The following is a 116,924-nucleotide window of genomic DNA, read 5'->3' as shown; positions in this document are numbered from 1 at the left end:
TTTGAACATCCTTCTGGCTGAAAACCCCAATGTGCTTCTTTGGGAGTTTTAATTTGTGAGTGTGCGGGAGGATTTTGCCTTTGACATGTTTTACTCCTGAAAAGTAATTGTCACTCCCATGGAAGTGCCACACGCTGGCCCTGTGTCCAAAAAGTTCATTCCATCTTCTCTAGGCCTGTTTGCAAAAGGAAGATCCCATTTTTTTTAAAGTTAAAATCCAAAAGAAACCGTGTTAAAAAATTGTGGGTTTTTTTTTTTTTTAACATAGATCAATCTTATTTGTATTTCGTAAAATGAATGCTCTCCTTTTATTTGGGAATTTTGATGAAAAAGTTAAGAGTAGATGATGTTAATTTATTGAAACTTTGGTTTGGTACATAAATACCAAAGAATTCTCTTTTGATTGAATTGATTGAATTCTCTTTTGGCCTATGTAACTTCCCCTCATAGTTGTTCACTAAGCAGCTCCAGATTTGTGAACCTGGTTCCAGTTGAGTTATCCATTGTTTACCCCGTGGCTCTGCCTTTCTTTAGCTTTTCGATGTGATATGGCAAGCTGTGGTTTTCTGCACCGGCTGTGCCTCTGGTCACACGTCCTGTGACTGTGATACCACGGCCACCCTCTTGCCAGAATAACGGAGGAGCTGGGCTTTCTCAGCCCGTGGGCAGGTGGCGCCGGGTGGGTTTCACCTTCTTTGTTCCCCGAAAGGTGAGTCTTTCCCTTGCCAAGGGCAGCTGCCTTAACCTCCGAGAGTATGCACTTGTTGTTAGTGCTGGAAACCCAGGGTCTGAACCGCGCTGCTTAGGGAGCCGGCCCTTCGGGAGCTGGCAGCTCGGGGGGGAGCCCTGCCGGGTCAGGCAGACAGATGAATCCCAAGACAGTTATTGGCAATAACTTATCGCTGGTTTGCCTCCGGAGTAGGGCCATGGACTGACCCCAGTCGCTGTTGGCCTTGAAAATCAGAGTTCACGTCTCCCAGCTGTCCCATTTCCCATCCGTCTCAGCCTGACCGGACTTCTCTGTGCTTTCCGCACCCATCCTGGGTAGGATCACGGAGAGTGAGCATAAGCTGCCGGGGGCCTCTCTTCCCCATAACCCCAGCCCTCCATCTGAAATCCTTCCCATCTTCCCAGGACCCGCGGTACCTCCTGGGCCCTGAGGCAGCTCCTCAGGAAAACACCTGCTGCTCATCAGATTCCCAGGCCCGGCCCCCACCCGAAGCCCCACGTGCTTTCCGTTGAGCGGCATCGAGAATGGACACTCCTACAGCAGCGGTAGGGCCCCCGGCAGGGTTCACATTTCCACACCTTTTGATTCGACTCTGACTTCTAATGATTGTATTTTTCCACAACCTTCTGGTGACAGAGTTCAGTTTTCTGCTTGGTCGTTAAAATAAATAAGTGACTCCTCGTAAGTCCCCGTGAGGACCGAAGTTAGGCTGACCGGTGGTTCGCAGCGACTCGGGAGGACTGTTTCACTTCCACCAGGAGAGAAGGCTTGTCTGTTGGTCGGGGCCACCTCTTTACCATGTAACGTTCCGTTTACAGTGATTTGCTCTGGGGGGCACTTTCCCAGCTGGTTCCCATGTTGTACAGTAGATGGGTAGACCTTTTGTATATTAGTGTGTTTTAAGTTATTGATTTGTTTTATATAAAATAATTTATTTTTCAGGTACCATTTTTCATTTTAACTTTGTTTTTACATGGGTTTGTTTTCAATAAAGTATGACACTGCTGTCCAAAAGTCAACAATAAAATGAATCCCATTGTGTTCTTTGGAGGATGCTTATGTAACTAGCCTTTTTTTTTTTTTTCTTGCCTTTTTTTTTTTTTTTTTTTTTTGCTTTTCAGAAGAAAAAAAAAAGTCCTTCTCAGTTTTCCATCTCCCCAAGTTTGCCTTTTTATCCTTGTGAATAAATGTTCTTTAGTGTTTTAGGAGGAAAAAGCAAACCTAGATTTTGATAATCCAGAAGATTTCAGATTAATAAAGAAGCTTTGAAAGAAGACCATTTTTCAAAATTTTAGTGAAGTGTGAATATTTTTTGTCAATGGCTTTCTCAAAGAGAATGAAACTTTTGCACCATTTTCAGAGTTTTTATAGAGATGCCAAATTGATATATTTACATGTAATGGAAACATGAAAAAGTTTTATTAAACAATTGTTCATAGCTGTGTAGACATTTTAATTCAGTTTCCAAAGCTCTCAAAGTGTATTTTTGGAGTACGGAGTGATAACGGTTTGGGGCGTTACGGTTCCAAACAACTCGATTGTCCGAATACTTAGTTCTTTTCACAGGTATCAGGTTTGTGTTAAACGCTGTATGTTAACTATGACTGGAACTCTGTGATATTTTGGTAATAAATGAAGTGGGATCGTTGAGACACGGTGGTGTAGGGGTGATGGTGTGTGACTTGTAAGCAGCCATCGCCGAGTGACGCGCCAGCCAGGGCCACAGGTGACTTGCTCCTTCCTAGGTGAGCGTGGGCTGCCCCTCGCCAGGCTCTGTGCCAGGCTGTGGCCTTGACCCATGCGGGGAAGGAGGGAGCCCTCAGACAGCCCAGCCTGGAGGATGGAGAGGAAGGCACCAGGACACGCCCTGTGACTGGCTCCCGCAGCTCCCTCTGCCCCTGCCCAGATGCTGGCCTCCCCCCCGGACGCAGTCACAAATCAGCCCCCTCCCCCTGGAGACCCAGAGACCCCCTCTTCTCCAGGTTCAAAGGTTCCTGGGCCTCCTGTCTTGTCCCTGAGTGTTGCCTGTCTGTCTGCTCCCCACGCCTGAGCCCCTGGCCATTCCAAATGTCTTCTGACACTAATCTCCTCGGGTGACGGACAGTGAGTTCCAACTCACCCAGAGGCAGGACGGAGCATAAGAGCCTTAGGGTTGGAGTTTTAGGTTCGAATCCTGACTCTGCCGCCTCCCCAGTGTGCACCGCAGGCAAGCCCCTGACTCTCTCCGAGCCTCAGTCTCCCCGGCTGTGAAATGGGGCCCATAACGCCCAGCCCGTAGGATCCTTGTGGGAAGGAAAACAGATCAAGTAGGTACCACACCACAACCACTCTGAATCCAAGACGCATCCAAGGAGAGAGGCTAGGGTTGGCAGAGAGAGCAGTAACCCCCCCGGCTCCCCCGCTTCCAGTGGGCTCAGCTAAACCCACGGACGTGCTTCCCCAGCGGCACTACAGGGCCTCTCCTGAAGTCACTGGATTTTTCTTTCTTGTGTGTGTGTGTCTTGTGGTTCTGCACTGAGCTCCCTCAGAATACCCAGCCTGAGTCCCTGGCAGAGGGGCAGGCCGGCACCACCTGGGGAAGGCGGCTGGGCTCCAGCTGGAGGTGGCTCCAGGGGTGTCCTGGGACCTCCAGGCAGCTCCGCAGGCGCCGTCTACACACCGCACTGAGGAGAAGGGGTCTGGGCGTCAGCCCTTCCCCGCACGTCACAGACCAGGGTGTGCACCCCCTCCCCCAGGGGCCTTGTTCAAAAGCAGATCCGGGTTCAGCAGTTCTGGGCTGAGCCCGAGAGTCTGCATTTCTAACCTAACCGACTCCCAAGTGATGCCGATGCTCCAGGGACCCCCCTCTAGGAAGCCAGCGGTGTAAGTGGGGGTGTGCTGTCACAAAGCCTTGCCGCCCCCAGCTGCACGTCGGGTGTGCCAGGACAGCTTCCGATGCCCCCCACCCCAGGGTTCGGAGCTGAGAGGCTGAGTCCACGTGCGAGGTGGGGGGCTCTTGCCGCCAGCCTGCCCAGGGTCGGGGGGGGGGGCCCGTCTTCACGGTTCCGTTCAAGGTTAAGACTCTGAGGGCTTAATGCCTGCATCCCTTTGCTTTGGGTCTTTTTTTTTTTTTTAAGATATATTTTTAAAAATATTTATTTGGTTGTGTTGGGTCTTAGTTGCGGCACTCGTGTGGGATCTAGTTCCCTGACCAGGGATCGAACCTGGGCCCCCTGCATTAGGAGCGAGGAGTCCTAACCACTGCGCCACCAGGGAAATCCCTGTCTTTGGGTCTTTTTCTTTGTTTCACCTCAGTACTTTCCTAGCACAATTGCAAAGGATTTCCTAAAGAGAAGGGAGAAAATCATAGACACTGGTGTTGTCCCTGAGAACCATGGTTTCTGTTTAGTGACAGGAAGGACCGTTCTGCTGTGAGAGTGTTTTTTACCGTGGAGTCGGGGGCGCTAGGGACAGCACAGTGGATCTTACCCTCTGCCCCTGGCCTGGAGCCCACTCAGAGCAGGACAGATGGTGGTGACGTGGGCCTGCAAGCCTGGACAAGTGGCAGCCCCGGGCTCTGGGAAGCCGCCCAGAAGTCCCGCAGCAAAATTCAAGCTGGCCAGGGAGCATTTCTCCCCAGTTCATGCCTTGCTTTGCCCACCCAGGGGTCCAAAAGAACAGACCGAAGACCCCCATCCCACGTGTGGGTGTGCCGAGTGCTGGGGCGCATGAGGCCCTCAGGGGCGTGGCGTCCGAGCAGGAGCGAGTTCCGAGGAGCCAGGAGGTGGTGGTGAGAGGTGATCGCTGTTAGCTACTAGCGTGCTGTGCACCTTACAGAGTACTTCACTGAACTGTGAGCGAGGCGTTAGTATTGTTCACATACTCATTTAAAGGTGATGCCCTGAAGCTTAGCCAGTTGGAAAAACAGACACTGTTCAGTGCTGGCGATTTTTTTTTTTTTTTCACTGGTTTGATACAGAGCATCCTGGGTTTGGACTGCCCCTTAGCTCTGTGCCTCTGAATGTGTCCATTTTGGGGTTCAGCCAGGGATGGGAAGTTGGGGGTGTGGACGGGGCAAGACGCCTCCCACAGGTGGGACATTATGCCTGTGTAACCGCACAGGGTTGGGGAGGGGCTCAGGTGCCTGTGGGCACGTGCCAGGGGCCTGGACCCAACCCCCAGCTCTCCCGGGGCTCTTTCGGTCACCCCAGAGCGAGTGAGGGAGGGAATTTCTCTTGAGCCCCTACATCGTGAACGCACAGCCAGCTCCTCCCCACCTGGACCTCCAGGGACAGTGTCCTCTGAGAGCCCGAGGGCTTCTCCTGAACTCCACCAACCTGGGACAGAATTTGCAGGGGCCTCTGGTTCAGAAAGTACCGAGAATTTCAAGTCGGTGACCGCAGAGCGTTAAACCAAGCGTGGGGCGTGGGGCCCTCTGAGCTTGGGGTCTTGTGTAAGCACGGGTCCCACGCCCACGGCCTGCCACCCTCTCTGTTCAGGAGCTTTCCGGTTGTCCTTGGGCTTCCTGGAGACTGTGGAGTCTCAAAATCCACCTTCCTGGGACTTCCCTGGTGGTCCAGTGGGTCAGACTCCGTGCTCCCAGTGCAGGGGGCCTGGGTTTGATCCCTGGTTGGGGGACTAGATCCCGCATGCGTGCCTGCAACTAAGAGTCCACATGCCGTGCTTCCCTGGTGGCGCAGTGGTTAAGAATCTGCCTGCCAACGCAGGGGACCGGGTTTGAGCCCTGGTCCAGGAAGTTCCCACATGCCGCGGAGCAACTAAGCCCGTGCGCCACAACTACTGAGCCTGCGCCCTAGAGCCCGCGAGCCACAACTACTGAAGCCCGTGCGCCTAGAGCCCGCGCTCTGCAACAAGAGAAGCCACCACAATGAGAAGCCTGCTCACCACAACGAAGAGTAGTCCCTGCTCACCGCAACTAGAGAAAGCCCGTGCGCAGCAACGAAGACCCAACGCAGCCAAAAATAAATAAATAAATTAAATTAATTTTAAACAAAAGAGTCCGTATGCCGCAACTAAGGCCCGGAGCAGCCAAAATAAGTAAATTCATTAAAAAAAAAAAAAAATCCACCTTCCCCTTCATTCCAAGGGCCGCCTTCTGTCTGGTTTTCTCAGAGTCGAAGGATTTGATGCAGGGCCTAAAGAGTCAGAACACAGCGGCACCTGGGCCCTGCGGTGTGAGGGCCTGGGTCCCGGAAGAAACTGCAGCTCAGAGAGCCGCTGGGTGGGTGTCGGGGAGAGGGACCAGGGCTCGGGGCAGGCCCCGCTGAAGGGTCCTTTCCGGTTGGAGGGATCCCAGGACAGGAGGTGGGGCTGGGCAGGCACAGGCACGAATGCCCTCTTCTCTCTATCAAGTGAAGCCTCCTGGAGAAGCTTGGTGAGTCAACTGTGTAAACCACCCACGTGACCGACCCACACCACGCAGCCAGCCCCCGGGGCAGCACTGAGGAACGGGGCAGAGCGAGTCCTCAGAAATAGTCTGTGCAGGGGCTGGAGCTCCGGGACCGCCAGGGCCTCTCGGGAGAGACTCTGGGATCCAGAGGCTCTAAAACTAAAGCCAGCTGTGACCGACAAATGCACGTGAGCTTTCTCCTTCGTCCACATCAATAAAATCACCGCATGCCAGGAAAACAGGGAAATGGCCTGATGCCAAAAGATTCACACCAGGGCCCCTCAGAGAGCCATGCATGTGTGCTTGCACAGAAATCTCAAGGCAGACCCTGAAAGCCGGCGTAGATGTGCACGCAGGCCTTTCCCGGGGACGGGGCACTGGGTGTGTCTATCTCAAGGTTCACAAGTCAAGGCGGTGGAGGCCTCGAATGCTGAGGTCACACCAGCAGTGAAGGGGTCCGTGTTCCTCGGATGCCAGGCCTGGCCCTCGCTGTTCCCCTCGCTGGGAGTGGCCTTGCCCTTCTCGTGTCGGCTCTTCAACATAAACTCCACCTCCTGGGCTGTGTGGACTGGGCCGGGGCGCGAGGGGGCAACGCCACTAAAGGGTTTTCACGGGGCATCTGGCAATGGTGCCTGTGCTCTGACCGAGGAGGCCTGGGGCTGAGGAGCAAATGGACCACAGGGCAGCGTTTCAAGGTGACAATAAAATGTGAATGAATAAAGGGAAACTTACAAAGAGATGTGACCCAGATGGAGGTATCAACGTGCTTCTCAGAGCGTGAAGGAGGACGATCGTTGATTGTGGATGCATCGGGGCCCCAGACCCACAGACCCACAGAAAACCAAAAGCATAAACCTTAAATATGCTTTTTCTAAAGGCTTGGTCTTTTTTTTTTTTTTTTTTTTTGGTAATGTTTTAAAATCTTAAAGCATTTCACTCATCTGCTTTCGTGACTGAAGAAGAACATTAAAAGGTATCAAGTTCAGGGCTTCCCTGGTGGCGCAGTGGTTAAGAATCCGCCTGCCAATGCAGGGAACACGGGTTTGATCCCTGGTCCGGGAAGATCCCACATGCTGCAGAGCAACTAAGCCCGTGTGCCACAACTACTGAGCCCACGTGCCGCAACTACTGAGCCCGCATGCCACAGGTACTGAAGCCTGTACGCCTAGAGCCTGTGCTCCGCAACAAGAGAAGCCACCGCAATGAGAAGCCCGTGCACCGCAACGAAGAGTAGCCCCTGCTCGCCGCAACTAGAGAAAGCCCGTGCGCAGCAACAAAGACTGGCAACGCAGCCAAAAAAAAAAAAAAATTATCAAGTTCTTTTTAAACCCTTTTGGCCACACGAAGATGCAACCCGTAAACGTTTTCAATTTAAAGACGCGATGTGTGTATAGCACCCCTTTCCTCGCCTTCCCCCTTTTCAGGCCCTTTGAATCCTCCCTTGCCCAGTGCAGGTTAGATCCTGCATCAGACGGGAAGGTGTGGGCACCACATCAGGGAGGCAGGGGACAGAGGGAAGGGAGAGACTGAGACCATCCCAGCCGCCCCTGGGCATCCACAGACAGGTGGGTTCACACAGGCGTGGGTTCTCCCCGTGCCTGCCCCATGCGAGCCTCAGAGGAAGGGGTGGTGCCGTTCCTTGGCTTGTAGATGTCTGTCTTCTCCCTGTGTCCTCACGTCGTCTCCCCTCTGTGCATGTCTGTCTCTGTATCCAAATTTCCCCTTTTTATAAGGACACCAGTCCTATTGGATTAGGGCCCACAATGATTTTAACTTGATTACTTCTCGAAAGACCGTATCTCCAAATATGGTCACATTCTGGGGTCCTGGAGGTTAGGATTTCAACATACGTTTTGTGGGGGACACAATTCAACCCATAAAAGGCCCTTCAAAATTTGTCACTGGGTCTTCTCCGAGTTCTTCCCCAAAGCAGCATATGGGGGGGAGTTAGTCGTTTGACCCCCTCTGGGTTCCCTTCAGGGAGTTTCAGGGAGGAGGGGACTGAGTAAGCTGTCGGCTGGGCCTGGAAGGATTTCTCCTACTGGATCTAGTGTGACGGGCCAGCTGGACAGGCTATGTAATTTGGGGGGCCCAGTGCAGCATGAAAACGCAGGGCCCCTTGTTCAAAAATTATTCAGAATTTCAGATAAACAAAATGTTAGTATATACATAAAATGGACTATTATTCATCTTTTAAAAGGAAGGATATTCTGACACACGTTACAACACGGATGAACCACGAGGACATGATGGTAAGTGAAATAAACCAGTCGCAAAAGGACAAATACTGTCTGATTCCACTTTTGCTATGTCCCTAGAGTCATCACATCCTTAGAGACAGGAAGTAGATGGTGGGGGCCAGGGGCTGGGGGAGGGGCTGGGGAGTCAGTGTTTGATGGGGCCAGTTTCAGTTGGGGAAGGTGAGAAAGTTCAGGAGATGATGGTGAGGATGGTTGCACAACAGTGTGAATGTACTCGATGCTGCTGAGCTGAACACTTTTACAAATGATGCATTTTATGTTGTTTGTATTTTACCACACTTAAAAATAAAGTTTTTTAAGATGTATTAAGAATTTCAGGATGGCAAACAGCAGAGCATGAAACTGAGCACGGACCAGCCCGGGGACCCAGACGTTGCCCCAGTTGGCTGCGTCTTGCATCCCCCTCTGCGTGCAGCCAGCAGACCTCCCAGGGCAGCCAAGACGCCGTCGCCCTCAGTGCCCAGGTGGGGAGACAGCTGCTCCCCACAGCTGGTGTTTTCAGCACCTGGACAGATGCAGCCCTGGTCTCTCTGTATGAAAATCCACAGTGCGTTTGCTGGCAGACGTACTCGGTACAAAGAGAAGCAAGCTGGGTGGTGATCGGGTCCCAAGGGCAGAATTCTGGCTTCCCTCCTGACGAGGTCTGGGTGTTGCAGGTGGAGGACTGCCCCTCCTGGGGTCCCAACCGAAGGACCCCAAGGGGGGGGCCTCGGCCACAGTCACCTGGAGAGGGGAGCAGGTCAGGCCCGGCTCTGAGCGAGGACGAAGTTTGCTCCCCTCCCCCCATCACCTACCCCACATCCCCCCTCTCTCCTATGCTCCCCTGGCTGACCTAGGAGTCCCCGCTGGACTCCTGGCCCTGAGGGAGGGCGGCAGGGCCTGGGCCACCTGTGCCTCTGTCCCCACAGCTCACCTGTCCTCAACCTCTATCCTTCTAGTCATTCTTTTTTTCAGTCCGCACATATTCACTGGGTAGAACATTTTAAGGCAGGTGGGCCATCAACACACGAACATAAACACAGTGTGGTCCATCCATACAACGGAGTATCACTCAGCCATAAAAAGGAATGAAACACGGACACACACACCACAGCATGGATGAAGCCAGAGAACATGATGCTCAGTGAGAGAAGCCAGACACAAAAGGCCACATATTATATGATTCTATTGATATGAAATGTCCAGAATAGGCAGATCCACAGAAAGTAGATCAGTTATTTCCAGAGGCTGGGGGAGGAGGGAACGAGAGTTGCTGCTTAATGGGCACAGGGTTTCCTTTTGGGGTGAAGAAAATGTTTTGGAACAAGATGGAGGTGGTGGTTGCACAACCTTGTGAGTGTAGGGAAGTCCACTGAATTGTTCAGTTTAAAATGGTGAATTTTCTGGGAATTCCCTAGCAGTCCAGTGGTTAGGAATCCATGCTTTCACTGCTGAGGGCATGGGTTCAATCCCTGGTCGGGGAACTAAGATCCTGCAAGCCGCACAGCACAGCAAATAAAATAAGACAAAATAAAATTAAAATAAAAGAAGACAAAATAGAATAAAATAGAAGTTTCTGATACTGGAATTTTATCTCAATTAAAAAAACAAAAATCACCTTAGGGCTTTCAACTGCCAAGAGTTTGACATTTGTGGTAGATCAGCTGACCCAATCATGCGTGCTCAGCCCTTGTGGGGACCCCATTCAGCCCTCCAAATCGGTCAGCTCACGTAGGGAATATTGAGTCTATTCATGCACAGATATTAGCATGCAACGGACATTAACTAAAGACATGTATTAGTTTGCTAGGGTGGCTTAAACAACAGAAAAACTTCTCACAGTCCTAGAAACTAGAAGTCCAAGATCAAGGTGTCAGCAGAGTTTGGTTCCTTCTGAGGGCTGTGAGGGGGAATCTCTCTCTCCTAGCTTCCATGGTTTCTGGCAACCTTTGGCGTTCCTTGGCTTCTGGTAGCCTGACTCCCATTTCTGCCTTCACCTTCACATGGAATTCTCCCCGTGTGCATGTCTGTGTCCAAATAAGGCCACCAGTCGTATCGGATTTGGGGTCCAGTATGACCTCCTCTTTATGAATTACATCTGCAATGAACCTATTTCCCAATACGGTCACATTCTGAGATCCTGGGGGTTATGACTCCAACACATGAATTTGGGGAGACATAATTCAACCCATAACAACCTACGGTGCGCTGGTTCTGAGAGTACAGAGAGGGGCCCAAAAGGACAGTCCCTGTCTGCACTGAGCATGTGCTACGCTGGTCAAGGCTGAGCACAGCAAAGAAGCACAGGACTGGAGCAGAGGCGTCTAGAAATGTGGGAAGCCGTTTGATATTGTTGCGACCCCCAAGCGCATCCTCAGTTAACCCTTCTCCTTGCCCAGGGTCGAAGCCAATCTTAGAAGTCGCTTGGCACTTTCCCAGCTGTGTGTTGGCCACGTACAGCAGAACCGCATGTTGCTTCACAAGAGACTGGAAATTTAAAAAGAAGCACAACCACAACCTGATGCTTCACTATACATTGGTAGAGAAGAACAGTGAGCCTCAAGAAGGAACAGCAGATGGGCCCGATCTAGAGGGGGCTCAAGGAACTGGGGGGGGATTTCATCCAACCAGGAGGGGTCAGAGTAGGGAGGAGGGGTGAGAAGCCATTGGCGGAAGAGGGCAGGAGGAACCCAAGGGCAGTGGGGCAGGGCTCCTGGGACGACTCCATCCATAGACACAGCTGCACCTGCCAGAAGCCGTGAGCAAAGCCAGAAGAAGACAGAGCCCTGGTGGTGGTGGCATTGTCAGCCTGGACCCCAAGCTTGGTCCCGGCAATCCCCTCAGCCCCTCCGTTCCAGAGAAGGCTCAAAGGCAGAGGGCCTGGGAGGGATGGAGGAAGTCCCAGCATTGACGATCCCAGCCTCCCACATCACCCGTGTCGTTGAACCTGCCCCAAGTCCTGCCCCAGCCTTCCTGTCTTTGTCCTTTGGCAATGCTGCGCCTCTTCCTTGCATATTAACTGTGTCCTTTGTTTTCTGTATTCTGATGATTTGACATCTTGGGGCCTTGGTGATCTGGGAGAGACTCCCAGGACTAGCTAATTCCTAGAGAGAGTAAGCAACTTACCAAAAAGTGCACCTTTTGTGGACAAATCCACCAATCCAGAGCCAATAGCGGCAACCACCTCCTTTATCTGGCTTTCACACTCCAGGAGGTAATATTCCTCTGCCCTGATCACCCCAGCACCAGGTGCCAGACAACTAGGGCCAGCTCCTACCCCCAGAGCCTGCTGAAATTATTCAAACTAGCCAATCATAAGCCTGCCTACCCTTCCCTGCCCATTTCTCCCCATGGAAACCACAATAAGGCTCCTGCCCACACTCCCCGCTAGCCCTACCTTCCACCCCCCACCTCCTGACCAACCCTGGTGTTTCCCTGTGTGGCCCTAGCTGATGTGCTATGGTCCCTCCTCTTGGGAACTGCAAGTATGACAAACTGTCTTTCAGTGGCAGTCATCTCCTGATCTGTTGGCCTTGCTGTAGTGGAATAATGGTAAACCTGTATTTTAAAACCCTTTGGAACATCCTTTCATCCCCCACCCCCAGGGACAGGGCAGCTCCAGGGGATCCTTCCATAACCCTGCTCTAAATGCAGGGAACAATGCAGCTGAGCCAGGCACACCCAGAACTGAGTCTGCCCACTTTATAGGTGGGCAAACTGAGGCACAGGGAGGTGAATGCCTTGCCCAGGGTCACAGGAGCAGTCTGGCTCCTGAGTGTTTTTTTTTTTTTTAATAATTGTGTTTGTTAATTTTTTTATTGTGTTAAAACATTGGGTTGGCCGAAAGGTTCGTTCGGTTTTTTCCGTAAGATGATTCTAGCGGCACTTAGTTGTTTTTAACTTCATTCAAAACAGTTTTGTTAGATTGTATATGGCAGCTGTTATATCAGGGTGCATTTAAAAAAAGACATCAAAATTGGTGAATTTTTGTGTAACCATTTTAACATTGAAGATGGAAGCGAAAAAGCAACATTTTCGGCATATTATGCTTTATTATTTCAAGAAAGGTAATAACACAACTGAAATGCAAAAAAAAAAAGATTTGTGCAGTGTATGGAAAGGTGCTGTGACTGATCGAACGTGTCAAAAGTGGTTTGCGAAGTTTCATGCTGGAGATTTCTCACCGGACAGTGCTTCACTGTTGGTAGACTAGTTGAAGTTGATAGCGATCAAATCGACACATTAATTGAGAACAATCAACGTTATACCACGCAGGAGATAGCCGGCATACTCAAAATATCCAAATCAAGCACTGAAAATCATTTGCACCAGCTTGGTTATGTGAATCGCTTTGATGTTTGGGTTCCACATACGTTAAGCAAAAAAACCCTTCTTGACCGTATTTCCTCATGTGATTCTCTACTTAAATGCAATGAAAACGTTCCGTTTTTAAAACAAATTGTGACAGGCGATGACAAGTGGATACTGTCCAATAATGTGGAACGGAAGAGATCGTGGGGCAAGTGAAATGAACCACCACCAATCACACGAAAGGCCGGTCTTCATCCAAAGAAGATGATGTGTATATGGTGGGATTGGAAGGGAGTCCTCTATTATGAGCTCTTTCTAGAAAACCAAATGATTAATTCCAACAAGTACTGCTCCCAATTAGACCAACTGAAAGCAGCACTCGATAAAAAACGTCTGGAATTAGTTGACAGACAACGCATAATCTTCCATCAGGATAACACAAGACCACATGTTTCTTTGATGACCAGGCAAAAACTGTTACAGCTTGGCTGGGAAGTTCTGATTCATCCGCCGTATTCACCAGACATTACACCTTCGGATTTCCATTTATTTCGGTCTTTACAAAATTCTCTTAATGGAAAAAATTTCAATTCCCTGGAAGACTGTAAAAGGCACCTGGAAAAGTTCTTTGCTCAAAAAGATAAAAAGTTTTGAGAAGATGGAATTGTGAAGTTGCCTGAAAAATGGCAGAGGGTAGTGGAACAAAAGGGTGAATACGTTGTTCAATAAAGTTGGTCGTGAAAATGAAAAATGTGTCTTTTATTTTTACTTAAAAACTGAAGGCACTTTTTGGCCAACCCAATACCTGTAACATAAAATTTACCATCTTAAGAATTTTTTTTATTGAAGTATAGTTGGTTTACAATGTTGTGTTAGTTTCAATATATATATATATATTCTTTTGCAGATTCTTTTCCATTATAGGTTATTACAAGATATTGAATATAGTTCCCTGTGCTATACAGTAGGTCCTTGTTGATTATCTATTTTATATATAGTAGTGTGTATCTGTTAATCCCAAACTCCTAATTTATCCCTCCCCCCCTTTACCCTTTGGTAACCATAAGTTTTCTATGTCTGTGAGTCTATTTCTGTTCTGTAAATATGTGTCACTTTTTAGATTCCATTTTAACTATTTTTAAGTGTCCAGTTCAGTGGCATTCAGTACATTCACTTTATTGGGCAGCCATCCCCACCATCCACCTCCAGAATTTCCTCATCACCCCAAAGTGAAACTCTACCCCATTAATCAGTAACTCGCCATTTCCTGCGTATATTCTTTTTTTTTTAATTTACTGAAGTATAGTTGATTTACAATGTTGTGTTAATATCTGCTGTACAGCAAAGAGATTCAGTTATTCATACATATATTCTGTTTCATATTCTTTTCCATTATGGTTTATCACAGGATATTGAATATAGTTCCCTATGCTGTACAGTAGGACCTTGTTGTTTATGTATCCTATATAGAATAGTTTGTATCTGCTAATCCCAAACTCCCAATACTTCCCTCCCCCACTCCCCCTCCCCCTTTGCAACCACAAGTCTGTTCTCTATATCTGAGTCTGTTTCTGTTTTGTAAATATGTTCATTTGTGTCATGTTTTTGATTCCACATGTAAATTATATCATATGGTATTTTTCTTTCTCTTTCTGACTTACTTGGCTTAGCATGATAATCTCTAGGTCCAACGATGTTGCTGCAAATGGCATTATTTCATTCTTTTTACTGGCTGAGTAATATTCCATTGTATAAGTATACCACATCTTCTTTATCCAGTCGTCTGTCGATGGACATTTAGATTGTTTCCATATCTTGGCTATTGTAAATAGTGCTGCCAGGAACATTGGGGTGCATGTATCTTTTCAAATTATAGTTTTGTCTGGGTATATGCCCAGGAGTGGGATTGCTGGATCATATGGCAACTCTATTTTTAGTTTTTTGAGGAACCTCCACACTGTTTTCCACAGTGGCTGCACCAGTTTACTACATTCCCACCAACAGTGTAGGAGGGTTCCCTTTTCTCCACACCCTCTCCAGCATCTGTTACTTGTAGACTTTTTAATGATGGCCATTCTGACAGGTGTGAGGTGGTACCTCATTGTAGTTTTGATTTGCATTTCTCTAATAATTAGTGATGATGAGCAGCTTTTCATGTGCCTATTGGCCACCTGTATGTCTTCTTTGGAACCCTGTGTTTATTCTTAATAGGTAATGTTCACTGTTCAAAGCATACAAGGTCCAAAGATGAGTGAAGGAAAGCTCCCCATCTCTCTGGTTTCCCAGCCACCTGGCTTTCCTCTCTCGAGCTGCCTGTGTGTATCCCTCCAGAAAAACTCTGCACATTCAAGCCAACTATAGGTCTATGCTGTATTTTAAGTGGGGGAGGGGAGGCGAGGCCACCAGATCTGTGTTTTAAGCCCACCCAAATGCTGAGAGGACAATGGCTCTTTACATGTACAGTTTCGTGCATTTCAGAAACTGTAGGCTTATTTAACAAATGTTTTCAGATTCATCCATGCTGTAGCATGTATCAGAACTTCATTCCTGGGAATTCCCTGGTGGTCCAGTGGTTAGGACTCAGTGCATTCACTGCCAGGGCCCGGGTTCATCCCTGGTCAGGGAACTAAGATCCTGCAATCCACATGGCCAAAAAAAAAAAAAAGAAAGAAAGAAAAGGAAAGAGAAAAGAACTTGATTCCTTTTTAAGGCTGAATAACATTCCATCGTATGGATGGACCACATTTCGTTTTTCCATTCATTCATCGGTGGACACCTGCATTGCTTCCACCTTTGTGTTATGATGAATAACGCTGCTATGAACATGGGTGTGGCAATACCTCTTTGGTCCCACTGTTTATTTTTTTCTCTCTTCCCTCCCCACCTCCCCTTCCTGGGTCATGGTAACAAAGGAGTTGATAATGGCACCCAAGACTGAAGAGACAGACCTTAGCATGATAAGGCCAAAGAAGTATGCTAAAATCATGCCCCACTGAGACTTTCATGGGTCCCAGGCACTTTTGCCTTCATGGGTCCCATCCTTCACGAAAAAAAGAAAAAAAATTTAAAATTATATTTTACAACTAAGTTGGCATAAAGATGACGATAATTCCAGCTAGATTATATATATTTTCCTTCTTATTTAAAAAAATAAAGTGAAACATTTGCAAGGGCCCCCAAAGTATCGTGGGCCCTAGGCAACTAATAGGTAGGTCAGCCCTGCTAAGAGGTCAGGCCTGGTTCTCTGAAAGGCCCGATCGCCTTAGAAGCCCTGCATCTGCTGCCTAACTGTTCCACCCACACCCTCCACAGACTCTAATAAGCGCAAATAATTGTGAGAAGAGAGATGAGGTTCCAGAGAGAGAGTGTCCTCAAGGACCACGGGAGATGCTAGAAGCCCCTCCCGATCGCCCGCCTGCGATGGCCAAGGGCACTGCCCTGCACCACGGCCTCGCCTGGAGGTTGACAGCCAGGGGTGCCACCGACCTGCACCATAAAAGGTTTCCTTGTCCCTGAGTCCTGAGCGCCCTGACTCCTGGCTGTTCAGCAGGCGCATCTGCCACGTCCCCTCGTTTGGGACACTGTGATCTCCTAGCGACCACAGTGGCCTCACTGGAGCCAGAGCGGGATCTTTCCACAAAACAGAACTGACCATATGGCTCACACGACACCCCGCCACGCCCCACTGAAAACTCTCCAGCGCTCCTGGCTTAGGCGACCCTCGTGATCTTTTCCCTGCCTAGTCTCTCCGGCCAAGCTCTTTTGCTCCCTCTGACATTTCCCCAATCTGTCCTGATCCCCTGCTGTTGCTGTCCCCACAGCAAGCCTTCTGGTCTAGCTGCCCTTTACGGCTCCTTTCAAACGCCTTCGATTTCCCCATCCTAGCACTTGAGTGGCTTAACTTCTGGAGGCCTTTGCTTCCTTGCCAGGAAAGGGAATGATGCCACCAGCTTCACAGATACTAAGGAGGATTCAAAGCCTGTCTTACCGACAGCCCTTGCTTTCACATCACCCGTTCTGGGCACAGCCGACGGGCCAGGGGTCTATGCTGTGACCTGGGTCCGAGGTTCTGCCCTAACCGGGCCAGCAAGATTCTCTTTGTTGACGTGGTCAGTGTGGGCAGCTTCCTTTCCCTCTGCGAGCTTTGGGGGCCGGTCTGTACGGTCTGTACGGTCTGTACGCTAATGATAGCATCCGCCTTGAAGGCTCGTGGGCTGGCGCTAAATAAGACACCGCTTCCTGGGGCTTAGCGCGCCGTCTGGAACAGGGAAGGCACACAGCCAGTGCCAGCAGCTATTATTATTCCTGGGGAAGGAGAACAGGAGAAGGAGGAGAGAGTCAGCCGGGTAGAGGGGGGGGAGCAGAAGTGGGAAGGAGGCCAGACAGAAGGCAGACAGATGGCGGAGGCCCGTGGGCAGCAGAAGCTGGGTGTGCGCAGGGGCTCTGAGCCTGAGGGGAGAGGTAGGGGATCTGTTGTCTGACTTTGCATGGGCTGCCCTAACAGAGGACCACAGTCTGGGCAGCTTACACAACAGAAATTTATTTTCTCGCCGTTTTGGAAGCTGCAAGTCCACAGTCAAGGTGTCTGTAGGGTTGGTTTCTCCTGAGGCGTCTCTGCTATCCTTGCAGACAGCTGTCTTCTCCCTCTGTCTTTACATGGTCGTCCCTCTGTGTGTGTCTGAGTCCTAATCTCCTCTTCCTATACGGACACCAGTTGTATTGGCTTAGCTCCCACCCCAGTGACCTCATTTTACCGTAATTACCACTTAAAGGCCCTCCCTCCAAACACACATCCTGAGGTCCTGGGGTTAGGACTTCAATACATGACTTTGGAGGGACACCACTCAGCCGATAACAGCTGGTGAGGGGGTCGTTGGGAGAAGGGGAGCAGGAAGAGCGTTAGGCTGGAGACAACAGATTTCTCTTAATAACGAAGTGCCTGCATCCCAATCTGAGGCTGGAGGGACAGTTCACTTCTGCCCATGAGGCCCAGCTGCAGGGTTAGATGACCATCCCCCCCCACTCAGGCTCCTTCCAGCCACAGAGGGCCTCCCTAAACCAGTGTGTGAAGCACTTGGCACGCTGCCTAGCCCAGTAGGAGCTCTACAAATCGTAGCTATTATTGTTCTAAGGATTATTTGATCGGTAATATTAATTTCAGAAAAAAATATCAATTAGGTCAAAAATATTAAGAGCCTGATTATATAATGATTACCATTACCGTAAAATTGGAGCTGTGGCATTATTAAACCTAGAGGCTTCATAAAATACAATAATAAAATGGAAAAAAATGCTAGGAATAGAAGAAATTGACAGAGACGTTAATTGCAGTGAGAACTGAATATCATCCTATTGAGTGTACTAAAAAGAAGTAATTGATCCAGCAGTTGCCCCTGTTGGTATTTTTCCAAACGAGGTTAAAACTTACCAGCACACAAAAACCTGCACGTGGATGTTTACAGCAGCTTTATTCATAATTACCAACCAAGGAAGCAACCAAGATGTCCTTCAGCAGGTAAGTGGCTAAATAAACTGTGGTATATCTGGACAGCACTCAAAAGAAATGACCTATCCAGCCATGAAAACATGGAGGAAACTTTAATGCACGTGACTAAGTGAAAGAAGTCCATCAGGAAAGGCCACGTGATGTATGATTCCAACTCTATGATATTCTGGAAAAGGCAAACCTATGGAGACAGTAAAAAGATCAGTGGTTTCCAGGGGTTATGGGGCAGGGAGGGATAAATAGGCAGAGCACAGAGGATTTTTAGGACAATGAAATTATTGTCTGATACTGTGATGGTGGATACATGTCATTGTACATTTGTCCAAACCCATGGAATGTTCAACACCAAGAGTGAACCCTAGTGTAAACCATGGACTCTGGGTGGTGATGATGTGTCAGTGCAGGTTCATTGATTGTTGAAGGCACCGCTCTGGTGCCAACATTGACAGTGGCGGGGAGGCTGTGTGGGGCGGCTGGGGGGGCAGGGATTATATGGGAACTCCCTGGACTTTCTGCCCAATTTTGCTATGAGCCTAAAACTCTAAAAAATGACGTTTTATGTTACGAAAAAAAACCCAACAAAAAACGAAGAATGGTCCCTAATTATTTTTTTTTACGTTAATGCCTATATTGAGACTAGTAAGGCAAATACATTAAAATTATGCATCTATTCATAAAAAATAATGACACAGACACCATTTCCCCTATTAGCAATATCTTAGACTGGTAGGAGACATTTGTTACAATTAAGGAACTGATACCGATACATTATAATGAACTGAAGTCCATACTTTATTCAGATTTTCTCAGATTTCCCCTAATGTCCTTTTTCTGCCCCAGGTTCTGTTTGGTACAACTGTTACAAATAACGTTTGAGTTAGCCCTCAGTCTTGGCCTCCCCAGGCCATAGAATCAAATTGCTCTAACACTTACGAAGAGTGTAGGTGGGGGGCAGCCTCTAAAGTAGCCTCCAGGACCCCTACCTCCTATATTCACGCTCTGGTCTGATCCTGTCCCCTTGAGTGTGGGCAGGACCTAGTGAGTCCCTTTTAACTAACAGAATATGACAAATGTGGTGGGATGTCACAGCCAAGATTTGGTTACAAAAGACTGTCTTGCTGGCCCTCTCTTGCACCCTCGGATGGGAGCCGACTGCCATAATGGAAGCAGAAACTGAAGAGGGTCGCCAGGCAACAGTCGGTGGGAAACGGAGGGCCTTCATCCATCAGCCAGCAAGGGACTGAATCCTGCCAACAGCCACGTGAGTGACCTTGGAGCAGAACCTTCCCCCCGTTGGGCCTAGGGGGGCAAACTTCTGGATGCTTCTTATCAAAGTGCCCCAGTACCTTTATAAAAGAGGCCCCAGAGAGATCCCTTGCCCCTTCCACCATGTGAAGACACACAGCTTTACTGAGGTACCATTGATATACACAACCTGCACATATTCAGTGTATACAATTTGATGAGTTGGGGCATCTGCACACAGACCCCGTCGCCACAATCAAGGTGACGAACATGTCCATCATTTCCAAAGTTTTCTATGTATCCCTTTGTTTTGTGTTTTGTGTGTGGTTTTTTTGTTTGTTTGATTTGTTTGTTTGTTTTGCGGGGCGTGGGGAGGATGAGATCTACCCTCTTTTTTTTTCACTTTCTTTTTTATTGATGTATAGTTGATGTACAATATCATATAAGTTACAGGTGTACAATATAGTGATTTACAATGTTTTTGTGTGTCAATCCCAAACTTGCTATCTATCCCTGCCCCCCATCTTTCCCCCCTGGTAACCATAGTTCGTTATCTAAGTCTGTGAGTCTGTTTCTGTTTTGTAAATAAGTTCATTTGTATCACTTTTTTTTAGATTCCGCATATAAGTGATATCATATGATATTTCTCTTTCTCCGCCTTACTGAGATCCACCCCCTTAAGAAATGTTTTAAGTGCACAGTACAAGACTATTAACTGTAGGCACCAAGCTGGCTGTACAAGAGAGCTCTAGAATTCACACATCTTGTGTATCTACCCCCAATCCCTGGCAACCACCATCCTACTCTCTGTTAAGCCGTTACATTTTGGGTAATTTGTTACAGAGCAGCAGATGAATAATACAAAGAGTCTTTCTGTGATCATCTTGGCCCAAAATCTTGCCCTTCCGGGGACACCATGCACACACTGCCAAGAACGGGCTTTCCGGATGCTCCTCTGGAGGGTGGTTCCCCATTGCATTGGTCCATGTCCTACCCCTGGCCTTGCTGTTGACTCTGCCCAGCCCACTGTAACACACACTCACTGGACGGCATTGGGAAGGTTTCCAGGCAGCCTGGGGTTGGTCCACGGATCCGGGAGAACAGACTGTCTTAGTCAGCTAGGGCAGCTATAACAAAACACCACACCCACTGGTGGCTTCAACAACAGACCATGATTTACTAGTATGCTTTGCAGGAACATGTAGATCAATCACAATCACCAATGACACACCAAGTCACAAGACGAAGCTGGTAAGTCTGCAACTGAGGTCTTATCAGGGAGCTGAAATCACAACTGTACCCCTTCCCTTTTACCTTTTTTGCCTTTAAGAAGACCTAAACAGACATTTCTCCAAAGAAGACAAACAGATGGCCAACAGGCACATGAAAAGATGCTCAACATCGCTAATTATTAGAGAAATGCAAATCAAAACTACAATGAGGTACCACCTCACACTGGTCAGAATGGCCATCGTTAGAAAGCCTACAAATAACAAATGCTGGAGAGGGTGTGGAGAAAAGGGAACCCTCCTACACTTTGGTGGGAATGTAAATTGGTGCAGCCACTATGGAGAACAGTATAGAGGTTCCTTAAAAAACTAAAAATAGAGCTACCATATGATCCGGCAATCCCACTCCTGGGCACATATCCAGAAAAGACAAAAACTCTAATTTGAAAAGATACATGCACCCCAATGTTCAGAGCAGCACTATTTACAATAGCCAGGACATGGAGGCAACCTAAGTGCCCATCAACAGATGAATGGATAAAGAAGATGTGGTATATATAATAAGTAATGGAATATTACTCAGTCATAAAAAAGAATGAAATAATGCCATTTGCAGCAACATGCAAGGGCCTAGAGAAAAGCTTACTAAGTGAAGTAAGTCAGAAAGAGAAAGGCAAATACCATATGATGTCACTTATATGTGGAATCTAAAAAAAAGTACAAATGAACTTATTTACAAAACAGAAACAGACTCACACACATAGAAAACAAATTTATGTTTACCAAAGGGGAAGGGGGGAGGGATAAATTGGGAGTATGGGATTAACAGATACACACCACTATATATAAAATAGATAAACAGCAAGGACCTACTGTATAGCACAGGGAACTATTTCCAATGTCTTGTAACAAACTATAATGGAAAAAAAATTTTTTTTAACAATTACACATACACATATATGTATATAATTGAATCACTTAGCTGTACATCTGAAAGTAACACAATACTGTAAATTAACTATACTTCAGTAAAAACAAAAACCTTGTGCCCCCAGCCAGCCAGCAAGATGGATTTGAGATGAGTCTAGGTCTCCCATCTTCCAGGTTGGTGCCTCTTCGACTAATTAACCTTTCTCTGCTCCAAAGTCCAATGTTTCGGTTTGTTTGCCTCACTGTTCCTTGGGCACACAACCTTGGGCACATAACCTTTGACAACACATATATATTTGTTTGCATATATATGTTTGTTTGCATATACATAGAGAAAGAATGCTAAAGCAAGTGTAGCAAAATGAATCTAGGTGAAGGGTATATGAGTGTTCATTATACTATTCTTGCAACTTTTTTGTAGCTTTGAAAATTTTCAAAATAAAAAGGTGGGAATACACACAAACCACCCTCACTCTACCCCATATGTCCCTCCAGCTGTCATCATTTCACCTTCTAAGCACGGCAAAGATTCCTTGGAGGCGTCTCTGTTCTCCCTCTCTGTGTGGTGGTTAAACATTTAATAACTGGCCCTCCAAACAAACCAGAAAGCTACCGATCTGTAGTGTTTGTCAATTCCTATGGTGTAAACACTCCCACCACGGCCAATTTCAGGCTATTAATGGGGTGTCATTAAAGACAAAATGCATAAGAGATGCACCGCATATAATATGGTATTTCCAGCCTACAGATGTGATATATGCAAATAACCTCAGTAGCATAGATAGTGACATAATTAAGAAGTGCTGAGTTTTGATTATTTATTACCTTTATTTTAATATAATCCAGTTGATCGTAAGTTTATACAATCAATTTTTAAATAACGGCTGTGTTTAACAACTGGCTCCAAAATTCCTGAAAATTTGATAGTTGGCTCTTGCCAGGCAGTACAGGCTGGCTCCAGCACACCTCTGTAAAAAAAAAAAAAAAAAGAAAAAATCTCAGCCCACTGAAACCTGGCTTCCACAGCCATCATTCAACCAAAACCCTCTAGCCTGTCTCCCCAGGGACCTCCTCCATATTACAAAATGCAAAGGACGATAGCTGGAGTTCTGGCCTGGCCTGCCTTGCTTGAGTTCTCTGCAACATTTAGCACTCTTTACTCTACCTGCCTTCTCCAAGGTCCTCTAGGTCCTCTTCTGACCTGTTGACCAGTCCTTCCCAGTCTCCTTTAAGGGCTCTTCTTCCTCCATTTGACTATGGGGCTTTGATGTGCCCCCTCTGACATACTCCCCCTGGGTGCCCTTGTCCAACTCCATGGTTTCAACTACAACTAAGAAGCCCAGACCTTCTTCTCAACAACAAACCTGTATATCCCAATCTCTTAACTAGTTTGCTCCTCTTCCAGTAAAGACATTTCAAACAAAGCCGAGTGGAAGCCCTCATCCCTTCTGTCACCTCGAGGTGGAGGTCCTGAGTTACAGAAAACGCAGATCTGTCCAATCCTGAAGCCAGGGAATGTATGTTGCCTCCCTTTCAAGTCCCATAGACCTTATCACAGTTTAGTAATGCAAAAGGTTTCAATAGGGCAAAGGCAACATACATTAACTCTCCCCACGGTACCAGCCCACCACCCCTCCCCAGCCTCAGATTGCATGGCCATGTCAAGGTACCGCCACTTGGTGGCGGCATTCTCCAAATGGAAAATAGTATCTGGGTGCTGACATGACAGAGGCTTGAGCTTCTTCAGGGCCAGGCGTGTCAATTCACACTGAATCGATGGAGGGAGGAGTAGTTCACCCCCAGCCAGGTCTCAGCTTCCCGTTCCTTTTCTGGACCAAAACCCACAGGCGCCTTCCCGAAGTGCTGTACAAAAGTGGGCTCATTCGCTCTTGCTCGTGAAGCAACTCACTTGCCCGTCTGTTGGTCACTTTCCATCATTGTCAGTGAGAGCCAGAGTCAGTGGCTATCAGGCTGGTGCGTCGATGTGGGTCTCTCTATTTACCCGTTATTCCGGCCACGCGAACCCCGAGTTGCCAGTAGGAGAATCACGGCTCGCGACAGAATCCACACCCTCAGGCTCCGCCCCCTCGCTGTTTTATCCAACCATACGTCTCTGCCTCACAGGAGTACCCGTCCCCCAGGTCACATCCAGTCACAGGCCCCGCTCTTCCTAAATTCTGCCCTATCAGAGGCCTAGCTCTCTAGGAATCTCCGCCCACTATTAGGCCACGCCCCCGTTGTGGAGTTCCCTCCACGGCCCCGCCCTCCTTGGGAGCCCTGTCCAGTGATAGGCCTTTCCCTCCCACAAACCCCACCCGCAGGTCTCGCTTTTCCCAGGCCCAGGCCGCACTAGGCCGACGCGGCGGATGACGCCATCGGATAACGCCGCGAGAAGGTCACACGGGATCTTCCAGCATGGCGGCGGCGGCGGCGCTGCGGGGAGGCTGGTGCCGCTGCCCGCGGGTGAGCAGAGTGCGGGGCCGGGGGGGCGGGCTTAGGGAGCTCCGGACCCGTGACCTCCAGGGCCTCGTTCTCCCCAGGCCGTTGACCCCTTCGGCCCTTCCCTGAGCTCGGCGAGAGGCTCGGAGTTTGGTCGCTGGGTCAGCCGAGGCCGGGGCGGGGGCCCCGGAGCGAGCCCTCGGAACGTGGGTCCCGAAGCGAGACCTGAGGGCGGGGGCCGGGCGTGCCGGGCCGGGAGCGGATCGCCCCTCACTTCCTGGCTGACCCCATGTGTACCGAGGAGTGAATGGTGTCCGTGATGCTCAGTGGAGAAAAAGTAGCGAGGAAAAGGCAAAATACCGTGACAGTCACAGCTCACCTTTATATGCCACGTCCCCCTACCGGGAGCATTTCCTGCATCGCCTCTCTTAATCCTCTGAAAGTGTAGGAGGTAGTTGTCGCCCTGGCTAAGAGCCTGGGCTCATAGATGCTCTGGGGGTCAAGGCGTGTAAAGCGGCTTTAGAAAATAGTACTCACGTTGCAGCTGTTTGTCGCTATTTCACAGAGTAGGAAGCTGGGAACTCAGAAGTGTTAAGCAAGCTGCGCACAGTCTCAAGAGTTTAGTGGGGTGGCTGACCTGGTCCAAAGCTCAGGTCAGTCTGACTCCAGAGCCAGACTCTGGAGGAAGGAAAATATCTCCCAGGAATCTGAGTGTCAGGAGAAAGAAGGTGTTTTTGACTCAGGACTGAGCTTTTTTTCTGGGCTTGCTTGTCTTTTGAGACAGGTTTTACAGGTTGAATGTACACGTGTTTGGATTTGGGCACAAGTCCCAAGGAGAACCACCCTCAGGTTTGGTCCTGCTGGGGGATTTTTCTCCCCAGTGAGACAGCCATCCACTTCTATTTCAGGCTGTTGCTGAAGTCAGTGGCTCCAGGATTAATGGGTGTAGGCATTCAGAGGAGTAAAACAAGTTACTTAAACTCCCAAGAGTTACTCTTGAGTAGCTATAGGAGAGTGTGGCATCTGTGTAAGTTTGGGGTGTTGCTTAGAGTGACTGGAGACAGGAAGCATGGAATGGGGAGAGGAAGGGCCCAGGGGATGTGGAAATGGAAGAGTGGTTCCGTCAGGTCATTGACATCAGTGTACCTAGCTCCGTGCCGGGTGCTAAGGTGTAGCGTTGAACAGGACCTGCATGGAGCTTCCCTCCTGGAGCTTTAAGTTCACCATTTGGTAGGAGAAGAAATGCCTACCAAAGAGGTGCTGCACTTGAGGCTAGCAGCATCTTTGCCCAGGTGGCTCCCCTAGGTTGCTCTGCTCACATCTCAACCCTGGACCAGGACATGGTAGCTTTATTCCAGGGTTGTGCCTGGGACAAGTTAGCAGTGTTTACCCCTTGAAGCCCGGGCCTCTGGTCTTCCAAGGCTGGCAGAAGTAGGGTGGGCTGGTGAGAGAAGACTGCTTGCCACCAGCATCGAGTCTTAGCCTGCCCATTTTCAGACTAAGGTGTTCAGCCAGACTGGCACATTTAGCCTTCTTCCACCATAGGTTGGCATTTCCTAGGACCCATCGGTTTCCCCCACGTTCAGAGGCAGGAGGGTAGATATGGGCCCCGGAGGTGCAAATCCAGCGTTTTCTTTTTCCACCAGATTCCACTGGCTTCTCAGAATTTGGGAAGATGGTCAAGCATCTAGCATGCAGCAGACATGTGATAAGAATCGTCAAATGAGTCTCAGACGACGCCTGCTCTTTTAGCGTGGCCTACTTCCTCGTCACCCTCTAGTCTAAATGGATCTTTCTCTTTTCTCCCTCAATTAGAGATGCCTTGGAGGTAGAGTCCATTTTCTCTCCAGCCACAACCTAGTGCCACTACCCCATGGTACCTTTCAGCTGCCCCGGCCGAGTGGAGAGCTGACCCTGGTGAGTGACTCAGGATATAAGCAAGCCGGCAGGAAGGGGAGGTGTGAAAATCAGATCCAGTTGACAGGAGAGAGGGCTGCAGGATGCTGTCCACACTGCTGGGGGTGTCTGATTGGCAGGCATTCCACATCCAAGGTCTTCCGGAGTTACAGAGCCCGGTGGGCCTGGTCCTCTTGGTATCCCGGGAAGTGCTCGACACTGTTAGGGGTAGGGCGCCTGCCTCACACAAAGTAGCGTGTCTCAGCTCTGACGGCTAGAAGGGCATTCCTCTGACTGAGCTGAAATCCACCTCCCGGCGGCGCCCACGTGTGGGTCCTTCACTAAGCAAGGCTGTGCCCTCTGCGGGGTGACAGCCCCTCTGGGCACTTGAGCAGAGTCACCCATCCGTCTCCTGGAGCTGGGTTTCCCCAGGCCATATCTCCCTTACTCTTTATGTTGTTCCTCACAGAGAGCATTTTCTAGAGCTTTTTTGCCCTCCCTGTCATTCCTCTTCAACCACGTTTCTGTTGGTGCCTCACCGCCATGGGGAAGAAAACCCCAAATCTCACACGCTCCAAATCCACATGCTCAGGCAGCCCACACCCTCCCTTCCCTTCTGAGTCTCATCTCAGCCCTCTGGCCTCAGCATGCTTTATCTCCCAGATCCTGTCCTGGGGCTCTTGTGGGCTTGGGACATGCCCTTTGGCGCTTCCCCTTAGTTGTCCAGCCCCGCCCTCACCCCCCAGTTTGCAGCCCTGGAGTGAGCGGCGGGGCTGCCGCGAGCTGGCGCGGTCCCTGACAGTCGTAGAACTTGGACTTCCCCTGGAGAAAGGCTGGTCGGGGCACATCTGGACCAGACAGCGGCCTGCCAGTGCCAGGCCGGGCCACCGCACCTGTGGGGCAGCACCCAGACTTGCTGCTGCTCTCCCTGGGGCCGGACGGGGAGCGGGGAGGCAGTCGCCCCTGAAACTGGCAGGGTGAACCCCGAGCCGCTGCAGCGGACCCCGCACACCGGCAAGAGTGGTGGGAGCAGCTGAGCACCTGCGGCCATTTCCCTGTGACTTGACTGGCTCACAGTCATTCTTTACGCTTTCTCTTTCCCGAGCCTGCACTTAGTTACACTGGGGGCGAAGCAGGCATCTAAAGCCGGCTGTGTCTGACCCCGAAGCCTGCATCTCGGGTAGGGCAGTGCCTGGAGCGGGGCCTCATGCTGTCTTCTGGCCTCTGGGTGTGTTCGGTTGGGTTTTCCTGTGGGGATTGGACGGGGGACCCTGAGCTCGGGCTCTCGGTGACTGTGATCCTGTGGGCCAAGAGAGGGCGGTTTGTGCCAGTCCCCAGGCCCTTGGGTGACATGTAAAGCCCAGCTGGGGACTTGAGAGCGGCCCCAAAGGAAGAAGTTACCCTGCGCCCAGAAGCCCCTGGAGTAGGGCCTGTGCCGGCTCTTTTGGGATAAGGGGCCACAGAGTCCTTTCAACTCTAGTCCTGGGACGAGGGTCCCTTTGGGTGTCGGCCTTTTCCTTGGTTGGGCGTGTGTGAGTCCCCATGAGGATTCCAAGCTGCGCCTGTTTCTCTCACCCCAGTGAGAGAAGGGGCCTGGCATTTTCTTTTGTTTTTTAATAGACTTTATTTTTTTGAGCAGTTTTAGTTTTACAGGGATATTGAGTGGAAAGTACAGGGCGTGCCCATCAACCTCCTGTCTCCCTCTCCTCCCACCGGGCATGCAGTTTTCCTCGGGTTGTACATCTTGCAGTTAGGGCGGTACATTTGTTAAAACTGATGAGCCAGTATTGACACATTATTGTTGACTTTGGTCTGTGGTTGACATTGGGTTCACTCTCTGTGTTGTACATTTTATGGGTTTGAACACATGTATAATGTATCTACCGTTAACAGTATGGTTACAGAGTAGTTTCATTGCGGTAAAAATCCTCTGTGCTCTGCCCACCCTCCCTCCCCTCCTCCAGCCCCTGGCAACCACCGGCCTTTTCCTCGTCTGCATGGCTTCGCCTTTTCCTTGTCTTCATAGTTTCACCTTTTCCAGGATCTTAGAGTTGGAATCCTACAGCCTGTAGCCTTTGCAGATTGGCCTCTCTCCTTTAGTGATACGCCCTTAAGGTTCCTCTGCATCTTGTCTTGTTTCTTTTTTGAACTGCGATGTAATTGACTTAACATGTCATGTGACTCCTCTGTATTTTTTCATGACTTGATAACTCATTTCTTTTTCTTGCTGAATAATATCTTGTCCTACAGTTTACCGCCTGGTGGCTTTTTACTTTGTCTGTTATGCTCTTCTAAAAGAGATAACTATTCATTGTGGGGTTTTTTTGGTTTTTGTTTTGCTTTGTTTTGTTTTCGTTGTTGTTTTTGGTCACACCGAGCAGGTTGCAGGATCCTAGTGCCCCAACCAGGGATTGAACCCTGGGCCCTCGGCAGTGAAAGCGCAGAGTCCTAACCATTGGACCGCCAGGGAATTCCCAAATACTGTTTTTATTTATTTTTAAATTTTTATTTATTTATTTATTTTTGGCCACGCCGTGCGGCTTGTATTCATCGTTAAACCTGTATCAACAGAAAGGAGAAAATGAAAAAATTCTTCGTTTCTTTTACATTCTTTCTAGTCCAAATCCTATTCTTCTGGAAACAGGAAAGGCTTTCTCTCCGGCTTGCTAGAAAATGTCAAACAAGAGTTAGCCAAAAACAAAGAAATGAAAGAAAGTATAAAAAAGTTCCGAGACGAGGCCAGGAAGCTGGAAGAGTCAGATGCGCTCCAGGAAGCCAGAAGGAAATACGTGAGTCCCCTTTGCTTTGAGTGTCCCTGGGCAGTCACACTTGCTCTCAGAGCCAGGAATTCCCTCGCAGTGCAGTGCTGGGGCGGCCGGGGGTGAGGGGACAGGAGCGGGCCCCCAGCCTTCCAGTTCAGCCATGAGACTGCAGCCTCCTCTACACACGGCCCAGCAGCACTGATGGGGTTTCAGAGCCCTCTTGACCTGCTGCATCAGAATCTGCATCTCCACGGGTCCCTCGGGCACTAGGTTTGAGATGCGCTGCTCCTGAGGGCCTCTGACTGAAATGGGTAGAAAGTGGGTTGCGGGGCTGGTGTAATTATTATATTAATCACTGCCGCCATCTCTCACCGAGCAGCTGCCAAGCGCCCACCAGCGGATGGACTTGGCGCCCTTTATTTGTCTGCCCGTGAGGGCTCTGCCTGGCGGCACCTCCATCTCACCCGTGGGCAGCTGAGCCTGGGGTTGTGGGCATTTGCCCCAGGCCCCTCGGAGGTTTTGTTCTGTTGGCGCCCCTCCCAGGCCGTGGGCGACGCCTGTTCCCCCTGAGTCTCCCCAAGGCACTCACTTGGATGTAACTACCTGTGAGGGATTCGACCCTGCGGGAGATCGCCCGCCCTTTTCATTAAGGAAGAGGAGTGAGCCGAGGGGTCGTCTCGGGGCAGCGCAGGCTGAGCTTGGGGCCGGGTGATGGGGAGGGGGCAGAGCGGGGCAGGAGAATGCTGAGAATGCCCCGCCCCGCCCCCAGTATATCACTGATGAGCATATGGGCAAGATCACCCCCTGCCGCCCAGAGACAGATGCGGGGCCTGGGGCTCTGTGCGCAGGAGGGTCCCTGCCCCAGCCTTCAGCCAGGGACAGCCAGGGACCCTGGGGGGACGGGAGGGGCCGGGTGGACAGGCTGAGGGGGTGGGAGAATGGGGTGTGTCTGGGGAGGAAGGGACTGCTGAGGAAACGGTCCTTTGGACTGGGTGTCGCCACACAAAGATACAACATCCTTTACCCTAGAGAACCATCGAATCAGAAACCATGCGGACAGGCGAGGTGATCAGGAAGAAGCTGGGGGAGATCACCGGCACCGTGAAGGAGGTAATGGCCTCGGGACCCCCAAGGCCCTTTAGGACCTCCGGAGCCCATCTGCTCCTCACCTCCGGCGGAGGAGTCGGCGGGGGGCAGTGCTGGGAGCCGCAGGAGGAGCTGGCAGCCGGGGATGAGCAGGCGGGAGGCTCCCGGAATTAAAGTCCAGGACGCCCTCAGGAAGGAGGGAGAGGTCAGACTAACCCACCGGCCTGCGATTCACCGCTTAAGTTAGAAGCCTCTGTACTACGAGCAAGAACAGGAGGAGGGTGAAACGAGGATGTTTTCCTTCCTGCCTTAGGCTAGAAGGAAGCTGGGGCACTGCACGCCCCGCCCCCGGGAGGGTGGAGGTGGGAGTGAGACTCCTGGAGGGCCTGGGAGACTTTCTTTTTGTTGCTTCTGTTTTGCTTTGCTGTTCTCCTGGGCTGGAGAGAGGGGCAGGGCTTTGCTTGGAGGCCAGCCCAGCGCTGGACACACCTCCCTCCCCTTCGTCCTGACCCCGGGGCTGCTGCGCCTGTGCTGTCCTTCCTGCCTGTTCCAGGCCGGAGCCCTAGGGTCCAGCGCCCCAGACATCGTAGGCAGCCTCCTGGGACATGTGCACCCCAGTCTCGGCTCCATGAGCCAGGTGGGCTCAGGACGCCTGCTCCTGCCCTCTGGAGGCCGGGTCTGCTGTTAGCTCGGGGGGAGCTCCTGCAAGCCCCCACCGGGTGCCACGCCAACACCTCCCTCTTCTCTGTCTCAGTAGAGTCTTGACGAAGTCAGTAAAAGTGACCTTGGCCGGAAAATCAAGGAGGGTGTGGAAGAAGCAGCCAAGACCGCCAAGCAGTCGGCTGAGTCTGTGTCCAAAGGTGGGGAGAAGCTTGGCAGGACCGCTGCCTTCAAAGCCCTCTCCCAGGTGAGCTGGACCGGGGCTCGTGCCCGCGGGCGCTCTGGGCTCAGCCCCAGAGAGGCCTCACTGAGGGCTGCAGGGCACACCAGGCCTCAGCCCCTCCTGGCTGAGCAGCCTCGGGCAAGTCATAGCCCCTAGGGAGCTACACGTTAACATACCAAGAGCCTCCAACCCGATGTCAGCTGCTGACACCCTTAGCTCATGTCCAGAACCCAGAGACTGTCGGGCTCTGGGTCACTTGAAGTCCTGAATTCATTCCGTAAATACCACTTAGCACACGCTGGGCCCTCTACTGGCCATGGGGCCTCAGGAGAGAAGGTTCGAGTTCTTGCTCTCAAAGGATCCCGGGACAGGAATGGGGACAGGGAAGGGGCAGGCAGTTCCAAGTAACACGTGACAGAGGAACGCTTGGGGAGGGTGCCAGGCCAGGGGAGCGGGCATCCCCGGCTCGGGGCGCCCCGCGCAGCTAGGTGTGGCCAGAGTGGCTGCAGGGACACCAGAGGGTCCTGGAGGCCGTGCAGGGGAGTTTAGGTTCATCCTGAAAGCCCAGTCTCCCAGCGAGGATTCCGGCAGCAGCTCAGAGGAGGCCGGAGAGTGTCTTGGGTGGTGGAGCCAGGAGGGAAATGGGTTCCAGAGGTTTGCGGAGGTGGGTCCACAGGCTGGGCAGCTCGGATGGAGGTGGTGGGGCAGAGGCAGCTCTCAGGACACCCGTCCGGTTTCTGGTCCATGTGAAGGAATGTTTCCAGGGAGAGTGCGGAATCGGCCTCAGAATGTGAGGGTCGTCTGGGAGCAGCTCTTGGCGGGGGGCAGGTGGGGGCAGAAGTCAGAGCTGGGGTCTCCCCTCTGCCTCTTGCCTCTACCTCCCCCTGCCCCCGCCCGAGGCTTGGGCGTGTCTTTGCCCTGCACCTGCGAGAGTCACGTGACCTTGAGACCTGGGAGGCATGGCCCTGGGGTGGGTCCACAGCTGCTGGTCTGGGATGTTGGGGAGCCCCAGCTCCCACATAGCCGGCTGTGCTCTGCAGGGCGTGGAGTCCGTCAAGAAGGAGATCGACGAGAGCGTCCTGGGGCAGACTGGGCCCTACCGGCGGCCCGAGCGGCTCAGGAAAAGGAAAGAGTTCTCGGGAGAGAAATTCAAGGAAGAGAAAGTGTTTGAGGCCAATGAGTAGGTACCAGACCGGCCAAGGGGCCCACCTCTCACCACCTCCCTTTGCAGCACCTGCACTGCTGTCCGTTTCCCAGGACCCACAGAGGGTTCCTACCCAAGTCAGTTTGTGGGATTTCTTTCTGCTCGAGGTTCCCAGGCACCCTGAGAGAACTGGGAGGGGAAGGGTAGGGTGGCAGGAAGGGGGCAAGAGAAGGCAAGAGGCCGGGGTCGTCACACCGTCCTGCTGGCCCCTCTCCCCGTGACCGGAGCGGCTCCTGGGCCGTGCTCACTGGCTTCCCCGATCTTCCCCAGGGAGGCCCTGGGGGTCGTGCTGCACAAGGACTCCAAGTGGTATCAGCAGTGGAAGGACTTCAGGGACAACAACGTGGTGTTTAATCGTGAGTGTTCGCATCTCAGAGAACTGCCAGACGGCAGGCCGGTGACGGACACTCACCGAGTGCTCCCCGAGGGCCGGGCACAAGACAGAGGAGGAGGCCGGGGTCAGAGAGGACCAGTCACTCCCGCAGGGCTGCCCAGCGAGTGCGCAGCGGAGCGCAGGCCTCAGGCGGCCTGAGGGGAAGCGCCCAGTACCTCTCGGGCGGTGGGCTGCCGCCGGCAGGGCTGGGCCACCATCTTGGCTGGAGCCAGTGTCGTCGTGAGGCAGCCACATGCACGCGCCAGCCACCCCCCCATGTGAACTTGGCCTCGACACACCCCCTCACGGGCCAGGAGCCAGCTCAGGGCCCGGAGCTCTCTGCTCAGTCTGGGGCACATGGCTTCCCAGGCGCTGACGGAGCCCTGGCCCTCCTCAAATGAGGACGTCCAGAGGCCTGTGTTCCCTCGGCAGCGAAAGCCGCAGCCAGCAGGGGTGGCGCCCGGCGATCACTCAGCTCCCCTCAGCCCCTGGCCAGCAGGCTCGGAGGGGGCTGCGATGGAGTGGGTGTGTCTCTCCGGAAGGGGCCCCTGACCCCATCCGCCACCCCCCGCAGGGTTCTTCGAGATGAAGATGAAGTATGACGAAAGCGACAACGCTTTCATCCGGGCGTCCCGCGTGCTGACAGACAAGGTCACAGACTTGCTGGGTGAGTGGGCTGCCCCGGGACCATCCCCCTACAGCCCGAGCCGGTGGTGGGAGGGGGTCCCGGGCCCTCACCCCACTCCTGGCTCGGCTGCCCCAGGGGGCCTGTTCTCGAAGACGGAGATGTCGGAGGTGCTCACGGAGATCCTGCGGGTGGACCCCGCCTTCGACAAGGACCGCTTCCTGCAGCAGTGTGAGAACGACATCATCCCCAACATCCTGGAGGTGGGTGTGCGCCTGGCAGGGCTGCGGCCCCGTGGAGAGTTCTGCCAGCGCCGCTTGGCTGTGGAGGGGGCTCCTGAGCGGAGAGGTGGCTCCAGTGTTTACAGAGGCCTGACCACCCCACACGCCCAGCCCTTGTTAGTCAAGCAGCTCGAGAAAGCCAGGCCGCTGTGGTCGCCTGCAGCCCCTGCTGGTCCCTAGGCCGGTGCCCTGACCATTCTTGCCTCGCCCACGGGATGTGTCTGCCCCAGGGACTGAGTTTCTCACCCACTGGAGCCTGGAGCCCCGTGGCTTGTTTCCCTCGAGCTGTCTTCCTGAAGTTGTTCCCTTGAAGCTGCCAGGGGCCAGGTGTTTGTCTCCCAGGAGCCAGGGGCCTTTCAGGAGTTGGGAGAAGCCGGCTGCTGCTTCAAGGGCATGGGGGCAGTGCATGACTCAGGGCAGGGAGGTGGGACCAGCACAGCAGCCCAGGGGCCTTTCCTCTCTGGGAACCCTGAAGCCCATCTTCTGGTCTTCTCGCCTCTCCTTTTGGCACATAAACAAGGAGGAGGCGACTTGCTCAAGGTCACCCTCCTCGAGGCCCCCCCATGCTGGGGCTGGAGCCTAGGCATCCTGCAGTGGGACCTAGGCATCCTGCAGCCCAGCCAAGCCAGGGGCCTTTGGCACGGCCTTAGTGGGACCGCAGGCAGCTCGTCCAGCCCCATGTGAATGTCTGTCCCTTCCTCCTGCACTGCCTCTGCCTGGCCCCCTCTCCTTCCTCCGAGTTCCCAGGTCCCTCACGACACTTGGCGGGGTTGGGAGGAGGTGAAAGTGTAGCATTTCCCCAAAGCAGCAGCCCAAGCACGGGCAGAGTCTTCTGGGCTGAGATTGTCTCAGCCCCCAGATTCCCCGTGGTTTCCCACCAGCATCTCACCACCCCACCCCCCCTGAAAAGCCACCCTCTCCCTCACCAGATCCAGCCCTGTCTCTGGGTTCCTGTGGAAGCTTCTCTCATTGCACCCTGGGAACCCTCCCCTGCACTCCCCCTCTGCCCCGTCCCGCGTGGGCCTGGCTGTCTAAGGCTTCTTCGTCCCCAGGGGAGGTAGAATGCCCTGCCTGGCCTCCTTGGGTCGGTTTCCCGGCCAGGGCAAGAGCCCCAAATGCTGCCACCTTCCTTTTCCTTCCAGCAGGCTGTTGGGACCCAGCCTGGGCTGCCCCGTTGTCACTTGCGGGGGCTCTGCTCCCACTGCTGCAGCCTGGCCTGGTCTCCCTTCCCCAGACTAGGACCCGGAGGCTGGGGCCGGGGGTCTGCAGAGGAAAGGTTCTAACTGGAGAACATTCTCCAGAGTTTACCTGCCTCAAAGGCCCACTCTCATTCTCACACTTTTTTTTTTTTTTCTTTCCCTTTTTAGGCCATGATTTCTGGAGAGCTCGACATTCTCAAAGATTGGTGCTATGAAGCTGTAAGTGCTTGCTTGCTTTACCCCCGCTATTTAGGCCTAAGAAGAAATCACAGTTCAGAGGAGATCTGCTTGGGTGGCTCAGTCCGGGAAGGGCTGGGGTGTCAGAGGCAGGGGTGGCTACAGGCTGGGGGCCCAGGGGTCAGGGGGTGGGTGGAAAGGGACGGGTTTGAGGCCCCACAGCCTCCCTTCCCTGGGCCAGAGTTACATCATCGGGCCCATCTCATGGGGGTCGTGAGGATGCTTCGGGGACACAAGGGCAGCGCTCCAGCACATGCGGCGCTGGATGTATTCATTAGCTGTTCTCATTGCAAGATCCTCGAACACATCCAAACAGACATTGATAGATTCCCACCCGGGGAAGAGCTGCGTGTCCTGACGAGGCCCGGCTGCTTCCTGGAGTCGGGGCTCTGGGCCCCGGGCCACAGGCCGCGCTGGGCTGCATGGCGGCGGGTCAGGCGTCCTTGGGAGCACGCTGTCTGCACTGCCCCTTCCTGGCAGCCTCCCCATTCCCGTCATCAGGCCACCTCACCCCACCCTGCTCATTCCCTGACCTGTGTCTTCACGGCATTTGTTCCCCCCCCTCCCTCCCCCACCAGCTTCTTGATACTGAGCAATCCAGAGTCTCTTTTGGCTGATTTTATTCTGTACCCAGCTCACAAACAACTTGGAAAAAGCAGAGGAGAAGATGTCAGGTTTTCTTGTTAAATACTCCCCTGCACGGTGACTAATCCAGCAGGCATTTATGAGTGGTTTGGTTTTTTTTTGTTGTTGTTGTTTTTTTACTTTGGGACCATTAGGATGTGGCTGGTTATCTTTGCCAGCAAGCTGCCGCTGGTGCCCCTGGAAACGCAGCTGAAGTTGCAGCCACTCACACAGGGGTGTTTTGAAAATGTCATCTTTAAGAAACCACACAAGAAGTCGGATTGGCACTTTTTTTTTTTTTTTTTTTTTTCACTTGGTGGATCAGTTACTTCCATAACGAGTGGATGCTGTTGGAATGTCTTCCGTCATGGTTGCTTGTTGAGATACAAGGCTGCTGGCTGCTGTGTCCCGGGCCTGGGAGCAGGCACAAGAGGGTTAGGGTGTCGTTTGGGGCACCACTGCCCCCGTAAGAGGAACAGGCTGCCAGTGGCCGAGACCCGCCCACAGGGGCTGGTCAGTGAGAAGGCGGTAGGCCCGGGCAGTTCACCCCAGAGCAGCCGTGGGGTAGGATGAATCCTAGAAAAAGCGTTTGGTTCCAGGCCACGATTCACAGTGAGGTGAACATGGGAATGTTCAGGATCAGCCAGAGAGGCCTCAACTTACCTCTGGGAGTGTATTCCAGATCGCGTTCCAGGAGAATTACCAGCCTCACTGATTAATACCGCTTTCAGTAGCGTTGATACAGTGCTGTCTTTATAATGAGAGGGCAGTGTGTGATTCGAGCCAGCCAACGGGTGGCACCGGCCTCCCTGCTTGGACCCGTGCTCCTGGCATCTGCCACTCCTGGCGCCGCACACCCAGGAGCCGGGAGCCGTTTCTGGAAGGTACAAGAGCTGAAGGCCTGAAACCCCATGGTGAGCTCACCCACGGGGAGCTTCCCGAGACACCGCAGCAGCCCCCGGCTCCCCTGCGGTGCAGTGCCTTGGCGCCACGCACAGGTGGCCAGCCATACTGGTGTGTCTGGCTTCTTGTTGCAGACCTACAGCCAGTTGGCCCACCCGATCCAGCAGGCCAAGGCGCTGGGCCTCCAGTTCCACTCCCGCATCCTGGACATCGACAACATCGACGTGAGTGCCTCTTCCAGGGGGCCAGGTGGACCCCAGGGTGGGCAGGGGTGCTTCTCTGAATTGCGCTCAGCTGGGAGAGTTGAGGTCCCTCTCCCTGGAGGAGTTCCAGTGCTTGGACTAAATGACCTCCAGGGTCTCTTTCAGTGGAAGGTTTCCACAGTCTTGCTGTCGGGAATTCTCAGGCAAGTGGTGGCCCAGGGGGTGCTGTTGCCCAGACCCAGGGTCCCCTGAGGCCCCTGAAGCCAGGGCTATCCCTGCACCTTCACTGGGGAGGCTTTGTCAGGACTACTCAGGCCCCCCACTGGTCTCCCCGTGGGGAGCTGAAGGCACGCCCACACCTGTGTGCGAGACAGCCGGCTCTGAGAGGCCATTACACGCCTGCACAGCCTCAGTCCGGGGAGCCTGTGTGGGTCCTCAGGGGTTCACATTCTGCCTCACAATTGGGAAGTGCCCGCCCGGAAACGGGCCAGTGGGAGGTGGCAGCCCTGGGGTGCTGAAGCAGGGGTCTGCACCTGGAGGGGCAGCAGCAGTGAAGGGGCTGGGGACCATTCTCTGAGACCTGCCTGCCCTGTCGTGCCCCGCCCCCCCCGCCCCTGCAGTTGGCCATGGGCAAGATGATGGAGCAGGGCCCTGTGCTGATCATCACCTTCCAGGCCCAGCTGGTGATGGTGATCAAGAATCCCAAAGGCGAGGTGGTCGAGGGTGACCCGGTGAGTGAGCGGGGGAGGGGATGGGGCGGAAACATGCAGTGAGGCCAGTTGAGAGTCGGGATGTGGCGTGGCAGGGCAGCACCTTGAGCTGGGCCTGGCGGAGGGTAGCTGATCTCTCTGGTTTGACCAATTCCTGAGTTACAGCCTCTGTCCCTGCCTCTGCTCTGGACCCCAGACCCAGGCCAACCCCGCAGCATCACTCCCTGGTCCCTCCCAGTTCCCTGACCTGGCAGCGCCTCTCTCCCTGCCCTGTGCTCGTCCTGGAGTGGGTGCCGGGCTCGCACCCTGCGTCCAGCCCTCACCCTTCCCCGATTCTGCAGGACAAGGTACTGCGAATGCTGTGCGTGTGGGCTCTCTGCCGAGACCAGGGCGAGCTCAACCCCTATGCAGCCTGGCGGCTCTTGGACATCTCCGCCTCCAGCACAGAGCAGGTCCTCTGAGCGCAGCAGCCACGACTGGGGCCTCGGGGCTGGATCATCACTGCAGACACACGGGAGACTGTTGTCCACTTGCAGCAACTAGATCTCTGGGGACAAGACTGTCAGCTGTGCCCCCGCCGTGCCAGGACTGCTGCAGAGCTAGCGGGATGGGGCGGGGCAGGGAGGGGCTGCTGTGCACAACGCCAGCGCCCGCACCGCCCCTCTGCCCCATGGGGGCTGCTCGGGCCACGGGCACTCAGGCCACGCAGTGCCCAGAGGCCCCCAGCCCAGGGGTACCCTCCCAGGACCCAGTGGTGCGGCCTGGGCCCACTGGCCACGTCAGCCAGGCCATTTCAGCCTTTTTTTTTTTTTTTTTTAACAGTGCCCTTATTATTATCCTGTACATACGCAGAGATTTGGAAATAATAAAACACCAAAGTGCAGGAGAGCAACCTGGGTAGTCCAAGGTGTCTGTCACTGGGGTGGGGGGAGCTGGGACTGGGGGGGGCAGCCCAGTGGTCATGGGGCAGCGGTCATGGTCACTGAAGGAACGCTTAACAGAAGAGGGGGAGGACTCACCTGGACGGGACCCTGCCCACCCTGAGTATGTTGTCGGGCGGGGGGAAGGGGGGGGAGGAAGGAAACTGGAAAAGCTACGGAGGTTTTCAGTGACCTGGCTGGGGTCGCTTGAGGGTTGGGGTCCCCGAGGCTGGAGGACCTTAAGCGTCTGTATGAGTTTTGGGGCACTGGGATCCCCCAAACAGGGAGTCTGAGGGGTCGGTTGCAGAACAGAATGTGGGAGCTTAAGTCGGGCTGGGTGGCTTGGGGGGGTGCCTGTGGGGGTGGGAGGGCGAGGCCCTCGGTGCTTATGGTTCTTTGGGGCCGCTGGTCTCCCCGGCGCCTCTGGGCGGGGCCCGGTTCTCCCAGAGGACGGGGCGGGGTCGCGGGCCCGAGCGCCGCTCCCTGCGCAGCCTCCGCCCCCCGCGGTGGCCCCGCCCCCGTCGCCATGGGAACAGCCGCGGCGGCCCGGCTGGCGCGGAGCTCGCCTGCCTCGGTCTCCGCCGCTCCAGGGGCGGGTGGGGTGGTAGAGTCCGGGCCGCCGGCGCGGCCACCGGCGAGAGACCAGGAGCGGGTGCGGGTCCCGGAAGAGAGCGCGGCTGCCGGCCGCTTGGTCCCGGTCCCGGTCGAGGCCAGGGTGAGGGGCGCGGCGGGGCGGGGGCGGGGGCGGTGGGGGAGGGGGGGTCCCCAGGACGCAAGAACAAAGGGAGCGGGGTGGGGGAACCGCGTCTCGACCCCCACCACGCAGCCCGGGCCGCGCGTTCGCACCTGTTGTGCGCGGGCCGGCCGGGTCGGGGTTTCCTTCTCCTTGCTCTTAGCGTCCCCACCTGCGCGCACGCCGGGAGTTGGGTGCCCGCGGGCCAGCCATGGGCGTAGCCCGGGGACAAAGGCGCGGGCGGGGGCTGGGGCTCGGCAGGGTAGGGGGGGCTGCGGCGGGTGGGGACGACGCGGGGGCGCAGGAGGGCGCAGCTTCATCCCTGCTTCCCGGGCGGGCCCCCTCCTCCGCAGGGCGCGCGGCGATGTGAGCCATGAGCGCGACGTGGACGCTGTCCCCCGAGCCGCTGCCGCCATCGACGGGGCCCCCGGTGGGCGCGGGCCTGGACGCGGAGCAGCGCACCGTGTTCGCCTTCGTGCTGTGCCTGCTCGTGGTGCTGGTGCTGCTGATGGTGCGCTGCGTGCGTATCCTGCTCGACCCCTACAGCCGCATGCCCGCCTCGTCCTGGACCGACCACAAGGAGGCGCTCGAGCGCGGGCAGTTCGACTACGCGCTGGTCTGAGCGGTGCGGCGCCCTCGGCCGGCCCTCCGCGGGGTCTCTCTCCCGGGGCCGATCCGACGGGGCGCCGCTGGGCCTGGACCGCGCTCAGGATCCTGCCCCCGAGCCCGCAGCCCGAGGGGGGAGGGCGTCAGGAGAAGTCCAACCCCTCCCCCCTCACACCCCTCCCATCTTCCCTCCTGGCCAGGCCGGAGCCCCACTTCGTGCCTTTATCCCGCCCTGTCCTCTCTCCGTAACTCACCGGCCTGGCTGGCCCCCGACTCTAAAGCCTGTGGGAAGAGGACGCCCGCCCCTCCGCCCCCAGCGTGTAGGTGGCTCTGCTATTGTCCTGCCGCCGAGCATGAGTGTCATGTCCGCTCCCGGGTTCAGGGACCCCCGTGTCCTTTTCCCTCCCTCCCCTGTCCTCTGGCCATCCTCACTCCCCCGCCTCCCGCCCCCCTAAGTGTTGAGCCCCTCCTCGGGCTCCGGCCCTGCGGGCTCTCCTGGGCCCACGAGGTGGACGCTGCATACCAATATGCCCTGCTCGGCCTGCTCCGGAGACAGAGACTGAAGAGCGACAATGGCTGCTGTGTCCAGGATGCGAGGCTCCTTCCATGGGGGGAAGAGCGCAGACAGGCTCCCTCCCGCCCCCAGCCCAGGCCCCAGTTCAGGTCAGCGCGCCCCTCCCTCTGTCACCACCTCCACCCCTCACTGGCCCTCCTGCCACCTCCCCCAGATCCCTCCTGCAACCCCCCCTCCCAGGCCCTCCCCTTGCTTTCTCACTCCTCCCTGCCTCTGAGCCCATGGTATTAATAAAAGCTATTATTGAGCGCTTACTGCATGCCAAGCAGTGTGCTGAGGTAGCTCCTCCCGTACTTGGTCTGTTCTCTTTTCAGGACCCTGTTACCATGCTCATTCTACAGGCCAGGGGACTAGGGTCCAGGCAGGTTGAGTGACCTGCCTATAGCTGGCTTCTAGCCAGGCTAGAATTTGAACCTAGGGCTGACTTCTGCACGCTCTTAACAGCTGCCCAGGGCTGCGAAACACCCAGATGTACACTCTGGGGGACCAAGGCGTAACCATCTCCATCCCCCTCGCTCCAGGAACAGCCAAGACCACCCTTCTTTCCCTTGACTTGAGGAGACGCTGGTGGCCATGGAATGGACTTAGCCTGGTAGGGAGCCGGGATGGGGTGCCCTCAGCCAGCCCTGGAGGTTGTCTCCAAGAACTGGCACGGCCTTCTGGTACTGTGACCACACCTGCAGCCCCAAACCTTTCTGACCTGGTCCCTCCGTCCCACCCTCAGCATGTGCACTTTGGACACCACGGGGCTGGTGCTGTGAGGCCTTGGTCATGGAGTGGGCTGGCTCCGCTCCACGGCCCGCCTTCGAGATGTGTTGTGCGCCCCCGGGGGGAGCCGTGTGCAGTGTGTGTGGGGAGAGACGAGCGTTGCTATAAAAGGAAGGCTGTGTGAATGCACAGGCTCCGCGAACAGAAAATTCACTGGCTTTCAGAGGACTCGTTCGATTTGGGGGAAGGTGGTGCCGTAGGAGGACACCCGGTTCCCCCACCCGACCCTCACCAGCCTGCCCCTGAATCCACACGCTCAGGGAGGCTGAGGGAGGGGGGCCCCGTGCAGGGAGACCTGGCAGCACCTCTGGGAATTGGAGGCCTTTGGCAACGGCCAGGACCCCAGCCCCCTCCTCCACCCAGCTCTGCTCCCCCTTCCCTGCTCCTAAGGCCCCTCCAGCTCTTCCTCCCTCCCCCACTTGCTTCCCCAAGGCTACCTCAGGGACTCACTCCCCTCCCTCCAACTTCCTGCCACATGGGCAGCCCACCTTTAACCCTCCCGTGGTCAGGAGTCCAGCTCCCCTGACCTGGCCACCCTCACTCTGCTAGCCTCTCCCCTCCATCTGTATGATGGAGAGTCATTGGGCTCTGAAAACCTTTCCCCGACATGGGTCAGGCTCAGGCCTAGACCCTCCAAACAACAATCAACAAGGGTCCCCTCAAAGCCAAGCCAGGGTCGCTCCAGATGGCATCAGACTGGACCTGGTGCAGTGGCCTTTACCAAAGACCACACCCTCCTCCCTGGCATGTCCCCGCTCCGTCCCCAGGACTCCAAGCTATGGCCCCCTACCTCTGATTCTGGGCCCCCTCCCACCTTTAATTCACAGGAGAAAGAGAGCCAGGGGGATAGACCAGAACTTTATTCACAGTTACAGGACACTGGATACAGGACTTCAGGAGGGATGAGGAACCAGTGGGGGGAGTATTTGAGGGTGATTTTAGCCCAGCCATCTGGCTGGAACCCCCTCACCCCAGTTCTATGGCTGAAACCCTGTACAACTTTACTTCGTTTTTTTTTTTTTTTGGCCATGCTGCACAGCTTGTGGGTTTTTAGTTCCCCGACCAGGGATTGAACACAGGCCCTCGGCAGGGAGAGCGTGTAGTCCAACCACTGGGTCGCCAGGGAATTCCCTGTGCTTCCATTTCTGAGACCCATGCTGTATCGAGCATCTTATAGGCGACCTATACTGCACACTGCGCCAGGGACCTTCCACTGTGGCAAGATCCTCAATGACAACCCAGTGCCAGCCCAAGCAGGACTGAGGGCCTGGGGGCTCACCGATGTCTGGTGTGTCTGGTGAGGTGCTGGGCCCCTCACCTTGCAGGGGTGGCCACCTGGCCCAGAAGCTCCAGGGGTACCAGGAATGGGTTCAGGGGGCAGATCCCAGCTGCTTGCCAAGTGGATATCGGTTCGCTGGGCCCAGCATTCTCAGGGGCCTGAGGAGTGGCCTGGCCAGCCTCCTCTTGCCCCCTGGAACCTGTCCCGTCAGCCTCAGCCCCAGACCCCAGGCCCCCACTGGCAGGGTTGGGCTGGGGGGCCATCAGGTGTAGGTACATATCCGACATATGTTCAACCAGGGCGGTGCAGGGTAGGCGGGACAACTCCTCAGGAAGTGCCATGAGCAGGTCAAGGACCACAGCTGACTCTGGTGATGGATGGAAAGGGGACGGGTGAGGAAAGGGCGGGGCTTGCCGCCGGAGACTCCCACGGCCAGAGACTCCCACCCCCAGATCGTCGGCCCCTCCCTTCTCACCAGCTGCGGAAAGCTCAGGGCCTCGGCCGCCGCGGGAGATGGACGACAGGTACTTGTAGATCTTCTCAAAGTCCACAGAAAAGTCTTCCTCAGCGGACGGGCCAGCCAGGGACTCAGAGGACGCCTCAGGGGCAGGGCCTTGTGTCTTGGGGGCGGGGCCAGGAGACTCCTGCCGTCGAGGGGCCTCAGGGGCGGGGCCAGGAGCCTCAGGGCCCAGGTCCTCCTGCCCTCCAGGGGCGCTGAGGAGCAGTAGCTTTCCACGAGCCTGCGTGGGCTTGGGGGGCTTGGAGTGCAGGAGGCTGTTGGGCTCCGTGGCCGCGATGGTGAGCACCTGGCAGGCAGAGAGATCAGGCAAGGAAAGGCAGAAGTGTCCCCGTGGGCTACTCCCCTGCCCTGCAGGAGACAGCCTTCCACCTCCAAATCCTCCCTGCCACCCTGAGGAAGGCGTCACATTCAGCAGAGGGCCTCAGAAGTGCGGACACTGAGGCTAGGGTGTCCGGTGACGGACGAGAGTCACAGAGCTGGCAAGAGGAAGGGACCCAGGAACCAGGTCCAGCTTAATTAGACTCAAATATATGACCCCGTCCCCGGGATACCCCCATCCTGCCTGGGGGATGGCTGTACCTGTGAGAAAGCCACGGTCAGGGCCTCCTCCAGCGGGCCTGTTATCTTCTCAGCCAGATCCATCCACACCTGGGTAGAGCAACCAGAAGGTGCTCAGGGATCAACCCTCAGGAGTCCCCCAAGCCCTACCCCTCCTGGGGCTGCCCTACCCCTCCTGGGGCTCCCCTGACCAGGTTATCCCCCCAACTCCCACCTCATCCTCCAGGGGCCGGCCCTGGGGAGCCTCACCCCGCCTCACCTCGATGGGGGCCGGGGTCTGTGTTTCCCGGCGCCTTGGACCCTGTGGGCCACCTGGATGCATCATCTGAGTGGCCTTTCGGACCACTCGACCCTTGAGGTGCCGGAGAAAGTCCTGGATCTGGGGAATTGAGGGGATGAGGCCAAATGGACCTTCTAGAAGCCCAGGGCTAGGCAGTCCACTGCCTGCTCCAGGGCCGGCCACTGCTCCTACCCTCCCGCTGGCCCGGAGTTAAGGGTCATAGGGACTCTGCCCAGGGGTCTTGGGCCAAGGCCCCAGGTGTGACCCGACAAAGATGTAAGGCCCTGGCCGGTTCTGGCTCCTCCCCGCAGCCAGGGCCCACCCCCGTGCTAAGTACTACCCTAGTCACCTACCCGCTTCGTCCACTCCGCCCCATTTCCTGACTCTCACTTCAACCTCATTCCCGCCCAGTCCCTCTGCGCCTCCCACCCAGTCCGGGGCCTCCGCTCTCAGAGTTCGCCCCGCCCCTAAATCTTGGCTTCGCCCCGCCCCTCAGCCTGCCGCAGCACTGCCTCCTTCTCGCCCCGCCCCTCGGCTATGTTCCGCCCTCGCCCCGCCCTCAGCTTCTCGCAGGCACACAAGGCCCAGCCTTGCACTAGTCCCGCCTCCTCCGGCGTTCTTCCGGTTCCTCAACCTCGCCCCCGCCTCACCCTCGACCCGTCCACTCCAAGGCCCCGCCCCCAAGCCTCACTCTCGTCCCGCCAACTCCCAGGGCCCGCCCCTCCGCAAGCCCCGAACACATCCTAGCCCCGCCTCCAGCCTCGCTCCCATCCCGAGACCCCTCTCACCTCGACCTCGCTCCGGCCCGACAGCTGCCGGGCCAGTTCGGCGGCGTCCGGCTCCGGCTGGCCCCGTCGCGCCTGCAGTAGTCGTAACAGCTGCCGCTTCTCGCGGGCGCTCCAGGTCGCGGGGCCGGTCACCTCACCCAGATAGCGCGCCGGGGCCGCTCGCCGCCGCTGCGGGGGCTTCATGCCGGTGAGGCGGGTGAGGGCGGTGTCGTTGTTCCGGGGCCGTTTCCTTAGTGGGCGGGGTTACGGCGGCCGCTGGGGCCAAAAGACCCCGCGCGGAAGCTGACGTAGATGGGGGCGTGGCTCTGCGTTTGCGGGCCGAAGGGAACTGCCTCCCCGGGAAGTAATGGGGAGACTGGCATCTAACTGAGGCGGGGGCGAACGAGACCCCCCGCCCGCATTCTATCTCATTCGTGAACTGGAGCCAAGTTCTTAGATCTCGTGCCCTCCCTCCCTTCCAGGACTACGTCTTGTGAAACTCCTATTATGTGCTTTGTAGCCAAGAGCCTGGGCTGTGGGGTCGGCCAGTCCTGACTGGTGAGCAAGTGATTTGGCCTTGCCGAGCCTCAGTTTCCTCAACCGTAAAATGGAGCTAATAGTCCCCCCCTTGTCTATGCTCTGAGGAGGGAGAAGCTCGGGCAGGAGGGATTTAAGGACCTTTAGGCTAGACGGAGAGGAGACTGGAGCAGAGGCCTGAGCTCGAGGCCCTAGCGAGGGCAGGGTCCGGGCGGTGGGAGTGGAGAGCGGAGAAATCCTGGGGTTGAGAAGGCAAGTGGGCGGTGCAGGGGTGGAGAAGGAAACGAGGCTTATTTTTAAATTTAAGCTGGTGGGGTTGGGTGTCCCCTTTTTGTTTGGGACAAAATGCCCTTGGGGCTCCCCTGGGCGGTAACCGCACACGTATATATAAGGGCTTATGAGCCCCGCCCCAAAGCTCCACCCCTCCAGTCTGGACCTTTTCCATCCTGGAATCCCCACCCCCGCGCCACGCGCACACGCAGACTTCAGAACGCTGCAGTTCAGGCCAGATGTTTATTCTGAGCCCAGGTGGGAGGGTGGGAGGAGGAGCAAGAGGGGGCGCGGGGCGCAGGGATCTTAGTCCCATCGAGTCTCAGGTCCTGGCGGGCCTGGTCCAAGGCTGTGGCTGGTATGTCTCCGGACCCTGATGGGGGCGCGCTATCTCTGGAGAGGGGCGACTCAGGCTGAGCAGGGGAGAGGACGCTACGTCAGGTCACCCCCTTCCCAACCGATCATTGGCCGTCCCATCAGTCTGTGTGCCGGGGCGAGGGTGGGTGCTAGGTCTGAAACCCGAATTCTCCTTGCCTAGTGTGCCTGTCTGAGGTGTTGAGGTTCTTTCTTACGACACTAAGCCCGCAGTCGGCCGCGGGTCACCCACTACGTGATTTCGAATCCCAGCTCCACCAAATTTTGTGACCTTTGGCAAGTTAATTTCAGAGAGTACCTCATTTTTAAATCTCTATTATGGGGATTATAAGAGTATCTACCTGAAGCTGGTTACAAGGATTAATATGCGTAAAACATTTGGTACTCCGCCTGGCAGAGAGAACACGCTATGAAGAGTCATTATCACCTCCCTCCTCCATCCGTCCTACCGGCCCCAGGTTACACTCCCCCTCTTCCCTCCCCCTAACACTTACCTGCCTCACTGGGGCCTCCTGGGCGGTGGGCCGCTGGGCGAGGCTCTCGGGGGCGGGCCGGGGGGCGGGGGCGCTGGAGAGGAGAGGCAGGCTGAGGAGTAGGGGTTGCCGCGCGCTGGGCCGGGGCAAGGGCGCCCCCTGGAGGGCTGCTGCAGGCGTAGCGGAAGCAGGTCTAGGGATGGTCAGGCCCGAGCAGGCTGGGATCGCTGCGACCAGGGGTCCGGACTCGTGGGAATAGGCTGGGGCCCAGGCGGAGATCCCGGCGGACCCAGGTTGGTACCTGAGTGAGCGCAGACGAGGCCGAGCCCGGCGGCCAGAGCGGCGCCCAGCACGAAGGCGGCCAACACAAGTGCTACCACCGGCGCGGGCTCCAGGACCCCCGGGGCCGGCGCGGGAGGCTCGGGTCGCACGGCTGTGCCGGGGACGCCCTTGGATGGCCCTGTGAGGAGTACAACGCAGAGACTGGGCTCATGCCTCAGATGTCCTCCCCATCCCCCTTCCCGACCCCAGAGACCCCCGCTGAGGACTGCTGCGTGCTCACTGGGGGGCAGCCGCGGCACCGTGACCACGATGGGCTGCGTCAGCGTGTGCAGGTGAGGGCTGTCGGCACCCAGACTCTCATCGCGGCCACTGCCGGCGCCCGCGCACGCCTCATCCTGAGGCAGACACTGGGAGGAGGGGGAGGCAAGAGGCGGGGACGTCAGGGCCCCGGCTCCAGGGGCGGGTCCCCAGGGCTCCCAAGAGAGCTGTGTCCAGCACTATATTGCAACCAGGTGTCGCACCACTAGACCCCTGGAAATCCGGCCCCTTCGGACGTCCCTGCGCCCAACCCCAGCCTGAGACCCAGTGCCTACTCCCAGTTTCGAGGTACATCCGCCCCCACGTCCAAAAGCTCCCAGACCCCCAGATCCCCAAACCCTAAGAGGCTTCTCCCTCAGATGCCAGAGGCTCTTGTGCCCAGCCCCCGACGGGCCCGGGCGCCCAGATTCCCCGCCCCGTGCCCGAGCACCGGCGACGGTGAAGACAGCGTCAGAGGCGCAGGCGTCTGGCGGGCTCCCCGGAGGCGGCGGCAGCGGCTCAGCTGGCAGTGCAGGAACTGCACAGAGGCGTTGAAGACCGGGCGCAGGCGGAAGCTGAAACGCGCGGGGCGAGCGGCACCTGGGAGCGGCCGCGGTGTCGGGAAGGTGACCGAGGAGTCGGCGGAACAGCCCCCGCGCAGCAGCGCCAGGGCGGGGCCCGGGGTCGGGCGTGAGGATGGTGTCACCGAGCAGCGGTGCAGGGCCATGCCCCAGCGCGGGGAGGGACGGGCCAGGGCCGCCTGGGGGGCGGGGTCGCGGTCAGGGTCGGCTGCCCCCACCGGCTGCCACCCGGCCTCGGTGAGCCCCCCGTCCGTACCTGCACGAACACGCGGCTGTCGGCCGGGACCTCCAGCGGCCCCGCGCGGCGCGGGAAGGCGTCCTCCGCGTCCGACAGCTCCAGACTGAAAAGGGGTCGGCGCAGCCTGGGCCCTGGCGCCGCGGGGAACGGGGACGCTGGCAGGGAGAAAGGGTGGCACAGGGGAAGGAGGATGCGCTGTCCCTTAGGCCCCCCTGGCAAGTGAGCCAACCTCGCCTCCACTGCCTACTTTGGAAAATGGATGCAGTTGCGGTGGAGGATTCACCCGCGCTCGTCTCCGCGCTTCCCACCGCCAGCTGAAAAGCAGCTGTGATGTACTCCCTGGAGACCCGGGGGACATCCCAGCCCAGCCCCTGAGCCTGGGCGCAAAGCTGCGCCTTCCTGGGGAGGAGCCCCCTTCCCAGACCTCTACTTCTCCACCCCCAGTGAGCGAGGGAATCCCTGGCCGGGAAGGGGTCGAGGGGCACCTGATGGTGGAGGGTCTGCCTGGGTGAGGTCAAAGGTCCTCCCCTTCTGGAGTCTGAACCCCCCGCTCACCCACCGAGGACCAGGGGCTCCTCTGGGGTCACAGCAGGGCCGTTTGGGGGGAGGGTGCCGGCCCCATTCTTGCCTAAGGGGAGGGAAGAATAGCAAGGTGCTCTCCCCCCAGCCCTTTGGGCATCGTGGAGGCCCAGCCTGGCCACCAGGGTCTGGGCCTTTTCCCTTTGTCGGTGTTCCTCACTCACTCGCAGGCTGAGGGCAGCAGCGGCAAAGGGTAGAGGCACAGGGGAGCCTCCACTGGGGTGTGTGATCACACACACATGCACCACAATGACACAGACCTCTGCCTTAAGGAGGCGCTCAGCTGGGGTCCTCATCAAAGGATGTTCTCAAATGTCCAGGATCACCGGCACAGACAGTCCCTAAAAGCATTGGCGCAGACTGCTCCCCTCCCACAGCCCTTGGTCTCACCATGGCTGCCGGGACTTTGAAGAAGTTGGGGATCCCAGAGAACCTGGAAAACGGGGGACGGGGCAGACCCCACCTCCCACCCACCCCCGTTCCCCCAGGGGGGTGGATGAGAGGGTGCACTGAGAAAGGGTAACACGGGAATGGAGGTGTGCTGGGCCATGTCCCCTTGCCTGTACATACCAGCTGGCTCGCTGGGCACGGTGGTCATCCCTGGGAGCAGGGCCAGCAGCAGGATCACGGTGCCCAGCATGCTGGACCGGCTGAGGCAGCACTGGGCCCAGCAGGTGGGCAGGCGGCTCTGGCCTTGGCTGGGGGGCCATTTGGGGAGGCAGGGAGCGGGGGGTGGCACACTGATGGGCCGACATCAGAGCCCACGGCCAAGGCCTGCTGGGGATTAAGGGCTCTCTGGCCAGACCAGTAGCTATCCGGTTGGGGGGAGGTCCCTCACACTGGCCATTAGATATGGGGCTAGTCACTACAAACACCACCCCACCAGCCCCCAGCCCTGCCTGCCTCTCTTCGCTGCAGAGGCCCCATCCACCAGAATGGTCCCGATCCCCCAGCGCCCCAGCCCCAAGGTCGGGGCTCACGACCCCTTCCCTGGCCCCTTCCCCCACCTCACTGCCAGGCCCTGCCAGGCTCAGGACATACACCACAGACACAGCAGAAGAAAAGGGAGGGGTTTTATTCTCAAGCGTCTAAGGATTTACAAACGAGGGCGTTTTGTTTTAAAAAGGGATGGGGCAGTACTGGCGGCCTGAGAAGGGGTTGTGGACCATGGGCTGGGCCCAGGCCGCCCCAGGCCCCCACCTGCCCACTTCACCCTCTGCCTGATGGAGAGGGATGGCTGGTGACTGGTGACTGGGGTGGGGGGCAGGGAGACATGGAAAAGGCAGGGGGGAAGGAGAGGCTCCCATTTAACACTGAAGGCGGGGAGGGGGAACGGGCCGACACACACTCACAAAACAGAAAATAAAGTTAAATAAAAACTCAGGCAGCTGGCCCTTGGGGCCAGCCACGCAACCTTCCCGGCTACCCACAAAGGCCCCTGTGGCTGGGGCCCATGAGGGAGGGCGGGGGCCAGGCCTACTGGCCCCGCACCCTGCCCCCTCCCCTCACAAAGGGGATTGGAGCGAGAGAAGGTGGCCTCCCCCAAGGGGGGGGGGGCAGAGAAAAGATGACTTCGAGTACTTTTTAAAACATGCGGCGTTTTGTGACTATCCTAGTAGCAACTACAGTCAGTGAGATAGATGGAGGGTACAGTGATGCCTAGTCTAGATTGCTTCAGCTACATCCAGCGACCTTCCTCACCTTTGGTGTTGGTTGCTTTTTGTGGTTTTTCTGGAGTTTTGTTTTTCTTTTTTTTTGTTCTGTTATTTCGTTGTCCACTTGATTTGCATGCATCACCAACAAAAAGGAAACACACCCCCTCCTGCTCTGGCTGCTCCCCAGGGTCCCAGGGATGCCAGGGCCCGGGCCTCAGCGTGGGCTGGGGACTGGCCAGCTCTGGGTGAGTCGAGGGGCGCTCAAGGCCACTACGAGGGCGTGACTGCCTCCACACGCCCAGCCCTCGGCCTGCCCCACCTCTGTCCCTGTCACACATTCTCAGACCCCCACGTCCACTCCACACACCCTCAATCCCTGCCTCCCCGGGCCCTATGGCCCCCGCTCCTGTCACCCATTCCCTCCTCCGCCTCTGCCTCACCGGCACCTGCTGCCCTCCACCATGCCCCACGCCTGCCTTCCCTGAAGGCCACCCTGTGTGGCCACGGCCCCTTGGGCTCCCTCCACACCCCCCGAGGTCCTCAACTCACCCCTACAAGCTGTGGCCAGTCTCCAGCCCCGAGGGAGGGGCACCCCGCCCCCCCAGAGCCCACCTTTGGGACTAGTCTCTCCCCAGCGGGGTGGCCCAGGCCCCACGGCTCGGCCCCCAGCCCCCCAGCGCCCGTGGGCCATCGGGGGGCTGCCACCACAAGCAGCTAAACATGACTTTGGTAAAAGTTTCTGAAGGTACCGACAAACCCCACGAGAACAAGCTCTTCTCCTCCCCCCACCCCCCCAAACACCCCACCAAGTACAATAAAATACGATAAACTCCAAAAAGGACCCCCTGAGATCAAAAAGAGAAAGAGAGACCAGCCCGGGTCTGGCTGCAGTCACAACGTCCAGCCGGCCTGCCCAGGGCAAGGATGCCAGCCAACTGACTCATGGCTTGCCGGAGACCTAAACGGACCCAGGGGTCCCGCCGGGGGTGGCAGGGCCTGGGCCAGGAGAGAGGCAGAGGCAGGGAGGGAGACAGGGAAAGCCAGAGAGGTAGAGAGGGAGGGGACAGAGAGAGGGAGACGGAGCCAGGGTGCATGTGCGTGCGAGGCGGCAGTGGGACAGCGCGGTGCGGAGGGGAGGGGACAGGACGGGCGGCTCTCTCCCGGCCCCCGGGGGCCGCCCCAGCCCAGAGGTTACAACTGAATAAATAGCGAGTCTGCTCGCGGCCTGCTGTCTTCCGTTCACAGTGTCTGTCGGGGGGGGGATGCGCACAGCCGGCTGATCCTGGGACGGGAAGGGCTGGGGCCTGGTGGGCCCATCTGTCCATGGCTGGTGGGCAGGGAGTCAGGGGTGGGTCGGCGCCCCCTACTTTCTGTCCTCAGCCCTCGGCGGCCGTCCAGGTCCCAGGGCTCCCCTGGCGGGCAGCTGGGTGGCCGGGTGGGGAAGGGGGGGCTGGTGGCCACGCCCCCGGCCCCCAGTGGGCTGGCCGCCGCTGTGCGGCTACCTGAAGAAGGGCAGGTGGTGCTGGCTCAGGACCCCGCTCGCCCGCGGCGACTCGGTCTTCGCCATGACATCCTTGAACCAGGATGCCACGTCCACCTCCAGCGTCTCGTAGCGCTTGATGAAGCTGTGTTCCTGTGGGGCCCAAGGTGGGGCACTTAGGGCAAGGGCGTCTTCCCTGCTGGCCTTGCTCAGGCCCGGCGTCCAGTGTGGCGGGGGGCTTAGGATGGGGGCTGGGGAGGGCCCCGGGTACTCACAAGTAGCTTATTATACTTTGGTCTCTTCCTGTGATCTTTAGTAAGGCTGGAGAGAGAAGAGGAGAGGAAGAGAAGTGAGAGCAGGGAGGAGGGGCCTGGCCGCCCTCGTGGCTGAGTCGGGTCTGCAAGATCTGTGGGTAGAAGCCCGCAACCTCCCGGCCCTGCGCTTGGGCCCCCCAACGTGACAGAAGCCCAACGTGCGCCGTGAGACACCCATGGGAGAGGTGGGTGGGCTCCCCCACGGGAGGCTCCAATGTGGACGTCCTGCGTGCGCTACTCTTGCCAGTTGGTGCAGGACACTCAGAGCCCTTAGCCCTGGGGTGCCTCTGCTTGTTCACAGCTCCCCCAAGGTGAAGCCCAAGGGCTACCCTGCCAAGTACCCCTGGGGCCAGGTGTCCCCTCAGGCTGAGTCCAAACCCAACTCCTAGCTCCCAGGGCTCGGGCTCCAGCCCCCACCCCATCCTGGGGCCCCTCTCCCCTCCCCAGTGGCCTGGGTGCAGGGCCACATCTGACCTCGCCCTGCCTTCCAGAGCGGAGGGCGGGGCCGGGGCTCCTCACCAGTCTTTAACTCTTAGTTGCGGCATGCATGTGGGATCTAGTTCCCTGACCAGGGATCGAACCCGGGCTCCCTGCATCGGGAGCGTGGAGTCTTAACCGCTGTGCCACCAGGGAAGTCCCCTCACCAGTCTTTGACGAAGGACTGAAAGTCCCCCGAGAAGCCCATGTGACCGGGCAGGAGTGGGGGTTCTTCCTGTAGGACTTTGGTGAGGACCTCAAAGTCCGTCTTGCAGTTCTTGTAGGGAAACTGTCCCGTCGCCAGCTCCACCTGGGAGAGAGATGAGCAGGGCTGGGCTGGCCAAGGACAGGATCCTGCCCTTTCCCGCCACCTGACTCCATACCCCGAGAAGACCCCACCCCTGGTCTCGGAGAGCAGGGGCCCCAACTCACCAAGGAGATGCCCAGGCTCCACACATCGGCCCGGATGTCGTAGTCGGGCTTGGTGGGGTCCGGGGGGTCGATGCGCTCAGGCTGCCGGTGGGAAGTAGGAGAGGGTGGATGTACCCCTGTGGCTGGGGTGGGTGCGCCGCCCCTCACGGCCGCCCGCCGGACGCTGCTGGGCCCCACTTACTGCCATGTAGGCAGCGCAACCTGCGCTCCGCGTTTTGGCTTTGGAGTCAACGAGGCGGCCGCTGATGCCGAAGTCGCAAAGCTTGATCTGGCCCCGCTCATCCAGCAGGATGTTGGAGGGCTTAACGTCCCGGTGGATCACGCCGTGCTTCTCCTTCAGGTAGTAGAGTGCCTTCACGATCTGTGGCGCGGGCAGAGGAGGGCACCAGTGATGGCAGGGACGGGGCCTGGTGGGGGGACCACCCGCCCACCCGCGCCCCACCCAGCCGCTCACCGCCACCGTCATCTTGCCCAGGATCCGCTCAGGGATAGGGCCCTGCATCCGCTTCTTGAGCTTCTCGGCGCACGTGCCCATGAGCTCCATGGCAATGAAGACGTCCGTCTGCGGGGACAGCAGGTGGCGGCTTGGTGGGGTGGCTGTACCCTCCTGCCCACCCCAGACACGCTCGGGTCCTGGGGGAGGGGCGGGGGGCACAGGGCTGGCTCAGAGACCAGCATGGGAGGCTTGGGGGGCGGGCGGCCGGCTCACGTTGGTGATGAAGGTCCCGAAGCACTGCACAATGTAGGGGCAGTCGTGGCTCTTGAGCACCACGTCCAGGTCCATGAGGATCCGCTTGTTCTCTTCCTTGTTCCCCGAGCGCCGCATTTGCTGCACGGGACAGCAGGGGCCTTAGCGCCGAGCCTGGGGCGCGGGGCCCACCCGGGGCAGGGGCGGGCTCACCTTGACAGCGATGACGTGCCCCGTCTTCCGGAAACGCATCTTCCACACCTGGCCACAGGTGCCGCTGCCCATCTCCCCCAGGTTCTCCAGGTCGTTGATTTCCGCCTGGTAGCGCTGGTGAGGACAGCCAGGGCTGGGGGTCCACCAGGCCTCTGCCCTCCACCCCAACCCAGATCCTACCAGCTGCGTCCTGCCCACCCTCCCTGGGGGGGCCGAGGGAAGGGCGGTACCTGGCCCCCAATGGTCAGGTAGCCCGTCTGCTTCATGATCTCCTGCAGCTTCTGGTCAATCTCGATGCTGAGTTGACAGAGAGTGGGTGCCGGTGAATGGGGGTCCTGACCAACCTGAGGCCACCCCAGCCCCTAACACACAGGGGTTCCACAGAGCTCACCAGCTCCTCCCTGAGGCTGGCCCTGCGCCCCGACCCGCCCCAGCCCCGACTTTCCGGCCCTCCCACCAGCCACCCTAGCCGCTCACCTCTCCATGCTGCGGGGTGTGAACAAGGTTGACGGGAGCCCCAGCATGTGGCGGGGCCGGGCTGGGGGCGTGGGGTGCTGCGGGGAGCTCTCGGAGGACGGTGAGCGGCTGCCCCCATCATTGGCCAGTGGGAGCTGCAGGGCTGGGGTGGTGAGAACCAGGGGCGGGGAGGAGGTTAGCTCCCAGCTGGCCCCAACTCAAGGGCCTGGCACCCTCATCTTCCCCTCCCTGGCATCCCTCAGGTAGGCCGGCACAGCCCCCTGCCCTGCTGGGCTGGAGGAGCTCCCTGCTCCCAGACCACTCTTAAGGTGCCTTTTCCCACGTCCCCCCCACTCCTCCAACCTGGAAGGGCTTGCGGTGGGCTGTTGAGGTGGGGTGGTCCCCAGAGGCTGAGGGTTCATCCCCAAGCCTCCCCTGACAGAAAACGGAGGCCCAGAGGCGGATGCCGTCCCTCGGGCAGGCAGCCTCCCCACTGTGTCCCTTTCCTCCCCACCTCCGCCTGGGAAGCAGGCCCAGGGCCACCACGCCCACACTCTGGACCACACAAGGCAGGAATGCCTGCTGGGATCAGCCCGAGCTCTGGCGCTGTGGGCAGCGCTGACCTTGGCTGGACCACCCTGGGGAGAGAGTGGGCAAGGGACCCAGGCTTCCAGCTGCCTCGCCCAGCATTCTGTTTCAGGGTCAGGGAGGGCCGCCCTCTGGCCAGCGGGCTCATCGGTGAGCCTCCCGGCCTGGCCTGCAGAGCTAGGGCCGACGAGTCAGGGGCAGGACCCCAGGCTGGGCCTGTGTCCTCCGGGTGAGGGGATCCAGGTGGCACAGCCCCTCCAGGGGCCAGTGGGACGTGGGGGGCAGGGGCCGGGCCAGGAGGTGAGTTTGGTTCTTTCCAGAAGCCTGCATGCGGACAGCTCGGGCATGCTACAGGCAGGCAGGCAGGCAGGCAGCGGGCAGGCAGCGGGCACCCCAGGACGGGCAGGCGGCATTAGGGGACGGGAGGGCAGGAGACAGACAGACGGGAGCTGAGGCTTGGGGCCCAGCTGCCCAGAGGAGGCGCTGCAGAGACAGGCCGGAGAGGGGCCTGGGAAAGGAGAGCAGATTCCCTGAGGGCCTAGGAGCCTCCTGGCTGGGCAGGCCACAGGGCGGGGAGTGGGGGCTAGGGTGACGACCCTCCAGTGAACCCCGGAGACCCTGGCACTCGGCCTCCAGAAGGGGAGCTCCTGGCTGGGGAGGCTGCAGGCTACAAGCACCTCCCAGGTTCACCTTCCCCTGGAGAGCAGGCCGGGAGCTGGGGGCCTGCCATTCTCCTTAGCCCTTGGCTGACGCCCCCTCCTCTCTCTCCACACTTCCCGCACGGCCCACCTTCTCCTCCCACAGTTCTCCAGGCACCTGGTGACGTAGGCCCAGTGATCAACGGGTAGAGACAGGTATGGTGCAGCACCTGGTGCCTGGGCGCTTTGCTGGCCTGCAACCCTGACCACAGCCAGAGCGAGGGGCAGGTCTATGAGCCTGGCCTGCAGTCCTAGGAGGGCCTGGCGGGAGTGATGCAAGAGCTCTGGGGACCCCGGGGACGTGGCCGGGCCCAGTCCCCTCCACTGGCCCGGAGGCCTCTCCTCCCATGCCCTCCCCGCTGCTCTGCTCTGCCAGGGCCAGAATCCCAGTCCTAATCCCTCCCTCTCTGGCTGGACAACCTCCGGGGCTCCCAAGGACCCTCGAGCTCCCCCTGCACTGGGACCCTGGATCCCTGTCAGGTTCAGGTTCCCTGGGGGCACCAGGGCCCCCTTTCTGAGTAAGGACCACACCCCTCTCCTCCCCACACCTCTCGGTGTGGTGTCCTGTCGGTCCCCTCCCTTACACAGTCCACCGGGCCCTCTGAGGGCTGCCCCAGAACCCGTGGCCAAGGCTGTAAGGGGACAGAGGCTTCCAGCCAGGCCCACAAACTGACGCACGGTAGGCGTCTGAGCGGGGCCGGCGCGGGGTGGCTAAGGTGGGGTGGAGGGAGGTAGACAAAGACCCTGAAAACAGAAGTCACAGAGGTGGTACCGGGCCCACGGCAGGTCAGGAGGGCAGAATGAGAGCGAGAGGCTGAAGGGGAAAGAGAGAGAGAGTAGAATGAATGAAAGAGAACGAGAAAGGACACGGGGCGGGTGTGGGGAGGGCATGAGGCCATCAGGAGCCTCACACGTACCAGGCTGTCAGTCGACACACGTAGGCACACGCACACAGGGCATGGCACAAACCCACGCAGACGGGGAGACGACATGCCACAGGGTCTCCAGCAGAGCCACAGAGCCCCTCACCTTCCGACACACACGCACGCGCGTGCACACACACACACACACTTCCCAACCTAGTCCTGCTCACACGCACAAGAACCAACGAGACCAGACCCCCACCCCATCTCTCTCACCACCCCCGCCCTTCGCACAGGCATGTCCCACACCCATCGGCTCCCAGACCCACTGGCACCTACCCTCGGGCCCTGGGGGGACTGCTTCCTCTACTTCCATCCCTGCGCTGCCCCCACCTCCCAGGAGACTTGGCTCAAATTCCACCTTCTCCAGAGGCTTCCCAACTGCAACCCTGCTCCCCTGCTCCACCCGGCCTTCCCTCCAAGGCGCCGGGGCCTCCTCCACTTCCTGCCCGGAGGCCCTCAGTGCTCACAGCCCTCCAACCCCCAGGGCCCCCCACCCCCGGGGGAGCGCCAGCCCCGAGAGGACAGGGGCTCAGTCCAAGCCTAGCACGGCTCAGCCCAGGGGGCGACACGGCTTCGCTGAGCTGCTGAGGGGGACCAGCAGGCGCAGGGCCCAGCTCTCCCTCCCTCCGCTCATGCACACGCCTGCAGGCACACGCACGGACACTCGTGACCCCCTTGGCAGGCGACAGACTCCCGGCCGCTGAGGGAGTCTGTTTCCTCCTCCAGGGAGTCCAAACCTGAGCCCGAGAGGAAGGGAGGAGCGGGAGGTGAGAAGACAGAGGAAGTGGCCGGGTGGGCCAGACGTTGACGGTGTGGATGGACAGAGAGTGGGGGGGGGGGGGATGCGCACGCACACACGGAGCACGTGGGAGGGGGAAGGGGGGGATGGCATTCTGCGGCCGGGGCAGCGGTTAGGTCAATGGTGCAGAGGTCCAAGCAGCGATGATAAAAAGGCTGGTACCTGCTCGTTGGGACGGGGCAGGAGCAGGGCTTAGAGTGATCACAATAACTGGATGGGGAAAAGGAAGAAAAAAAAAAAAAACAACACCACGATAAATCACAACGGAAACAACCGATTTGTCCAAAAGAAAAGAAATCAAATCAAATCATAACGAAGAGGAGGGGGAGGCACGCGGCACCAAACTGCAGAGATGGGTAGAAACCGACAGAGATGGGAGAACTGGGAGGATGGGATGGAGCTGACACAGACACAGACGCCTGGAGGGGGCTCCCCGGGGCCTGCTCGCCATGGGTCTCACCGTGCCTCGCTCTGCATCTGGGACAGCCACCCTGCAAGGCACCCCAGGCCCCGTACCTAGGCCTGTCTCGTCCACGCTGGGGTTGGAGGGGGAGCGGCACTGCAGAGCCCAGCGGGGACCCTCCAGTCCTGGCTGGGCTTCTTACCCCAGGCAGTGTCCAATGCCAGCACTGCCACCTCGGGGTTTTTTCTGGGCCCCAAGAGACACCCCCCCCCCCAATCCAGTGAGGAACCCACACGGACCCAGGTCAGGAAAGGGAGGATGGGGAGTGGACCCTACACAAGGATGGGGGCGCCAGGCTGGGTGAGCAGGCAGTGATGGGGGAACCCCGATGAGGAGGTGTCTTCCCCCTCCTGTCAGGATGACCTCACAAGGAGCTACATAAGCCACAGGAATCATATCAGAGGGAATAAAAAGGAGAGCAATTTGCTGGGTCAAGAGAGACACAGAAAGCATGTGTGTGTGGGCAGGGGAATTCCCTGGTGGTCCAGTGGTTAAGACTGCACTTCCAATGCAGGGGGCACAGGTTCGATCCTTGGTGGGGGAACTAAGATGCCACATGCCACGCGGTGCGGCCAAAAACAAAAACAGAAAGCATGTGTGTGGGCTGCTGTTCATCAGGTCTGTAGGGAGGGGAAAAATCTGACTCCCTCTGAGCTTCAAGGATATGGGGAAGGGATCATGCAGGAAATCACAAGGAGACTAGATGTGGTCATGGTGATTCCGAGCCAGGTGTGGGTGCTGGGAGGTAGCTCTTGACTCCAGATGACAAGACGCCAGGGAGACAGGCACTGAGATTGTGGGATAAGAAAGGAGGTGTATGTGCCCTGGGATGCCTAGATAGAGTCGCATTGGCCTCAGGTGTCCCCGGGCTGGGTGGGTGTGGGTGTGTAAGAATGGGGAAGTCACTTGATTCTAAATGACAAAGTTGCCACGCTTGGGAGTTGCGTGTTTATTTCTGGAGGAGCCAGAAAGATGGCAACAGTGAAACGAGTCAGAGGAGTATGAGGGGGCCTGGTGTACGTGGGCAAACTGTATGTGGGAGGGAGTCCGCTGAGCCCAATGACAAGATCCCAGAGGGGGGAGCATGGAGCACCAGACACAACCACAGGGATGGTTATAATATGGTCAAGCGACCTCAGGTGTCCCCTGCCCAGGTGCGCGTGTGTGAGCGTGAGTGGCTCATCTGCTAAACCCCGATGACAAGGACCCAGGTACGGAGCGGGGGTGGAGGGGGGGTAGGGGAACCTCTTGACACAATCACTGAGATGGCGGGAGTAGAATCAGCTGGTGAAAAGGGATGTGTACATCTTAGCAGAGAACCTGGATGTGGTCACGGTCGCATGAAGTAGGAGAAGCAAGGCTCAGGGTAGGTGACAGAGGCTCCGAGGATCCCGGTGATTGGGGGCGGGTCATCAGGTGGGGGGCCTCGCCTGGAGCCGGGTAACTAGGCTCCCAGGCCCCGTTAAGGGGGAACCCGCAAGCAGTGGGGAGGGCTGCCCGGGAACCCGCGGGCCCCACGCCCCCCGGGTCACCGTGACCCTCTCACCGCTGGCCGATAGCGGGGAGCGCGGCGGAGAGGAGGAGCTAGAGCGCCCCGGAAGCGGGGGCGGGGCCTGGAGGCGGGGGCGGGGCCTCCCGCGGCGCGCGCCCCGCCCCGCTCGCCCCCTCCCCCACGCCGCCGTGCTTACTGGGCCTGGGCCGCTGGGGGCTGATATCCAGGTTGAGGTCGATCCTCCGCCGGGCCTCGCGGTTCTCCTGCTTCAGCTTTGCTTCCAGGCGGGACAGCTTCTGCTCCAGGGAGGACGCCGCCATCTTCCCCGCCGCCGCCGCGCACCGCCCGGCCGCCCGTCAGTCCCGCAGACAAACACCGCACTGCGCCTGCGCTCGGATGACCCCGCCGAGCCGCCGTCTCGCTCCGCAGGGCGCATGCTCGCGGTGCACACCCGCCCTTCCCGCGTGCGAACCTCCGCGCGTGCGTGCTTCGTCCCGGCCGGAGGGATGACGCCGCCTAGAGCTCGCTGCTGGCAACGTGCGAATCCTCTCAGTGTAAGGCGCATGCGTGAATTCCCGAGCGCTCCGGCAAGAGGCGCTGTGTGGAAACCCACTCACCGTTCCGCTTAGAGCGGTGGGCGGAGAAAGCAGCGCGCAAGCGTACAGAGGAGGAAACGAGGTCACGCCCCTGGCCTCTGCTGCACATGCGCATTCGTGACTTTTTTTTTTTTTTTTCTGTCGCTTTCCCCGGTGGTCGCCATGGTTGTGTGTCCTCAGCCTCGTTCTTTCTCTTCCTGGCCCGGTCCTCGCTGGCACCCACTCCCTCTCGGAACTGCCTTTCTTATCTCGGACAGTGCTTCATTAGGATCCCTGTTATGCTTAATTGCTGCCCCCTCACCATAATTAGGCACCCGGGGCAAGCCCTTTCCATTTCAGCAGGCTCAGGGTTGGCCGAGGACATGTAGGATGGGCGGGGTAGGGCTCGGGCCACTGTCAGGACCCTGGGAATCCAGTGGCGTGACCCCTGCCCTTGGCGATGGGGGTGGGGGCCGGGAGGGGAGCCAAGGTCAAGGCCAGAGAGTTCCAAATCAGACTTGCGTGGGACATTTTAAGACTTCCCTCAACTGCCCTGCCCCCAGAATTTGCGCCCAGCTCCTGGACAACGCAGAAGATAGGCCCCGGTGTTTGGTGCCTCCGCGGCCTACACATTTTCTTTAACTGGTCTGAAGAGTGCTGGGAAAATGTCCCCATCTGGAACCCTGGGGCCCCCGGAGAGCACCTTGCCTCTGCTCTCTGGTGCCAGGAGGAGGCTCGCATTTTGCAGACACCATGGAGGTGGTGATCCCAGGAGGTCAGGGTTGGGCAGGCTGTGCCCTGCCCGCTCCAGCATAGGGACACTGTGATGGGCGTTGAAGGCTTGTGGCGACTCCTCTGGTGACAACTTACAGGTGGAGCAGATCCAAAACTGTGGAGCCGGGAGACTAACAGGGAAGGTAGAGGAAGAGCAGTTCTCCAGGAAAAAAGCTAGGCAGACGATGCCACCTGATTTCTCCTGGTTAGCTGAGGTCTCTCTCTGCCTCTGCTTCCGGGATAGACTCATACCCTTGATTCTGGAATGTGACTGTCGCCACTTGCCTGTACTTGGTCTGGTGGAATCGAAGGCTTAGACTATGACAGGAGTGGACACAAGGGACCAAGATTATAGTTCTCATAGTTAGTATAATTTATTAAGCACCCAGTGATATACACTCCCTCGCACAGGGAACATTTGAAAGACAAAGTCCCAGCCTGTTTTCAGAAAAATGTACCCGCCACAGCAGGTGTTCTTAACCTGGGGTCCCCGATCCTTAGGATGTCCATAAACAGCCCTCTAGGGGATCTGGGGGAATCTGTTGATTGCCTCAAGTTGTTTGCAGAACTTTTCATGTATGTGTACGTGAGCATTTTCCTGAGGAAGGAGGTGCCCAGCTTTCATCAGATTTCTCAAAGCATCTAGGGATATAAAAAAAAGAATCCCTCCTCTAGAGGGAGGAGAATCCCTCCTCTAGACACCCAGATATCTACTCTGCAGGTCAGCATTTCCCAACACACAGGCCTGGGACCGTCTGTGTCAGAATTACCTGGGATGCTTCTATTTACCGGCAAGTTCCTGGCCTCCAGCTGAACCTCCTGAGTCAGTCTTTCAGGGGTGGGGCCTGGGATGTTTTGTTTTGGTGATGTTGATTTTGATGCCTAGTCAAATATGAAAACCATTTCTCTGAGTTCAGGTGTCTATAGCAAACAACTTATAAATAGGGGATTAACATCCAAGTTGGGGGTGGAGGAGGGGGGAGCTTGTCCGTTGCGTCTGTGTCCCCTCCTTGGGAGAGAACCCCAGATGTAAGCTGTTTTGGTCAGGGAGAGAGGGTTGAAATCCCATTGGGATGAGCCCCACACCCATACGTGGCATTGATTGAGCCAGAATGTTCGGAGTGGGTTGGGGGCAGCAGCAGCTCTGGCCCAGGGCTGGGGGCGGGCCAGCTAGCCAAAGACACAGGTGTGGTTTTGCTCTGAGAGTCTTATGACTGAGTTAATCCCTCCGGGATGTTCCACCCCAGATCCACAGCCTCCCAGACAAACCAATCCCAGGATCTTGCCTGGGCTCCACCAGCCTGCCACGTCTGCTCCTCCTCTCCTGGCCTGGGCTCACTTGGCCCCCTCCCTTGAAGATAACGGTAGAGATTCCAGGATGGTAGCATCCGGAAGGCCTCTACCGCAACCTGCCCCTCCCTGGCTTCACTCCACCTCCATCCTGTCCCGCACCTCTGCCGGCAGCCCTTCGTAAAGGGTGTCCTCCACCAGGAGCCCCGACTTCTTCAGCCCCCCACAGTTGCCGAGTTCTTCCGGCAGCGCCTCCAGCCGGTTGCCCTTGAGCTCCAGGCGGCTGAGGGCCCTGAGGGCCCCCACCTGGGGCGAGAGCTGGCTCAGCTGGTTGTAGCCGAGGAGCAGCGTCCGCAGCTTGCGGCAGAAGAAGAGCTCGTCGGGCAGAAGCTCCAGGGCGTTGTAGGAGAGAGCCAGGTGCTGCAGGTTCTGGAGGAGGCCCAGCTCGGCCGGCAGGGAGTGCAGCCCGTTATGGGAGATATCCAGCAGGCGGAGGCCAGAGCACATGCCGAGCTGGGTGGGCAGTGTCTCCAGCTTGTTGTGGCTGAGATAGAGCTGCTCAAGGCCCCGGAGCTTCCGTACGTGCTCGGGGACGTAGGCGATCTGGTTGTGCCACAGCCGGAGTGTGACCAGCTTGCGGCAGTGCTGGAAGCTGAGGATCTCCTCGATGGACCGCAGGTGGTTGTCCTTGAGGTCCAGTTCCTGCAGTGCGCCCAGGCTGAAGATGGCATGGGGGATGCGCTCCAGCCCGCAGGCCACCAGCTCCAGCTCCCGAAGCACCACCAGCTTCTTGAGGCTGTTCAGTGCCAGCAGGCGGGCCCCGTCGTTGTGCAGGCTGAGCCGCTGCAGGTGACTGGCCACGTCGGTCACGCTGGCGGGCACCTTGCCGGCGTTGCTCTGCAGCGACAGCACCTTCAGCTGCTTCAGCTCCCGGAGGCTCTCGAGGGTCGCCGCCCGGGCCAGGTCCAGGGGGAAGAGCCCCTCCAGGTACAGCTCCTCCAGGCCGCGCAGCCCGAACACCCAGAGGGGCACCTCTCGGAGCTCCTCGCACTTGACCCGGATGACCTTCAGGTGGTCCCGCAGGAAGATCTGCAAGGAGAAGGGCAGCCTGGCCGGCGAGTGGAGCAGGCTGAGCTCCTGCAGGTGCACCAGCTGTGCGAGGCCTGGGGGGAAGGTGATGTCACAGATGGCCTCCAGCCGCAGTGCCTCCACCTCGCTGAGCTCGAAGACCGTGTCGGGCAGCCCCGGGAGCATGCATAGGGCCAGCTCGAGCCGGCCCCAGGCGTTGCGCTGCAGCTTCTGCCGCAGCTTCTCGGTCGTCCACTCGTGGTTGAGGTTGAGCTGCTTCAGGCGGCTCTCGCTGACCTCGGAGAGGAAGACAGCGAAGCGCTTGGAGTAGAGTGAGTCGTACTGGTCGATGAGGTGCAGCATGAAGGCGAAGTCGTTCTTGACGTCGGGGATGTCGCCCATGCCCGTCTCTTCCCGCACAGATCGGAAGGAGTACTCCTTGAGGGGCCGGTGGAAGAGCCAGCAGAGTGTGTAGAAGCAGGTGATCCCGTAGACGCACACGAAGGAGATGTAGCAGAAAGCCAGCTTGGAGAAGAGGTGGGCCTTGGTGTGGTTGCAGCAGAAGCTGGCATAGCCCGTGACCTCCGAGGTCTCCACCCTACAGGCCACCAGGAAGCTGATCTTCCCCACGTAGACGAGGTTGTAGACCAGGATGGCCAAGAACTTGCAGACCTTGAGCACCGTCTGCCGGATGTACATGGTGTACAGGATGTCCCCCTCTTCCACGTGCATGCGGAATTTCTTGACCTTCTCAAACAGGGCTTTGGCCTGCTCACCTTCCTTTTTGTCCAGCAGGGTGACAGCCGGTGGCTCCGTCACCACCTTCTCGGGCTCCGCCAGCACCTTCTCCTTCTCACCCTCACCTGCCTTCCCCGGTCCTGCCGCCGCTGCTGCCATGGTCACCATTGCCCGCCTGGCGGCGGCAGGGTTCTTGTGGTTCTCCCCGGAGACCTCGGATAGGGCCCGCGTGGTCCACGGAGAGTCGAAACACTTGCCCAGGATGGAGATGAAGTGCTCGATCTTGGAGCTGGTGCTGGGGAACTTGAACCAGAAGCTGGTGCAGACCATGAAGATGAGCGTGTGGATGACGACCAGGTAGGGGAAGTACTTGGCGTACCAGTGGAGGGCCGTCTCGTAGCAGAGCTGGTTAATGAAGCTGTATTGCTGCAGGTCCAGGTTGTTCCTGAGGCCGCTCAACTCCCGGAGGTCCCCCATGTGCTCGGAGACCCCCCGCGGCAGCAGTTGCTGGCACGGGGCCTCTGATAAGTTCTCCCGGGGTTCGTGACTGGGCAGACAGATGATCTTGTCCTGTGTCACCTGGGGATGGGAGAGAGGGTGAAAGATGGTGAAGGATCTGGGGCGGCCTGGGAAGTTGTGGGGTGGGGGAGGAAGCAGGCCGAAGGCAAGAGAGGTTTCCATCAACCCCCAACTGTCCCCAGTTTGTTCCCCAGCTTTGGAAGAGTCAATAAACCTCTGAGCATCTGACTTTGTCTGAAAAAAAGAGCTGGGTTGATTTGTGTCCTTCGAAAAGATGTTGAAGTCCTAACCCCCAAATACCTGTGAATGTTGCCTTGTTTGGAAATAGTCTTTGCAGAGCAGATGTAATCAAGTTAAGATGAGGTCATTGGGGGGTGGGCCCTAACCCAATAGGACTTTGGCCTTATAAAAGGGAGAAATCTGGACACAGACACACACAGACACACAGACATACACACAAGGAAGATGCTTTTAAGATACAGGGAGAATATACAGGGAGAATAGATACAGGTTATCTATAAACCAAGGAATGCCTGAGGCCACCAGAGTCTAGAAGGGAGGCGTGGAACACATTCTCCCTCACAACTTTCGGAAGGAACCAACTCTGTCAACACTTTGATTTCAGACTTCCAGTCTCCAGAACTAAGAGACAGTAACGGAAGACTTCCGGAACCTCCCAGACCCCGCCCCTAGAGACCCCGCCCCTGCCCCGCCCCTTACCTGGAGGGTGCAGCCGAAGACCCCGATCATGAGCATAGCCACGGTGAGGTACTCGGCCAGCACGTCCCACCAAGGTTTGAGCACCTTGAAGGCGGGCTGCTGTTCCGCGAACTGCTTGAACTCCGCCACTGGAATCATCCCGCCTGTGGGAGGGCAGGAAGTGGAGGGTGCAGAGAGAGACTCTCAGTTAAGCGCGCCTGGTGCCGGGTCCCCAGAAGAGCCAGACACACGCATCTGCTCCCACTCCGCGCTCGGCCCTGCCAAACTCTGGCAGCACCCACAAGCTGTGCGCTTCCTTCCCCTCCCCCCACAGACCTCGCCTCCTTCCTGGAGCCGGGCAACTACTGTCTTCACCACCTCTGCTCCCAGGGACCCCTGCCCCGGTCGGACTCTGCCTGCCCTCTCAGAGCTCAGGAGGGGCAGTCCACGGGGCCGCTGCCCCACAGCGTGCCCGTGCGGCCTTCTCCCGGGGCCCAGGCATCTCCTCCCACCCTTGACGCCAATCCGAAACACTTCCTCTGCTTCTCTGACCCCAGGTACCCGGAATCCAGGCGGCCAGCCCCGGCTTCCTCCACCACTGGACCAGAGAGAGTCCCAGAGACTCGGGGACTTCCGGGGCGTGGGCCCCGCACCCCCTTCAGGGGCGCTCCGGGCACCACCTCCGACCTCCAACCGGAAAAGCCGGCTGGAGCCTGGCTCTGGTTACGGGCCCCAGGGGCAGGGAGTGGCAAAGCTGAAGGCTGGTCAGCCCTGGGGGGTGGGAGTGACTTGGACACCTGCGTTTCTAGTGGGGCAAGTGCCTAGGATCTGCGGCAGAAAACAGAGACCTGGCCTCTGAGAGGCAGGGGCAGGGGGGCGCGAGGATGGAGCAGAGGATCAGGAAATGGAAAACTCACAGGGAGAGAGCCAGGGTGACACCTACGACTGGGACAGGGCTGGGCTGCCAGGCTCCTGGGCGGCCAGCCCACTCTGTCTGTCCCTGGCTTTCATTTTAGACGAAGGTATCATTATTCCAGATACAGACAACCAGGCGCAAGTCACACGGGGGCGCAGGCCACGGGCTGGGACATCACCCTCCCTGACAGGCAGTCGGGAGCCTTTTCCCCCACCTCCGAGGCTGGAGCGGGGACGGAAAGGGAGGCAGCAAGCCCCTCACCGCCTCTAAGGGGGCTCCTAGGCAGTCTGCCTCCCTCCCCAGCATCCATGCTCCCAAATATAAAGATCCTGTTTTACATCACGCAGGTTTCCTGCGGCCTGCGGTCCTCATCCTGACAGCCTGTCACTGGGCACAGGCTGGGCAAAGAAGGGAGGCATCTGGGCGACCAGCCGGTCCTCCAGCCTCCTACCCATCTCCTGGGGGGGGGGGGGAGGGAAACTGGCCTCTGTTCCACACCTCAGTCAATCGCTCTGACACCTCCTTGCCTCCCTTTTTGGTCCCCACAACCCTTGAAGGCCTTAGGGTTACTCCTGAGTGAGGACGAGGTGGAAGTGGGCGGGGATATGGGATGCAGGCCCCGCCCACCAGGCTGAAGTCGGGGCAGTCCGCCACACCCCCTTAATCCCATCAGAGGCTCCCACCTCAGTACCAGAGATAACACGCAAGGGAGAGGGACACGCCTGCCCACACCCAGTCTCCGGGGCCCCCTGACTCAGGCCCTGACTCACCCAGCAGCCGGCACATGCAAGGGGGTGTGCAGACAGAGCACAGGATCCCTCACCCAATGGCCCATCCCTCGTGCTCAGTTTCACACCCTGTCCTGAACAACAAGCCGAGTAAAGATGCCTCCAGTGCATCACAGGCTCAAACACCAGGGAATCTGCTAGAAACACACTCAGGGCAGCTCAACAGCCCCCAGGAGCCAAATTGCAGCCACCAAAAGGGACACCCTGGGGGCATTCTGCAGTGTGCACCTCAGGGCATGTGTGTACAAAGGGCAAGTACACACTAAGTTGAGGAGAGACCCAGGACCAGGGAGCCGGCCATATGCCCTCTTCCAGTTCTGGCCACCCACTGCTCTCCCTGCCCTGGCCACCTGCCCCTGCGAGGGACACTGCTTAGCTGCTTCACCTGAGAATGGTAACTGTAGCAAAAATGCCACACAGACGGGCAGGGACCAACTTCCTGCCCCCGAGTCCTTGCCACCCTTCAGGACCCATCTCACAATGGTGGAAGCTCCCCACTGGCCATCCCGGGTCCACAATCAAAGGCAAGAAGGCAGAGACACACCCAGGGTCCCCAGCAGATGGCCCAGAGGATGCGCCCACAGAGCAAAGTGTATACACAACAGCCTCAGAAGCAGACATGGGGTTATCATTATTTGTCTCCATGACTCAATCTTGATCGTCCCGAACCTGCCATTAAGTTTCCCCAGACACAAGGCTGGCCCCCCTGTGTCTGAACAGGGCTGGTGGGAGGGCTTGGGGAGAAGGCTTCATGGGGGTGTGTTGGCAGAGAACTTATGGCCACCAGATGCTTTCAGTGTCTCGTTTTATCCCAGCTCTGGGAGCGTGGATGTTGGGACCCTCGTTTTCCAGACTCAGGAGAGTGAAATAACTTGCTCAAGGTGTCACAGCTTGTGACAAGTGGCATTCGAGGCGAGACCCCCAAGTCCCGTCTGTCTGATCACGTTGTTGAGCGAGAACGTCTCGCTGAGATGAAGCATCTTTGCCAAAAGAACCTCAGAAGGGGTTCCTTCAGGCAGAGAGGAAATGGAGGGAGGATGGCTGCTCTGCCCAGCAGGCTGAGTTGTCCTCCTCAGCCTAGGGCCAGGAACATGCCCCTTACCCAGCCTTAGCTCCGCCCACCCATGCCTCACCCCTGCTGCTGCTTCTCGCTCAGGCCTTCCCCAAGCCCCCAGCCTGCCTCTGAACACGTGGCGGTGGCAGGTGCTCCTGGTCCAGCGCCCCATCCCACACCGCCCCCACCCACAGCCCATGCTAAGGGGCGAAGAAGAAACAGTGACTGCTGTCAGCCCTGAAATGGGTCTTGGAGGACACAGGGTCCAACTTTGGACTTTTACACAAGTGAGAAACTGTGGCCTGGGTGGGGGAGGGTGGCCCTGTAGTAGCAGATCCTGTTCTGGGCCCCAGGCCTGGGGACTCCCAACCCAGTACTTTTCCAAGCTGTCCTGCCAGGACTAGGGGGGTCTGGGGTGTCTTGAGGTTCAAGAGTCCCAGAAGGGACAGCCTGGTGAGGCTCCCAAGTGGTAGGGTTCTGGCAATTGAGGGGCTCACAGGGTTGAGTCGTCAGCAGCAGAGGAGAGGGGAACATGGTCAAGACCCTCAGGGTGGACCCCAACCTGTTGATCTTCACTCCGTCCTTGGCCAGGCCTGCCGGGCTCCCTGACAGGCGCCCTTGGGCTAGCCAGGGCGGGGCCTCTCTCTGCACCCCCCCACCCCACCCCCCAGCTCCTTCTGTGCCCCAGACGGCGTTGGGCTCAGGTCACAGGGCCAGCCGCACCTGGGGCGGTCCTCCCGTGGGCCAGATCCTCACCCCGCCACCTGGTCCCCAGGGGCGGAGAGCCACCTACTCACCTCACGGGCCGGACGCTTGTTCCAACTCCTGTGTCCCTGGGAGCGGAGCGGCCGGGACTCCCGCAGAGTTCGCGGGACGGGCTGGGTGAGTCAGGGCGGGCGGGCGGGCGAGCTGGACAGGAGCCGGGAGCAGCTCCACCCCTCCCGGCCCCGCCCACTAGCCGTCTCGGCCCCGCCTCCCTTAGGGCGCTCACAGGTCGCCCCCGACTCCTGGTGCCGCGGGATCGCGGGAGGAGGCCGATCCTAATCCTGATGTCTCCGAGGTGGGCGAGGGGCTGGTCGGAGGAGCAGGGACCGTAGAATTCTGGGCTCCGCTTCCGTGGGGCAAACCTGGCACGGGGGAAACTGAGGAGGGCTGGAGGCGCTGGGCTCCCAAAGCCGACCTGAAGACACCCTTCCGCGAGCCAAGCTGTACAGACCCTGTCAGGAACGCGTGGAAGTCCTCCTCCCCCTCCTCCCTTCACTCCCAGGTGCAGCTACCTGGCCTTGAGGCTCAACCAAGGAATCAGTGACCAGGGCCCAAGAGAGGGCAGGGCGCTTCCCCCTTCCTGCTCTAACCAGCCAGCCAGGGGAAGCTCTCCACTGGGGGAGGAGAGGGAGTGAGCCGCTCCCGGGTCCCGGTGGGGTTGGGCACGGGGGTCAGAGGGCTCTGGGAGCCGGGGTTGGAGTCCAGTCTGGGAGACCGGCTTCTCAAAGGGAGACTCTGCCTCCCCCCCGCCCACGATTTCCTCCCCACTTTGGGAGGCCTGAGCTGGGTCTTAGACAACAGTTGACCTTGATCTGCCCTGTCTGCAAAACTCAAGGGAGAGGGGACCTGGACCAGGTGGCAGAGTGAAACCCCATCTCCCATGGGGAAAAGAAAACAAGTTCACCAGAATAGAGACACTCCGAAACCTTGAGGGTTGGGATCCCCTAAGCTTAGGTTCCCCTGTGAAACCCTGCAATGGGCGCAACCCTTGAAGAAGTCCCTGTGGGCTCGACCACAGGCTGCCCAAAGACAAACCTTCATTGTGTGGACACCATAAGCGAGGTTACCTTCTCTCTCAGAGCTTCTGCTCTATTGGTGTGTGTGTGGATTGGGGGTGGGGTGGGGTGGGCGGAGACAGAGGTAAGAAAGCAAATAAGTAAGGAACAAGATAATGTCAGCTTGTGACAAATGCTGTGTATATAACAAAGTAGGGTGGGGTGAAGTGGTAGCAAGGGGCAGGGGCCTTTTGAGGTGAATAGTTTCTCCCTTTCCTCTAGCCTCGGGAGAAGCTCCTTGAGATCCATACCCTGGCGGTTTGTTTCCAGCTTTATGTTGGGATAAGTGTTTTCATAAACGACGCTTTGCACACTTGTGTAAGAGTCTCGGTGGTGACTGGAATCGAAGCCCCATGATCCCCAGACACGTGTCTCTTCTGTTCCCTACTGTGTCCCCAGCACTTGGGATGGTGCCTGGCACACAGTGAGCATTCAGTAAATGATGGACGGATGGATGCTTAGTTCAGGCCCTTCTAGATGCAGATCCTGAGGCAAGGAATTAGATACAAATAGTTTCTCTGGAAGGTGAGGGAGTGGGGAAGGGAAGGAAGCCAGTAGTGTTAATGAGGGTGAAGGAGCAGGCTGCCAATATGGGCAACTGGGGTTCCATTGTGCTGGGGAGCTCTGGGAGATGGTGGAGGACGCACCTCCAAGTTTTCCCAACCAAGAGGTGAGGGAGTTGAAGCATTGATGCACCAGCTCCTGCCTGTCATGGCTGAGGGCTGCTCTGGAGAAGGGGATGGAGGGAGTGTTAATACCCTGACACTTCTGACTTTCCTGCAGGTGGGGACTGTGGGTGCTCAGGAGATATGGAAGGAGCTGTATGGCACCGCCACAGGTACAGACGCTTGAGAGGAATGTCTCAGTCATATGACACACATACAACGCTTTCCAGTTGTCCTCCAGAAAGCCTGCCCCCTTTACATTCCCACAGGTAGTTTGTGAGTTTTCTCGCATGGACACTGTCCAGGTTTTAAACAATTGTGGTAGAACACACACATAACATAGAATTTGTCACCCTAACCATTTTTAAGTTTACAGTTCAGTGCCATTAAGTACATTCAGTGTTGGGCAACCATCGCCACCATCCATCTTCAGAACTATTTTTGTTTTGCAGAACTGAAACCCTGTCCCCATTGAACTCATATTCCTCATTCCTCTCCCCAGCTCCTGGCACCCACCATTCTACCATCCATCTCTATGAATTTGAATCCTCTGGGGACCCCATATAAGTGGAATCACAGTGGTCGCAGCATTTTACATTCCCACCAACAGTACACAACTGTTCCAATTTCTCCACATTCTCACCAACACTTGATATTTTAGACCCAGCTTTTAAGGTTTTGTGAGCCTGAGGTAGTTACATATTACTGTGCTGTGTAACAAATTGCCCCCAAACCTAGCACCTTAAGACAACAAGAATTTATTGTCTCACATAGTTTCTGAGGGTCAGGAATCAATCAGAGTGGCTTCAATTGGTGGTTCAAAAGTTTCCCTCCCCCAGTGGTCCCCAACAACCACTGATTTGCTTTCTGTCACTATAGATTAGCTTGTGTTTTCCGGAATATTATATAAATGGAATCATACGGTGGATACTCTGTGTGTGTGTGTGTGTGTGTATGTGTGTGTGTATGTACAAATGTGATGGGGGAAGGGGTGAGGCAGAGGGAGCTGGTTCTTTGGGATGGGGTAGTGAGTCGCTAAGAGTCTGAAGAGATGGGGCTTGGGGGCAGAGAGCACAGTGTGTGTGTGGGGAGCCATGTGGCCTTAAGTATAAGCAGAGGTGCAAGAGGGCACCTGGCACTGTTGGCCAGCTTTGGGCAGCTGAGGATGGCCATCTTCCTCTTCTCGCTTCAACCCCCTCAATGCCACAGTCTCCTATCAAGGTCCTCCATGAGGCCTCTGCACCAGTTTGGCGGGTCACCAAAATGACACCTCTCACTCCCTCAGGTTGGGCTGGGAAACCTCGGACGGGATCTTCTCGGCTCCTCATGCACCCGTTTTTACACCTCCAGGACCCCCATAATCTCATCCCCCCAAAGCCCGGCTCTGCCAGGAAGCCTTTGCTGACTTGACTTCGTGTGACCTGGGAGGGTGTGGCGAGTGGGGGGTGCTCTGCCCTGCAGAAGGCTGGGTCATCTCTCACCATCCTCGGTCTCTCCCTCTTGTCCTTTCTTCCTCTCTTCCCCCAAATCTGGGGTCTACCCCTACATTCCCAGGGCTGCATTCTCCCACCAGTCCCCCCAGCCCAACCAGGTACGGGGTTTCCTGGGGTCTGTGAAAACCCTTTGGGTATGAGAGGGGCGGAAGCCCCAAGAATCCTGGGGGGCCCGCCTCTGCGGTCGCAAAAGCGGGGAGAGGGCCTGGGACACCGAGCTGCCGGATTGGTCAATTGGGCACGAGGCGCGATGGTCCCGCCCCCTGGTTGCCAGGGCCCAGCCTATCCGCGTCCAGGCGGGCCTTGGTCGCCAAGTAGTTGGGGTGGGGGCCGGGGCAGGTGTGTATGGCAGGGGGTGGGGAGAGGAGGTTAGGCTGAGTCCGGGACCCCAAGGGATACCCCCCGAAGCCCGACCGGTTGGGTGTCTGGGGTCCTCAGGCGCAGCCGCGGAGAACCAGCCCCTCCCTCCTACGCGCTCCCGGCCGCCCTACTCGGCGCGCTTCCGCCTCTGCCTGCCGGGTCTGCATCCAGCGCGCGCGCCCCCTTCTCCCCCGCCCGCCGCCGAGGGGCCGGACGGCCTCCCCGCGCCGCCGCCCGCCGCCCCCTCCCCTCGCCTGCCCTCCGCTCGCGACGGCCGCGGCGCTCCCACCCTGTCCCACCCCAGGCGACCCAGCGTGGAGCGGCGGGAGGCCGGAGCCCAAGGTGAGCTCGGCTCGAGCAGGTGGAAGGGTGGCGCGGACCAGGGCCCAGCTGGGGGAGGGGAAGGGCTCGGGACGCGGCTCTTTGTCTCCCCGAGCCCGTGCGCGGGCAGCCAGGGCCGCTCCTCCTCCCGGCAGGTGCCGACATCCCTCCGGGACGGCGCTGGTGGCTGGCGAGGGGGACCTGGGCGTGTGCTCCCGTCCCCTTCATCTGGAACCTGTGGCAGCCCCCTGTCCCGACGCTGGTGGTCAGGGTCCCTGAGGAGGCGAGGGGTAGGGGGGGTGGATCTCCGGTCCTGAGAGGGAGCAGGGGGGTTGGCTGAGGCTGGCATGGCCTGGAGGAAGGCGGTGAGGGTGGGACTTGGGGACAGCCATGAGCAGCTGCGCTGGTGAGTGGTGGGTGGGTGGGAAGGAAGTGGATCCAGGCAAAGGTTTGGGCACCCATGGGTGGCGACGCTGGGGAAAGAGCCGAGAGGTGCCAGGACCCAGATCCCTGCAGGCAGCGTAGCTGTCCAGGACCTGGGATGCTGATCGGTCTGCCTCCTCATCAGGTGCGAGATGGACAAGAGGGACACGTCCAGGGCAGGGGCCGCCGGTCGGACGCCCTCTTCTCGCCCTCCCAACCTTCCGACCCCCAAGCTCCCAGGGTCTCCACGACCCCCTCCCCCCGTAACCAGCGCAGCTCTTCGAGTTCTGGGAGCAGCGGGAGCTTCAGGGCGAGGGCCTCTGGCAGAGCGATCGGGGGGCAGCCGGGGAGCCGCTCTCCCGGAGGCTACTCCCCGGGGGGGACCACTGCGGAGTGCTGGGACAGGCCCCCGGAGCCCAGGTACTCCAACCTCTTTTCCTGATTCGGACCCCATCTTCTTGCCCCCCTCTCCTCTGAGGCACCAGCCTCCCCTTCCTTTCCGGGGCACCTGCGTTGACTCGGCCTTCTCCCCACAGCCTCCAGGCCCCCAGCAGCTGGGAGAGGGGAGCGGGCCCCTGCGAAGACCCCAGGCCCAGGCTGTATCTCTAGCTCGGGGCATGCCAGCGGGCCCACCAGGTAACAAGCCCCCTCTCCCCTGGTGCCTTGGGCAAGGGTTAGTGTCTCCATCTGGAAGCTTTTAATTAAAGTGTGTGGGAGTACTTGCTCATCACTGGGCGCAAATTGGTGAAAGCTATTATTGGTTGGCAGAGAGGGCATATGCCCCGTTTCACAGATGGGGAAATGTAGACTTGGGAGACGAAACAAGGAGCTGGAGCGCTGTCCTGAGCGCAGACCCTTTTGTCCCCAGGCCAGGCCCTCTTGGGCAGAAGGGGCTCCGGCCCCCAGCTGAGGAACCTGTGGCCAGAGGAAAAGCCCCTGAAGGGCCCAGAAGGAGCGCCCTGAGCGCTGGGGCACGGAGAGGTACGTGATCTGGGGAGGAAGGGGTTTCCTCGGATGTGAGAGGGACCAGCCTAGAAGTATCGGCGACCCTTCGGTCTTCTGCTTTGTCCCCAGACTCTTCTGGGTCCACTCCAGCCGTCTCCTCCTCGGCCATCTCCCGTCGGTCCCGGGCTGCGGGCGCTGAGGTGGGTGTCCCCCGGGCAGCTCCGAGTGCCCGGCCCCGGCCCCCGACCGAGGCTTCCAGGAAATCAGTGAGCAGCGCCCCAGAGCGCAGCGCCGCGGAGCCGAGCCCTGCCACCAGGAGGCGACCCAGCGCCGGCGGGGGCCTCCAGAGGCCAACCTTGCGCCCCACGGGCTCCAGCGCCACTCCTCTGTCCTCCCCAGCCCGCTCTGGGGCTTCCCCGGCTGGAACACCCCGGGCTCTGGGGCATCCCTCGCAGCCCAAGTCCAGAGGACTGCAGGCTCTACGCCCCCCGCAGGCCACACCCCCAAGGAAGGGCGCAGTCCCTGCACAGGGCTTTTCTCCTCCTTTGGCCACCTCCTCCCTACCCTGTCCTATTGCACCGCCTTCCCATATCACAGCCGCTCCCTTGCGGGGCTCGCTCCCTCCATCTCCACCGACCACGCCCCCTCCCCAGGCCCTTATCCACCCATTGGCCACGCCCCCTCCACTAGCCCCTCTTCCCTCTGCTCCACCCTCTCTGCAGACCCTCCCCTCTCCACCGGCCACACCTCCTTTGCAAGCTCCCCCCGCACAGCTGGCTACATCTTTTCCGGAGGTATCCGCCTCTTCCTTGGCCACGGCCACTTTTCTGACTTCAGTCCCTCCATCAGTTTCACCCACTCTGCAGAGTATGCCCCCCACCGAGGCGTCTTTGGCTTTACCCCCTTTTCCAGCTCTTCCCTCTCCCTTGGCCACACCTCCTTTGTCGGGTCCTCTGCCACCAGCCACTGCCCCTCTACAAGCCCCTCTATCTCAAGCAACATCTCTGAGGAACCCGCCTTCTTCCCTAACCACACCCCCTCTTCAGGCTCCTTCTGCTCTGCCCACGCCCCCTCCGCAGGCCGGTCCTTCTCTGTCTCCACCTCTTCAGGCCACGCCTTATACACTGGCCACGCCTCCCAGACAGGACCCTTCTCTGGCCACATCCCCTCCACAGACCTCTCCCCCTTCCTCTCTTCTGACCACACTCTCTCTGCCAGGTGCTCCTCCTCTAGGCTCACCCTCCCCCCTGGCCACGCCTCTGGCCGCTCCCCCTCTACAGGCCACTCCTCCTATACAGACATCATCTCTGGCCTCACAGCCTCTGCAGGCCCCTCCTCCACTGGCCGTGCCCCCCACACACACTCCACCTTCTCTGGCTACGCCTCCCTTTCAGGCCGCTCCCTCTCCTCAGAGCTTGCCTCCTCTGCAGGCTCCACCTCCACTGGCCTCGCTCCCTCTGCAGGCCCCTCTCTCTCCCCCTGCTTCACCCCCTCTGCAAGACCCTCCCTCTCCCCTGGCCACGCCCCCTCCGCGGGCTCCACCTTCTCTGGCCTCACCTCCTCTGCAGGCCCCTCCCTCTCCCCCCGCTTCACCCCCTCTGCAAGTTCCTCCCTCTCCCCCTGCCTCACCCCCTCTGCAAGACCCTCCACTTCCCCTGGCCACGCCCCCTCCGCGGGCTCCACCTTCCCTGGCCTTGCCCGCTTTGCAGACCCCTCCCTCTCCCCCTGCCTCACCCCCTCTGCAAGCCCCACGCCGCCCCCCAACCCCGGGTCCCGATGCCCCAATCTCGGGCCCACGGCTGACCCTGGCTCTGGCCCCGGGTCCACCGCCGCCGCCCTCGCGCAGCCCGTCCAGTACGCTGAGCGGCCCGGACCTGGCGGGCCACAGCAGCAGCGCCACGAGCACGCCCGAAGAGCTGCGCGGCTACGACAGTGGGCCCGAGGGCGGCGCCGCAACCTCCCCGCCCGCCGATGCGGAGCTCGCCGCCTGCCACCCGGCCGCCTGGAGCCGAGGTTCCGCTCCGCCGCTGGCCATCCGCGGCACCTCAGGTAAGCAGCCCTCCGGACACTGCGGACCAGTAGGAGGGGCGAGGTCTGGGGACGGTAGGAGGGCGAGGTCGGAGGCGAGGCTTTGCAACTCGGGGGGCAGGACCTTTGGGTCTGGGGGCGGAGTTGAAGGAAGGGGCGGGGTCTTGTGTCGGGGGCGGGGCTTCCCGCTCCCTTTGCCTAGCCTGGCTCCTCTCCCCGCAGGAGCGCCCCTGCCTTGGTCTCCTGCTGCCGGGTCGGGCTCTGCTGACGGCTTGTGCACCATCTACGAGGCTGAAGGGCCCGAGTCGGCGACTCCCGCCACAGGCGCGCTGGATCCGGGGCCCGGGCCTGGCGCGGGCGGTGGGAAGGCGGCGGCTGGGGCTGGGGCTGGGGCTGGAGCGGCCTCGCGGGGCGCGAAGCCGGCGCGTCTGGGCGAGCTGCCGCTGGGAGCGCTGCAGGCGAGCGTCGTGCAGCACCTGCTGAGCCGGACGCTGCTGCTAGCTGCGGCCGAGGGTGCCGCGGGCGGCACCGGTGGCTCAGGGGACGCGGGGGGTGCCGGCAGCGCGGGGGGAGCCCGCACTGCGCTCAGCGACGCCGAACTGGGCCGCTGGGCCGAACTATTGTCTCCCTTGGACGAGTCCCGCGCCAGCATCACCTCAGTCACTAGCTTCTCCCCGGATGACGTGACTTCCCCGCAGGGTGACTGGACCGTGGTAGAGGTGGAGACCTTCCACTGAGCCAGACCCTAGCCCCGCCCACCCGCCCCACCCCTGCCTTAGGATCCGTCCCTCAGGTTGCACATCTTTGTCTTAGATCTCCCCCTCCCCTCCTCCTGGAGTCCGGCTCCCTGTGGATTGGTCTCAGACCCCTTAGAGCCCTAGAATTTTGGCCCAGGCTTGCGACCCACCCACACCTTTGGCCAAGGCTCACCCTTGAGCCCCGCCCCTTTGGCTTAGGACAAGCTCCCGCTCCCCTCGAGCCTCGTCCCTCCCTCGGCCTAGGCCCTGCCCGGAGTCCAGTGTATCGTCTACCGCGCGCAGCCCGAGTTTGCAATAAAGCCGGGACACTGAAGCCTGTTCACTTTCGCCTTCGCGGTCGCGGGCTGGGGCCCTCCAGCGGCGCAGCTGACCGCAGGGCGGCGAGAGGGGCTGGGCCGGGCTGTGCTGGCAGCTGTGCACAGCAGGTTGTAGCTCTGGTTGAAGGCCTTCCCGAACACTCCCCGGCCTTGCGTCTTCTCCATTGAGGATAGGGGCGCGCGAGGAGGGGCTGGGGTGGGACCAGGCGATGCCGAGTCCCCGTGGTCCAGCGCCGCGCACCCACCCGCTTTCGTGAACGTAGGTTTTCTCATGCCCAATTTCTCATGGAAAAATTAGGTGCAGGAGGGGCCCAGGTGAGGCCGCGCGACCGAGTGAGCAAGGCGTGGGCGGTGTGGCCAGTTGACCAAGCTCTTCCCACGCTCGGCCAGGGGAGCGGGCACTCCTGGGGGGAGGGGAAAGACACGTGGGAAAGGCTTGCTTGGATCCAAGGAGAAGGTGGGGGGCCCCTTCCTGAGGTCCCTCCTCACAGTGTGCACCGCCCTACTTTGCACACCCTGGGGTGTAGGAGGGAGACAGGGGTGGCCTGAGACCCATGGCCATCTCGGGTCCCTCCAGGGCTTCTCAAGCGCGCACACTGCCCTCTGCTCACCGAGGAGGCTGCAGTGCAAAAGGCGGGCCTGCAGCTGGGTCCAGGGCTCATGAAGGGCATTCCCTGCCTCCTGGATGGACCGCACTAGGAGGGCCTGCAGGGAAGGAGCAGCCTCTCCCAAAGCTGGGTGGGAGATCAGGGAGTCCTCACAATGCCCACTCCTCTCCAGGTGCCCTCATCATGCCCCTCTGTGCCTCCCAACCATGGGCCTTGCCTTTCATCCCAACTTCGGGTGTCCTCCCCAAGCCCCTCCAGCCAGGCATTCTTGCCTGTGTCCCAGAGTCAAGGGTCCTCACCAGAGCCAACCAATGTCTTCACTTGTCTCCCCCAGTCAGAATTCCTTGCCGTCCCACAGTCCAGTCACCCTGATCCTGGACCCTTTAAGCCCCAGCGCAGGCTCTTCTTTCCAAGTGCCCCTGCCGGAAATGCACCCCTTACGCCTTCCCTCCCTGAGGGTGTCATGCTTCATACCAAGAATGATGGAGGCCCGAGGGGAACCACAATCCCCGGGGCAGGTAGAAGGACAGAGTGGGACCCTGTGTTGGGCCCTCAACCCTATCTCTGCTCCTAGACCCAGTCCCTGAAGCCAGGTTCCTGTCAGACAGGAACCACCAAGTCCTGCCTGTCCCCCACCCCAGAAGCGGCTGCCTCCCAACCTGGGGTCTGAAGAGACATTGGTGCTGTCGCAGTGGGACACTGCCACCTCCACCCCTGGGAGCCAATCAGTTAGGTGGCAAACTAGAGAAGTTCCTTTTTTTTTTTTTTTTTTTTTGGCCACACCTAGTGGCATGTGGGATCTTAGTTCTCCTGACCAGGGATCGAACCCATGCACCCTGCATTGGAAGTGCAGAGTCTTAACCACTGGACTGCCAGGGAAGTCCACAGAGGTCCCTTTTTAAGCTGGGCCCTGGTGAGGACCCAGGTGTCCTTGTTTCCAGATGCTGAGACAAGCCCAAGGGTATGGGCTGACTCCTGACATGCTGGGCAGCCAGGGCTCCAAGGCCAGCCCCTGTGAGGGTGCAGGGCAGAACCTCAGACACTTCCCCCAAGGCCGTGCCCCCTCCTGGCAGCCAGCCAGGTGGAATTACCCGGTGGCAGCAGGACAGGCAGACAGCAACTGCCAGGGTCTCAGTGTTAAATCTGTGTGATGGGAATGATGCACGGGCCCACAGGAGCTGTCGTGGGAGGGAATAGAACTGGGATTCGGCTGTCCTGGTGCATAACCAGTGTCCTGCCCTGCCGCTTGGCAGGTATCAGGCAGCAGAGTGGGGGACAGTTGGTGGGTCCACACTGGGTGTAGAGGGTAGGGCCTGGTTGGCACCTATTAAATGTCTCCTCCTAGGAAGCCTTCCTTTGCCATTCCTGGCTCTGTCACCCCTGTGCTAGCTGGGACTCTGCCTCAGCTCCATGGGCAACCCCACAAAGGATGCTGCCTCTCTGGGCCTTCTTCCCCCAGGGGAACCCCCACTGCCTGGCTGTTTTGCCTCTGCACTGCCCCCCAACACTGTAGTCTACCTGATGGTGCCCCTCTCACTTAAGCCCTCCACGGCTCCCCACCGCTCTTAGTTCATAGTGCAAACTCTTTCTCCTGACTAGAAAAGCCCCTTCCCGGTCTGGCCATGCCCACTCTCTCCTGTTCCTTCTTCACAGACCTCATGTGCCTCCTGCTGGTCCTTGCGACGTCTCACCGTTATGCTTCTGCCCTTGCAGATCCCCCCCCAACACCTCCTCCAGGAAGCCTTCCCTGATCTCCTTACACATTCGTCTAGGCACTTGCCACACTACTGTGCAGGTTAATCCCCGCCCCCACCCCAATGTCTGTCTGCTCCACTACACTTGGAACCCCTCAGAACCAGGCACAGTGGAGCACCCGGAAGGCCTTGGGCAGTGGGTGCCGAATAAACCAGATCCTGAATCTTCCTGAGGCCCTAAGACCCTTCACTCCTCTGTGTCTCTCAGGGGAGGCCCCAGCTGAGTCACCCAGGTGGGAAATCATGGCCCATCCTCCCTCCCCATCTCCAGAGCCACCCTCCTGAAAATGCCCTCCTCTAAGGGTCTGTCCATACGCCTGATGTCCCAGGTCCTTGGTGACTCGTTCCTACAATACTAACCGTCTCTTCCGACGCCCACACTTACGCTCACACTGTACGTGTGAATGTCCTTTCCTCTCCCACGCGGCACCCGACCTGGACAGCCTCTTTGGCCCCCCGCTACTGGCCTGCTATGATCTCCACCTCTGGTTCTCTTAGATGGTGGGAGGCTCCCAAGGACAAGGACAGCCTGCTCGCTTCCCTGCTGCTTCACTGGACAAGGGGCCGGGGACCCATGGCTGTGGTGATTCCCCTACCCCAAGGCCTGCCCCGCTCAGCATCCCTTGTCTGTGACTGTGTAAATACACTTTATTTTCCATCTTTCCCGCCTGGGCGACATGTGGAGTGTGAACAGGCAGTGTGCAAAATGGTGGTGGGCAGTGTGGGGGGCACGTGGGACAGCCCCTCGGATGCCCACCCTGGTCCCCAGGCTTTGTTACACTGAGGAGTGGGCGACTGGGAAGGGGGTACTGGGCATGGATCCCCACCCCAGGAAGTGCCGGGGAGACTGCTTGTGATGCTGCTCTAGGCTCCAGGAGCACCGAGAGGGTCAGCCCGAGGGGCGTGAGGCCCCAGGGGGTAGGGGTCTGGGGGCATCGTTGGATTTTGGCACCGTTCTTGGTTCTGACTCAGCAGAGACCACGGGACCACCATGAGCAGGCGCGGGGAGGCAACTCACCTGGGAGGCCTCCTCCCCTGGGGCCTGGCTCTGGCCAGAGAGTGGGGCCGGGGATACTGAGAAGGAACGGAAGTGGAGGCTGGGGACCCCCTGGAGAGGAGGCTAGCCTGGGTCGGGGAGCCCCTTCATCACTGGCCAGGCTGGGGCGATGGGACTGTCACAGAGGAAGATGTGGTGTGCTGGGGAGAGGGGGGTCTCTTCACTTCCTCACAGCTGCTCTGGCCCCCAAGAAGCAGGGACAGACACTACCCAGGCCCTGGCTGGTTCCGGCTGGCCACTCACACCCTGCGCGGCCCTGCACACAGTAGGGGGGGCTTTGGTTTCTGCCGCAGGGGCCACAATGCCTGCACCAGGCAGGAAAACCCAGCCTGGCCATCTGTCCCCAGAGGCCAAGGGTCCCGTGGGTGGTTCCGGGTGGTAACGACAGGCCTAGAGCGGCCTCTTCTTCCTCAGGCCTCCTCTAGCTCCTGGGTCCTTCCCAGCCGGGCCACCCTTGTCCCAGAAGGAGGCCAGCTAGGAGGGGGGACGTTCCTGCTCCTCCAGTCCTGGGACCCCTGGGTCCTCCCCTGCCCTGGCTGTTAAGAGGGGCAGACCCTCCAGGTAACTGGGCCCAGAGGGGTACGGACCAAGATGGGTAAACACTGCTGGGGAGAGTGGGCCTGCCAGGGGACTCAGGATCCCCAGACTTCGGTCCCACCCTTTGCGCCCTGCCGCGCTGGTCCTGGCCCTCGGGGTGGGCGGGACCACCGAGGGCCTGGAGTTTGTTAAGTGCGGGCGGCGGCGAAGGAGCGGGCAGGCGGCGGCCCCGGGCTCCGAGCACGCGGGGCACTGCCTCAGTTGTCCAGGCCCTGGCTGTAGGGTGCGGCCAGCTCGTCGGCATCGCTGTCTGAGCTGCCCTCACTGTCCTTGGCCGGCCGCTCCAGACGGCGGAAGAAGCGCGCGTCGCGCGGGGACAGCGGGTAGAGCGCGTCCTGCAGCGCCGCGCCCACGCCCACGCCGAGCAGCTCCTCGTCCGACGACGGCAGCGAGTCCTCATCCAGGTGCCGCGCCAGGCCGAGCCCATCGAAGGCCAGCGGGTCCTCGAAGGGCGGCGGGCCCTTCAGAAGCCGCACCTGGGGCGGGGGACCCGCGCGCTGGAGGCGTGGACCGACGTACCCACGGACGGAGTCCGGCCGCCGGGCCCCCTCCTCTCCCGCTCCCCGAGGCGCCGACTCCCGGCCCGTCACCGGCCGAGGACACCGGGGCTCTTACGCCCCTCCCGCGCTCACCTCGGCTTTCAGCTCCTCGATCTGGTCCTTGAGCTCGCGGATGTACTGCGACGAGTCCGAGTGGTTCAGCTGGCCCTGGATGCGGCCCTCCTCCCTCTGCGGGCGGGCCAGGTCGCCGGACTTCAGCGCGGGGTCCCGCCGCGCAGCCCGGCCCCAGCCCCGGCCCCGCCGCTTACCTGGATTTCCAGCTCGGCGATGCGCTGCCGCATCTCGGCCACCGCCGCCATGCTGTCCGCCTCCCTCAGGCGCACGGCCATCACCTCCTCCTTGCTCTGGGGGCGGGGGGACAAGCGGTCAAGGGGCGCGGCGGGGCGGGCGGGGGCGCGGGCGCGGGTGGGGGGGGTGCGACACCTTGCACTCGGCCTCCGCCTGCTTGCGGCGGCTCTCGCTGAGCTGCGTCTGCAGCCCCTTGTTCTGCGCCGCCAGGTACTGCAGCTTCTCCTGCAGCGCCGCTCGCTCCGCCTCCACGCGGTTCAGCAGGTTGCGGTGGATGTGGTCCTGGGGGCGGACGGGCGGGGGTCACGGCCTCGCCGCGGGGCCGGCCCCGGGCTCCGAGTCCCCTCCCCAGGCGGGCAGCGGCCCACCTGCGTCTCGAGCTCCACCACGCGCTGCCGCAGCTCGCGGCCCTCGGCCAGAGCCTGGGCCTCGCGCAGCCGCACGCTCATCAGCTCGTCCTGCAGCTCGCCCACGACCAGCTTCCGCGGGGACTCCTTCCAGCGGCCGCCGCGGGACAGATGGGCCTGCGGGCAGAGGTCGGCGGTCGGCCTCCGCCTGGGAGCCCCGAGGCCGCTTCGTGCGCGTCGGGCGAGGCCCTCCCTCACCTGCCAGGTGTCCGAGAGCTCCTGCAGCTGCAGTTTCAGTTCCCGCGCCGAGGCCACGGCCTCGCCCTCCCGCACCTTGAGCGCCTTCAGCTCCTCCTGCAGCCGCGCCACGTTGTTCTCGTCGGGCAGCGAGCTGTTCCTCTGCGGGGAGAGGAGCGGTCAGAGCCCAGGGGAGCTGCGCAGCCACGCGGCCCTTCCCGCAGGCCCCACGCCCCGGCTCCCCTCTCCTCTGCGCTCTGCCTTGGGCGGCCCGGCTGGGAGAGGGCGCACCCTGGACCCCAGGATGCGCCGGGGGAACAAGGACCAGGCCCCGAGGGGAGGAGACCCCGCCCTTGCCGCCCCGGCTGGACATCCTGGTCTGTAAAACCGGTGTAATAACAGCACCTGCTCTCTGGCACGACTGGCCTAGGGCAACCCCCTCACACCATGTGACTGCTAGTAACACTGGGTGGGCTGGGAGAGGACGGGCGCTACCCACCTGGGAATCTGAGATCCACACCCTCCGGGCCCAGACCCGGGACCTGGCCCAGCTGGAGCAGAGAAGACCGTGGATTTCAGCACCGTCTCCCTGGGGATGCACTGAGGGCCGGCTTAGGCCCTATCCTGGCCTCCCAAGGGCTCAGTGATGAGAGATTCATGCTCCAGCCTCTTGGACCAAAAGCCAACTCGCTGCATGAGGTTCTCCCTGACCCTTGTTTGAGTCTGGGAGTTGGGGTGGGGGGGTGGTGGCAGACCTACTGGGCCCACATTTCCCTCTGATGTGGAGGGAGAGGGGTGGGAAGCCCAGCTCTGGGCAGGCGGGCAGTTGGGGACCGAGAGGCCGATGGCCCCATGCAAGGCTGTGGCAGAGACACCCCACCTGGGAGGGCACCCAAAATAGCGCAGCTTGGAGGTGGGGGGCATGGCTCCTGCCAGTGGGTGAGTGCTGCCCTCTGGTGGCCGGGGCACCTCCCTTCTGGCAGCGCACTGGGAATTGAGACAATAACCGGTGTGGAAGGAGCTGGGAAGGGACCAAGAGGCCTGGTGCCCCCTGCAGGGCTGCAGGTGGGAGAGGATGGCCCCCTGGGTGGTGTCTCCATGGAGGGGAGCAGCCCTGATAGGCCTGGGCCTTGGCCTTCCCTTCCCCTCTCTCCAATCCTGGAACCCAGGGCCTGAGGGGGACACATACAGCCCAGGGAGCCCATGAAGGCCACCGCACTGGTAGCCTGGTGCCTGACACATGAGGGCGGGCACACCCCTTGTGGAGTCGTGTTGCTTTTTGTATGCTTGTGTGTGTGTGTGCGCATGCACGTGTGTACCTCCAGGGCTTGAGAGGGTCTGAGGGTGAGGGGCCCAACTTCCCATCTGCCCAGACCCTGGTGTGGAGACCAAGGAGAAGGAGGCAGGGGCCGAGGGAGGTGCCCTGAGCTCCGTGGGGGCTGCTGGGGCAGGGGGCTCTGACTCCAGGGCCTGTCCCACTGGTCCCCCTGGCCGCCCCTTCTCCTTGGCTAGGGCCTCTTGTCACCTCCCCTTCCCCAGGGTTCCCCCAGCACCTGCCCAGTCGCACCTTCTCCATGTCTAGAACCTTGTCCTGCATCTCCCGCAGGGCCCCCAGAGTCTCGGTCTCCCGCAGCCGTGACTGCTCCAGTTCCGTCTCCAGGTGGGCCACAAAGTCCTCGGTGAGGCGCGGGTTATCCTGGGGGCGGGCAGAGGGCTGCGTTGGGCCCCAGGCTGTGGCCAGAGGTGGGCAGCCTTCCTGCCAGCCGGCTGTGGGCCCAGGCCTGGCCCCACCCCGTCCACCTCCAGGGCCGGGCTGTGGGTGGAGAGGGGGGTGAGGAGAAACTCCGGATCCGCCGGAGGGGCTGGATGCCAGGGGGGCCCTGATGCTCTGTGCCTAGGGGTCCTGGGAACAGAGGGGACTTTCCATGGCCTCAGGATGCCATGGAAAGGGACACCAGTGACTGGTTCCCAGGATCACTGGGATGAGGACGGAGGGTGAGTTCTCCGGGGACCCCTTCCTGCTGTGTGGCCTGTGGCCTAACCACAGGGTGAGGGTGGCATGGGGCAGATGGGGAAAGAGTTTGCTGAGACTCCTTTCTTGGTCAGTGCCCAGGGGCTTCTCAAAGGTACGCTAGGAGTCCCAGGGGTGATGGGTGGGCCCAATAAAGAAGACCTGGCCGTGGGACTTCCCTGGCGGTCCTGTGGTTAAGACTCCGCACTTCCACTGCAGGGGGCACAGGTTCGATCCCTGGTCCGGGAAATAGGATCCCGCATGCCGCGTGGCGCAGCCAAAACAAAACAAAACAAACCTGGCCAGTGGGGGAGGGCAGCCCCTGGGGTCAGAGTGGGGCCTGCATCTTGTTGCCTGGGGAGCCTGGCAGGGCAGCTGCCACCCTCTTCCCCCACTTGCCTAGCTGCCCAGGTCTGCTCGCTGCCCTTGACCACTGGGGGTCTCTGAGGCCCATGGGTACCAGTGGCTCTCCCTTGGCTCAGAAGGGCTCCGGGCCCCATGCCAACCTCTTGCCAGGCTGCACCTCCTCCAGGAGCCTCTGGAGACCGTGCTCAGGGGCTGCACTGGCACCTCCCGCACTCCCTCCCTCTGCCTGCAGCGGCCTCCCTGCCTCACCCAGCTCTGATCAGGCCCTAAAGGCCAGAGCTCAGAGGTGGCAGGTGAATGTCTCTCTGACTGGCCTGAGAGGGTCATCATGCCATGGGCGGGGTTAGCCCAGCCTCAGTTTCCCCACTGCCCTGGCTGCTTTAGAGCCAGGTGGGGCTACAGCACTCGAAGTTGCGGGGCAGGAGGTGGATGCAGGTGAGCAACGGTGAAGTTCCACCCCCCTGTACCTGGGCGCGAAGAATCAGCTTGCATCCCTCAGGCCAGGTCTCCAGGCCTGGGTGAGGGGGCCCTCCTCAGCGAATGACCCTTCCGTCTCTCTACCCACTGTTTCTTGAGCACCCTGTGGTTTCTCCAAATCAGGGACCCCCTCTCCCCCGCCCCCAGCTCACTGCCAGGCCCTGCTGGGTTCAGCCCTGGATCGCAGGGAGCCTGCAGCATCCTTCCCTGCCCCTCTGGGACCTGCGCTCGGGCATGCATGCTGAGTTTGCAGGCTGCAGCTGCTGGTGGGTTGCCACATAAGGCAGGCAGCCTGCTGGGTACAGCTGGAGGAAAGTTCTGAAAGCCCTCTCTGGGAGAAGCGGACTCTCTGCAGTGCTCCAGCACATGGGTCCTCCCACTACCCATCCGAAGTTCATGACCCCACAACAGACTTGGGCTGCCCCCTCACCCCCATCCCACCGGCTCAGACTGGTGGGCACAGGCCAGACCCTCTTCCGAGGGCAAAGTGCTGGGCGCTGGAAGGGGTTACCCTCTCCCTTGTCCCAGCTCCTGCCCTGCAATGGCTGGCCCCCCTGGGGAAGCCCTGAAACTGAGTTCCCCCTAAAGCTGAGCTCCCCTGCCAAGCTTAGGATTAACCTCTCCATCCAAAACTTTACTGCTTTTCTGTGCCACCCCTCCCCCCGTCAGGATTGACAAGTTTCAAAGAAAAGGGGGGATTGAAACCGAGCAGGACCCTGTGGGGCCTTCCCGGGTACAAAAACCCTTCGGTGTCCCCGTTGCTTGTTTGTAGAAAAAGGCTTTAGTTTCCTAGGCCTTCCCTGAGTTCCAGAGCGCAGCAAGCAGTTAATGATGAGGGCGGTAGGTCACAGGACGCCTAGGTCCTCCTGAAGGGACACAGATAACCGTCTGACACGGATCTTTGAGCTGTTCTGCAGAAACTGAGAGCCCCAGCCAGGTGGCAGACAGTGACTGCATGCTGAACACAAGCACGTGCACGCCAGACTGGCTGGAGCCAGAAGGCTGATGCCGGAGATTCCTGAAGCATCACCCTGTTACCTCACCACCAGCCAATCGGAAGGAGGTCCATGAGCTGATGATGCATCCTAGGACCCTCTCCCCTAACACCGTCTTTAAAAACCCCTGCCTAAAAGCCAGTGGGGACTTTATGGGTTCCTTTGAGGAGGAGCTGCCTGTTCTCCTTGTTTGCAATAGATGCTTTACTTTCCTCCGCCACAACCCAGTGTTGGTGGACTGGCTTTGCTGCATGTCAGGTGAGCGGACCCGGGTTTAGTTCGATAACAGCCCAACAGCCCTTCAGACCCTGGGGAGACACCAGGGCTCCCCCAAGGAATCACAGCCCCATCAGTGGAAGGAGGGGTCCCGGCAGGGACAGCTGGTTCCCAGGGGCTCTTGTGCTGAGGCTGGGGGCCGGGGAGGGTGACTGCTTTCCTCTCAGTGTGGTAGGCCAGACACCCTACTGGGGGGTGGGAAACGGAAAACACGGGATCCCCCCTGGGTGTGGGGCAGTTCGCTGCTGAGGGTGGGGGAGAATCTGCACTGTGCTCTGGGTCCCCTGCCCCCCAGCAAGGAACAGGCGGGCCAGGGGCTGAGGCAGGGCTGATTTGGAGCCATTTGCTCAAGAGCCCTGCAGGCAGCTGGGCACGGGGCGTGGCCTGGCCCGGGGGGGGGGGGGGCCCGCCCACCCAGCCTGCTACCTGCTGCTCCTGCAGCTGCCGGATGGTGCTCTGTGCCTTCTGCAGGTCCTCGGCCGCTGAGCTGCACTGCTGCCGCACCACTGCCAGCTCCCGCTTGATGACGTAGTTCTCCTCAGCCTCCTGCGCTCGTGTCACCTGCCCCTGAGCACAGCGAGGACAGGGGGCCGTGACCCTCTGCTCACACCCCAGGCAAGGCCCACAGAGGGTGGAGGTGGGGCGGAAGGAAGAGGGGTGAGGCCTCCCACACTCAGAGCCTGGGATGGGGTGCCCCACGGGGCCTGGGGATGGGGGGACCGGCAGGAACAGGACACTGGGAGGAACCTGGAGGAACACAGCCACCCGGGGCCCAGGCTCTGGCTCTCAGCCTCTGTCCCAGGTGAGGAGAAAGAAGTCCTTATCCAGGGCACATGGCACAGCAGAGGCTGGGCTCTGCTGGTGACGCTGGGGATGTGGGGGTAGCCAAGGGCCCAGAGGCTCAGGGCTGGCTCCTTAGGGCCAGGTCGGGGGGTGGGATACACCTCTCCCGGGGCCTGCTCCAGTCCTGGAGCCCGGGACTTCCACCTGCCCGAGGCCCCCCCAGCCTCATCCCTTCAGCCCACCCAACTTAGGCCCCCCATTCCAGGCTCAGAGCCACTAGGTAGTGGGCAGAAGCTTCCAGATAAAGCCATTCAAGATGAGGCAGCAGCAGAAGCAGGTGAGTGAAAGAAGATGGCAGGCCTTGCAGGTGGGAGCAGAGAAGAGCGTGAGGGGCCAGAATGGGTGTGTGTGTGTGTGTGTGTGTGTGTGTGTGTGTGTGTGTGTGTGTGTGTGTGTATGTGTGTGTATTGCAGAGGCTCAGCCGTGCACACACCAGGGCCTGTTGCTGATGCAGCCTCAGGGTCCCCGAGCCCTCTTGGGTCCCCACCTGTGTCCCCTGGAGGGAGGAAACCTGTGCATGTACGTGTGGGTACACTCACAGATGCGCCCACACGCACCACGCGTTTACACGCATGCCCCCTCCCCCAGAGGGAAGCCTCCGTCTCCCGGGAGAAGCGGTCCCCAGTCACCCCCATGCGCAGCTCCAGGCCTGCCCCCCTCACGCCCCGGGGGATGGCAGTGGCCAGGGAAGAGGTGGTCTGGTGGTCATGTGCGGGGACCAGGAAGAAGTGGGAGCGGGAGACGAAAAGCTACAGTACCTGGATTAGCCTATCAGCCAGAGCAGCGCTCTCCTACCCGGTGGAGGGGTTCCGAGCGACAGGGGGAAGAGGCAGAGCAGGAGGCGCGGGGACAGGAGAGAGGGAGAGACAGACAAGAACCACTTGTCACTAACGCAGTGGACTGCCTCTAGAAGCAGGGAGAGAGGAGACCAGAGAACCAGAGAACCAGCAGGAGAGGACCCAGAGGAAGACCAAAGCCAAAGCCAGCTCCGTCCTGGAGAGGGGTCTGCGTGTGAGTGGGGAGGGCGGCGTCACTCATGGGGGCCGCCAGGCGGGGGCCTCACTCGTGAGTGAGGAGGTGCCATCCGGGGAGGGGGCAGGGGAGGGAAGCACTGGGCCCGGTGGGTGCATTTTAATTTGGAGGCAAAGCGAGAATCAAGGCTTTGGGGCAAGGGCAACAAATTCCACCTACTCCCTGTGGTCAGCGGAGGGTCAAGCAAGACTGAGCGGGGAGCTGGAAGTAGAGGATCCCCGTCTCTACTCCCATCTTTAAAAACAGGTTGGGGGCCAGGGTCAAGGCTATGGCACCCCCTCCAGAGTGCAAGGCCGCCCCCTCCTCCCCCACCCTGTCTCCTTTCTTTTGTCCGAGCAGCCCGCACCCAGGCAGCCCGGGAGGGCACCGGGCACAAATGGATTTCCATGTTTGCAGTTGACAGGGTTATAACTCAATCCCTCCTCAAGCAAAGTTTCGCCACAGTCCCAAATTTATACAGCAGCCCAAATCTCAGTGGGGCTTGTGGTGGGGCCTCTGGGATTTACGCCACAGGCTTTGGGGTGGGGGTGCGCGGCGCCCGGGGCAGGAGGCTGGCTGGCCCTCTGGCTGCTGGGTCCTGCTTGGGGCTGGGAGGGTTCGGTGCCACAGGCTGGTGGCCGCACCCCTCACCTTCTCCAGGGTCTCAATCCGCTGCTTCAGGAGCCGGTTCTCTGTCCGAAGCCTCTATGCGGGGAGAGGGGAGAGCATGTCAGAGCCCGCCTCCTGCTCCTGTACACACAGAGGTCTGTCCCTTCAGGGCTAGGCCACCTCCAGGCAGGACGGCACCAGTGTCTCATGCTCTGGGTCAGTGATTCCAGAAAACAGTCAAGGCCAATTCCCGTTCGGAATGGTCCACCAGGTGTTTTTTTAAAAACAAACTCTGGTTCAGTAAAAATAACGTGATCACTTTGGTAGCTATGCACTATGTGTGCGGGGGGTGGGGGGCTTTGGGGGCGGTGGTCCCTCCTCCGGAGTCTGTTTCTACCCCACGCTTGAGCCTGTCAAGGGCCAATGTGACGCCTCCCACAGGGTAAAGGCCTCTGTGTTTTGGGGGAAGCCGCTCGCAGACAGGCCCCACCCCTCACTGCTCCACTTGGAGCGCCAGGGTTGAATTCTCAGAGGACAAACTCAGAGTCTGGGTCCAGGGGACGAGGTCTTGCTGAACACATGCTTCTTTCAGTTTGACAACTACATTTCCGCAACCCACTGAGAGCCAGCTGTACCCAAGAGTTGTCACTTTCCCCGGGCTGGGGTTCTGGAGATGGTCTCCTTGCTTCCGCCTTCCATCCTGTGCTGGTAGTCTTGGTTACATATTTGTGGTTTTAGGTTCCCTCACAGCCTTTTGGGAAGCAGGGGAGGTTCATATCTGCCTTGCACCTAGTTTCTAACTACGTACCCCTTAAGCAGTGGGTATAGAAATAGTTTTGATCGGCGGATTAGTGAGGGTCCTGCTTCCCTGCGGATCACACAGAACATTGCCTGGTTTCTACCGGGGGAGAAAAAGGTGATGGAAACACCCAGAACACTCCCAGGAAGCAACTGTGGTCAGAGAGAATTGCAGACTTGATTGATGGGCACTGACTCATTTCATGGGAGGGGAAACTAAGTCAGAGGCAGGCAGTGTCTTGCCCGAGGCTCCCGGCTCGCTGGGGTCTGGGGTCAGAGCCGTTGCCGGCACAGGTCTCTGTTGCTCATAGGGATCCAGAACCAGAGTCCTGACCCCCACCCCTGGAATGTCTGCCCCCTTTCTGGCCTCAACGCATTGATGCCACAAGCTCAGCCATCCCTGGAGGAGCTGGATGTGCCGACCAACAACTAACCACTCTCCTCTTCCTCCCAAGGGAAAACCAGACAGAGAGTGAACAAGGACTACAGGGGCCTATGTACTAATCACACTATTAAATTTTTTTTTTCTTTTTTTGCCATGCGGCATGCGGGCTCTTAGTTCCCCAACCAGGGATTGAACCTGTGGCCCCTGCAGTGGGGGCGCAGAGTCTTAACCACTGGACCACCGGGGAAGTCCCTTTTTTTCTGTATTTTTGATGTTTTGACATCCTGCGGCGTTGCTAATCCTGGAGACACTGCCCCTCCCAGGGCTAGCTAACTCCTAGGGAGAGTAGACAACCTGCCTGCTAGCTTGCCTTCCACAGGCAAACCAGCCAATCCAGAGCCCATGCCCCCACCCACCTCCCTTATCTAACTCTCGCACACCACGCTAGTATTTCCCCTGCTCTCAATTGTTCCAGGACAGCTAGGAACCACCCCTATAGCCCAGAGCCTGGAAATTATTCAAACTAGCCAATCCTGAACTCTCTTGAACTTGCCTACCCTGCCTCGCCCATCCCTTCCTGTGGAAACCACAATAAGGGCTCTGGCCCATGCTTTTCTTCTTCTGCCTCCTGACCCACCCTGGTGCTTCCCCATGTGGCCCTGCGTGCAGAGGTGTGCCCCCTCCTGTGAGTAATAAACTCTTCTTTTGAAGGCAGTTGTCTCTGTGTCTGTCACCTCACCATACCTGATTAAAACAAATCCCAGGTACATTTTTAAACAGGCAAAAGGTGCAAGGGCACAGGGCAGGGTCAGGGGAGAAGGCATCTGCCCTGCCCTTGGGCACGCAGTCTCCTCTCGTTATAAATTTCCAGGCTGGGCATGTGGTTTAAGGATCCGCTGTGTCCCTCCCTACTGCTGAGCCATCATGGTCACCATATGGCAGCAGGCCCTTGTCTGTGCATGAGCAAAACATACACGTTTGGACTGGTGCATCAGTAAAGCTGCCATTCCTGAGAAAGGGAGATGCTTAAAAATTCAGGACACAAGACTATTTCTCAAAAACTTACAAACAGGCCCGGGGCAATGATGCCCTCTTTCGCCACTCAGGTATGGGTGGCAGGTGACCTGGATTCTAATCTAGGTTCTGTCTCTGCCTTTCTAGAGGAGGTAGGGATGACGATGATGGTGGTGGTTAATAATAATAATAATTTGAACAGGAGAGCGTCATCCCTATTTTGCAGAAGGGGACACTGAGGCTCAGAGAGGTGAATTCACCTTCCCAGCAGGTCACACAGCTGGTCTGCAGGAGAGCTGGGATTTGAACTCTGGTCTGTGGGACTCCAGTCCCAGCCACTGTGGGACTCTGCCCCTGAAGAGGACAGAGCCAGGCTGTGCTGGTGTTTGTGTTTGTGTCTGTCCCCCACCTCCACTGGACTGGGGGGCCTCAGTCCTGCTGTGACTCTGACACATAGTGCTCACTAAACGCCTGTTGAGGGAATAACCAAAATCACGTCTGGAGGGATGAAAGCAGAGGGAAGGAGATGGAGGGATGTCTGGGTTCAGAGGTTCTGCACACCCAGAAAACCCTCTATGATGTTGTGATTTACAAGGAATATATACTTGGTCTTTGTCCCTGGTCCTGGCACAGGCTCCTAAAACCCTGGGAATTTCCTAAGTGAGGAGAGGAATAAAGGCGTCTTTGTCATGTTAATGAGATGACTTTTGGAAAGCCCTCCCCACCCCACCCCCCATCACCTAAGGATGGTGCTGGTTGCCAGGGGACCCAGTCCTGTGATGAGAGGGTTGGACCTTTCAGTCCCACCCTCAGACCCCCGGGAGGGGAAAGGGCTGGAGGTTGAATCTCAGTGGACCTGTTCACCACCGTGTCCCCAATGCTGGGGGTGTGGGGGGGTGGCCCTTGCTCCCATGCCGGCCTGGTGGTGAGTGAAAGGACAGGCAGGCCGAGGGACCACCTCTCAGAGCCTAAGGACCCCCTGCTGTGTGGCCCGCGCTGGGTGGGCTGCCCTCTAGCGGCCGTCGAGGGGGCTCCCAAGGGCATATCCACCACCACCATCAAGCCCCCCCACCACCGCCCCCCTGCTTCCCGCCAGCCCTGCCCAGGCCAACCGGGGGCTCACTTTGATCTCGATCTGCTCTTCCATCTCCTTGCTCTTCATGGCTGCGTACTCCTTCTCCAGCCTGCAGAGGGGAGGGCCGACGTGCTCACTGTCTCACCCTTGGGGACCCCCTTTCTGCCAGCACCCCGGCCTCCCGGTACTGACCTCTTCATCTTCTTGGGGTTGTACTTGACCTGGTAAGCCTTGAGGATCAGCTTGTCCGGGCAGCTGTCGAACTGATGGGGGATTACCCTCTGGAAGTACTGTGGGGACACGGGTGGTCATGGACACACGGGCCCTGACCGCCTGGGGCCACCCGAGCCCCTGCAGCACCCTGCTTCCCTGGAGGAGGGCCTGGGTACACCAGGAGGGACGGCCAGAGCCGGTCGGCCTGGGCGCTCGCCATCACCTGGCCTGTTGTGTGGATCGAGTGAGCGAGTGTGAGAAGCAGGAATCCTGAGAAGGAGCTGCCTGCAGCCAGGACCTCTGTTTGCAGGGAAAGCGGGCTTCGGGAGCTCCTGAGGGCGAAGGCCAGGTGTGGGTGGGGGTGGGGTCCGAGCACAGAGGACCTTCACGGAAGAAGGGGGAGACATGCCGCTGCCCCAGGGCAGTGAGAGGAGATGGAAGAGGCTGAAGGATCGGGGTGGTGCGGAGGAAGCCAGAGGGGGGACCCCTCAGTGGTCTGCCTGCTCGCCTGGGGCCCCTGGAACCTCCGCAAAGAGTTAAGTGCAAGCTGCCGGGTGGACACAGCTTGCTGCAGTTCGGGGCCAGGCTGGCTCCCGCTCCCTAGCCCAGCTGGCCCCCTCTGGCAGCTGCGGACAATGGATGCCCGTGTTCGTGGACACAACTGTGGCCTTTGTGCATTATTCCCTGAAGCACCAGCTGGAGGACGCTGGGAGGGGGCGGGGTCCTGCATGATGGGGACATGGCGGTGAGATGCAGGCCGGCCTCTTCTCAGCAGGCAGGGCAGCTGGGGTAGGCTGTGGTGGGGCAGGGCGAGAGTCTGCCCCAGACCCCTCACTCCCTCCTGTGCCCTCGCCCGGCCTAGTTGCTGGGGCCGAAACCACACCCAACGCCTCCTGGTTTGGCCAGTATTACTATTTGCCATGTTAGGCTCTGGGGACACAGAGCTGGGGGCAGATGAAGCGGGGGGACTCCCAGGGCTCGGCCTAGGACTTCCTCTCTCCCTGCTACCAGGTTGCTGGCCCTGGGCTGTGTCTGGCAGAGCCTGGGGCTCCTTGGGCACCCACCCACCCTGGTCCTCCATGGAGACCTCGGGGGGGCAGAGGTGATGGGAAAGGATCAGGGCGCTCAGGAAGTCCAGGGCCTCCCCATCTCTCAGAAGGGCTCCACCTGCCCAGGTGCCCCTGCTGGGGGGCAAGCCTGCCCGCCCTGGCCCTCCTGGCCCACCTGGGACATCCCCTCCATGTCCAGCTGCATCAGCTCCATCTGGTTCACCTGCAGCAGGGCAAGGCCCACCCGGAACACGATCTCCAGGCCCTGTGAAGGAGGCGGGGGTAGTGCATCTCTGGTCACACTCTCCTGGGGAGCCCTCTGACCCCTCCCTGAGCCCTAGAATCGTTCCCACTGGGGGCGTGAGTCACTCGATCCAGAGTGGCCAGGAGAGGAAGGGGCATGTGGTCCTCACCTCGTACATGAAGATGTCAAAGACACGCGTGGCGACGGGCAGTGGGAAGGTGGTCAGGAAGAGCGTGAGGAACCAGGAGGAGGCATACATGGACGTGTGGAAGCTCTGGGAGCGGAAGTGGGTGTTCAGGTCCGGGAGCTGCTCCTGGGGTGGGGGGAGGAGGCCAGGCACCATGAGGAGGGTGCTGGGCACAGCTGTCAGCACCCACAGGCTCCCTCCACCGGAAGTGCTAGGCCTCAGTGCCTGCACCTCCAGGGAGCCTTCCTTGACCTGCCCTGGGCAGCCCCCCGCACTGTCTCTGGGTGGGGGGGCAGCACCCCAGAGCTCTGAGTAGCACTAGGTGGGGACATGGCAGGGATGGCAGGAGGCCCAGCTGCCCGTGGGACCCTCACCACCGCCCCCCACAATGCTCTGTGCTTTGTGCCCAGCAACGCTCAAGGGATGCCTGTCTGACTGGTCTGAACTTCAGACTGCTGGAAAGTGACAGAAACTGCGGGAACTGAGGCTGGAGAAGGCGGTAGGACTCCCTGGAGGTCCTTCACTGGGAGAACAGACCCTCAGGCTGTCCCCCGGCCTGCCCTGGGCTTCCTGACTCAGGAGTTCTCTGGTGGCGGCCAGCTCCTTCGCCACAGGAGCTCTCAGCTCCCCAGCCTGGGGTGGGATTGCTCCTTCTGTGTGGCCCTGGAACACCTGCTTGCTGGCACTACCGGTCCCCTCGACCGACGGCACCTCCCCATCCCCTGGGCCTGAGGAAGGGGGCTTTCACGACTGGGCGTGTCCTGCCCACTGTGGCGCAGAGCTGCCCCGCCCCACCTGCGACCGGCTTCCAGAGCAGGCCAGCGTGTGTGTGTGTGTGTGTGTGTGTGTGTGTGTGTGTGTGTGTACACACGTATACCGGCTCTCTCTGCCAGCCAGGAGCGGGCCCTGTGGGGCTGCTATTTATAAACAGAGGCGGCTTCGGTTCTCCAGTAATCAGCAAAGGCAGGCAGACAACACCTTCCCTCCTTCTGCCACACCGGGGAGCAGACAGGAGGGCGCAGTGGGTGTGTCTGAGCCGGACTGACCTGTCCACCCTGGCCGCAATGGCTCTGGGAGCCCCGAGCTCTGAGGAGCCCCCACTGGAAGGGGCTGGCCCCTGCCTGGTCCCTCAAAGCATCCTTCAGGGCAGTCCTTTACGGCCCCTTGGGGAGTAGAGCCCCTCTCTGAGCTGGAACGTCTGGATGTGATTTCTCAGGCGTGGAATTTTCAGTCAAAGAGACTCACTGGGACGGCCGACGTTAGCACCCGTATGTGTGGGCTGCTGGAGGAGGGGGGGCAGGCGGGACCGCCCCTGGGCCCACTCACCTGTAGCATGTACTCGAACTGGTAGATGCAGAGCCCCAGCTCTGCCATGCTGGGCTTGAAGAGCTCCCGCAGGCGGTACTCCTGCATCAGCCGCACGAACACACAGAAGGCCTCCTCCTCAGGCATCTGGGGGTGGGCGGGCAGGGGGCTGTGAGTGGGGGTGGGGGGGGCGGGGGCGCCCACTGCTCTTCTTATGGCTTCGCTTGTCTCTGCTCCATTTACTTTTATTGAACGTGGACAGTGCCGGGCTGCCCGGACCCACACAGCAAACCTCTCTGGTAAATATCATCACCCTGTTTCAATGACAGGAAGCCTCCTGAGGCTGAAGTCACCTGCCCAAGGCCGCCTGGCAGGAAACAGTGGAGCTGGGACTTGAACCCCAGGTCTGGCCACCTCCAGAGCCCACGGTGGAGGCATCCTCTGGTCCATTCCCAGCCGTCTCCATTCTCCCCCTCCTAAGCCTGCTGGATTCTCTGGAGGAAACCCCAAGCCCCATAAACATCACACTGGCTGACCTAAGCCTGAGTGTCCCATCCAACCCTGGGAGGTGACTGAGTAGGACAGCCTACCCCTCCCTCCAATCTTGGGACGGGATAGGGGACAGAACAGGTGGCCAGCCCTCTGTGCTCACCCCCTGGAGGCCTGGCTGGGAGACTGTCAGAGGTCACAGGTGGACACAGAGGGAGGTTCTGACCTAGGAGGACACTGGATGGAGGGAACACTCTCCTTTTGTCCACCTCCTGGGGACAGACAGAGCTGGGAGGTCCTGGGCCCAGGCCACCTACCTGCATGAGGAGCAGGCCCACGATGAAGGCGCTGCCCTGGCAGTAGCCCACCTCCCGGTCCACCAGGGAGTAGGCCTGCGAGGGAACACATGCGAGTCAGGGCAGGGCTCTGCCGGGCCTGGTGACCGCAGCGGTTCTCCGTGGGGCCAGGGGGCCTCACCTTCATGACGTTGAAGAGCACCTCCTGGCCCAGGCTGTCCTGGCCCTTGAAGAACTCGTGCTCCGGGTAGGTGCGGGCGATGTCCCTGCGGATCAGCTTCTCGCAAGGTGAGGACATCTTGAGCAGCTCCGAGTACTGGTTCTTGACTGGCATGTCCGTGGCACTGCACAGGAGCTGCCACACGATGGCCCGGAAATGGTGCGGGATGCCCTTGCGGATCAGCTCCTGGCGACAGGGTCAGAGCGGGGGTGGGGGGGTCGGGGGTGGGATCGGGAGGCCGGGCTGGACCCCATCCCAGCGCAGCCTCCCCACGGCCGCCCAGCCCGGCCTCTGAGATCGGGGCCACCCACGCCTCACCCGGGGCCCAGAGCTCGGCCGAGCCACTGCACGGCACACGGAGTCCACGAGGCTGAATGCGCCGCCCCAGCCCATCATGGAACTCGCGGGCGGGAAGCAGGAGGGTGCCTGGGGTGCCAGCCCCTCCCTGATCTCCACACCCAGCCCCCCGGCCCTGGCAAGGCACCCTGAAAGTGCCCACACACCTCCAGTCCTGCCCTTTGCTCATGATGGGGCCCCTGGCAGACCTTGCCCACCCCCCGGCCGCCCGCCCAGCCCCGCCGCCTGCGCCACCTTGAGCAGCTTCTCCTTCCTGCGCCGCCACTCCTCCCACTCATTGGCGATCCGGCCCCACAGGATCCATGTGTCCTCCTCCAGGTGGCTCAGGTTGGAGGAGGCTGAGGAGCTGGACACCAGCGAGGAGCCGCTGTTCCGCCGGGAGCCGTTCATGGAGCGCATGGACTTGGAGTCGGCTTCCAGGAGCCTGGGTGTGGTGGGGGGGAGGGGGGAGGCTGCAGGAGCTTCCCACCCTGGCCCCTGGGTCCCAAAGAGCCTGGCCCCTCCTCCCTGGGGTCCCAGAGGATACCAGGGATTGGGTCTAAGTTATTTTTCCTGAGCGGCACGTGCTGAGTGACTTTGGCCAGTGCCCTAAACTCTCTGAGCCCTGGTCCTGATCCCGGGAGCCCTGGAGAGGCTGCCATTCATGCGTCCCATTCTGTGCCCGGCCCTGGGCTGAGAAGCATGGGGAGTAGCTCACTTAGTCTCGTACCAACCCTGTGGGGCGGGTTTTGTAAAGATTTGTTTACAGACGAGGTACAGAGAGGGTGAGATGCTGGCTGGGGGCACCCAACTAGCAAGGGGCTGCATTAACCACCTATTTCTGAGGCTTTGACGTCTGGGGCCTCCCTGACCCAGGAGGGACTGCCCCTCCCAGGCCTAGCAGATTCCTAGAGATAATTAAGGACTTGCCTGCTAGCGCACGTTTCATATGCAAACCAACCAATCCAGAACCCACAAACCACCCACCTGTTAGGCTCTTGCACTCAGGGCCACTATCCCTCTGCCCTAATCACCCCAGGGCCGGGTACTAGACAAATAGGCCCAGCCCCTATGCCCCCAGCTTGCTGAAGGTATTCAGACTAGCCAGTCCTAAGCCTGATTACATTGCCTCACCATTCCTTCTGGCAGAAACCACAATAAAGGCTCTTGCCCACATTTTTCTCATTCCCTCTGCCTCCTGACTGACCCTGGTGCTTCCCCGGGTGGCCCTGCATGGTGCATGGCGTGTTGTGCCCCTCCTCTTGGAATCTGTGTGTAACAAACTGTCTTTTTTTTTTTTTTTTTTTGGCCATGCTGCGAGGCATGGGGGATCTTAGTTCCCTGACCAGGGATCGAACCCATGCCCCCTGCAGTGGAAGCATGGAGTCTTAACCACTGGACCACCAGGGAATTCCCCAAACTGTCTTTTTAATGGCAGTCATCTCCTGATCTGCTGGCCTCGCCATACTGGCATAATAATAAAACCTACACTTTAAAACAGGGGGTGGGCCAGAGGAGAAGTGGGAAGGGCCAACTTCAGAGTCAGAGGATTTACTCTTCCCTTCAACAAAGGCTAGAGAAGTGAAGGCCAGGTCCACTGGGCCCCCTGATACCGTGGCCTCCTCATCTGAATGGGAGAACCGTCTGGTGGGAGGTGACGGCAAACATCCTTGTCAAGCCTCTGGTGGGAGCTGTCACTTGGCCCAGGGCCAGGCCTAGCTCTGAGTGTGAGGTGGCACCAGCAACTTCTGTTCGGGGCCCAGGCTGTACCCCTGGGGCCTCTCCCTTTCCCTCAGGTCCCAACTCACCGGTTCTGCTCTTCGAGTTTGGCCAGCAGCTCTAGCTCATCGGGGCTGAGGTTCTCGGAGTCAGAGGTGGGGGAGCAGGTGGGGCCCGACAGGGCCTCCTGGGACGAGGAGTCGGGGCTCAGAGTGGGGCTCGCCATGGTGGGCAGGCTCCTCAGCCGCGAGCAGGGCCAGGTCACAGCTCTGTCTGGGGACCAGAGACATGTGTGGTCAGCTTTGGGCAGGGTGCCCACACTGTCCCGCCGGCTCTGGACCAGTGAGCCTGCTGGTCACCCAGAGACATTTCCTCACCCCGGGCTTCCCACCTCTGGTCTGTCCACCTGGTCACTGCTCATCCCCATGCGCCCCCGTCTAGCTGACGGCCGGGCCGGCCCCTTCTGCTCCGGGGGCTGGCTACTGGGATCCCTGCCTTGGTAGTCCAGATGCCTGGATGGAATCAGGAGGGCAACGGCCAGCGCCTGAGCTGTCCTGCTGTCCCTGCGCATGAGCACCAAGTCTCAACTGACACCCTTGAGTCTTCAGCAGGGCCAGGGGCCAAGGCTCCCCGTCACACTCAGGGTCCCTGCTGAGACCTTGGGGGTGCCGATGCCCCTGCTTTGGTGGCTGTTCCTGACAGCTTTGGTCCCTGTCCCCAGCTGCGGCCTGTCCTGGGAGCCCTGCCTCGGCATCTGACCTTCCCTGTCTCATCAACCAAAGTGGGCTGCTGGCACAGCCACAAGCAATTATTCTCTACTGTTGATTGTCTGGTGCTGCCAATGGCCAGAAGAGTCAACTCCCCTTGGGCTGGGAAGCCAGGGACATGTCAAAGTGCTAGGAATCTGTGCTCTGATGGCCTCAGAGTGAGAGCTACAGGCTCTGATCAGTATCCTGATCTTGGCCTGCCATGTGCCGGGTGGGTGCCGGCCCATCTCTCCTACTCCTCCTGGGGATGGTCCAGCCCCACCCTCCTGGGAGCTTCAGGGACACTGGCTGTGCCGAAAGCAAAGGCTCTGGACTCAAAAATGGAACAGCGTCTGAAGTGTGGCTCCCCTTGGCCCTCACCTGACCTGGCTCTGACAGCTCAGCCACAGAGGGGCCCTCGCACAGGTCCTGGAGAGGGGGCATCTGGTCTCCAGGCAGCAGGAGGACAGTCACAGGAGAAAAGCAGCCCATTTTGCACCTGCCTGGCACCCTCAGGTCACTGAGCACCTTCCCACAGCCCAAGCTCAGACCCCAACCAACACCTGAGGGTCCACAGGTCAGCTGGACTTGATCCTGGCCATGCACTTGATTCTAGTCTCCTTCCCTTGTGCTCCCCTGTCAAGGGGCAGTGGGCACCATTTTTCTTTCACCTAGTGGGGGGCTCATAACCCTCCCACCCCAGGACTCTGTGGCTCCCCAGGGCCACTGGTTCTGCTTCTGGCCCCTGACGGCCCCCCGAGTTTGTCGGGCACTGAGGGCTCTAGCTTTTGGTGAGTGGTACAAACTCTAGGCGATGGCTCCCATCAGAAGCAGAAGACCTTTTCCTCCTGTTGCCCAGATGGCCGGGGACAACCTGCCCCAAAGACCAAGCCACGGTGTGCCACCGAGCCAGGAGTTAATCATTCCTGAGAGAGGGCCAGTGGGGGCCGCTCCGGGGCTTCCCGCAAAGTCTGTGGCTGGCCCGGGGCACAGAGGGGCCATGGACAAGGAGTGCTGACTTGGAAGGATCTCTCTGAGCAGGGAGGGGCTGGGAAGGCCGCGTAGGTTTCCCAACTTCAGAGCTGGGAGAGGGGAGTAGGTGGTGGAGGCGAGGATTGGAGCCCCATAAGTACAGCTGGATTTGGGGAGTAGTGGGGGCCTCGGAGACAAAGACCACACGTGGCCAGGGCTGGGGCTGGGGCCCACTGTCTCCGTGCTGAGCCCAGGGGACCCCAGCCTCAGAAGCGCATTGCCTTCCCCCCCAACCACAACCCTGGCCTGCAAAGAGCCCAAGAGAATGGTTCAGCTCTGAGTTTCCGATTAAAAGAAACTACTAGGGCAATACACTCGCAGAGTTTGCTCAGATACTTATCACAAATTAATGTGTATTTCATACAAGAAATAAAATGTATTCAATACTCAGGGCTTAAATTTGCAGTCTGAGAGGCAGAACCTTCTGGTCCCTCAGGAACTTTCTCTTGACTCATCCCCATACTCTCTAAATGCTGTGCAGCCCCAGAAACCATCCTCCTGATGCACGCAGAGACACACACTCCTTCACACTCACACACTCACACTTACCCACAACCTCACACCCCACACACTCAGATACATTCACACTCACAAACCACCTACACACAGTCTTGCGTGCACATGCACACACGCTCTGACATACACTCACACACAATCGCACACCTACACGCTCAGATACACAATCACACACTATCTCACACCCACACACCCCTTTGCCCCTACGTGCACACGTACACACACACACGCACGCTTCCTGCACTGACCAGGTCTCGCCACGCCTGGAACCGAGTACATACGGATGGACATGGGCTCACTGCCCTCCTAGCTCTGTGAGCAGCCCTGTCCCTTCTCCAGAGCGCCCGGCCTCTTACCGCCTCAGTCCCTCCTTCCCTGGCGCTTACTGGGGGCCGTCTGAGGGCCGGGCACTGTTCTAGGGGCAGGGATGTGGAGTGGAACGAGGCGAATGAGCCCCCACCTCCCCAGGGCACGCGGCCGCCCTACCCTTGCTGGATGGGCACAGAGTCGCAGAGACAAGGCAGGTCCCCTCGAGTGCTGAGGGGCCACTGGCCTCTGAGACCCACACACAGGCCCTCCAGGTCTGGGGTCCCAGCCTCTCAACGGCCCCATTTCAATGCCCTTTGCTTCTGCTTCACTGCAGCCACCCGAAGGGGGTTCCTGGCTCCTGCGGAGTGGGCAGTGGGCCACCTAATGCCCTCCCTGCTGGCACCACCGCCCGCCACGCCCTTATAAGGTGGCCCATGGCTTAGGAAGCTGAGCCAAGCCAGAGGGGTGGGAGAAGACTGCCGGTAAGCTGGGGGTGGGGTCGGGGGGCAGAAAGGTCAGGATGCTGGGGACCCTCCACCTCCCTTTTCCTCTCCCTCGCAGGGGCGTTTGGACACTGCCAGCCATGCTTCCGCCTTCTTGAAGTCCTCTCCCACCTAGTTTCCAAGAGGCCAGGCTCCTGAGGCTCCTCCTGCCTCGGCCCAGCCTGGCGCCCCTTCCTCCACAGGCCCTGCTTTGGCCCTTATCCCTTCATGCCCTCGGTGAGCTCACTTTCAGGACATAAATGACCAGATACATGTCGGTGATTGTGACACCCTCGTCCCCATCTTCTCCTTTCTCCTGAGCACCAGCCAAGATTGCCAACTGGCTCCAGGATGGCTCAATCAGCTCCACCACCGGCGTAGGAATCACCACTGTCTGGGCCCCTGCTACTTCTGCGACCCGCACTGAACCTGGTACAACGTGAGAGTCGAGAAATATTGGAGGAATAGAACCTGCCTGCCCACCCACCGGTATTTCCTTAGTGCCAGCCAGGTCCTGGGCACCATGCTGAGGGCTGAATACTGCTGGGCAAAGACAGAAGCAGCCCCTGCACGCCCAGAGCATACGGGGGTGGGGGGCGGGCAGAGACCAAGAGATGATCATCTGCACTTTCTATTACAGACTGAGAGAAACGCATGGAATAAAAGATGAGGTAGAGTGGAAAACAGTCTGGCAGTTCCTCAAAAAGGTAGACAGAGAGTTGCCAATATGACCCAGCAATTCCGCTTCTAGGTTATCTACCTGAGAGAATGGAAAACGTACATTCACAGGAAAACCTGTACACAGTTCTTTTTTTAATTCTTTTTTTTTTTTTTTTTTCCTGGCCGGGCCACACCGCACGTGGGATCTTAGCTCCTCAACCAGGGATCGAACCCGTGCCCCCTGCATTGGAAGCGTGGAGTCTTAACCACTAGACCTGCAGGGAAGTCCCACCTGTACACAATTGTTCACAGAGGCACGATTCACAATAGCCAGAAAGTGGAAACAACCCAAACGTCGATGAATGAATGGATAAATGAAATGTGGTCCATCCAGACAATGGAATGGTATTCAACCATAAAAAAGAAGGAAACTGATTTTTTTCGGTGAACTCTTTCCTGGCAAACCACCCCCTGCCCCCGACCACCTCCAGGGTTCTGGCTCACTTCTCTCCCCTCTCCCCGAAAATACCTACCCCTATACCCCAGCCCAAGACACATTCTATGGCAATTCCTACTATACACACCTGCCTGCCCTACTGGGTCATGAACCTTCTGGGGGCAAAGGCCTATCTTCTTAATTTTCTACTCCAAGCCCCTAATGCAGCATCTGGCCGTTAGTAGGTGCTCAATCAATGTCTGCTGGATGAAGGAAGAGAAAAACCCCTGTGCTGCTCAGCCAGGTGATCAAGGTCAACACCATCAGTGATAAGTCATGTTGAGAGCATGTGCACTTGATACGCTGACATGAGAAGGGCACTTCATCTCTGGGCCTTTCTCCCCAAGACTGTGAGGAAAACATGTGACCAATCCAGATTAGGAGACACTTTAGAAAATTCCTGACTAGTCCTCCTCAAAACTGTCAAAGTCATCAAAAACAAGGAAAGCCTATGAAAACTGTCCCAGATAAGAGGAACCTCAGGAGATGTGAGGACAAAATGTCCTACGGGATCCAGGAAGGGGCCCTGGGAAAGAAAAAGGAAATTAGGGAAAAACTAAGGAGATCTGCATAAAGTATGGGCTTTAGTTAATAATAATGTATCAATATTGGTCCATTAATTATAACAAACTTACCAGACGATGTTACTAATATGGGGAAACTGGCTGTGAGTGTGGGGTCTGTGGGAATGCTTTGTACTATCTTCTCAATTTTTCTTTTTTTTTTTTAAGAAATGATGAGAGATTACATCTATTTATTTATTTATTTTTGGCTGCATTGGGTCTTCGTTGCTGTGCGTGGGCTTTTTTAGTTGCGGCGAGCGGGGGCTACCCTTCGTGGCGGTGCGCGGGCTTCTCATTGCGGTGGCTTTTCTTGCTGCAGAGACCAGGTTCTTGGCATGCGGGCTCAGTAGTTGTGGCTCGCAGGCTCTAGAACGCAGGCTCAGTAGTTGTGGAGCATAGGCTTAGTTGCTCTGCAGCATGTGGGATCTTCCTGGACCAAGGCTCGAACCCGTGTCCCCTGCATTGGCAGGCGGATTCTTAACCACTGTGCCACCAGGGAAGTCCCGATCTTCTCAATTTTTCTGTAAAGCTAAAACTGTTTTGAAAACTAAAGTCTATTTTTAAAATTAAAAAAAAAAAAAAAAAAAGAAGATTCTGTACCAGGGTAGACAGAAACGTAAAGGACAGTTTTATAACATGTGAGAGGTGCCCTAGCGAGTAGAGAGTTGCTCACTGGGTCTCCTGACGAGGCCGTAGAGGCAGAAGGATTTGCACTTGGATTTCTTTTCTCTTTCTTTCTTTTTTTTTTCTTTAAATACTGAGTGACCCACGTATTTTTAAAAAAAACATTTCATTTTATTTTCACTGAGCGGCTTGCAGGATCTTAGTTCCCCGACCAGGGACTGAACCTGTGCCCTCAGCAGTGAAAGTGCAGTCCTAACCACTGGACCACCAGGGAACTCCCTGCACTTGGATTTCTGACTCCAGAGCCTTTGCCCCAAGTTGATCAGCTGAGCTGTCACTCTGCATTCAATGACTTTAGAAACAACCTACGTAAAACACCGAGTGCAGTGAGCTTTCAGTAAATGAGTTACTCTTTTTCAACAGGTAGAGTGAGTGAGTGTGTGTGTGCCATCTTTCAGAGGCAGGCAGAAGACCCCAAGACTCCTTTACTTTTGCTTTCCTACCCACCCTGCCTCCATGTCCCACCCCCTACCAGCCCAGCTTCTGATCCTCTACCTCTAATGATTATGGGAACCCAGAGTCATTTCTAAATCTGAAGTCTTGAAAGATGCCACGTGACCCCATATGCTCAGACTGACAGACTATCAGCTGGGCCACTCAGACCACCCCGACTCCTGGGGAGACGGCCTGACGTCTCCGGGTCTTTTCCTTGGCCATGGGGTGGGCATTTGATGGGCGAGCTGCCCCTCAGGTAACAAGGACGGCTGCTGGAATTCAGCAGTCACTGCCGGCCCTCCTCTTGTCCCCAGTTCTAGCCGCTCCTCCGTGCCACCCGGGATGTCTCCACATCCATGTACCTTCCTCCATGGCTGTGTGTGTGGATAAATGATCCCAGATCTCTTGGCCTCCCGGGAGGACTTCAGGGCCAGCAGCCTGGGTTCAAATCCCTCCTCACTTACTTTTCTATCTTTCTGATCTGGGTACAATGTGCTTTGTCTCAGTTTCCTCATCTGAAAACAGGGCTGATGATAGTACCGACCTCACAGGTTTTGTTGGGAGGAATAGATGAGCTAAAACCTGTCAAGTACTTAGGACAGGAGCTGGCTCATGATATTTATTTCCCCCTGGGTGGAAAGTTCCATGAGGGCAGGGGCTGGCTAGCCTACTAGTGGATCCCCAGAGTCTAGTGTACCATCAGGCATCTGATATTTGTGGACTGAATAAACAAACTTCCCCTCCTCAGCAGGCCCACCCCTTACGTGGCGGCCCTGTTTAAATATTAAACGCAATAAAACTAAAATCATTGTTATTGGTAGTAATAGCAGCAGCGGCAAGTACCTTCAGGCTAAAATCAGCTGTGGAAGGACCTGTGGAATCCCTTCTGACCTAGGACCTGTGGAATCCCTTCTGACCTAAAAAAAAGTTTACTACCTTGCATGTCAGCAGCTACTTTCTGCCATCATCACAGGTTCCTTCCTGGCAAATCCCTGATTTCTCTATATTTCAATATCCCTGAGAATGACAAAGGAAACAATTTAAAGCCCTCATAAGCCTTCCAGGGACAGGTGGATAAGAGAAGTGGCATCTTGTAAAGGCTCTCGGCTCTTCAAAGCCAAGATGGTATCTTTCCTGCTGCAAAGGCTGGCTGGGCCAGGGCCCAGGGCGAGGTGGGTCGGCCCTGCCTTTGGGGGCTCTCCAAGCAGATGGATCTGACCTCTTTCTGCAGAAGAGATCCAGGCCCTCTTTCAGAAGTGGGTGAGTGGGGAGGACTCTCAGCTCCTAAAATCAACCAAGTGTCTACTAGGCATCTGTTACGTGCCCTGTTCTCGCCTAGGACTCAACTATGAACAAACAGACATGTGCCCTGCCCTCGTGGGACTCTTGGGCTGGGAGACAGTCCTCAATGAAACAATCTCACAGGGACTTCCCTGGCAGTCCAGTGGTTAAGACTCCATGCTTCCAACGCAGGGGGCACGGGTTCCATCCTCGGTGGGGAACTAAGATCCCACAGGCCGCGTGGCATGGCCAAAAGATAAAAAACAACAAAAAACAATCTCACAAACACATCACAGTGCGCTGAGAAATGAAAGAAAAGTGCCAGTGGGGCTCTTGAAATCTCCCTGGAAGGGATCAATCTCTTCCCCAGCCCTGGTGAGTTGTTAGTTCTCCTAACTAACCTCCCTCTTGCCCTCTGTTTGGCTTCTAGAACATGTGTGCAGCAGACGTCCCTGGGCGGGGGGCGGTGGTGGGGGAGGTTTGCTGCCTTTCCAAGTTCAATTCCAAATACTGGTCCCTTTGACCAGGGAGTGTCCCGTGGTGTGTGCCCCGTGGATGGCATTTGGGACACGAAGGCCTATAGGATGAAACCCACCAAACAAGGCACGCTTCCCTGCATGCACCATGCTTGCTCCTGCCGCCTGGGCATCTTCCAAGCACTTGGGCTGCCTGGAACACCCCTCCCTGCCACGCCTGCCCAGAGAGCTCCTCTCCCAACTCGTATGTCATCTCTGCTCCACCTTCCCTGATGCCCCGGGGATGCGCCAGGCCCTTTTCTCTGCTCCACAGCATGCTGTCCATTAATCTGTCTCCTGCTTCCACACGGGATGGGATGGTAAGGGCACGGGCTGGAATGCTGGTCCCTCCGGGTGGTTTGGGGGGATTAAATGAGATAGTATGTCAATGGGGCTTGGTACAGGGCCTGGTGCGCAGCACGGCCTGATCAGTGTGCGCTCCTGGTTTCAGCTCTCGCCTGCTGACGTGGAGAGGGTCTTTAGATGCAGGGCAGGGGCCACCCCTGATGTTCCTTCACACCCCAGCCCCTGACTCGATTCCCAGTACGTGGTGGGGGCCTCATCCGGAACAACCAGCACCCATATTCTGCAAGAGGAAACTAGAGCACAATCCTCCGTTCCCCCTGCACCCATCAAAAGCACGTGCACAAAGACCCGGCCCTGGCCCCCCAGTCTAGGGTAAAGGGCACTGATGTCTTTCACCAGCCCTTCCCGGGAGCCTTCTCGTGTTTTCCTAAGGAGTCCACAGTCTATCCCGGGGAGGCTTCTGACCCCACTGCATCTGCACAAAGTCCCCCCTGGGGAGGCCGTGGAGTTTGTTTCCTGTGTGCCTCGTGACCTTCAGAAGTCTCTTCGTTCACTCCTCCCTTCAGCACGTGGGCAGAACAAACCTCTATCCGCCCAGCGTCAGAGGTCTACGTGGGGTGTGGGCACTGCCAGCAAGCAGGCACCCGACTGCCCTCTGCCCCCCTGGGAGGTCCCTGTGGGGCCACAAATCCCACAACCAACTGTCTCTTAGCCCTGATGTAAACTGGCTCAGCCATGGAAAGACAGCCATTATCCACTGAGGCATCAGCTAATTCCAACCAGGGGCCCAGGATGCCCAGTGACTCTGCTAGCACCCACAGGTGGGCGACTGCCCTCCTGGACCCCACTGACCCCTTCCACATGGTGCCCAGGGGACATTCAGGGCCACATCCTAACCTCTCTGGCTCCCCTGAAGTACAAAGTCCTGGTCTCGGGATTTCTCTCCCCATTTTCTAGATGGGTAAGTCAAGGCCCCAAGCTCAGATGTGCTTTTCCCCAGAGCCATCCAGAATCCACTGGTAAATATCCACAAAGAAGCCTGGGCTTGTTCCTCTGGGGTTTTCCAGGCACGCTTATGTCAGACAGGCAGTGCTGGCCTGATCTGGATTCCCCTCAGGCAGGACCTGGGGCTCCTTCTCAGTCCCTGCGGTCCTGGCTGCGCTGTCTCGCCAGTTCTGTGATCTGCCCTCCTCTTTGACTTGCCTCATCCCAACCTGCAGTCAAACCAAACCACCTGCAGCCGACCACAGAAGCCCAGGGGAACCCACAGGTTGGACCCGAGGGTGTGGGCTGTATGGGCGGGAAGAGCCAGTACACCTGGAAACACACGACGACATGGGTCCCCCAGATCCATCCCAGCCCGGCTGAGGGAAAAAAAACCAAGCCAACTCCTCACTCGTGTTCCACCAGAGCCTCTTCAACACATTTTTCCCTTCTGAAAATATTCCTTAACAAAGAGCTGTCTGCTTCTGGCAGGCCCAAACCCAGCCCCACTGGGTCTCAAATGCCAGGATCGAAGGAAGCTGTTTCATCTTGGCATGACACGCCAGCCGTGGGTGAAAGAGTTCTCGGGGCTGTCAGGGGCGGGCCCTGCCATCTGAGGCCAGCGGGCGTGATGGGGTCAGGATGCTGGTCCTACCAGTCTGGTCAGACTTCAGGACCGGGGCCAGGAGCAGGCGGTACCCCTGCCCCTCCGCCAGGGCTGGCAGAAATGAGGGGGCAGGCAGTGGTTCTGCTGGGGAGACTGGTGTAGGAGAGAGAGGGCGCATCCTTCCCTTTGAAGAAGGGTAACGCGGGGGAGATGAATAAAGGGGAAGAGGCCTGGGGCAGGTGTCCACAGGGGTGCTGGGAGATTCTGGGTCACCCCGCCACCTCCAGGGCCCCAGTGGGGGCACGGGCTCAGGGAGGCTGGTGAGGATGGGAAGGCTGGCTGCCTGGGGCAGGGCAGGTAGCTCATGTCTCTGAGTCTCGGCCTGAGCTGGGAGCTGTTGGGGCCTCCAGGAGGACCTGGGCAGGTGAATTCCAAGGAGGGGTGCTGAAGTGCTGAGGAGCCCTGTGTGTGTGTGTGTGTGTGTGTGTGTGTGTGTGTGTGGGCGCGTTGAGGGGGGCAGGTCCCAATTGCCTGGCTCTGTGTTGGAGGTCTTAAGTTTTTCTGCGTGTGTTGGGGATCCAAGTGTCTGTCCATGTGTGTGTGTGTGCGTGTGTGAAGGGCTCCTGAATGTCTGTGTGTGAGGGGCCCAGGGTGTCTATCAGTATGAGATGTTGGGGGTTCATGGGTTTTGCTCTGTTGCCTCCCAGATGTGTGTGTGTGTGTGTGTGTGTGTGTGTGTGTGCGCTTGTGTGTATGAGTGGGGCCCTCACAGAGGTGGGTGTCCCTTGGGTGGGGAGTGGGGTTCAGAACATCTGCTGGGAGGTCCTGAGCATGAGGTGAGGGTGGATTTTCAGGAAGCAGGGATCAAGACGAGTCAGGATCAGGGTGTGTGTGCAACGAGGACCCTGAGGAGTGGCTTTCAGGGGTGCCCTTGGGCATGGGGCTGCTGGGGGTGGGAGATGGCCCAGCAGGCTGAGGTGAGGCCTGCGGGCAGGAATCCGGATTTACAGAGGCTGGGGAGGGGTCCTGTGCGGTCAGAAGGGAGGGGTATGGCTCTAAGACGAGTATCCTTGGGGGTGGGGGCAGGTCTGGGCCCAGAGATAGGATGTGAAGTGAGGGGAGGGATGGCGTGGCAAGGGGTCTACAGATGAAGGGGGTCTTGAGGGATCGGGACAGAGAGAGGGCGGAGGTCCTGGGCTTGCGGGGGCGCTCGTAGGGGCCGGGTCTGCGGGGTGGGGACTGGGGGAGCCCTGAAGGGTCCGGGAAGGGGTCCTGAGGGTCAGTAAAGAGGGTCAGCGTGGGTCACGGGCCTGAGGGGGCCTCCCGGGGAGGGGGCGGCGTGGGGGAGGAGGGCGCCCGGAGGAGTCGTGGGAGGGGCCCTGAGGGGTCGGGAAGCGTCGGAGCGAGGATGGGCAGGGGGCACGGGCCAGGGCCCGAGGGTGACGGCCAGGGTCCGTGCTGGGAGTGCCGAGGGCTCCCGGCGTGGGTTCTGGGGCGAGGGGGCCCGAGTCCCAGTCTTGCCCGGCCCCCGTGGGCCGCAGCGCGGAGCCGCGGGCCTGAGAAGGCGCCCGGGAGGCCCGGCGCCCGCCGCCTACCTACCTGCGAAGAGCGCGCCGCCATAGCCATGCCGAGCCTCGCCGTCCCGGGCCGCGCCGCCGTCCCGGGCCCCGCCGCGTCTCTCGTCCCGCAGCCCGGCCCGGCCCCCTCAGCCGCCCCCCGGGACCGCGGCCGCCACCGGTTCTGTCGCTGCCATTTCACCCGCTGACAGGAGCCGCTGCCCCGCCCCCGAGGCCCAGTCAGCCAATTCACCGCCCCCAGGCGCTCTGGCTCCGCCCGCTGGCCAGGAGTGACGGGGTGTCTGGCCAATCCATGGTCACTCCGTAAGGAGGGCGAGGGCCCTGGCTACGGCCAGAAGGTTGCCGCCTTTAAGGAGAGAAGCGAATTGAAATTAGGGAAGCAGTGAAGGACGGGGTGTTTTGCCTATCGGAATGTGGAATCCTGTTGATCAACACTTGTCAGGGCCAATAGGAAGAAGAGAGGGGTGTGTCTCTGAGGGAAGGCTGGGTCCCTGAGGAACCCCAGACAGAGGCAGGCCAGCGTTTGGCTCTAAGCCCCGCCCAGAGTCGGGCTTTTTGCCCAATAACGAGACTTCCTGGGACGGCCATTATTATCTGCCCCTCAAACCTCGGCCATGGTAACTCTTAGGCCGCTATAAAGAAGATTGACACCTAGGGAGCCAATGACACTGAAGGAGGGCGGTGAAGTGACGCTCTCTGGCCAACGAGATCGTGTGAGGCTAGCCTCCCGGGCGGTGGGGCTTGAGGCCTGGTGTGAATGAAATACGGGAGGGGCTGAGAAGGGCGTGGCCTAGATCAGTGATGGGGCGGGGGCAGATCAGGTAGAGGCTAATGGGTTGGGTCTGAGAAGGGGCGTTGCCAGAAATCCCTTAGGCTGAGGGACCACATCTTCTCTGACCCCGGCTCTGTGCTGAGGGCGGGGCTTTGGGTGGTCAGGGTGTCACACCGGAGACTCAGGCCTGTCCCATTCTCTAGTCTAGGCCAGGTTAGGTATCTTCTCTGAGGCTGACAGTGTCTTATGTTCCCCCATCAAACTCAGAGCACGTTGTTATCACTGCTTACATGGCCCTCCCATCCCCCACCCCTCCTAGATAGATGGGGGCGGGGGAAGGCAGGGCCTAGGTCAAGGCGTCCCTGGCATTGCTGAGCAGGGGCCCAGAACATGGGAACTGCTTATAAATGTTTGATGAATGAATGAATGGCGGGCCCAAGATTATTCACAGGAAAGGGAAGGGTGGGGGGATCACTCAGGCTGGGGAGGGAGATGTAGAGGCAGTTACGTATAGGGGGCAAGACAGAGAAAAGGACAAGTTCCCACCCCAAGATGCAGGGGTGGGCCCTGGAGGAGTGTGGGGCAGGGAAGGACCCTGTCACAGAAGAGAGGGTGACATCGTAAGTTCAAAACGGAGAGACAGAAATGGAAACGGGGAAGGCTGGCACCCAGAGTGGGGAGTGTCAGGACCTTCTGAGGTTTGAGATCTCAACCTTCTAAATAGTAGGTAGGGGGTTCCTTCTGGTTTTGGGAGGGGTGAATGCCATACAGCCATGCTTTCTGCCCCTGTCCATCCGTCTCCGCCTCTGTTTACGCTCTGTCTCGTCTACATTTTGCCTCTGTCTATTCTCTCTTTGTCTCTGTCTCTACTCTGAATGTGTCTACACCCTCTCTGCTGCTGTCTATACTCCCTCTCTGTGTCTTCCCTCTCTCCCTCTCTCTTACTATCTATTGTACATTGCATCTATTAAAATTTTGGAACTGTTAAGAAAAGCTTCCAAGCGTATTTCTAAAAACTCTGTGGTAAAAATAATTATAATGAATTCCTTCTCCCCCACATGCCCATATACCCGCATATCCCATTTTTTAAAAAAAGAACATATCTTTGGGACTTTCCTGGTGGCGCAGTGGTTAAGAATCTGCCTGTCATTGCAGGGGACATGGGTTTGAGTCCTCGTCCGGGAAGATCCCACATGCTGCGGAGCAACTAAGCCTGTGTGCCACAACTACTGAGCCCTTGTGCCACAACTACTGAAGCCCGTGCACCTAAAGCCCATGATCCGCAACTAGAGAAGCCACTGCAATGAGAAGCACGCGCACCGTAAGGAAGAGTAGCCCCTGCTCACTGCAACTAGAGAAAGCCCATGCACAGCAACAAAGACCCAACGCAGCCAAAAATAAATAAATGAAATTATATATATAAAAAAAAGAACATATCTTTGATCCCCTGGCTGTCCAGTGGTTAGGACTCCATGCTTTCACTGTCGAGGGCCCAGGTTCCATTCCTGGTTGGGGAACTAAGATCCCACGTGCCGCAGGGCCAAAAAAAAAAAAAAAAAAGAAAAGAAAAGCATATCTTTGCCTCCTCCTCCCTTTTATTTTTGGTGGGGGGATCTTAGTTCCTGGGCCAGGGATCGAACCCATGCCCTTTGCAGTGGAAAGGTGGAGTCTTAACCACTGGACCGCCAGGGGAGTCCCTATTTGCCTTCCTTCTTTTAAAGCTTATGTGCTGGACATTTCATAGTCCTTGACAAATCCAAGGTGACCTTGGATTTGCAGAGTATGAAGCTGAAGAGAATCTTATGGACATTGTCCTCTGATTCCTGGGTGGACTTGGGAGGTGGGGGGAGGACCCCTATGGGCACGTTAGAGATAGGATGCAGGGTAAGTCAGGAGGGCAAGAGTGACACCAGGATGTGGTGAGGGTCAAGTAGTCACCAAAGGACAATCTCTGAGCTGGCTGCCCGTGGTCCCTCAGTGCGGAGTGAGAAGCCATCATAAAGGACAAATCTTGGGGTTTGCCTTCAGAAAAGAACAGTTTGATGTGACCCACAACTTCCAAGATACAGAAGAACCTGGACTGGTACAGGAGGTGGGGGACAGAGGGGTCTGCAGAGGCACAAACCTGGGTGGAGTCCAAGGCCACCCAGATAGAGGTCATGACCAGATCGTTTCTGGGACCTTGCCTAGGAGATAAGTGGCATCTGGTGTCTGGGGAATAAAGTTAAACACTAGGAAGATGCACAAGGCATCTGACCCTCTCATCCTTACTCTGCCATATTCACACAAAGGATGGTTTTATTCTGGGGACACTTTGATTCCATTTTTATAAGCACAGTGGGAAAAAAAATCCAACACATTTCTGTTGGAAAAGACTTTTGAATCCTAAGCTGAATCTAGCCAATTAGATTGCTGGATCACTTTGCTATTCAGTGCACTTAAACCGTTCCCAATTTTTTTTCAGTGTTCATTTTTACTTGATTGAAATCATTTTTATCAGGAACATTTTTTTCCATGTGATCTTTGCAGTAAACATTTGATTCGTTAATTGGACTCTTTTTGTCCAATTTTTACCAGCTGTCAATTCTACCTCTGTGATTTTTTTTGGGGGGGGTAGTTGTCATATCTTCAGAGTCAAATTTTGCATATTTAAATTTATTAAAAGACTCTTCTCAGTATTTAGCAGATAAGTTTTAGCACAATCAAAAATTTTTTTCTGGACTAAGCTTTGGACTCAAAATTTGTTTGTTGGGAATATCGATTAATATGGGCTCAGACTTGATACTTTGTCTTATAAAGAGCGAAAAAGGGGACAATATATGTAGCTCCTCCTATGAAGAAGTAGAGTCTGTTTCCCCATCACTTGAATTTGAGCTGGCTTTATCACTTGTTCTGACCAACAGAATGCATCAGAAGTGATGCTGGGCTAGTTCTGAGCCTAGATCTTAAGAGGATTAGCAGCTTCTGCTCTTTTTGTTTTTTGGAGAATTTTTAATTGTGGTAAAATATATATAACCTAACATTTGCCATTTTTAAGTGTACAATTCAGTGGCATTAGCTGCATTCACAATGCTCTGCAATCATCACTACCTACTTCCAAAATTTTTTCATCATTCCCAAGTAGAAACTCTGTCCCCATGAAACAATAACTCCTCATTCCCCCCTGCCCCACCCCCAGCCCCTGGTAACCTCTATTCCACTTTCTGTCTCTATGAATTTATCTATTCTAGGTAGTTCACCTAAGTGGAATCATACAATATTTGTCTTTTCGTCTGGTTTATTTCACTGAGCAAATATTTTCAGGTTCATCCATGTTGTATTAGAACTTCATTCCTTTTTATTAAAAGCTAAATCATATTCTGATGTTTGTATGAACTATATTTTGCTTATCCATTCATCTGTCAATGGACGCTTGGGTTGTTTCCACCTTTTGGCTACTGTGAATAATGCCGCTATGAACACGAGTGCAAAAGTATCTGTTTGAGACCCTGCTTTCAGTTATTTTGATATATACCCAGGAGTGGAACTGCTGGATCCTATGGTACTTCTATGTTTAGCTTTTTGAGGAACTGCCAAAGTGTTTTCTACAGTGGCTGCACCATTTTAAATTCCCACCAGCAATGCATGGGGGTTCCAATTTCTCTACATCCTTGCCAATATTTGTTATTAAAAAAAAACTATAGCTATCCTAGTAGGTGTGAACTGTTATCTCACTGTGGCTTTGACTTGCATTTACCTAGTAACTAATAATATTGAGCATCTTTTTATGTGTTTATCGGCTGTTCGTATATCATCTTTGGGGAAATGTCTATTCAAGTCTTTTGCCCATTTGTAAACTGAGTTGTATGTTTTTTGTTGTTGTTATTGAGTTGCAGGATTTCTTTATATGTTCTGGATATTAAGCTCTTATCAGATATATGATTTGCAAGTATTTTCTCCCATTCTGTATGTTGTCTTTTCACCTTCTTGAAGACATCCTTTGATGCATAAAAGTTTTAAATTTTGATGAAGTCCAATTTATTTTTTCTTTTGTCGCCTATGCTTTGGATGTCATATCTAAAAATCCATTGCCAAATTCAATATCATACAGATTTACTTCTATGTTTTCTTCTAAGAGTTTAATAGTTTTAGTTCTTATATTTAGGTTGTTTTTCCATTTTTAGTTAATTTTTATATATGATGTGAAGTAAAGGTCCAATTTCATTCTTTTGCATGTGGAAATCCAGCTGTCCCAGCACCATTTGTTGAAGACACTATTTTTTTCCCCATTGAATGGACTTGGCACTGTTGTGAAAAATCAACTGGCCATAGATGTATGGGTTTATTTCTGGATTTTCAATTCTATTCCATTGGTAATACATCTATCCTTGTGCCAGACCACACTGTTTCGAACTGTTTTGTTACTGTAGCTTTGTATTAAGTTTAAAATCAGAATGTATGAGTCCTATCAGCTTTACATTTAAGGTAGTCATTGATGTACTTATTGCAATTTTGTTAATTGTTGTGGTGGTGTTTTGTAGTTCTTCTTTCTTCCTTTCTTCTTTTGCTCTCTTTGCTTGTGATTTGATGAGTATCTTTAGTGTTATGTTTGGATTCCTTTCTCTTTTTTTGTGTATCTATTATAGATTCTTGGTTTGTGGTTACCATGAGGTTTATATATAGAAATCTGTATATGTACATGATTATTTTAAGTTGCTGATCTCTTCAGTTTGATCATATTTTAACAACCCTGCATTTTTCCTCCCCCCCCGCAATGTTTACTGTTTTTGACATCATATTTTACATATTTTTGTTTCGTGTATCCCTCAACTACTTATTGTGGATATAGATGACTTTATTACTTTTGTCTTTTAACCTTCCTACTAGCTTTTTAAAATAAATTTATTTATTTATTTATTTATTTTTGGCTCTGTTGGGTCTTCGTTGCTGTGCGCAGGCTTTCTCTAGTTGCGGCGAGCGGGGGCTACTGTTCGTTGCGGTGCACGGGCTTCTCATTGTCGTGGCTTATCTTGTTGCGGAGCACGGGCTCTAGGCGCACAGGCTTCAGTAGTTGTGGCACGTGGGTTCAGTAGTTGTGGCTTGCGGGCTCTACAGCTCAGGCTCAGTAGTTGTGGCACACGGGCTTAGTTGCTCCGCGGCATGTGGGATCTTCCTGGACCAGGGCTCGAACCCGTGTGCCCTGAATTGGCAAGCGGATTCTTAACCACTGCGCCACCAGGGAAACCTCCTACTAGCTTTATAAGTGGTTGATCTACTACCTTTACTGTTTATTTGCCTTTAACAATGAGATTTTTCCTTTCATAATTTCACAGTTTTAGTTATGGTCTTTTCTTTTCTGCTTAGAGAAGTCCCTTTGACATTTCTTGTAAAGCTGGTTTGGTGGTGCTGAAGTCTTTTAGTTTTGCTTGTCTGTAAAACTTTTGATCTCTCCTTCAAATCTGAATGAGAACCTTGCTGGGTAGAGTATTCTTGGTTGTAGGTTTTTCCATTTCATCGCTTAAAATATATCATGCCACTCTCTTCTGACCTGCAGAATTTCTGCTGAAGAGTCAGCTGATAGCCTTATGGGAGTTCTCTTGTACATAACTTCTTGCTTTTCTATTGCTGCTTTTAATATTCTCCCTTTGTCTTTAATTTTTGCCATTTTAATTACAACATGTAATTAAAGAGGTATGGTCCTCTTTGGGTTGATCCTGATTGGGACTCTCTGTGATTCCTGGACCTGGATGTTTGTTTCTTTTCCCAGGTTAGGGAAGTTTTCAGCTATTATGTCTTCAAATGTGTTCTCTGCCCCTTTCTCTCTCTCTGTTCTCCTTCTGGGACCCCTATAATGTGAATGTCAGTATGCTTGATGTTGTTCCAGAGGTCTCTTAAACTGTCCTCATTTTAAAAAATTCTTTTTTCTTTTTTTCTGTTCAGCTTGAGTGATTTCCACTATTCTTTCTTCCAGTTCACTGATCCATTCTTCTGTATCATCTAATCTACTGTTGATTCCTTCAAGTGTATTTTTTTTAAAAAATATTTATTTATTTGGCTGCCCTGGGTCTTATTTGCAGCACGCAGGATCTTCGTTGCGGCTTGCAGGATCTTTTAGTTGTGGCATACGGGATGTAGTTCCCTGACCAGGGATGGGATTAAACCCTGACTCCCTGCATTAGGAGTGCGGAGTCTTAACCCCTGGACCACCAGGGAAGTCCCTCAAGTGTATTTTAAATTTCAGTTATTGTACTCTTCAGCTCTGTTGGTTTTTTCTTTATATTTTCCAACTTTTTTTTTTTTTTTAAATGCCTAACTTCTGGGAATTCCCTGGCAGTCCAGTGGTTAGGACTCTGCACTTTCACTGCTGAAGGCTCCGGTTCAGTCGCTGGTCAGGGAACTAAGATCCTGTAAGCTGTGTGGCACAGCTAAAAAAAAAAAAAAAGCCTAACTTCTCACTCTGTTCATCCATTTTCCTCCTTAGTTCTTTGAACATCATTGTGATCAATACCTTAAACTCTTTACTGGGTAGGGTTGCTATAAACCTTTGACCGTTGAGAAATTTGGTTATGACAGTTTCTGCTTGTTTTCTGATGTTTCTGTTGGGGGTTGATGAGAGAGCTGCCTACCTTGCCATTTAGCCCAGTAACCTGGTGATGAGAGGCACATGCCTCAGTCACCCCTGTGGCCTCAATCACCAACCAATCAACCTCCAGCTATGAATAAGTCCATCTGTTCCCATTTTCTATTGCTGTGCAACAAACCACCATAGAGCTCAGTAACATAATAGCAACCATTTAAAATATATTCATGGGCTCTGTGGGTCAGGAGCCTGGACAGGGCACAACAGGGATGGCTTGTTTCTGCTCCGTGGCATCTAGGACTTAAGCTGGGAAGACTTGAAGGGCTGGGGGGTGCCTAGAGTGGCTGGGAGCTGGAATTATCTGGTGGTATTTCTATTCACATGTCTGGTTTCTGGGCTGGGATCACTCAAATGATTGGGGTCTCTTGGGGGAGAATCCCTCTTTTTTTCTGTAGTCTCAGGGTGTCTCCATGTAGTTCCCTCCACATAGCATCTCTAGCATGGCAGCTTCAAGGTAGTTGGACTCCTTACATGATGTCTCAAGTCTCTGGGAGTGAGTCTTCCAGCAAACAAGGAAGCAGCTTGCATGGTCTTTTATGATCTAGTGTTGGAGATCATATAATATTGCTTCTGCTATACTCTATTCGTTGAAGCAGTCCAAGCCCACCCAGATTCAGGGGGATCAAGACCTCCTCTCTTGATGGGAGCATTGTCAAAGTATTTTCACTTATCTTGTAAAACTGCACTGGCTAAGTAGCCAGACTTAATCAACCCACCAGCTGACCACAGATGCATGAATGAGCTCACCTGTGCTCAGCAGAACTTTCCAACAGAGTCAGACCCAAATTTCTGAACCATACAATTATGAACTAAATAGTTTTTATTTTGAATCATTAATTTTTGGGGAGGGGCAGTTTGTTATGCAGCAAATGCTAACTGATACATCTTGGCAGGTACATAGCACTCACCATGCCTAATATCTGCTGATCACTTCCTGGAGCCCTGCAAGGTGATGCAAATGAGCAGACCCATGGCTTCTGTAGTTCAATGACTCCTCCCTGTCTGTGTTCACCCTACAGTCCACTGCCCTTGGTTTTACCTGCCATGACAATTCCACCCATCCCACTGCTCCTTGATTAGTTTCAACAACCCGTGAACAG

The 116,924-nt window shown here is 57.5% G+C and overlaps 8 protein-coding genes and 1 long non-coding RNA gene across 24 annotated transcripts; 3 read left to right on the top strand and 6 right to left on the bottom strand.

Moving 5' to 3' along the window:
* Positions 1-22,384: 22,384 nt before the first annotated feature.
* Positions 22,385-23,826, bottom strand: LOC309658032. Its single transcript, XR_014262001.1, has 2 exons — positions 23,490-23,826; positions 22,385-22,548 (listed from the first exon to the last, which is right to left on the bottom strand). It is a non-coding gene; the product is annotated as an uncharacterized lncRNA (long non-coding RNA).
* A 72-nt stretch (positions 23,827-23,898) lies between these two features.
* On the top strand, positions 23,899-37,897 carry TIMM44 (translocase of inner mitochondrial membrane 44). 3 transcript variants are annotated; one of them, XM_082456118.1, is made up of 13 exons: positions 23,900-24,043; positions 25,835-25,936; positions 28,534-28,704; positions 29,707-29,787; positions 30,521-30,670; positions 31,687-31,826; positions 32,121-32,206; positions 32,798-32,890; positions 32,987-33,111; positions 34,497-34,547; positions 36,227-36,316; positions 36,916-37,026; positions 37,347-37,897. In XM_082456118.1, exons 1-13 carry the CDS (start codon positions 23,996-23,998, stop codon positions 37,464-37,466), a joined length of 1,368 nt encoding a protein of 455 aa, XP_082312244.1. In that variant the 5' UTR covers positions 23,900-23,995; the 3' UTR covers positions 37,467-37,897. The 3 variants fall into 3 exon arrangements, with proteins under 3 accessions (XP_082312245.1, XP_082312244.1, XP_082312246.1); XM_082456119.1 differs by lacking the exons at positions 36,227-36,316; positions 36,916-37,026; positions 37,347-37,897 and adding an exon at positions 35,789-36,103 and having other exon boundaries at positions 23,899-24,043; XM_082456120.1 differs by lacking the exons at positions 36,227-36,316; positions 36,916-37,026; positions 37,347-37,897 and adding an exon at positions 35,345-35,865.
* Positions 37,898-38,436: 539 nt separating this feature from the next.
* Positions 38,437-40,131, top strand: CTXN1 (cortexin 1). The gene is made up of 2 exons (XM_082456121.1): positions 38,437-38,640; positions 39,012-40,131. Exon 2 carries the CDS (start codon positions 39,032-39,034, stop codon positions 39,278-39,280), a length of 249 nt encoding a protein of 82 aa, XP_082312247.1. The 5' UTR covers positions 38,437-38,640; positions 39,012-39,031; the 3' UTR covers positions 39,281-40,131.
* Positions 40,132-41,451: 1,320 nt separating this feature from the next.
* SNAPC2 (small nuclear RNA activating complex polypeptide 2) lies at positions 41,452-45,705 on the bottom strand. Its single transcript, XM_082456081.1, has 6 exons — positions 45,687-45,705; positions 44,032-44,260; positions 43,223-43,342; positions 42,985-43,053; positions 42,361-42,691; positions 41,452-42,252 (listed from the first exon to the last, which is right to left on the bottom strand). Exons 2-6 carry the CDS (start codon positions 44,212-44,214, stop codon positions 41,921-41,923), a joined length of 1,035 nt encoding a protein of 344 aa, XP_082312207.1. The 5' UTR covers positions 44,215-44,260; positions 45,687-45,705; the 3' UTR covers positions 41,452-41,920.
* On the bottom strand, positions 45,047-48,605 carry TGFBR3L (transforming growth factor beta receptor 3 like). 4 transcript variants are annotated; one of them, XM_082456079.1, is made up of 7 exons: positions 48,213-48,605; positions 47,082-47,218; positions 46,696-47,004; positions 46,228-46,354; positions 45,967-46,125; positions 45,687-45,759; positions 45,047-45,230 (listed from the first exon to the last, which is right to left on the bottom strand). In XM_082456079.1, the coding sequence occupies exons 1-6, from the start codon at positions 48,280-48,282 to the stop codon at positions 45,692-45,694; spliced, it is 870 nt and encodes a 289-aa protein (XP_082312205.1). In that variant the 5' UTR covers positions 48,283-48,605; the 3' UTR covers positions 45,047-45,230; positions 45,687-45,691. The 4 variants fall into 4 exon arrangements, with proteins under 4 accessions (XP_082312205.1, XP_082312204.1, XP_082312206.1 ...); XM_082456078.1 differs by lacking the exons at positions 45,047-45,230; positions 45,687-45,759 and having other exon boundaries at positions 45,767-46,125; XM_082456080.1 differs by lacking the exons at positions 45,047-45,230; positions 45,687-45,759 and having other exon boundaries at positions 45,767-46,125; positions 46,696-46,844.
* A 96-nt stretch (positions 48,606-48,701) lies between these two features.
* Positions 48,702-58,829, bottom strand: MAP2K7 (mitogen-activated protein kinase kinase 7). Of its 2 annotated transcripts, XM_082456075.1 has the most exons (12): positions 58,520-58,829; positions 56,531-56,578; positions 53,379-53,520; positions 53,132-53,198; positions 52,902-53,015; positions 52,710-52,829; positions 52,455-52,562; positions 52,182-52,361; positions 52,001-52,081; positions 51,736-51,878; positions 51,053-51,098; positions 48,702-50,930 (listed from the first exon to the last, which is right to left on the bottom strand). In XM_082456075.1, exons 1-12 carry the CDS (start codon positions 58,641-58,643, stop codon positions 50,796-50,798), a joined length of 1,308 nt encoding a protein of 435 aa, XP_082312201.1. In that variant the 5' UTR covers positions 58,644-58,829; the 3' UTR covers positions 48,702-50,795. The 2 variants fall into 2 exon arrangements, with proteins under 2 accessions (XP_082312201.1, XP_082312202.1); XM_082456076.1 differs by lacking the exon at positions 56,531-56,578.
* Positions 58,830-60,021: 1,192 nt separating this feature from the next.
* LRRC8E (leucine rich repeat containing 8 VRAC subunit E) lies at positions 60,022-69,249 on the bottom strand. Of its 4 annotated transcripts, none has more exons than XM_082456071.1 (3): positions 67,542-69,249; positions 64,008-64,150; positions 60,022-63,347 (listed from the first exon to the last, which is right to left on the bottom strand). In XM_082456071.1, exons 2-3 carry the CDS (start codon positions 64,143-64,145, stop codon positions 61,098-61,100), a joined length of 2,388 nt encoding a protein of 795 aa, XP_082312197.1. In that variant the 5' UTR covers positions 64,146-64,150; positions 67,542-69,249; the 3' UTR covers positions 60,022-61,097. The 4 variants fall into 4 exon arrangements, with proteins under 4 accessions (XP_082312197.1, XP_082312200.1, XP_082312199.1 ...); XM_082456074.1 differs by lacking the exon at positions 67,542-69,249 and adding an exon at positions 64,539-67,495; XM_082456073.1 differs by lacking the exon at positions 67,542-69,249 and adding an exon at positions 64,548-67,494.
* PRR36 (proline rich 36) lies at positions 67,791-75,870 on the top strand. Its single transcript, XM_082456070.1, has 9 exons — positions 67,791-67,804; positions 69,348-69,402; positions 70,784-70,820; positions 71,161-71,424; positions 71,972-72,246; positions 72,363-72,462; positions 72,695-72,807; positions 72,901-74,820; positions 75,022-75,870. Exons 5-9 carry the CDS (start codon positions 71,979-71,981, stop codon positions 75,534-75,536), a joined length of 2,916 nt encoding a protein of 971 aa, XP_082312196.1. The 5' UTR covers positions 67,791-67,804; positions 69,348-69,402; positions 70,784-70,820; positions 71,161-71,424; positions 71,972-71,978; the 3' UTR covers positions 75,537-75,870.
* Positions 75,871-78,870: 3,000 nt separating this feature from the next.
* Positions 78,871-108,646, bottom strand: EVI5L (ecotropic viral integration site 5 like). 7 transcript variants are annotated; one of them, XM_082455579.1, is made up of 21 exons: positions 108,456-108,646; positions 97,330-97,513; positions 95,777-95,966; positions 95,147-95,371; positions 94,987-95,061; positions 94,202-94,327; positions 92,858-93,001; positions 92,620-92,709; positions 91,375-91,472; positions 91,231-91,291; positions 87,953-88,006; positions 87,049-87,081; positions 85,874-86,014; positions 82,890-83,135; positions 81,822-81,873; positions 81,344-81,484; positions 81,107-81,262; positions 80,874-81,020; positions 80,699-80,794; positions 80,523-80,618; positions 80,152-80,366 (listed from the first exon to the last, which is right to left on the bottom strand). In XM_082455579.1, exons 2-21 carry the CDS (start codon positions 97,464-97,466, stop codon positions 80,287-80,289), a joined length of 2,388 nt encoding a protein of 795 aa, XP_082311705.1. In that variant the 5' UTR covers positions 97,467-97,513; positions 108,456-108,646; the 3' UTR covers positions 80,152-80,286. The 7 variants fall into 7 exon arrangements, with proteins under 7 accessions (XP_082311702.1, XP_082311704.1, XP_082311706.1 ...); XM_082455576.1 differs by lacking the exon at positions 81,822-81,873 and having other exon boundaries at positions 78,871-80,366; positions 108,456-108,645; XM_082455578.1 differs by lacking the exon at positions 81,822-81,873 and having other exon boundaries at positions 78,871-80,366; positions 82,890-83,018; positions 108,456-108,643.
* Between the last annotated feature and the right edge of the window lie 8,278 nt (positions 108,647-116,924).

The sequence above is a fragment of the Balaenoptera physalus genome, assembly GCF_965194825.1.
Source record: "Balaenoptera physalus genome assembly, chromosome: 3".
NCBI classification, from domain to species: domain Eukaryota; kingdom Metazoa; phylum Chordata; class Mammalia; order Artiodactyla; family Balaenopteridae; genus Balaenoptera; species Balaenoptera physalus.
The sequence above is the reverse complement of the archived record's forward strand: the minus strand, read 5'-3'. Positions and strand labels throughout refer to the sequence as shown.

What these genes read in the sequence shown, in the direction of transcription:
- TIMM44 (XM_082456118.1), top strand. Translation starts at nt 23,996, where the DNA reads ATGGCGGCGGCGGCGGCGCTGCGGGGAGGCTGGTGCCGCTGCCCGCGG. An exon ending in AGGAAGCCAGAAGGAAATAC is followed by an intron (nt 28,705 to 29,706) that starts GTGAGTCCCCTT and finishes CCTTTACCCTAG; the next exon opens with AGAACCATCGAATCAGAAAC. An exon ending in AAAGTGTTTGAGGCCAATGA is followed by an intron (nt 31,827 to 32,120) that starts GTAGGTACCAGA and finishes GATCTTCCCCAG; the next exon opens with GGAGGCCCTGGGGGTCGTGC.
- CTXN1 (XM_082456121.1), top strand. Translation starts at nt 39,032, where the DNA reads ATGAGCGCGACGTGGACGCTGTCCCCCGAGCCGCTGCCGCCATCGACG.
- SNAPC2 (XM_082456081.1), bottom strand. Translation starts at nt 44,214, where the DNA reads ATGAAGCCCCCGCAGCGGCGGCGAGCGGCCCCGGCGCGCTATCTGGGT. An exon ending in CGGGCCGGAGCGAGGTCGAG is followed by an intron (nt 43,343 to 44,031) that starts GTGAGAGGGGTC and finishes TCAATTCCCCAG; the next exon opens with ATCCAGGACTTTCTCCGGCA. An exon ending in CCCTGAGCTTTCCGCAGCTG is followed by an intron (nt 42,253 to 42,360) that starts GTGAGAAGGGAG and finishes ATCCATCACCAG; the next exon opens with AGTCAGCTGTGGTCCTTGAC.
- TGFBR3L (XM_082456077.1), bottom strand. Translation starts at nt 48,397, where the DNA reads ATGTCGGCCCATCAGTGTGCCACCCCCCGCTCCCTGCCTCCCCAAATG. An exon ending in CGTGCCCAGCGAGCCAGCTG is followed by an intron (nt 47,219 to 48,212) that starts GTATGTACAGGC and finishes TCTCCCTGCCAG; the next exon opens with CGTCCCCGTTCCCCGCGGCG. An exon ending in GGTGCCGCGGCTGCCCCCCA is followed by an intron (nt 46,126 to 46,227) that starts GTGAGCACGCAG and finishes TACTCCTCACAG; the next exon opens with GGCCATCCAAGGGCGTCCCC.
- MAP2K7 (XM_082456075.1), bottom strand. Translation starts at nt 58,643, where the DNA reads ATGGCGGCGTCCTCCCTGGAGCAGAAGCTGTCCCGCCTGGAAGCAAAG. An exon ending in ACACCCCGCAGCATGGAGAG is followed by an intron (nt 53,199 to 53,378) that starts GTGAGCGGCTAG and finishes CTGTCAACTCAG; the next exon opens with CATCGAGATTGACCAGAAGC. An exon ending in CAAAGTATAATAAGCTACTT is followed by an intron (nt 50,931 to 51,052) that starts GTGAGTACCCGG and finishes TGGGCCCCACAG; the next exon opens with GAACACAGCTTCATCAAGCG.
- LRRC8E (XM_082456071.1), bottom strand. Translation starts at nt 64,145, where the DNA reads ATGATTCCAGTGGCGGAGTTCAAGCAGTTCGCGGAACAGCAGCCCGCC. An exon ending in TCTTCGGCTGCACCCTCCAG is followed by an intron (nt 63,348 to 64,007) that starts GTAAGGGGCGGG and finishes TCCCATCCCCAG; the next exon opens with GTGACACAGGACAAGATCAT.
- PRR36 (XM_082456070.1), top strand. Translation starts at nt 71,979, where the DNA reads ATGGACAAGAGGGACACGTCCAGGGCAGGGGCCGCCGGTCGGACGCCC. An exon ending in GACAGGCCCCCGGAGCCCAG is followed by an intron (nt 72,247 to 72,362) that starts GTACTCCAACCT and finishes TTCTCCCCACAG; the next exon opens with CCTCCAGGCCCCCAGCAGCT. An exon ending in CATGCCAGCGGGCCCACCAG is followed by an intron (nt 72,463 to 72,694) that starts GTAACAAGCCCC and finishes TTTTGTCCCCAG; the next exon opens with GCCAGGCCCTCTTGGGCAGA.
- EVI5L (XM_082455574.1), bottom strand. Translation starts at nt 97,466, where the DNA reads ATGGCGAGCCCCACTCTGAGCCCCGACTCCTCGTCCCAGGAGGCCCTG. An exon ending in TTGACATCTTCATGTACGAG is followed by an intron (nt 92,710 to 92,857) that starts GTGAGGACCACA and finishes CCTCCTTCACAG; the next exon opens with GGCCTGGAGATCGTGTTCCG. An exon ending in TGGTGGAGCTCGAGACGCAG is followed by an intron (nt 81,021 to 81,106) that starts GTGGGCCGCTGC and finishes GTCCGCCCCCAG; the next exon opens with GACCACATCCACCGCAACCT.